The following is a 144,179-nucleotide window of genomic DNA, read 5'->3' on the forward strand; positions in this document are numbered from 1 at the left end:
ACTGGCCTGGGCAACATAGTGAGACCCTATCTCTTTTTTTTTTAATTAAAAAATTAATAAATAGCCCAGGCGCGGTGGCTCACGCCTGTAATCCCAGCACTTTGGGAGGCCGAGGCGGGTGGATCACGAGGTCAGGAGATCGAGACCATCCTGGCTAACAAGGTGAAACCCTGTCTCTACTAAGAATACAAAAAATTAGCCGGGCATGGTGGTGGGCGCCTGTAGTCCCAGCTACTCAGGAGGCTTAGGCAGGAGAATGGTGTGAACCCAGGAGGCGGAGCTTGCAGTGAGCTGAGATTGCGCCACTGCACTCCAGCCTGGGCGACAGAGCGAGACTCCGTCTCAAAAAAAAAAAAAAAAAAATTAGTAAATAATGCTGGGTGTGTTGGCTCACGCCTGTAATCGTTTCACTTTGGGAAGCCAAGGCGGGTGGATCACCTGAGGTCAGGAGTTTGAGACCAGCCTGGCCAACACGGTGAAACCCCATCTCTACTAAAAATACAAAAATTAGCCGGGCGTGGTGGCATGTGCCTGTAATCCCAGCTACTCAGGATCCTGAGGCAGGAGAATCACTTGAACCTGGGAGGCGAAGGTTGCAGTGAGCTGAGATCGTGCCACTGCATTCCAGCCTGGGCAACAAGAGCAAAACTCTGTCTCCAAATAAATAAATATATAAATAATAAAGAGAAAAATTTGCTTTCTATAAAAGTAGTGTAGTTTAAGTGTACAGTGCTTATAAAGTCTACAGAAGTGTACAGCAATGTCGTGGGCTTTCACATTAACTCACCACTCACTCACTGACTCACTCGGAGTAACTTCAAGCCCTGCAAACTCCATTCATGGCAAGTGCCCTATAAGGGTGTACCATTTTTTATCTTTTATACTATCATTTACTGTGTCCTTTCTATGTTTAGGTACACAAATATTTACCATTGTATTACAATTGCCTACAGTATTCGGTAAAGTAACATGTTGTTCAGGTTTGTAGCCTGGGAGCAATTGGCTACACTATAGCCTAGGTGTGTAGTAGGATATACTATCCAGGTTTGTGTAAATACACTCTATGATGTTCACACAATGATGAAATCACCTTATGACACATTTCTCAGTAGGTATCCCTGTCCTTAAGCAATGCATGGCTGTATTTCTGTAATATCCTTTCCGAAAATGCATAACCTTATTCTAACCATGAGAAAACATCAAACAAACCCAAATTGAGGGGCGTTCTCCAAATTTCTCCAAACTGACCAGTAGTCTTCAAAAACTGTCAAGATCATTGGAAGCTAAAGAAAGACTGAGGACGTTAGAAGAGACTCAGAGCCTGGGCGGTATGGCAAGATTCTGTCTCTCAAAAAAAAAAAGGTTTGAAAAAATTAGCTCGACATGGTGGCATATGCCTATAATCCTAGCTACTAGAGAGGAGAAGGTAGGAGAATCACTTGAGCCCAGGAAGTCAAGGCTGCAGTAAGCTATGATTGTGTGACTGTACTCTAGTCTGGGTGACAGAGCAAGACCCTAACTCTAAAATAACAGCAACAAAAGACTAGGAGAAGGCTGGGCAACAAAGTGAGACCTCGTCTCTACAAAAAAACAAAAAAATGAGGTGAGTGTGGCGGTATGTGTGTACAGTCCTAGCTACTTGGGAGGACTATAAGTACACACCACCACACTCACCTCTTTTTTTTCTTCAGGAGGCTAAGGTGAGAGGATCCCTTGAGTCTGGGGGTAGAGGCAGCAGTAAGTCATGATCATGCCAGTACACTCCAGCTTAGGCTACAGAGTAAGGCACTGTCTCAAAAAAAAAAAAAAAAAAAAACCAAAACAAAACAAAACAAAAAGACTAAAGAGAAATAATAACTAAATGCTATGTGAATGTGAAATCCTGGAACAGAAAAAGGGCATCATTGGAAACACTGCTGAAATTTGGATAAGTTCTACGCTTTAAATAATAATACAGGCACACCTTGGAGATATTGCAGGTTTGGTTCCAGATCACTGCAATAAAGTATTGCAATAAACCAAACCACATAAATTTTTTGGTCCCCCAGTGCATATAAAAATTATGTTTATACTATAGCTTAAGTCTGTTAAGAGTGCAGGAGTGAGCATGCCACTGCACTCCAGCCTGGGTGACCAGCGAAACCTTGTCTCAAGAAAAAAAAAAAAAATACTTTATTGCTAAAAAATGCTAATAATCATTTGAGCCTTCAACACATTTGTAATTTTTTTGCTGTTAGAGGGTCTTGCCTCCATGTGGATGGCTGCTTACTGATCAGGGTGGTTGTTACTGAGGGTTGGAATGCCTGTGGCAATTTTTAAGGTAAGACAACAATGAAGTTTGTCACACCAATGGGCTCTTCCTTTCATGAAAGATTTCTCTGCAGCATGCGATGTTGTTTGATAGCATTTCACCCCACAGTAGAACTTCTTTCAAATATGCCACTTCTTTATTAACTAAATGTATGTAATATTCTAAATTATTTGTTGTCATTTCAACAGTGATCACTGGCCGGGTTACAGTGGCTCATATCTGTAATCCCAGCACTTTGCAGAAGCAGAGGCAATCAGATTGCTTGAGCTCAGGAGTTCAAGACCAGCCTGGGCAACACTGTGAAACCCTGTCTCTACAAAAAATACAAAAATTAGCCGGGCATGGTGGCATGTGCCTGTAATCCCAGCTACTCAGGAGGCTGAGGCAAGAGAATCACTTGAACCTGGGAGGTGGAGGTTGCAGTGAGTTGAGATCACACCACTGCACTCCAGCCTGGGCAACAGAGCAAGACTCCATCTCAAAACAAAACAAACAATGTTCACAGCATCTTCACCAGGAGTAGACTTTGTCTCAAGAAACCACGTTCTTTTTTTTTTTTTTTCTCCTCAAGACCGAGTTTTGCTCTGTCACCCAGGCTGGAGTGCAGTGGCGCAATCTCAGCTCGCTGCAACCCCCACCTCCTGGGTTCAGGTGATTCTCCTGCCTCAGCCTCCTGAGTAGCTGGGATTACAGGCGCCCACCACCATGCTGGGCTAATTTTTGTATTTTTAGTAGAGATAGGGTTTCGCCATTTTGGCCAGGCTGGTCTCGAACTACTGACATCAAGTGACCTGCCCACCTTGGCCTCCCAAAGTGCTGGTGTTACAGGCGTGAGCCACCACACCTGGCCAAGAAACCTCTTTCTTTACTCTTCCGTAAGAAACATCTCCTATCTATTCAAGTTTTATCATGAAGTTGCAGCAATTCAGTCACATGTTCAGGCTTTACTTCTAATTCTAGTTATCTTGCTATTTTCTACCACATCTGCAGTGACTTCTCACTGAAGTCTTAACTCCTCAATGTCTTCCATGAGGGTTGGAATCAACTTCTCCCAAACTCCTATGAATCCTGATATTCTGACCTCCTTCCATGAGTCATGAATGTTCTTTAATGGCATCTAGAATGGTGAATCTTTTCCAAAGGGTTTCAATTTACTTTCCCCGAATCCATCAGGGGAATCACTATTTATGGCAGCTATAGCCTTACAAAATGTATTCTTTAAATAATAAGACTTGAAAGTTGAAATCACTCGCTGATCCATGGGCTGTCTGAATGTTGTGTTAGCAGGTATGAAAACAACATTCATCTCCCTGTACATGTCTATCCGAGCTCTTGGGTGACAAGGTGCATTGTCAATGAGCACTAATATTTTGAAAACAATCTTTTGTCTGAGCAGCAGTTCTCAACAGTGGGCTTAAAATATTCAGTAAACCAAATGTGTAAACAGATATGCTGTCATCTAGGCTTTGTTGTTCCATTTGTAAAGTACAGACACAGTAGATTTAACAGAATTCTTAAGGGGCTTAGGATTTTCAGAATGGTAAATGACCATTGGCTTCAACTTAAGGTCACCAGCTGCATCAACCCCTAACAAGAGAGTCAACCTGTCCTTTGAAGCTTCAAAGCCAGACATTGACTTCTCCTCTCTAGCTATAAAAGTCCTAGATGGCATCCTGTTCCAATATAAAACTGCTTCATCTACATTGGATATTTGTTGTTTAGTGTAGCCATCTTCACCAATGATCTTAGATCTGGGTAACTTGCTGCAGCTTCTACAAAAGTACATGCTGCTTCACCTTGCACTTTTATGTTATGGAGATGACTTCTTTCCTTTACCTCATGAATCCACCTGTGCTAGCTTCAAACTCTTTCCTGAAGCTTCCTCACCTTTCTTAGTCTTCATAGAATTGAAGACAGTTAGAGCCTTGCTCTTGATTAGGCTTTGGCTTAAGGGAATATTGTGACTGGTTTGATCTACCCAGACCACTCAAACTTCCTACGTATCAGCAATAAAGCTATTTTGCTTTTTTAGCATTTGTGTGTTCACTGAAGTAGCACTTTTATTTATTTATTTGCTATTATTTTTTGAGACAGAATCTCGTTCTGTTGCCCGGGCTGATGTGCAGTGGTGTGATCATAGCTAACTGCAACCTCGAACTTCTGGGCTCAAGCGATCTTCCTGCCTCAGTACCTGGGACTACAGGCTCATGCCTGTACCTGAGTACAGGACTACAGGCTGTACTCAGTCCTAAGTACCTGGGACTACAGGCTCATGCCACCACACCTGGCTAATTTTTATTTTCTATTTTTTGTAGAGATAAGATCTCATTATATTGCCCAAGCTAGTCTTGAATTCCTGGGCTAAGTTATCCTCCTGCCTTGGCCTCCCAAAGCACTGAGATTACAGGTATGTGCCACCATGCTTGGCCTGGAGTACTACTTTTAATTTCTTTCAAGAACTTTTTCTTTGCAATCACAACTTGGCTAACTGCTGGGAGCAAGACGCCTGGCTTTCAGGCTGTCTTGGCCTTCAACAAGCCTTCCTCACTAAGCTTAATCATTCTCACTGCTTATGTTCAAAATTGTATGAAAGTTCTAGCTTTTGGTTTAAAGTGAGAGATGTGGGACTCTTCCTTTCACTTGAGCACTCAGAGGCCATTGCAGGGTTATTAATTGGCCTAATTTCAATATTGCTGTGTCTCAGGGGATAGGAAGGTCCAAAAAGAGGGAGAGAGAGAGCAGTCCCCACCTTTTTGGCACCAGGGACCAGTTTCATGGAGATAATTTTTCCATGGACTGGGGGATGGGGAAGTAGTTTCGGGATGATTCAAGCACATTACATTTATTGTGCACATTATTTCTATTATTACATTGTAATACGTAATGAAATATTTTTACAACTCACCATAACATACAATAGTGGGAGCCCTGAACTTGCTTTCCTGCAGCTAGATAGTCCCATCTGGGAGTGATGAGAGACAGTGACAGATCATCAGGCATTAGATTCTCGTAAGGAGCACACAACCTAGATCCCTCACATGTGCAGTTCACAACAGGGTTCACACACCTAAGAAAATCTAATGCCGCTGCTGATCTGACAGGAGGCGGAGCTCAGGAAGTAATGTGAGCAATGGGGAGTGGCTATAAATACGATACAGATGAAGCTTTGCTGGCTCACCTGCCTCTTACCTCCTGCTGTGCAGCCCGGTTCCTAACAGGCCATGGACTGGTACTAGTCTGTGACCCAGGTGTTGGGGAACCCTGATACAGGGGAATGGCCAATCCATGACGCAGTCAGAACACACGTATTGATCAATAACTTTGCTGTCCTATGTGGGCACAGTCCATGGCACCACAAAACAATTACATAGTAATATCAAACATCACTAAATACAGATCACCATAACAGATATAACAATAATGCTAAGGTTTGAAGTATTGTGAGAATTACCAAAACGTGACACCGTGACAAAAAGTGAGTACATGCTATTGGAAAAATGGTGCTGATAGACTTGTGTGATGCAGGGATGCCACAAACTTTCAACTTATTTTTTTAAAAAAAAACTATTTGCAAAGCACAATAAAGCAAAGTACAATAAAACAATGTATGCCTGTGTTATACCAAGATTAATTTCCTGGTTTTAATGACTCTACTATGGTTATATAAGAAGGTAGCATTAGATGAAGCTGATTGAAAGATATATGGGAATTCTCGGAACTTTTTTCTAAGTCTGAAATTAGATAAAAATAAAAGGTTTTTTGGTTTTGTTTGTTTTTCTGAGACAGGGTCACTCTGTCGCCTAGGCTGGAGTGCAGTGGCATAATCTCGGCTCACTGTAACCTCCACCACCTGGATTCAAGCAATTCTCCCACCTCAGCTTCCTGTGTAGCTGAGACTACAGGCACACACCACCAAGCCCACCTAATTTTTTTTTTTTTCGTATTTTAAGTAGAGATGGGGTTTCACCATGTTGGCCAGGCTGGTCTCCTACTCCTGACCTCCAGTGATCCACCTGCCTCGGCCTTCCAAAGTGCTGGGATTACAGGCATGAATCACCACATACGGCCAAAAATAATTCTTTTTTTTTTTAAGGTGGCCAGGGGCAGTGGCTGACGCTTGTAATCTCAGCACTTTGGAAGGCTGAGGCGGGCAGATCACGTGGTCAGTTGTTTTGAGACCAGCCTGGCCAACAACATAGTGACGCCCCGTCTCTACCAAAAAAATACAAAAATTATTTGGGCATGGTGGCAGGCGCCCATAAGCCCAGCTACTCGGGAGGCTGAGGCAGGAGAATCGCTTGAACCCGGGAAGCGGAGGTTGCAGTGAGCCAAGATTGTGCCACTGCACTCCAGCCTGGGTGACAGAGCGAGAATCCGTCCTAAAAAAAAAGGTGTGCATCTACAAATGTCAGTAGAGAATTTGGTGTAAAAATATTGAATACAGAATGTCAATATTAAAGCCAATAGTTATTTCATATTTTTTCAGTTTTTAAAAGTATTGTCTTATGTTTTAGTAAGAAAACATATCTGAACTCCCAAAATAAGGAAATGGAACTAAGAAATTAGCTAAAACCGCTGTCAACCTGGCGTGACAGTGGACACGCAGCTTTTTCCCTTCAGGAGCAGCAGTCTTTTCCCCTGAGGAGCTGGACACAGTGAGGAGCTTGACCTAGTGAGGGGAAGCAGGGAGAACAGACTATACTAAAATAATCTAGCCAGCCACCAAATAAACAAACAGAGGATAGGGGACAGTATACACAGTTACTACAATGTATTGTGTCCAGAATTGCTTCCTTCCGGTGGGTTCTTGGTCTCGCTGACTTCAAAAATGAAGCTGCGGACCCTCTCGGTGAGTGCTACAGTTCTTAAAGACGGTGTGTCCAGAGCTGGTTCCTTCAGACGTTCGGATGTGTCTGGAGTTTCCTCCTCCTGGTGGGTTCGTGGTCTCGCTAACTTCAGGAGTGAAGCTGCAGACCTTCGCTGTGAGTATTACAGCTCTTTAAAGGTGGCACGTCGGGAGTCGTTCCTTCCTCCGGGTGAGTTCATGGTCTCACTGACTTAAGGAGTGAAACTGCAGACCTTCACCCTGTTACAGCTCTCAAAGGTGGCAGGTCTGGAATGGTTGGTTTCTCCCACTGGGTTTGTGGTCTGGCTAGTTTCAACAGTAAAGCTGCAGACCTTCATGCTGAGTGCTACAGCTCATAAAGGTAGTGCAGACCCTAAGTGCAAGCAGCAGCAAGATTTATTAGGAAGAGCAAAAAAACAAACCTTCCCCAGCATCCACGGTGACCCCAGGGGGTTGCAGCCGCTGTGCGGGTGGCCTGCTTTTATTCCCTTATTTGGCCCCACCCACATCCTGCTGATTGGTCCACTTTACAGAGAGCTGATTGGTCCATTTTACAGAGTGCTGATTGGTCCGCTTTGACAGAGTGCTGATTGGTGCATTTACAAACCTTTAGCTAGACCCAGAGTGCTGATTGGTGCATTTACAATCCTTTAGCTAGACAGAAAAGTTCTCCAAGTCCCCACTCAACGCAGAAGCCCAGCTGGCTTAACATCTCAGTATTACTAAAATGTTACTGACAAAAACAATTATAGAACATACAAAGAAACAAGAAAGTGTGATTCACTCTAGAAAACAAACAACAAACAAAAAAATACAGGCAACAGATACTGCATGTGAGAGCAAGCAGACTTCAGATTTAACAAACAAATCCTTCAAAGTATAATACTTGTTACAGATATGTTGGAACAAACTAAAGGAAACCATGATTAAAGAAGTAAAGGGGCCAGGTATGGTGGCTCACGCCTGTAACACCAGCACTTTGGGAGGCCAAGGAGAGTGGATCATTTGAGATCAGGAGTTCAAGACAAGCCTGGCCAACACGGGGAAATACCGCCTCTACTAAAAATACAAAAATTAGCTGGGCGGTAGTGGCGTGCACCTGTAATCCCAGCTACTCAGGATACTGAGGCAGGAGAATCGCTTGAGCCTGGCAGGCCAAGGTTGCAATGAGCCAAGTTCACGCCACTGCACTCCTGCCTGGGCAGGCAACAGTGTGAGACTCTGTGTCAAAAATAAAAAAATAAAAATAAAAATAAATAAAAAGCCAAGAAGAAGAAGTAAAGGAGACTGGGCCCTGTGGCGCTTTCCTGTAATCCCAGCACTTTGGGAGTTCGAGGTGGATGGATCATTTGAGGTCAGAAGTTTGAGACCAGCCTGGCCAACATGGTGAAACCCCATCTCCACTAAAAATACAAAAAAAAAAAAAAAAAAAAAATAGCTGGGCATGGTGGCACACGCCTGTAATCCCAGCTACTTGGGAGGCTGAGGCAGGAGAATCGCTTGAACCTGTGAGAAGAAGGTTGCAGTGAGCCGAGATTGGGCCACTGCACTCCAGCCTAGGCGACAGAGCAAGATTCCGTCTCAAAAAAAAAAAAAGTAAAGGGATTGGGAGCAGTGGCTTACGCCCCTAATCCCAGCACTTTGGGAAGCTGAAGTGGGCGGATCACCTGAGGTTAGGAATTCGAGACCAGCCTGGGAAGCATGGCAAAACCTCGTCTGCACAAAAAAGTTAAAAATAAGCTGGACATGGTGGCACATGCATGTAATCCCAGCTACTCAGGAGGCTGAGGTGGGAGGATGCTTGGGCCTGGGAGATCGAGGCTGCAGTGAGCCATGACCATGCCACTGCGCTCTAAGATAAGTGGCAGAGAGAGATCCTGTCTCAAAAAAAAAAAAAAAAAAGGAGTTACAGACTGATAAGTCACACCTGTAATAGGTGCGAGCCACCGCACCTGGACTAACCTGCGTATTTGTCAATAAAATATCCCAAGTAAATGTGGCAAGCATTGAGCTTTGTTCAATCTGGGTGGTAAATAGACTTGTCATATTATATTCTGTACTTTTCAGTGTTTTGAAAAATCTCGTAATGATGATGATGATAAAAACATTATTCCTCAAATTCCCCATACTTATAGTTGAAATAATTTATTGGATTTATGTTTCAAAGAATAATAAAAGTATATCTAAAAAATATATTTTTTTCACAAGTAAATTTAAAATGTCCACAGGAGATGGCACCAATAGATCATTGAAAAACACTCTTCATTGGTAATTTGACACAGAATTACAAAATACAGATACAATAGTGAAAATCCCATTATACTATTAATACTTCTATTAACAATATATATATTTTTTGAGACGGAGTCTCGCTTAGGTAGCCAGGATGGAGTGCAATGGCGCGATCTCAGCTCACTGCAACCTCTGCCTCCCGAGTTCAAGCGATTCTCCTGCCTCAGCTTCCCGAGTAGCTAGGATCACAGGCACCTGCCACCACATCCTGCTAATTTTTGTAGAGATGGGGTTTCACCATCCTGGCCAGGCTGGTCTCGAACTCCCGACCTCAGGTGATCTGCCAGCCTCAGCCTCCAAAACTGCTGGGATTACAGGTGTGAGCCACCGCGCCCTGCCTTTTTTTTTTTTTTTTTTTTTTGAGACGGAGTCTCACTCTGTCGCCCAGGCTGGAGTGCAGTGGCATGATCTCAGCTCCCTGCAGCCTCCACCTCCCGGGTTCAAGCAATTCTCCTGCCTCAACCTCCAGAGTAGCTGGGATTACAGGCACCCGCCACCACGCCCGGCTAATTTTTGTATTTTTAGTAGAGACGGGGTTTCACCATGTTGGCCAGGCTGGTCTCGAACTTCTGACCTCGTGATCTGCCCGCCTCGGCCTTCCAAAGTGCTGGGATTACAGGCTTGAGCCACCATTCCCAGCCTATCAACAATATTTTGTATCTGTATAGAGATACAAAATATAGGGTGCTGTGACTCACACCTGTAATCCCAGTACTTTGGGAGGCCAAAGGCAGGCTGATAGCTTGAGCTCAGGAGTTTGAGATCAGCCTGGGCAACATAGTGAAACCCCACCTCTACCAAAAATGAAAAAAAAAAAAAAGTCAGGTGTGAGGCTGAAGTGGGAGGATCACTTGAGCCTGGGAAGTCAAGGCTGCAATGAGCCGAGATGGAGCCACTGCACTTCAGTCTGAGTGACAGACCGAGACCCTGTTTCAAAAAAAAAAAAGGAGGGGGAGGGGGCGGGGAAGGCGAGGCAACAAAAGAAAAGAAAAGAAAAATGATAAAACCACCAAATGCCACCAAACATTGTAAGACATCTCTACAAGAAATAAGCAAGCTCTGTCAGGAAGCCTTGGGATGAAAGAGGAGACTTATCTGTTAATATGTTTTTTCTAAGTCTTTTGCCAAAGAGTTATATCAGTGAGGATCTAGCCAGGAAAACAGAAACCACTGTAAGCATTTAAAAAACACTTCAATACTTTTTTTTTTAATTAAAAAAAAAAAAAGGAATTGAGCCGGACGCAGTGGCTCACGCCTGTAATCCCAGCACTTTGGGAGGCCAAGGCAGGTGAATCACGAGGTCAGGAGTTCAAGACCAGCCTGGCCAAGATGGTGAAACCCTGTCTCTACTAAAAATACAAAAATTAGCCGGGTGTGGTGGTGGGTGCCTGTAACCTTAGCTACTCAGGAGGCTGAGGCAGAGAATTGCTTGAACCCAGGAGGCAGAGGTTGCAGTGAGCAGAGGTTGCACCACTGCACTCCAGCCTGGGGGACAGAGTGAGACTCCATCTCAAAAAAAAAATTAAAAAATTAAAAATAAATTTAAAAAGGAGGAATCAAATAGTAGGAATTGGATGGAAGAGCTGAGAAACCAAGCAAAGGAGTAAAGCAACCCAGGCCTTAGCAACAGAAGAATACCACCACCACCCTCAGCTACAGGAGAAAGGGAAGGATGGAAGAGATGTTTCTGACATCCAAGGGCTGGGGTCACTGAACAAAGCCAGAACCATCATGGGACTGTTTGGGGATAAAGCCTTTGCCAGAAAGACTTCTGAGGCAGACATGGAAAGGGAGAAACACCTTGCCCTTCCTCTTGCCCCATAATCTCTCACTGATGCCTTCTGTTGACTGAATTTCACTGAAGCCAGATGACATGGGAGCCTGGGAAGCAGCCTAGAGGAGTGAGCCCTGTGATACAGAGCAGAGCAGAGCACAACAAGGACAAAATGTAGAGCCAAGGGCAAAGGAAATCCCTTTCATGAGTTATAACCTTATAAATTATGGCTGAACTTTTTTTTTTTTTTTTTTTTTTTTGAGACAGGTTCTCGATCTGTCACCCAGACTGGAATGAAATGGCAAGGATACTGCTCACTGCAGCCTTGACCTCCTGGGCTCAAGTGATCCTCACACCTCAGCCTCCCAAAGTGTTGAGATTATAGGTGTGAGCCACCTCACCTGCCCCCACCTACCTTTAAAAACCCTTACTTGCAAGCCATCAAGAAGGTTGGATCTTAAGCATGAGCTGCCCAATTCTCCTTGCTTGGTGCCCTACAGATAAACACTCCTTTCTCCCACCACAAACCTTGGTGTGGGTATTTGGCCTTACTGTGCCAGGTGAAGGGACCCTAGTTCAGTTAGACAACATAAATATTTGCAGTGCATGTGTACTACCCAAGTACATGACTTCATTGACAAATACGTATAATCCCAGGGCTTTGGGAGGCCAAGGCAGGTCAAACAAAATTTACCAGACTTGGGTCCAACGGTTACTACCACACTTTAAGTTAGCAAATAGCTTTCCCTTGGAAGCTTGATTTGAACAGCCAGTGAAAGAGAAGCACAGCTGGGCCAGGGGCTTGATGTCCCTGGGTATGTTACTGCTTTGGAAAAAGGGGCAGAAATTTATGCTTTTGCACCTTTGTAGTACTTCTTGGTAACAGAGTGTTCCTGTAATGAATCAGTTGCAAAACCATTTGTAGTTTCCATCTAAATCTTGATTATGGGAGTAATAACACCTTGATTTAACCCTCAGGGACCTAGAAAGAGTCACATCTAGAGTCCAAGAACTCTTTTCAAGTTCTAGTTCTAATACTTACTAGCTGAGCAAGTTGATCTACTGATTTACTTTTCAGAAATCAAAAAAAGCCCCAGTTTCCTTATCTATAAAATGGGTATGAATATCCGTATCACAGGAATGTTAAGGATAAAAAGAGAAATAATTGTACAAACTCTGTATGAAACCATCAAAGGCCATACAAAAGTAAAGACTAACACCCCGATATAGTGAGGAATTATATTTTAAAGTTGTGTGCTTACAGATATCGTAGTGCTTACTATGCATCGGACACATATACAAATCAATGGAAATACAATATTGATAATATTTAAAGGCAGAATTTGGAGATTACAGTTAGGGTGGTGGCAAGGGGATTCATGCCAAGAGATTGTACCCGAAGTGTAATAGAAGATTTGAAAGATGTTAGTACAGTCTTTTTTTTTTTTTTTTGAGATGGAGTCTCGCTCTGTCGCCAGACTGGAGTGCAGTGGCACGATCTTGGCTCACTGCAACCTCTGCCTCCCAGGTTCAAGCGATTCTCCTGCCTCGGCCTCCCGAGTAGTTGGGACTACAGGTGCACGCCACCACGCCTAGCTAATTTTTGTATTTTTAGTAGAGACGGGGTTTCACCATGTTGGCCAGGATGGTCTCAATCTCTTGACCTCGTGATCCGCCTGCCTTGGCCTCCCAAAGTGCTAGTAGTACAGTCTTAGGCAGTCAAAAAAGTCTTCTTGGGAAAATGACACTCGTCCTTCCTTGGAAGGTGATGGCATTGGCTACACAAGAGTGTGTGGCCAGGCACAGTGGCTCACGCCTGTAATCTCAGCACTTTGGGAGGCCAAGGCAGGTGGATCACCTGAGGTCAGAAATTCGAGACCAGCCTGGGCACATGGTGAGACCCCATCTCCATTAAAAATACAAAAATTAGCCAGGCATGATGGTGCACGCCTGTAGTCCCAGCTACTCAGGAGGCTGAGGCAAGAGGATTGCTTGAACCCAGGAGGCAGAGGTTGCAGTGAGCTGAAATTGTGCCACTGCACTCTAGCCTGCATGACAGAGAGACTCAGTCTTAAAAAAAAAAAAAAGAGCATGTGGAGTGGAGGCTAAAGGGGATTATAGACAAATGCCATGGCAAATGCAAAAAAACAATATAGTGCCTCTGAGGAACCCCAGTAATATGGCCAAAGTGGGGAGTATGGAGACATGAAGCCAGAGGTCACAGCCAGATTGTGAAGGCCCTTAAAAGTCCTTGTAGGTCGGGCACAGTGGTTCACACCTATAATCCCAGCAATTTGGGAGCCCAAGGCGGGTGGATCACCTGATATTAGGAGTTCGAGACCAGCCTGAGCACCATGGGGAAACCCTGTCTCTATTAAAAGTACAAAAAAATAGCCAGATGTGGTGGCGGGCACCCGTAATCCCAGCTACTCCAGAGGCTGAGGCAGGAGAATCACTTGAACCAGGAGTTGGAAGTTACAGTGAGCTAAGATCTCGCCATTGCACTCCACCCTGGGCAAGAGCAAAACTCCGTCTCAAAAAAAAAAAAAAAAAAAAAGGCCTTTTAAGGAGTTTGGACTTGGTACTAAGAGCATTGAATTGTCTTAAATGGGTGTGGATATAATCCAATTCATATTTCTAAAAATCTTTGGCTAAATGGAAGGATTCTGGAGGAAAACAGACCAGATGAAAAGGTTGAAGTGGCGCTAGTCTCAGTTGGGATTTAGGCTTAGGAATGGAGTAGCAGTGAGAATGGGAAGATCCAGCCTATTTAAGAAGTAGAATGCACAGACCTTGGTTGGTTGAACTAGATGGGGAAATGAATTAGTAGATGTTTCAGTTACCTGTTGCTGCACAACAAAGCATCTTCAAACTCAGCAGTTTAAAAGAATAACATGGGCCAGGCGCGGTGGCTCACGCCTATAATCCCAGCACTTTGGGAGGCCGAGGCAGGCAGATCACGAGGTCAAGAGATTGAGACCATCCTGGCCAACATAGTGAAACCCCGTCTCCACTAAAAATACAAAAAATAAGCCGGGCGTGGTGGCGGGCGCCTGTAGTCCCAGCTACTTGGGAGGCTGAGGCAGGAGAATCACTTGAACCCAGGAGGCAGAGGTTGCAGTGAGCCTAAATGGGTCACTTAGAAAATTGATGTTTGGGCCAGGCGCAGTGGCTCACGCCTGTAATCCCAACACTTTGGGAGGCCAAGGCGGGTGGATCACCTGAGGTCAAGAGTTTGAGACCAGCCTGGCCAACATAGTGAAACCCCGTCTCTACTAAAAATACAAAAAATTAGCTGGACGTGGTGGTGGGCGCCTGTAATCCCAGCTACTTGGGAGGCTGAGGCAGGAGAATCACTTGAACCCAGGAGGCGTAGGTTGCAGTGAGCCGAGATTGAGCCAGTCCACTCCGGCCTGGGTGACAATAGTGAAACTTTGTCTCAAAAAAAAAAAAAAAAGTTCATGGAAAAATAGAATTAAAAAGATAAACTTCATTTCTTAACATAAGCTTCATTGAGTTCAAGACATTTATAAATGATGATACCAGATCACTTGAGGTAAGGAGTTTGAGACTAGCTTGGGCAACTTGGTGAAACCCTCTCTGTACTAAAAATACAAAAATTAGCCCAGTGCGGTGGCGCACGCCTGCAATCCCAGCTACTCAGGAGGCTGAGGCATGAGAATGGCTTGAACCTGGAAAGTGGAGGTTGCAGTGAGCTGAGATCATGCCCCTGCACTCCAGCCTGGGCAACAGAGGGAGACTCCATTAAAAAAAAAAAAATCTTAAAGGGCACCCATTTTTATTCAGCTAACAATGTAAAAAAGACATGCATTGACATGGTTAAATCCCCAGGCCCCTCAGTTCTTTAGTGATCTGCCTGCCTTAGCCTTAAGGTTAGAAAACAAAAAAGTCAGAAGAAGCCAAATCATGACTGTAAGGTGGATGCCTAATGATTTCCCACTGAAACTCTCAAAAAATTGCCCTTGTTTGATGAGAGGAATGAACAGGAGCATTGTTGTGGTGCAGAAACTCTCTCTAGTAAAGCTTTCCTGTGTGGTTTTGTTTCTTTTCTTTTCAGTTTTTTTGTTTTTTGTTTTGTTTTGTTTTGGGACAGAGTCTCACTCTGTCACCAGGCTGGAGTGCAGTGGTGTGATCTTGGCTCACTGCAATCTCTGCCGCCCTAGTTCAAGTGATTCTCCTGCCTCAACCTCCCAAGTAGCTGGGACTACAGGCACACGCCACCACACCCAGCTAATTTTTGTATTTTTTAGTAGAGACAGAGTTTCACCATGTTGGCCAGGATGGTCTTGCTCTCTTGACCTCGTGATCTGCCCACCTCAGCCTCCCAAAGTGGTGGGATTACAGGCGTGAGCCACCGCACCCGGAATTCTTTTCTTTTTTTCCTAAAACTTTGGCTAACTTTCTTAAAACACTCTCATAATAAGCAGATGTTATTATTCTTTGGCCCTCCAGAAAGTCAACAGGCAAAATGAGTTGAACATCCCCAGTAACTGTTGCCACGATCTTTGATCTTGATTGGTGTGCTTTTGCTTTGACTGGACCCCTCCAACCTCTTGGTAGCCATTGCTTTGATTATGCTTTGTCTACAAAATTGTACTGGTAAAGCCATGTTTCATCTTCTGTTACAATTCCTAGAAGAAATGCTTAAGAATTTTGATCCCATTTGTTTAAAATTTCCATTGAAACCTTTGCTTGTCTACAGTTGATCAGGGTGCAACTGTTTGAGTAACTATTTAATGGAAATTTTGCTCAACTTTAATTTTTTAGTCAGACTTGTGTAAGCTGAACCAATTGAGATGTCTATGGTATTGGCTATTTTTTCTGCTGTTAATCGTCTGTCTTACTCAATTAGGGCACAAACCAAGATAGATTTTTTTCCTTGAAAATTGATGTGGATGATCTGCCACTTTGCACTTTGTCTTCAACATTGTCTCATCCCTTCTTTTTTTTTTTTTTTTTTTTGAGATGGAATCTCACTGTGTCACCCAGGCTGGAGTTCAGTGGCACGATCTTGGCTCACTGCAGCTTCACCTCCTGGGTTCAAGTAATCCCCCTGCCTCAGCCTCCTGAGTAGCTAAGACTACAGGCACGCCCCACCACGCCTGGCTAATTTTTGTATTTTTTCAGTAGAGTCAAGGTTTCATCATTTTAGCCAGGCTGGTCTTGAACTCCTGACCTCAAGTGATCCACCCACCTCGGCCTCCCAAAGTGTTGGAATTACAGGCATGAGCCACTGCACCTGGCCATCTCATCCCTTCTTAAAACGAGTTATGCATTTGTAAACTACTGATTTGCGGGGGGCATTCTCTTTATAAACCTTTTATAAAGGATAAATTATTTCACCATTCTTCCATCCAAGCTTTACCAGAAATGTGGTGTTTGTTCTTGCTTCAATTTTAGCAGAATTCATATTGCTCTGAAAGGGGCTCTTTTCAAACTGATGTCTTATCTTTCTTAGTGCCTCAAACTGGATCCTATTTTGACATGTTATAATAAGTTAGTATGAATTTATTTTGGTGCAAAAAGAGTTTGAAATTCATGCATAGTTTTTTCATAATACATATTTTCCATGAACTTTTTGAAGACTCCACCTATACAATACATGATTATTATTATTATTGAGACAGGATATTGCTTTGTTGTCCAGGCTGGAGTGCAACCTCCACCTCCTAGGCTCAAGCAATCCTCCCACCTCAGCCTCCCGAGTAGCTGGGACGACAGGTGCCTGCCACCACACCTGGCTAATTTTTGTATTTTTTGTAGAGACAGGGTTTCGCTATGTTTCCCAGGCTGGTCTCAAACACCTAGGCTCAAGTGATCCACCTGCATCAGCTTCCCAAAGTGCTGAGATTACAGGTGTGAATCACCACACCCAACCTTACAATACATTATTATTAACTATAGTCACCATGCTATACATTGGGTTCGACTCCACCTCCTGATGGATGGGAGGAGCAGCATGTGCATATTGGGATGGTAAGAGTTGTCAACCAAGAAGCTAGATGTAAAAGGTCACATATTGTATGATTCTCTGGAGGCAGTCTTCCACAAGCAGTAAGAATCACATATAGGCCAGGCACTGTGGCTAACACCTATAATCCCAACATTTTGGGAGGCCGAGGTGGGTGTATCCCTTGAGTCCAGTAGTTTGAGAACAGCCTGGGAAAAATGGCAAAACCCGGTCTCTACCAAAAATACAAAAAATTAGGCCAGGCGAGGTGGCTCACGCCTGTAATCCCAGCGCTTTGAGAGGCTGAGGCGGGTGGTTCACCTGATGTCAGGAGTTCGAGACCAGCCTGGCCAATGTGGTGAACTAAAGAAACAAAAATTAGCCAAGCACGGTGGCTTGCGCCTGTAATCCCAGCTACTTGGGAGGCTGAGGCAGGAAGATTGCTTGAACCCGGGAGGTGGAGGTTGCAGTGAGCCAAGATCACATCACTGCACTCTAGCCTGGATGACAAGAGAGAAATTCCATCTCAAAATAAATAAATAAATAATAATAAAAATAAAAATAACAAAAATATAAAAAATTAGTCAGGCGTGGTGGCGTGCACCTGTAGTCCCAGCTACTTGGGAGGCTAAGGTGGGAGAATCACCTGAAACTGGGAGTTAGAGGCTGGAGTGAGCCATGATTACACCACTGCACTGCAGCCTGGGTAACAGAGTGAAACCTGTCTCAAAACACAGACACAAACAAACAAACCACATACAGTCTAAAGTACTGTGAATGGATAGTGGTATCATTATTAGCTGGAGGTAAAGTGACTCACCGTAGTTTATGACGGAGCAAAATCCTACTGAGCTTTTCTACCTCCCCACTCCTGAATTAGTTATCCATCATTGATGTCAGCCTGATTGTGAAAAAAGGGAGAGCTGCTGATATGGAAAGTAGAGGGAAGAGAGCCCAAATATCTTCAATATAATAGCAAATCCTAGAATCTAGAATGTAGTGGTTAAGATAATAGCCATTTACCAGTCTTGTGGCTTGGGAAAGTGGATTAACATCTGTGCCTCAGTTTCCCTATCTATGAAATGGGGGACAAGAACCAACATAGATGTGACCACATGTGAGAAAGTGAAAAGGGGACTAAGAAAATTAAAAAAAAAAAACAAAACAGTTCTGTTAGTAGAATGTTCCCAACTGGACATAAACAGCACTCACAGAATATGAACAATGTTCATAGACAGTTTCACCAAGATCGTGTTTTGGACAAGACAGAAACAAGGCCCTCAACAACCACACAAATGGGAAAACACCCCCTTCTTCTAATGTAAATGATCCCGCTTTTTTTTTTAACCAATGACAGCTCTAGCTTGCTTTGTTCCTCCTTCTGTTTAGATAAAACCAAGACTGAATTGCCTGTTTCCTGACAGCATCCAATTCAAATTTGGCCTCCTACTTTCCCAATCCCTCTAGAATAAGCCCAAATTCTATAAGAGATTCCTCCTAATTCCTTTTCATTAAGAGGCTCCCTACTACACTTCAGGTGTGCCTTTTTATTATTTTTTATTCTTTATTTTATTTATTTATTTATTTATTTATTTATTTTTGAGATAGACTTTTGCTCTTGTTGGCCAGGCTGCAGTGCAATGGCATGACCTCGGCTCACTGCAACCTCTGCCTCCCGGGTTCAAACAATTCTCCTGCCTCAGCCTGCCAAGTAGCTGGGATTACAGGCACCTGCCACAACGCCCGGCTAATTTTTGTATTTTTTTTTAGTAGAGACGGGGTTTCACCATGTTGGCCAGGCTGATCTCAAACTCCTGACCTCAGGTAATCTGCCTGCCTCGGCCTCCCAAAGTGCTGGGATTACAGGCATTAGCCACCGTGCCTGGCCAGGTATGCCTTTGCCCAGCCAGGTATGCCTTTTTATGGTGGGCACATATTCATCAAAAGTCATACTAGAGTAATCATATTGGCCCTATTCAAAATAGATAAAATATCCAAATGCCCAACAATAAAATGAATACATAAATTAAGGAATATTCACATAATGTAACATTATAATATATAACAATGAGAAACAAATACAACTTCATTCAACAATGTGAATGAATCTCATACTATCGAGCAAAAGAAGCTAGACCCTAAAAAATATATTGCATAATGTATATACATTAAGTTTAAAAGCAGGTGAAACCAATCCATAGTGTTAAATGTCAGCATAATGATTATCTTTGTGGAGAGATGGGAAGAGGCATGAGGGGAACTCCCAGGTATGTGTAAAGCTCTGCCCTTTCTCTGGGTGCTAGTTATATGTATGTGTTGAGTTGATGAAAAGTCAATAAACTGCACTTATGATTCATGCACTTTTCTTTGTGTATGTTAGCCTGAATTAAAAAGTTTAAGAAAAAACAAATACTTTTTTTTTTTTTGAGACAGAGTCTCACTCTGTTGCCCAGGCTGGAGTGCAGTGGGGCGATCTTGGCTCACTGCAATCTCCGCCTCCCGGATTCAAGGGATTCTCCTGCCTGAGCCTCCCAAGTAGCTGGGATTACAGGTGCACACCACCACGCCCAGCTAATTTTTGTATTTTTAGTAGAGACGGGGTTTCACCATGTTGGCCAGGCTGGTCACAAACTCCTGACCTCAAGTGATCCACTTGCCTTGGCCTCCCAAAGTGCTGGGATTGCAGATGTGAGCCACCACGCCCGGCTAAAAACAAATACTTTTTTAAAAGAAAGTTTAAAACAAAAGTTAAAAAAAAAAGAAAAAAACAGGTACAAACCTGAAAAATCTCCCAATTAAAAAAGCTGGGACAATTTTAGCAACAAAATAATGTAGTATTGGAATGTAACCATTATAAGATAAACATCCATGAGTCCATACTGATATAAATAGCTAAGTGAGGGAGAAGAGGCAAACTTCCCTTGGGGAAGATAACTTATGTACATACTCCCCACTGCAGGAGGTAGAGCTTAAATACCCCGCCTTCCCACCTTGAGTGTGGGTTGCATTTATTGACTTGGTTCCAAAGTAGTGTGGGAGGGTAGGAGGAGTAATTGCACAGTAGAGAAAACTGGCAAGCACTACCTTAGAGAGGTAATCAAGGTTAACATGATCAGTGATGTCATTTTGACAGCATGTACCCTTGATTCTATGTGATGAGAACAGCCAGTCACCTTGTGGTCTTCCTCCTAAACACCCAAAACCCCAGTCTAACCATGAGAAAAATATTGGCCAAACCCAAATTGAGGCACATTCCACCAAATATCTGAGGAGTAACTCTTCAAAACTGTCAAGGTCATCAAAAACAAGAAGAATCTGAGAAACTGCCACAGCCAAAAATAGCCTAAGACGACATAATGAATAAATGCAATACGGTGTCCTGGACAGGATCCTGGAACAACAACAAAAAAAGGACATTGAAAGAAAGCTGGTAAATGTGAATAAAATGTGTAGTTTAGTGAGTAATAGTGCGCCAATCAAACTGGTTTCTTAGATGTGATCTACGTAACATAGTAAAATAATTAAGATGTTCACAATAGGAGAAACTAGGTGAGGAGACAGGAACTCTAGGTGTCATCTTTGCAACTTTTCTGCACAACTACAACTATTCTAAAATAAAAGGCGTTTCTTTTTAAACGGGAATCCTCAACAGCGCCGCTCTCATGGGGTTGCAAGAAATCAATGAGATAGTACAGACCAAGTGCAGGGCTCAGTGCTTAGCACATAAATGTCAGATGTGGTTATTGTAATATTATGTAACATTGAGGGACAAAAGCTCTGACACCTCGGTGTTTTAATTAGAGTAAGCAAAGGACAGAGGCGCGTACGTCCCACCGCGTCAGCCCTGCGAACATCCAGAGGTTCCAGCCAGAGTACGTCCGGCCGGAGGCGGGGCGCGGAGGGGACGTCGGCGTGGGGCGGGGCCAGCAGCAGTTCCCACGCCGGCGCTCCAGGCGCGGCAGGCTGCCGCCCCCGGAAGTAGTGGGTACCGGGACGCCGTGAGGCGGAAGCTGTGTATGGCGGGAGGCTGTGGCGGTCCCTTGGTGGGGAAGCTGTTGCTGTTGCTAGACGACGGGAACTAGCTCTCGTCACTTCCTCAGCCCGCCGTCTGCCCACTCCTCTAGCCGGAACCTGGGGGCCCGGAGCCGGGGTAGGCACAGAGTTGTCCTCGGAGGTCCAGGACAGCGGCCAGCCCGGCGGCGGGAGTCAGGGCCACGCCACCTGCAGGGAAGAACCCGAGTCGAAGCGGGAAGATGGCTGCAGACAAGCCTGCAGGTAGGGCGCCAATGTCCCGAGCGACGAGACGGCGGGACGTGCGGGACCGGGCGGACCCTGAACTCGGAGGCGGCGGGGCCCGGGGTGGGGACTCCAGGGCGACTTGAATTTGGGCGTGCATTTCTTTACCCCATCCTCTGTCTCGGCTGTCGCTAACATGAGTCTTCGGGCCCCGGGTCCAATAGTTGTTTTACTCAAGTGCAGTATGAAGTCGCCACTGGCCGCCTTTGCCCTGCTCTTCAGAATAACTCCGGCCCAAAAAGCTTAAATGTATTTTGCCGCTTCGCAGAATTTTCCGCTTCTTCGTGGGAAAAGCAGACAAGAGAAAGTCACCCTGGAGCACACATCTGCCTATAATATCGCGTGGCTGAGGCTGGGATTCACCTGGGCTGTTTTGACCACATGTGGCTTCCTCTGGTCATTGACTCCTGTGAAATTAACTTTGTAAAAACCACTTTTTTTTTTTTCTTGATAGAGACGGGCGGGGGTCTCGCTATGGTGCCCAGGCTGATCTCGAACTTCTGGGCCCAAGCGATCCTTCCGCCTTGGCCTCTCAAAGTAAACCACTTATTTAAAAAGGCATAAAATCCCATTGTCTCTCTACAGTCTGTGCTCCTAAAATCTTGCATTTGGTACTTAATTGCTCTAGTTCCTCGAAATTACTTAATCTCAATGGTTTTCTTTATGGATTATTGCTCCCATTCCTAGAATCTTCCACATTAAGGAATATAAAATTATTTCCTGACCTTGTCCGGAATGTTTCCCGCAAGAAATTCATATTCTTTGTGGCATCCAGGTTTTATTGGAAAGAACTTAAGTGACAGGATTTAAAAGTGATGGAACTTAAAATTTTTACAGTGAATTTAATTTAAAATTAAAGAAAAACTCAGTGTGCTGTGGATTTTAGTAGGTTCTGATCACAATAACTGACAAATGAACTTCACTTGGAAATTAAGCCAATTCTATTTTAGGTACAGAGGAATAAAAATCATTAGAGGATCTCTTCAATAATCTAAGAAGAAAAACAACAGAATAAAGGCCTTGAGAGGGTATAAGGAATGTGCTGTGAAATTTTGGATAGGTTGTTCAGGGAAGGCCTCTGGTGAGATGATATTTGAGCAGAGATATGAAAGAAGTGGGGGAATGAGCCATAAGAAATGAGGAAAGGTGGATGAGGGAGAGACTATTAGACAGGAAAACGGCATGGCCTGTCCAAGGCTGGACCAGGGGACCAACATCTTCCTCCTTATTTTAGAATAGTGTCTGTGTTCCCCACATTTACCATTCCTACTTGCTCATACCATTGCGCTTGCCCGAAATCACCCTTTTAGACCTAAAGCCCATCCAGTTTTCAAATCCTCAGTCATAAAGTCTTCTACTTGTTCATTTATTCATTCGCAAAGATTGAGTGTTGAATAATGGATATGACACACTCCCTGCCTTTGAAGACCTGGTGTTCAGTCTGTTGGAGGAGACAGGCATATCCTAGCTGCACTCCTGTTTGGTAAGAGCTGTGTAATGTGTGTAGTTGAAGAATAAGGTCCACAGTGATTAGGGGACTGTTTTTTTCATTGGTTTAAGTTTATAGGCCATATTGAAGGAAACTTCCTGCTTTGATATAAGGTTAAATTTGAATAAAATAGATGGGTGTTTAGTGTAGCTCCTTTGAATCTCTGCTCATCTCCATCTCATCTGCTGTGTTTCTGGCCTTTATCTTTTAATATGATCTATGTCGCATTGAGTAGTCTTCTCACTGGTGTTTGTCTCTTGTCTCTTCCTATCCCATCCATTTTCCTCACTGTCGCCCCCCCCCCTTTTTTTATGTCCTAAGACAATTCATTGAATCCTGTCATTCCCCTTCCTATAAAGTTTCTAAGACTGTACATGCTTTGGGCATCAAGTCATCATTCTTTTTATTTAATTTTTATTGTATTTTCTTTCTCCTTTTAAGTCCTCACGGTTTTTTTGTTTTTTTTTTTTTTTGAGACGGAGTCTCGCTCTGTCGCCCAGGCTGGAGTGCAGTGGTGCGATATCGGCTCATTGCAAGCTCCGCCTCCCGGGTTCACGCCATTCTCCTGCCTCAGCCTCCCGAGTAGCTGGGACTACAGGCGCCCGCCACCATGCCCTGCTAATTTTTTTGTATTTTTTGGTAGAGACAGGGTTTCACCGTGTTAGCCAGGATGGTCTCCATTTCCTGACCTTGTGATCCGCCTGCCTCGCCCTCCCAAAGTGCTGGGATTACAGGCGTGAGCCACCGCGCCCTGCCGTCCTCACTCTAATGTGGTTTGTGAGCATCTTCAAAATCTATTTCCAGCTGGTTTTTCTGTATCAACCCACCCAGCTCTTCACATCATAAATTACTGTTGCAAAGCATTGTGTTTTTTGAGCTTTTGAGCCGTAGTGTCCTTTCTCTTCTCCGTCTGGTGAACACTATTCATTCAGTCTATCTTACATGCTGCTTCCTCTCTGAGCTCACGAGGTCAGGATATTTGTCACGGAGGGTCTTGTGTGTGTGTTCTTCATCAGGTAAGAAAAAAGGGTCATGAAAGGACTTAAGGTGAGTGATCTGATCACACTGACTGTTGTAGGTGGTGGATTTAAATGAAGTAAGACAGGAAGCCTAGAGACCACCTAAGATGAGTTAATGTTGTGATATTAATTTATTCAGTAAATATTCACCAATGGCCTGTTTTGCCAGGTACTACTTTAGGAACTGGGCAGGAACAAAACAAAGTCTCTGTTCTGGAGCTTATGTACTATGAAGGACAGATAAGCATGTAAATAAAATGAAAAATAAGATGATTTCAAGTTGTGATAGATACTCTGAAGAAGGCCGAGTGCGGTGGCTCACACCTGTAATCCCAGCATTTTGGGAGGCTGAGGGGGGTGGATCACCTGAGGTCAGGAGTTCAAAACCAGCCTGACCAACATGGTGAAACCCCATCTACTAAAAATACAAAAATTAGCCAGGCATGCTGGCGCACACCTGTAATCCCAGCTAGCCGGGAGGCTGAGGCAGGAGAATTGCTTGAACCTGGGAGGCAGAGGTTGCAGCAACCCGAGATCACACCACTGCACTCCAGGCTGGGTGACAGAGTGAGATTCCATCTCAAAAAAAAAAAAATAATACTCAGAAGAAAAAAATGAGTAAGAGAGGCTGTCTGCAGTTGCTCACACCTGTAATCCTAGCACTTTGGGTGGCTGAAGTGGGAGGATTGCCTGAGGCCAGGAGTTTGAGACCAGCCTGGGCAGCATAAGTGAAACCCTGACTCTAAAAAATAAAAAGCCAGATATCATGGTGTGTGCCTATAGTCTCAGCTCCTAGGGAGGCTGAGGTGGGAGGATTGCTTGTACCTAGGAGTTCAAGGCTGCAGTGAGCTTTGATCACGCCACTGTCCAGGCAACAGAATGAGACCCTCTCTCAAAAAAATAAAATAAAAGGCCGGACGTGGTGGCTCACGCCTGTAATCCCAGCACTTTGGGAGGCCGAGGTGGCAGATCACGAGGTCAGGAGATCGAGACCATCCTGGCTAACACAGTGATACCCCGTCTCTACTAAAAATACAAAAAAATTAGCAGGGCCTGCTGGCGGGCGCCTGTGGCTCCCACCTGTAATCCCAGGACTTTGGGAGGCTGAGGTGAGTGGATCACCTGAGGACAGGAGTTTGAGACCAGGCTGGCCAACATGTTGAAAACCTGTCTTGACTAAAAATACAAAAATTAGCTGGTCGTGGTGGCAGACGCCTGTATTCCCAGCTACTCGGGAGGCTGAAGCAAGAGAATCACTTGAACCCAGGTGGCAGAGGTTGCAGTGAGCCAAGATCGTGCCATTGCCCTCCAGCCTGGGCAACAAGAGCAAAACACCGTCTCAAAAAAAAAAAAAAAAAAGAAAAGAAAAAAAAGAATAGAGGATGACTGAAAGCCTTGTTTTTCAGATAGATTAGAGAAAGGCTTTCTTAGAGTTGACATTTAAACAGAAACCCTAAGGATAAAGAGCCAGCTGTGTTGGGAAGAATGATCCAGGTAAGAGGAGCAACAAATATGCAAATGTACAGAACCCTTGCTTGGAAAATGTCTAAAGAACATCAAGCAGACCCCTTGAATACAAGCTCCCCGAAGATAGAGACTTTTGTCTGTGTTAGTTGTGTTCTAGCTCTAGTCCCTAGAACAATATCTGACAAGAGACACTCAACACATAATTTAAGGCTGGGCATAGATGCTCACACCTGTGGGAGGCTGAGGTGGGAGAATCGCTTGAGGCCAGGAGTTCAAGACCAGCCTAGGCGACATAGCCAGACTTGTCTCCATAAAAAATAAAAAAAAATTAGCTAGGCATGGTGGCGTGACCCTAAAGTCCTAGCTACTCCAGAGTCTGAGATGAGAGGATGGCTTGAGCCCAGGAGTTGAAGGTTGCAGTGAGCTATAATTGTGCCACTGTACTGTAGCCTGGGTGACAGTGCGACCCTGTCTCAAACAGAAAACAAAAAAGCCAATACACATAATTTATAGCATAGGGAGCAAAGGCAGCATGGCAAGAGATAAAGTCACAGTTGTATCAGGAGTTGGTGTATGTTGGGCGTTACAGGCCATGGAGGGAGTTTGAATTCATTTTAACTAATGGGAAGAGAGTGGAAGTTTTCAATAAGGGCATGATGGTGTGATCTGATTTATATTTAACTGACCCAGGTAAGGAATGATAAGAGTAGGGGCTTTGAAATCAGATAGTTCAGGTTCATCCTAGCTGTCCTACTTGGTATTTGTGGGAAATTGGGCAAATTTCAAGAAGCCTTTTTTTTAAGCTTCAGCTTTCCTGCGTGTAGAATGAGAACGATGAAAGTATCTACCTCACAGGTATGGTAACAGGTTAAATGATATAATCTCAGGCTCTGAGTTTTTTGGTTTTTTTGTTTTGTTTTGTTTTGAGACAGGGTCTCACTCTTTCACCCATGTTGGTGTGCAGTGGCACCATCATAGCTCACTGCAGCCATGAACTCCTGGGCTTAAGCAATCCTCTTGCCTTAGCCTCTTGAGTAGTTAGGACTACGGGTGTGTACTACCGTATCCAGATAATTTTTTTTTTTTTTTTTTTTTGAGACAGAGTCTCGCTCTGTTGCCCAGGCTGGAGTGCAGTGGTGCGATCTCGGCTCACTGCAAGCTCCGCCTCCCGGGTTCACACCATTCTCCTGCCTCAGCCTCCCAAGTGGCTAGGACTACAGATGCATGCCACCATGCCCGGCTAGTTTTTTTGTATTTTTAGTAGAGAAGGGGTTTCACCATGTTGGCCAGGCTGGTCTCTAACTCCTGACCTCGTGATCCGCCCGCCTCGGCCTCCCAAAGTGCTGGGATTACAGGCATGAGCCACCGCGCCCGGCCTTATTTGGTATTTTTTCAACTTTTTATTATGAATGATTTCAAACACCTAAAAAATTTAAAAAATAAAATGAATATCTATATATCTACCCCCTAGTTCATTCAGCAATTGTTATATTTTACCATATTTGCTTCCTCTATCACTAGCTATGACTTTTTTTTTTTTTTTTTTTTTTGAGATGGGGTCTCACTCTGTTGCCCAGGCTGGACTGCAGTGGTACGATCTTTGCTCATTGCAACCTCCATCTCCCGAGTTCAAGCGATTCTCTTGCCTCAGCCTCCCGAGTAGCTGGGCTTGCAGGCACACGCTACCACAGCCAGCTATTTTTTTTTTTTTTTGAGATGGAATCTCACTCTGTTGCCCAGGCTGGAGTGCAGTGGTGCAATCTCGGCTCAGTGCAACCTCTGTCTCCTGGGTTCAAGTGATTCTCCTGCCTCAGCCTCCTGTGTAGCTGGGACTACAGGTGTGTGCCACCATGCCTGGCTAATTTTTTGTATTTTTAGTAGAGACGGGGTTTCACTGTGTTAGCCAGGATGGTCTCCATCTCCTGACCTCATGATCCACCCACCTCGACCTCCCAAAGTGCTGGGATTAACAGACGTGAGCCACTGTTCCTGGCCATGCCCAGCTAACTTTTGTATTTTTAGTAGAGACGTGGTTTGACCATGTTGGCCCGGCTGGTCTTGAACTCCTGAGCTTAAGTGATCTGCCCGCCTCGGCCTCCCAAAGTGCCGATGTGAGCCAACACACCCGGCTCTAGCTATGACTTTTAATGTTGAATCATTTCAAAATAGGTTATAAACATCATAACACTTCATCTCTAAATATTTCAACATGCGTTTCTTAAAAATAGGGACATTCACCTATGTAACCATGATGCCATTGTCATAGTATAGACAATTCATGTTTTAATATATTAAAAATTTCCTGCCAGCCAGGCATGGCGCCTCACGCCTGTAATCCCAGCACTTTGGGAGTCTGAGGTAGGAGGATCAGTTGAGTTCAGGAGTTAGAGACCAGCGTAGGTAACATGGTGAAACCCTGTCTCTACCAAAAATGTAAAAAATTAGTGGTGGCGCATGCCTGTAGTCCCACCTACAAGGGAGGGTGAGGTGGGAGGATCATTTGAGCCTGGGAGGCAGAGGTTGCAGTGAGCCAAGATAAACACCACTGCACTCCAACCTGGGTGACTCAGTGAGACCCTGTCACCAAAAAAAAAAAAAAAAAAAAAAAGCCAATTTCCCGCCAGGCATGGTGGTTCATACCTATAAATCCTAGCACTTTGGGAGGCCGAGGTGGGTGGATTGCTTGAACCTGGGAGTTCAAGACCAGCCTGGGCACCATGGTAAAACCCTGTCTCTACAAAAAATACAGAAAGTTAGCTGGGTGTGGTGGCATGTGCCTGTAGTCCCAGCTATGGCCATATTTTAAAAATTTATTTGTAGGCACAGGGTCCCAATATATTGCCCAGGCTGGTCTCAAACTCTTGGGCTGAAGGAATCCTCCCAGCGTGCTGGCATTACAGGTGTAAGCCACTGCACCCAGCTTTATCTCCTGTATTTTCTTAAACTCTAACTTATTTCTACAGGCTTGTTTAGATATAGGTTCAACATATTTTTGAGAAACTTTGTAGGTGATGTTATATACTTTATTTTCTGTATAAAGTACATAATGTCAGGTTATCCAGTATTAGTGATGCTAAATTTGATCAATTTGAGGTGCTGACAGGAACATCTTTTTCCATTTTCAGTTAGAGGTAATTTATGGAGTAATTGGCATTTCGTAAATATCCACTGTTGTTGATTCTTTCCTCAGTCAGTTGTATTATTGAGGGTTACAAAATGATTTTTACCTAGTTCTATTGTAGTTTCTACCTTTGTTAGTGAATGTTCTTCTTTAAAGAGTAGCTCTCCTGGGCTGGGTACAGTGACTCATGCCTGTAATCCCAGCACTTTGGGAGGCCAAGGTAGGCAGATCGCTTGAGCCCAGGAGTTCAAGAGCAGCCTGGGCAACATGAGAGCCTGTCTCTACAAAAAGATTGAAAAAACTTAGTTGGTGTGCTGCTGCGTGCCTGTAGTCCCAGCTACTTGGGAGGCTGAGGTAGGAGGTCACTGGAGCCCAGGAAGTCGAAGCTACAGTGAGCCGTGATCACACCACCGCACTCTAGCCTGGGCTACAAAGTGAGACCCTGTCTCAGAAACAACAACAACAAAAAAGAATAGCTTTCCCATATTGACTGTTAGTCTTCCCAGAAAGCCATGTTAAATGCTAAAAGCTTAATTCATTATTTTCAATTACCAGTTTTCAGAACAAGGAGTTGATGTGGTAGTGACCTATGTTTGATATTTAAAGTGGTTTTTTTTCTTTTTTAAATTTAATTAATTTTTTTGAGGCAGGCTCTCACTCTGTTGCCCAGGCTCGAGTACAGGGGCATGATCTTGGCTCACCGCAGCCTCGACCTCCCGGGTTCAAGTGATCCTCCCACCCCAACCTCCCAAGTAGCTGGGACTACAAGTACATGCCACCACACCTGGCCAGTTTTTCTGTTTTTCTGTAGAGACAGGGTTTTGCCATGTATCCCGGGCTGGTCGCAAACTCCTGGACTCAAGCAAGCCTCCTGCCTTGACTGCCCAAATTGCTGGGATTACAGGCGTGAGTAAGTGTTTTTAATATTAGAATTTAGAGTAATATATTGGTCTTTTTTTTTTTTTTCCAGACAGGGTCTCACTCTGTCACCCAGGCTGGAGTGTAGTGGCATGAACACTGCTCACTGCATCCTTGACTTCCCAGGCTCAAGCGATCCTCCCACCTCAACCTCCCAAGTAGCTGGGACTATAGGCATGCGCCACCACGCCTGGCTAACTTTTGTATTTTTTGTAGAGATGAGGTTTCGTCATGTTGCCCAGGCTAGTCTTGAACTCTTGAGCTCAAGCCATCCTCCCACCTTGACCTCCCAAAGTGCTGGGATTACAGGTATGAGCCACCATGCCCGGCACTTATATTAGTCTTATGATTTCAATTTAAAATGTATAATTGACTGAATATTGATTTATACTTGTGAATTTAAATTGAAACCTTATTGCAGTTATTTTATTTTGTGGACATTAGAGGTAAGAGTCACTATAAGTTTAATTTTTTAGGTATGTAAGTTATTCTCAGGAAATTTTTTTTTCTTGACACATGTTAAAATACAAAAATTTTGTCTTTTTAAGTCTAGCAATTATACTTAAAATTGAATATATTGTTGGGGTTTGGTGGGGGGGTTGCAATAGTTCTCACTTGATAAATTTTTTTTTTTTTAATTTAAAAAAAGTGTTTGGTACTTTACACTTTCAGAGAAACTTCTCCAGTAACAAACTGTAGAAATGATCCCTGAAAGTGTAGTCTTGGTAAAATTTTTTAAGTAGTTAACATTTTATGTTTGAAGATGTTATGTTGAAGGTGAACTTTGAAATGAGTTTAGACATTCATCACAGGCCTTTAAAATTAGACCTCCAAGTAGAATAAGTTGTCTAAGTTCAGTGTAAAAATTTGAGTAAAATCTAGGCTTTTTGAATTTGTAACTTTAATAAATTAAGTATTAATGTTTTAAAACTAGAGTAAATCTCAGTGTTTTCTATGCATAAAAACTCCTCCTCTTAGATGTGAAAACAAAATACTCATCAGCAGTGGCAATATTCTGCTTTGCCTAGCTTCCTTAAAGCATGCTGATATTGTTTTTTCTTTTTTCAGTTTTTTTTGTTTGTTTGTTTTTTGAGGCAGTCTTGCTCTGTTGCCTAGGCTGGAGTGCAGTGGCATGATCTCGGGTCACTGCAATCTCTGCCTCCTGGGTTCAAATGATTCTCCCGCCTCAGCCTCCTGAGTAGCTGGGATTATAGGTGCGCATTACCACGCCCAGCTAATTTTTGTATTTTTAGTAGAGATGGGGGTTTCACCATGTTGGTCGGAATGCTCTCAAACTCCCCACCTCGTGATCTGCCTGCCTTGGCCTCCCAAAGTGCTGAGATTATAGGTGTGAGTCACCGCGCCCAGCCTAACTTTTATATTTTTAGTAGAGATGGGATTTCACCATGTTGGCCAGGCTGGTCTCAAACTCCTGACCCCAGGTGATCCTCCTGCCCTGGCCTCCCAAAGTGCTGGGATTACAAGCCTGAGCCACCGTGCTGGCCATGCTGATATTATTGATTTGAATTTCTGTTTCTTTATTTCTGCACTACTGGGCAGGATGCTCAATTCTGTAACATTGCTTGTTACAAATGGCTTATTCTTTTGGCTGCGAAGTGTGTGCTTTCCCATTTCTCCAGCTCCTCTTGTCCAGTGGAGGGAATATGGTTTAGTGAATAAACCATTTGAGGTTTTGGTAAGTCAAGTATACTTGTTCAGATGATAGAAATCATATGTGAGGTATGTTAACCTAGCTGTATAGTGACATTAGTGGGCCTGAATTGTTTTTCTTCGAAGTGGCATCCTTCTTAAGATTTAAAACTTTCCTTCACAAGGGCATCATTGGTATTTTGTGACTGTGATTGTTGATTTCCTTAGGTCTTTTAACATCCCTTTTTTCTTTGGAAAAGTTTTCTTTTCTTGATATATCAGTGGAGCTGTATTTTGATGAGTGTAGCTTGTAGTCTCCACCAATCAGATTTGAATCATTAACATTCTGTATTGGAATGTGTCTGCGCTTTCAGTTAACTGATGATTTTCAGTTTTGAAAACGTGGTGCATTTCTTTTCTGCTTAGTTCAAACCTAAAGGCAATTGTTTGATTAGAAATGAAGTCTATTGGTGTAAAGACTGTCAAGGTTTGTGGGTCAAAGAGCTCTGTACGCATAGAAGGTCAGCCATGTTCATTAGGCCAGAGTAGAAGGAAAGTCAAGCTTATGGGTGAATGGTCGTATACTCTTTCAATTGGCAACGGAGACTACTTTTGGACAAATAAAGAAATGCTGTGGGATTATATGCAGACTCTGTCTGGTAAGAAGTCAGTAGTTATAAATAATAAATGTTTTTAAAACATTAAAAAAACTGATTACAAAAATGAATACCCATTTCTGGCAGAAAACTCGAGAAATGTACAAATATTTAACAGGGAAAATAAAAATAATCCTGTTGAAGTGTGTGTGTGTGTGTGTGTGTGTGTGTGTGTGTGTGTGTGTGTATTTGAAATGGGGTCTTGGCCGGGCGTGGTGGCTCATGCTGGTAATCCCAGCACTTTGGGAGGCCGAGGCAGGCGGATCACTTGAGATCAGGAGTTCAAGACCAACTTGGCTGACATGGTAAAACCCCGCCTCTACTAAAAATACAAAAATTAGCTGAGCATGGTGGCGGGCACCTATAATCCCAGCTACTCAGGAGGCTGAGGCAGGAGAATCACTTGAACCTGGGAAGCAGAGGTTGCGGTGAGCTGGGATTGTGCCTCTGCACTCCAGCCTGGGCAACAGAGTGAGACTCCGTCTCAAAAAAAAAAAAAGAAGAAGAAGAAGAAATGGGGTCTCACTGATTGCTCAGGCTGGTAGTCATATACTGGGCTCAAGCAATCTTCCCACCTAAGCCTCCTGAGTAGTGAAGTGTGTTTTTTTAAAAACAGAAAATTTTCATCCTGAAGTTAAAGAAGGTAGGTAAAATAATGGTTCGTTAACATGTAAAAGGTTATTTATTGAGCTCAGTTCTGTGAAACGTGTGTAGAAATGGGAATTTCAGAGGCTCTTGTCAGCCTTAGAGTCCAGCTTATCTATTTACTTACTTATTATTTATTTATTTTGAGATGGGGTCTCACTGTCACCCAAGCTGGAGTGCAGTGGCACAATCTCAGCTCACTGCAACCTCCACTTCCTGGGTTCAAGTGATCCTCCCTCCTCAGCCTCCCAAGTAGCAGGACTACGGGCATGTGCCACCACACCTGGCTAAGTTTTGTGTTTTTGGTAGAGATGGGGTTTCACCATGTTGTCCTGAGCTCAAGATCCACTCTCCTCAGCCTCCCGAAGTGCTGGGATTACAGGCGTGAGCCAGTGTGTCCAGCCCAGCTTATATATTTATCTTAAATTGGCTTCTCTCCTTTTCTGGAGAATTTTAGGAGACTTACATTTTCTTTTTCTTTTCTTTTTTTTTTTGAGATGGAGTCTCGCTCTGTCACCCAGACTGGAGTGCAGTGGCGTGATCTCGGCTCACTGCAGCCTCTGCCTTCCGGGTTCCAGTGATTCTCCTGCCACAGCCTCCCAAGTAGCTGAGATTGTAGGCATATGCCACCACGCCCAGCTAATTTTTGTATTTTTAGTAGAAACGGGTTTCACCATGTTGGCCAGGCTGGTCTGGAACTGCTGACCTCAGGTGATCTGCCCACCTTGGCCTCCCAAAGTGCTGAGATTATAGGCGTGAGCCACCATGTCCAGCCTGAGACTTCCATTTTCTGGGGTTGCTGACAGCAGTGGCCACATGAACTACTCTACTTTCAGTGGAGAATAGAAGCTCAAAATTTTCAACACCTGGGTGAGTTGTTGGGTTTTCCCCTTTGCCCTGTATTTCTAAGGTGCTCTTACAGTTGGTCCCAAAAGTCCCATTAAAGAATGTCATCTAATCTAGGGCATATTTTACTTATTTATTTTATTCATATCTTTTATTATTATTATTTTTGAGACAGGGTTTCACTCTGTCACCCAGGCTGGAGTGCAGTGGCATGGTCACGGCTCACTGCAGCCTCAACCTCCCAGGCTTCAGCGATTATCCCACCTCAGCTCCCCAAGTAGCTGGGACTACAGGCACATGCCACTATGCCTGGCTAATTAAAACAATTTTTAAAATAGAGACAGGGTCTTGTTTTGTTTCCCAGGCTGGTCTGGAACTCCTAGGCTCAAGCAGTCCTCCTGCCTTGGCCTGCCAAACTGCTGGGATTACAGGTGTGAGCCACTGCCCAGCCAAGGGGCATATTTTAGAAGAAGCTTTAGAGAAAACTCAATGGCAAACTAAGAATTTTTGGCATTTGGTTTAAATTATGCTTCTTTATGAGAGAAGACACATTTTTTAAAATGTTAGGTTTTCTAAAATCTTTAATAATAAAAGAAACATGAAAGATATTTATATTCTTTGTTAAAGTTTTATGGTGACAATATGTGGATTGAGGATTCTGTTTCAATCTAAACCTATAACTTGCTTTCTGAGGTCCTAAAGTCCTGTGTCACATTTTTACACGTTTTAAAATAATTGGTCCTTACCTCTTTTGTGCACCTGACAGTTCTGCAAAACACATGTATTGGATAAACAGTATGTTCTTGCAGTGAAACTCACTGTTATTGGCTTTCCAAAGAAAAAATTGTTTAACATTGTCCTTTGAAACTGGCAAACTTTATTCACTTAACTCTTAGCTTTTCCTCCTCCCTGTCGTATGCTAAAGTGGAAATAAAATACTACATGACCTGCTAACTTTAATTATCAGAAGTAACACTTTTTAATAAGCCCAAATACTGGAATGCCTTTTTTATACAGCAGATAAGTTCTTAGATGAGTTTTTTTAAGTACAAGTTATACAGTATTACGTTGTTATAAGTGGTGACTCTCAAAAGGGTGTTCAGTCTTCTGGGGGTTTCGTAGTGATCTAAAGAGCTGTTTCATAGTCAAGTCACATGAAATTGAATTTTACTGTTAATTTTTATGTTTAAATTACAGACATAAATATATTTTTAAAAATATAACTACAAGAATTTTTAGTTCTGGTGAAAGGAAAGTGGGGAAGGGAGCTATATTTATTTAGCATCTCCAATTAAAGACAGGCCAAAGGAAGACTGGACTGAAGATGTGACTGATTCTAAGACTTGTGCTCTTTTAATTATGTCATATTGCCTTCTTGGAAAAGGGAAGTTGGGAATCTTCACTGACTGCTGACATGTGCCAGGCTAGGACTTCCCAAAGTTAGTTCTGTTGACAACTGGTTCTTTTATTTTTAGTTTATTAAGATGGGGTCTTACTCTGCTGCCCAGGCTGGAGTGCTGTGGCACAATCTCAGCTCACTGCACACTCCACCTCCTGTGTTCAAGCAATCCTCCCACCTTCGCCTCGCTTGTAGCTGGGACTACAGATGCATGCCACCATGCCCAGCTAATTTTTGTATTTTTTGTAGAGACGGGGTTTCACCATGCTGCCCAGACTGGTCTTGAACTCCTGGGCTCAAGCGATCCACCCGCGTTGGCCTCCCAAAATGCTGGAACTACAGGTGTGAGCCACCACACCTGGCCAACAACTGGTTCTTTGAGATGCTCCTGGTGTCTAGGCAGTTATCAAAAAGTGCCCAGATCATAAGTGCACATACAGTTTGGTGAATAGTTTGCTGTGTATCCTTGTAGACTTTATACTTATTCAGAGGTACATATTTGTGTATATATTTTTATAAAACATGGGATTCAGTTGTACAAAGCAGTTTGCAATCTGTTTCTTTTATTTAACAAGATGTTGTAAATATTTTTCCACATCAAGTTATATAGACTTAATAACTGTTAATGTGCCATTGTATTCCTATACCATGATTTAGTTATCAAATCTCTTGAAGAATATTTATTTCTAGACATTTAGTATTATCGTTTTAATTTACAATTATTTAATAAATAATGAGGCTGAATTTCATTTCATGTTATTAAGCCATTCATATTTACTCTTCTTTCAGCAAGTTTCTGGTGTTTGAGGAACACTGTGAAGGACTGTGGCAGGGTTCTTGAAGATAAGGGAGTTTGTTTATCTAGGCAACTCCTGGAAGCCATTATAGAGGGAGTCACACTTCCCAGTATCCTGGAAGGGGGCTTGTGATGGATGAGGTGCGAAAGTGGAGGCTACTATGACAGATGCAACTCTAGGGCACCATACTGGGGGAGCATTCTACTAGCTCTAGCCCCAACTTGAGTCCATGTTGGCAGATCTATAGAAGGAGAGGGAAGAATGGAAAGGAGCCAGTAAGCAAAAGAACCCCATAACCAGTGTGATTCTTGACAACTTTCTGGAAAGTTGGTTGTAGGCACTCTTGAGGGGTAAACTTGGGGACAAGGTGGTCTACTATTTCTCGTGTGGGTATTTGTCTTCCATAGAAACCTTAACTGGATATGAGTGCTGCTTTAGGAACAAACATCAGTTTCTTTTTTTTTTTTTTTTTTGAGATGAAGTCTTGCTCTGTCACCCAGGCTGGAGTGCAGTGGCATGATCTCGGCTCACTGCAACCTCCGCCTCCCAGGTTCAAGTGATTCTTCTGCTCCAGCCTCCCAAGTAGCTGAGACTGCAGGCATGCACCACCATGCCCGGCTAATTTTTGTGTTTTTAGTAGAGATGGGGTTTTACCATGTTGTCCAGGCTGGTCTTGAACTCCTGACCTCAGGTGATCCGCCTGCCTCGGCCTCCCAAAGTGCTGGGATTACAGGCGTGAGCCACTGCGCCCAGCCTCAGTTTCTTTATAGAAGCATGTTTGGAGTTACTGAATCTGAGTTGGAAGGGATGCTAAAAACTATTTAATACAGACTCTCATTTTAGTAAATAGGGAAGCTGAAACTTGCCCCAGTTCCACTTTGTAGCATCTGTTTAATTTCAGAAGTGACATTAAAGTTTTAGTCTTATTTCAATTCTAAAAATTGTCTGTACGTCACTGTGCAACCTGCCTCCCGTCTGTATGTTGAAAATGATAGAATCTGCACTATTGTGCTACATATCAGGGGTTTACTCTGCCAGGTACATGCCAATTACTTCACATATATTCTTACTAAAGCCTTACAATAACTTGAAAAAGGGTTTTCTTATCCCCATTTTGCAGATAGGTTCAAGCTTTGGAGGTCTTTGAGTTTCAGTCTGAAGCAACAATTCTGTATGAAAAAAATTCCTGTATAAATAAGAAATTCAAATATTGTGAGACTTTGAAATTCTTTAAAGTCATACACAGTGACATTGCCATCACCTACCTATGTTTGCGGCCCATGACATCACATTTATGCAGTGGTCACATTTCCTTTTAATGATATTTCCATTAGTGGTGCATGGAGCTTTTGCTGGTGAGTAGAACCAAGAAACAGAATATTCTTTGGGAGATAGTAAAATATAAAAGGCATCTTTTAAAAACAAATGGCAAATTTTTGCAGAAAAGAAAACTTAACATTAAAAATGACTAAGCCAAGCGCAGTGGCTCACACCTGTAATCCTAGCACTTTGGGAGGCTGAGGCCAGCAGTCACCTGGGAGGTCAGAAGTTTGAGACCAGCCTGGCCAACATGGCAAAACCCCGTCTCTACTAAAAATAAAAAAATTAGCCAGGTGTGGCGGCAGGTGCCTGTAGTCCCAGCTACTCGGGAGGCTGAGCCAAGATTGTGCCACTGCAGTCCAACCTGGGTGACAGAGCAAGACTCCATCTAAATAAATAAATAAAATAAAAATAAAAAATAAATAAAAATGACTAATATTTACATTACCTATATAGTATTCTTGCCAGAAATGTTAAACTGCATGTAATGTTGAGGAAATAACCAGAAAAATTCAGAATGTAGGACATTCTAATTCTAATTAATTCTAATTGGCTTAGACTCTTTTGAAAAAAATAAAAAACCAAAAAACAATGACCTAATGATATCATGTAGCTCTGTGTCCCCAACCAAATCCCATGTTGAATTGTAAATCCCCAATGTTAGGGGAGGGACCTGGTGGGAGGTAACTGGATCATGGGGGTGGATTTCCCCCTTGCTGTACTGGTGATAGTGAGTGAGTTCTCACTAGATGTCGTTATTTAAAAGTGTGTAGCACCTCCCCCTTTGCTCTCTCCTCTGCTGACCATGTGAAGATCTGCTTGCTTCCTCTTTGCCTTCTGCCATGATTGTAAGTTTCCTGAGAACTCCCTATATGTGCTTTCTGTACAGCCTGTGGAACCATAAGCCAATTAAACCTCATTTCTTTATAAATTGCCCAGTCTCTGATAGTTTTTTTTGTTTGTTTGTTTTTTGACAGAGTCTCACTCTGTTGCTCAGGCTAGAGTGCAGTGGCGCAATCTCGGCTCACTGCAAGTTCTGCCTCCCGGGTTCACGCCATTCTCCTGCCTCAGCCTCCTGAGTAGCTGGGACTACAGGCGCCCGCCACCACGCCCAGCTAATTTTTTTATTTTTTATTTTTAGTAGAGATGGGGTTTCTCCATGTTAGCCAGTATGGCCTCGATCTCCTGACCTCGTGATCCACCCGCCTCGGCCTCCCAGAATGCTGGGATTACAGGCGTGAGCCACCGCACCTGGCCTTTTTTTTTTTTTTTTCTCAAGACAGTCTCACTCTGTCGCCCAGGCTGGAGTGAAGTGGCGTGATCTCAGCTCACTGCAACCTCTGCCTCCCAGGTTCAAGCAATTCTCGTGCCTCAGCCTCCCAAGTAGCTGGGATTATAGGCATGAGCCATCACGCCCAGCCAACAGTGACTCTTGAGAGAACTATAAAAAGTATTGAAGCATTTGTTAGAGTACTTAACACACTTTTGCTCTGAGTAGTTTTAGGTTTGGTTCAGCTGAGATTTTTACCTTTATTTTGGAATTCTATTTTCAAATTAAAACAAAAAGCAAAACATCTAATATTTAAAATAGCAAATTATAGAGGTAGGAGGTAGTTTTCCCAGCTAAACAGATTATTAACCTTTACTGTGAATTTATATGGACACTTAACATATTAAAGAAACTTTTTAAATGTGTTAATATTTTGGATTTCTGAGCCTATGAAAATATTCCTTGCCTGGAAATTAGCTGTAAGCCCTTATCAGTGTAGTTTTCTGATTGTTACTACTTTCCAACTAAATTATAAATCTCTTAAAGCCATCGTAGGTGTGTTTATATCTCCAGCACCTGCCATAGTTGCTTGAATATGTGGGACTGTATATTGCTGGGTGGCAGATCTAATATTTTTTAAAGAGCACAATATTCTCAGCTTGAATGTCCTCATCTACAGGGCTTGTGGTCTTTATTTAAGTGGGCAGGTTTTCATTGTGTTTCATCTTGGCCATAGGAACCTTTTCAAGCTTTCAGAGGAGTAGCTTCTTATTAGCTTATAACATTAATCAGTCATTGTTTTTTATTGTTTTTTTTTTTTTTGAGACGGAGTCCTACTCTGTCGCCCCGGCTGGAGTGCAGTGGCATTATCTTGGCTCACTGCAAGCTCCACCTCCCAGGTTCACGCCATTCTCCCGCCTCAGTCTCCCAAGTAGCTGGGACTACAGGCGCCCGCCACCAGGCCAAGCTAATTTTTTTTTTTTTTTTTTTGTATTTTTAGTAGTGACGGGGTTTCACCGTGTTAGCCAGGATGGTCTCGATCTCCTGACCTTGTGATGTGCCCGCCTTGGCCTCCCAAAGTGCTGGGATTACAGGCGTGAGCCACCGCGCCTGGCAACATTAATCAGTTATTGTTGAGAGAGCCCTAACTTTGGCCACTTTATTAGGAAGAACACAAGATGAAAACTAGGGACAAATTCACTATACAGTAGTCCCCCACCTTTTCCTCAGAAGATACATTCAGGGTCCTCCGGTGGATACTTGAAACCACAGATAGTACTGAACCTATGTACTGCTTTTTTTAATACGTACATAACTATGATAAAGTTTATAAATGAGGCACAGTAAGAGATTAACAACAACAGTAATAAAATAACAGTTATCTGAATGTGGTTTCTCTTTCTCAAATTATCTTACTGTACCCTACTCACCTTTCTTCCTGTGACCTATTGATCTGATAACCAAGATGGCTACTGTGTGTCCAAGGGGGAGGTATCTTATACAACATGGAATGCTGGACAAAGGAATGATTGACTTCCTGGATGGGACAGAGCGGGACACTGCAGGATGGCAAGAGATTTCATCATGTTACTCAGAACATTGCTGTTTAAAACTTAAGAACTGCTTATTTCTGGAATTTTCCATCTGATATTTTCATACTTGACCTTGGGTAACTGAAACTGCAGAAAGTGAAACTGGATAAGGAGGGACCACTGTACAACTTTTATTTCTAAAGAACTGTAATATTTGTGTGTTTGCAGATCAGGGAGCAGAGAAACATGAAGGCACAGGTCAGTCCTCTGGGATCACTGATCAAGAGAAGGAGTTATCCACCAATGCTTTCCAAGCTTTCACAGTAAGAAATGGCTTCTCTTAATCTGCTCAAGTTGTAGGGTTCTGTCAAGTATGAATCTTTTCATAGTGAATTTTTAAATTTACAATTTTTACTCTGTAATAATTCAAAAGTTAATTTAGAGATAAGTAGGTTTAATTTTAAAAATAAATGTTTTAGAGTTTAAATATGGTGAAAGGAATGGGAGTAATTGGAGCCATTCCCAAGTTTTTGTAAACATGTTTTAACTCATATACTGTTGTTTTTAAGTCTTTTAAATTTAGATTTGTAAGTATATGGGTCAGTCTTTTCATTTCACTAAGCTGTTCAATTCTTTTATTTATTTATTTATTTCTGAAAATATCAGATTCAAAAATTATTTTCTTGAAAGTACTTTAAAATGGAACCCCAAAACTTTATTGGCAGAATTTTAACTTTTTCTGACATTAAACAATATGAAAGAAAACCTTATTTGGTTATCAGGTTACGTGCATGTAAGCAGAAGAACTTGATGCTTGGGTATTTAAAATATATTTACTAGAAAATAAAATTTGGAGTGATTATATTACCTTTCTTGACTAGCCTCAGCCATTAATACCTTGCTAGCACTATATGTATATGCCAGTATATTTATCATATCAATATATGTGTCTTATATGTGTCAATGTCAAGGTTTTGAGTCTTAGGAAGTAAATATCCACAGTTTCTTAACTGACATGAATATTGCTTTAGTGACTTTGATTAGTATATGTAGGGAAACTACATCTTTCTTTTTAAGAACTTTTAAGATAAAGATGAATGAAATATATTTGGAATGATATACTGTATTTAAAGCTGGTATGTAATTTTGTGTGTGTGTGTGTGGTTTTTTTTTTTTTAGTCTGGAAATTATGATGCCTGTCTACAACACCTTGCCTGTCTACAAGATATAAACAAAGATGATTATAAAATAATTTTGAATACAGCAGTAGCTGAGTTTTTTAAAAGTAACCAAACAACAACAGATAATTTGAGACAAACACTTAACCAGCTGAAGAATCAGGTGATACACAAATGAATTTAACTATAAAAAATATTGTTCTGTTCTTTAATTTATGAAACACAAATAGTTAAGGAAAATAAATGTGATTTGTCTGGTATTTCTTGTCAGAAACATTTGTTAGCATTAATTTTATTTCTGTAAAATTATTATTCCAGGAGATAAAAGGTATGTTGTGGGATTATTTTAATTGGGGTTTTAATTAACTTGAACAGAATAGACTAATATACCAAATTTGAATGAGCTTTGGAGTTTTGAGAACTATATGAAGAAGCTTAGCTGTGGAGATATATCTTGTTTATAATTTAAAAAATATGATTAATCCTAATGTCAAGTCGTTTTAGCATTTGGATCAGGAGATGATTGATTAAATAGAAGATATTCTGCTTTGTATCTGGCTTGGGGCTTGAATTGGGGATTGGTCTGGTGATAATGGCAATGTTTCTTGAATCCTGGGGCTAGACTTTTGGTGTTCAAGAGGGCTGATAACAGTGATGGTGCTGATAGGATCAGCTAGCATATGTTAAGTGTTCACTGTGTGACAGGGCTCTGCCAAGAGCTTGTATGCAACTTCTCAGCTTGTTCTTCTCAGTAGCCCTATGAAATAGCTATATAATTTTTCTTATTTTAAAAGTGGGAAAGCCAAGGCACAGATAGCTGTGTAAATTGTCCAAAAACACAAAGTTTTTGAGTAGTAAGAGCTACATGAACTCAGTTGTATTTAACTCTATAGCCTGTAATTTTAGTTACTGCTTCATGCTGTTAGGGAGTCATGAGACCTTTCCTGTAATCATGAGTACCATGATACTCTATAGCATCACCCTAAAGTGTGACACAGGTAGAAGCAAGTTGTCCCTTCAGGCTCTCTATAATCCTTTATAGGCATAAAGTAATTTTTAAACCCCATTAAAATTCAAAAATGAGAATAATAGCTACCATTTATTGAATGCATACTGGGTGCCAAATTCTGTATTAAGTGCTTTTTATGCCTTATCTCATATAATCCTCACATTCAACTCTTGAGGCAGTAGGTGCTTATTATCTCAGTTTTAAAACCAGGATTTAGGAAGTCTAATTTAAATTTATACAACTAGGAAGGGGAAGAACGATTTAAACCAGGCCTTCTGACTCTTGAGCCTGTTCTCCTACCTGTCTCAGTCTTCATAAATTTATATGTCCTCACGTTTCCTCATTACTCCAGTATTATTACTGATGATTTTATCTAGTGTTCCAGAATCAAAAGAAAGATGATGCTTACTGATAATCTAGTACATGCACCCTATGGCCCCATAGACAGTTTCTTCGAGGACAAATTTGTTTGGTTTTTGAGAATAAGTTCAGCCTTTAAACTTTTTTTGAATAAGCAATTCCTGCAAACTTCCAGTTAGGCCAAAAAAACTCTGTGAAGTTCTTTCACTAGCTTTTATTGTTTATAAGGTTTGTTAGGGCCTTCCAACTCTTGAGTTTCCTAGAAGTGTTTGTACTTGTGGTTACTGACTTCTTTAAATCATACTTCTGTTCGCAGTCACATCGGGCACAGTGACACACCTTTTCAACCTATTCCATTTTAATTAGCAAACGTCTAATTTCACTTAATGCGTAGTTTTTCTTTTGGTTGGAGCAGTTACTAGACTATTTTGGTGAGTCATAGAATATGTGGCAAAGTTATTCGTGTGATAATTATTCAACCATTGCTGAATCCAAAACGCCATAGTTTATCTAAAAGCTTTTCTGGCTAAACTCTTCTTAACTCAGTCTCTCTCCATTACATAACTACAGAAAGAGTTGCCTTTGGAAATTGAGTTTTCACTGTTTGAAGATACTGTTTTTAATCTCTTTAAGATAGTGACTTGATAAGTGAAGATTATAAAAAGTTCCCAAACTCATTGAGATGCACATGTTGGTCAGCTAGGACCACTTGCTAACATTTGAACCATGTCAAGCTTAACCACGTGGGTGGTTGACGTCTGCTGAAGTCCAGTTACAAAATTTACAATTCATTGTGTGTAGTGAACCTTCAGGTTCCTTGCCATTAGTCAAACCAAGGCTGTTAAATCCATGTACTGTATATCAGAGTTCTATGGAAGTGTTGGTCTTAGAGTTAATTACTTAATATTGAACAATAATTTATTGCAATCTTCATAATGGCAAAGGTTAGTTTTAATACAAGTAGACTTCCAGTTTCATGTGTTACATGGAATTGTGCAATGGTTGTAAAGCTTGATTAAAATTTAAAAGCCCATTGCTACAGCTTACATAAGGGGGTATACAGTTTGACAATGCAAAGTGTCATGCTTTTTTTTTTTTCTTTTTTGTCAGTTACAGATGTTAGCCTTTAGTGAAGCCCATAAAAGCCTTTTCTAACCATCATGTGTGCAATAATATATTTTTGTTACTGAGTACTTTTTAAAAATCTATTCTTTTTTTACGGGAACGAAACCTGAAAATATACTTTCTAGCCCTATGGCCTTGGGCAAGATAATTAAGTTTTCTGTGCTGGTTTCCTTATGTATAAAGTGGAAATGAAATTATCTATGTCCTCGGCCAGGTGCGGTGGCTCATGCCTGTAATCCAAGCACTTTGGGAGGCCGAGGTGGGCAGATCGCCTGAGGTCAGGAGTTCAAGACCAGCCTGGCCAACATGGTGAAACCCCATCTCTACTAAAAATACAAAATTAGCCAGGTGTTGTGGTGCATGCCTGTAGTCCGAGCTACTCAGGAGGCTAAGGCAGGAGAATCACTTGAACCCTGGAGGTGGAGGTTACGCTGAGCTGAGTTCGTGCCACTGCACTCCAGCCTGGGTGACTCCATCTCAAAAAAAAAAAATTATCTATGACCTTGAGGTATGGTGAGGATTAACCTGTAAAAGTTTTAACATAGCAAGTCTGGCACATGGTAAATAGTTAACTATTTTTGTTTTGTTTGATACAGAGTCTCGCTGTGTTGTTCAGGCTAGAGTGCAGTGATGTGATCTTGGCTCACTGCAGCCTCTGCCTTTTGGATTTAAGCAAGTTTCCTCCCTCAGCCTCCCGAGTAGCTGGGACTACAGGCGCGTGCCACCACACCCAGCTAAATTTTTTTTTTGTATTTTGTATTTTTAGTAGAGACGGGGTTCACCATGTTGGCTAAGCTGGTCTCAAACTCCTGACCTCAAGTGGTCTGCCTGTCTCGGCCTCCCAAAGTGCTGGGATTACAGGCATGAGCTGCCACGCCCGGCCAGCTATTATTAATGTTTAAATTTTACCTTAGTTTTTACAAAATGAAATCAAACTATGAATACGACGTGACATTTTAATGGGAAAGGTCATTTTGAGTTTCTTGCACGCCTGGTGTAGCCTCTTGTAGGTTGTGAGGCTAGGAGATGGGAATCCTACTCAGAAGCGGTGTTACCAATTGAAACAGGGAAGATAGCTTCACAGTGACAAGGAAGATAATTGTCTAGCCATGTGCTGAGTACTTAATAAAGTCTCATGAAAACATTTTACCTAAAATTTTATTATGTGTGGCACAGAAGAATGAAAATAATTTTTAGTATGTGAGAGTAATTAAAATCTAAAGATACTGTTGAAAGTATGGAAAAATTCAGAATAAGAATGTTGGCCTATGTTCCTTTTTATTCATATGAATTCTTTCACTTTTGCTTTTTATTTCCTTAATGTTAAAATATAATCTCTGTTGATTGCTTTATAGGTCCACTCAGCTGTTGAAGAAATGGATGGATTAGATGATGTTGAAAACAGCATGTTGTACTATAATCAAGCAGTCATTCTTTATCATCTGCGGCAGTATACAGAAGCCATATCAGTTGGTGAAAAACTTTATCAGTTCATAGAGCCTTTTGGTATGTTATCTGTCAAGTCAAAAATTTCCCTATCTTCCCTATACTTGCAGAATTCTCTGGTACTTTTACCTAGATAACCTAAATCCGAGAAGTCCATGCCAGTATTCAAAGAAAAGCCGTATCAGCTTTGCTTAATGGTTAGAAAAGATAAAAATGTAATCCAGGTTTTCTTTGAGTGTCCCTTCCCAAATTTTGAAGATAACTGTTAAAAATGCTGTTGGAAAGTGCTGAAAACACTTAGTGATGTTTGTGGGGTTTTTGCTGTTTCAACACTATTTTAGTGTACCTGATCCTTTCTTACTTTAGTACATTAAGGAAGTAGCATTTTGGAATGTTAGGGGACAGTGAGGTATTTCATTTTTGCCTTTTGCCTTACTGAAATTTTTGGTGGTAATTATGGAGTAGGAAGTATAGAACAGAGTTAGTTTTTTGCTATCTTAATTAGCTTACTAACCTCAAGTAGGAGTAGCAAGAAAAGTAAGGGCAAAGGAAAAAAGAAGAGCAAAGGAGAAAGCTAGACCCAGGAAATGGTTGTTAGAGAAGGCTGTTGGTTTCTAGCCCACAAGCAGTCAAATTCCATTTGTGAGTTACATTTTTGTCTTTTTTTTTTCCATAATTGCTTTCTTTTACATTCAAAACACAAATGAGAATTCCTAATTTATCAGGAACGCCTGATTGCTCATGTGGTTACCACAGGACAAGTGGTGGGGTATGATAGCGCTCTGTGGTGCTTTGGGAAGAGGTAGAGTGTCCCCTTTTGCTGACAGCTGGTTGAACAGCTGATTACTATGGCTCCAGAGAGCCATTCTGAGGTGCTTCTCTTCTTTCCCTCAATCCTGAGAGCTTGGTAGCTGGACAGACTGGGCGGGAGAGACACCAGTGGTAAGGGATTATGTAATTAGTGACCAGGTCCTTCTGTATAGCTAGAAATCAGAGTTACACTTTTAGGACTGTATACATTTTTCTGTAAAGTTACTGTTATTGATGCTTCTTAGAATTTCAATATGGAGAAACTGCCTTTAAAGGCAGCTATTAAAATATAAATATGCCCAGCGCAGTGGCTCACGCCTGTAATCCCAGCACTTTGGGAGGTTGAGGTGAGCAGATCATCTGAGGTCAGGAGTTCGAGACCAGCCTGATCAACATGGGGAAACCCCGTCTCTACTAAAAATACAAAATTAGCCAGGTGTGGTGGCACATGCCTGTAATCTCAGCTACTCAGGAAGGCTGAGACAGGAGGATCACTTGAACCCGAGAGGCCGAGGTTGCAGTGAGCCAAGATTGCACCACAGCATTCCAGCCTGGGCAACAAGAGCAAAACTTGCTCTCAAAAAAAAAAAAAAAAAAGAGAATTTCCGGAATTCATGAAATCCTGTTAATCTGCACTGTGGCTGAACAGAATATATTAATAGTAATCAACTAGTCAGTATTCACATTCATTTTTCTTTTATGGCTTTTTTTTTTTTAAACTTTTACTGCTTGGATTTTTTTTAAAGCTGTTTTTTTAGAGAAGGTTTAGATTTACAGCAAAACCAAGTTTCCTCTTGTACAGAGATTTCCCGTGTGTCCTCTGCCCCAACACATCCATAGCCTCCCTCATTACCATTATCCCTCAACAGTGTGGTGCATTTGTTATAATTGATAAACCTACATTGATACATCATAATCATCCAAAGTTCATAGTTTACGTTAGGGTTCACTCTTGGTGTTGTATGTTCTATGTGTTTGGACAAATATATTCATTATAGTATCATACAGAGTATTTTTCACTGCCCTAAGAATTCTGTGTTGTACCTGTTCATTCCCTTTCTACCTATAACCACTGATCTTTTTACTGTCTCTATAGTTTTGCCTTTTCTACAGTGTCAAACTTGGAATCATAACTACTCAGCTTCTTTTTTCTTTTTTTTTTTTTTTTAGATGGGGTCTCTTTCTGTTGCCCAGGCTGGAGTGCAGTGGCGTGAACTCCACTCACTGCAACCTCCACCTGCCAGGCCCAAGCGATCCTCCCACCCCAACCTCTTCAATAGCTGGGATTACAGTCACGCGCCACCACACCCAGCTAATTTTTGTATTGTTTTGCAGAGACTGGGTTTCACTATGTTGCCTAGGCTGGTCTTGAACTCCTGGGCTCAAGCCCAGCACCTTGGCTTCCCAATGTGCTGGGATTACAGGTGTGAACCACCATGCCTAGCCAGTACTCAGATTCTTCATACAACATATGCTAATTGAGCACATGGTCCAGTACTGTGGGCCAGACACTGTTCTGGGTCTGGAGATAATGCAATGAATGAAATACAGAAACGCTTTACCCCCGTTAAGCTTCTATTCTAATAGGAGAGAAAGCAACATAATAAAAAAACAGCCATCCCTTGGTATTCAAGGGAGATTGGTTCTAGGACACCCCTCTTCAGATACCAAAATCTGCTGATACTTAAATCCCTTATATAAAATGGTGTAGTATTTACATACAGTCTCTGTGTATGTCCTGTACATTTTAAATAATCGCTAAATTACTTATAATACCTAATACACTGTAAATGCTATGAAAATGTTTTTATACCATATTGTTTAGGGAACAATGATGGGGAAAACGTCTGTACATATTCAGTGCAGATGCAACAACTTTTTTTTTTCTTCTAACATTTTCAATCTGAGGTTGGTTGAATCTGTGGGTGCAGGTCAGATACAGGGGGCTGGCTGTATACTTGAATGCTATGAAGTAAAGCTAAAATTGAGTGAGAATGTAGAGATTGACTGGGGATGTTTTAAGTAAGGTAATCAAGCAAGGCCTGGGATGAGATGGTATTTGAAACGAGACCTGAATAAAGAAAAGACATTATCCTTGCTACTGTTTAGAGGGAAAACATTCCCACTGGAGGTAATGGGATATGGAGAAGACTTGAGGTGAGAGGCTGTGTTTGGTGAGAGCAATAGCAGCAAGATCATTGTGACTGGAGCTAGGTAAGGAGGATAATAGGAAATAAAGTCAGAATTAGCCACGGGCAGAAGAGGTAAAGCCTAGGGCAGGGCTTACTGTCTTAGGTGCAGTGAGAAGCCCTTGGAGATATATGACCTTTGCACACCAGCTGTGTTAATTTCAGTTTTTTAAATGAATTCCACTCTTTAAAGGCTTTTGAAATTTTCTCTTCTAGACCTTATTTTTCCTTTTATCTTCTTTTTTGAAAGGAAAGATAGTTTTATGTCACACCAGGTTAACTTTCCTCTCTTCATTGGGTTCTTTTTCTTTTGAAGGTCCTGTCTCTTGGCAGTCTCAATTTTCTGATATACTCCAGCCCATACCTTGCTTCTTTTGCTTCTGTAATCAGATGTTTGTTTGTTTTTTTTTTTTTCCATCTCCATGACCTAGAAAAGAAATGTATTTCATGGAGTCATAGACTTTTTTAGTTAGAAGGAACCTCACAAGATCCCCTGGTCCACCCCTCTGCCTTCAGGCAGGTAAAATATTCTCCTCATTTTACAGGTCAGCCAGCTGAGGTCTGAAAAGTTAAATGATGTACAGAGACCACACATACCTAGTTAGTGGCTGAATAGGTGCAGATTGAGTATCCCTTATCCAAAATGCTTGGGACAAGAAGTGTTTCAGATTTGGGATTTTTTTTAACTTTGGAATATTTGCATTATACTTACTGGTTCAGTATTCCTAACCTGAGTTCCAAAATGCTACCATGAGCATTTTATTTGAGCATCATTGGTGCTCAACAAGTTTTGGATTTTGAGGCTGGACACAGTGGCTCACACCTGTAATCCTATCCTTTGTGAGGCCAAAGTGGGTGGATCACTTGAGCTCAGGAGCTTGAGACCAGCCTGGGCAACATAGTGAAACCCTGTCTCTATGAAAAAATTAGCCAGGCATGGTGACACATGTTTGTGGTCCCAGCTACTCAGGAGGCTAAGGTGAAAGGATCTCTTGAGCCTAGTAGGCAGAGGTTGCAGTAAGCCAAGATTGCAACACTGCACTCCAGCCTGGGTAACACAGTGAGATACCATCTCAGAAACAAAAAAAGTTTTGGATTTTGGAGGATTACAAATTTCAGATTTCAACATTTCAGGTTAGGAATGCACAACCTCTATTGGAATTCAGGTTTCTTTCCGCCTAAAGTAATATTCCTCATTACATGTGCTAGTGTTTAGTAGATATTTTCCTAAGGAAGATTTAATCACTGGAATTTCTGAAATGAGAGGCCTTGCAGTGCCTAGTAAAATGACATTGTTGGCATTGCAAGTTGCTTTCATTCATGGCTCTAGGTGATAGGCATTCATTTGAGTAAAGACTTATGCTTTGCCATTTAAAGCTTTGTATCCTTTTTTGGAGGGTGGTCTGAAATGTGTGCTTTACTGTAGGTTGTGACTATTCTTTTCTGTGTTTTTTTTCTCCCAGAAGAAAAATTTGCCCAAGCAGTGTGTTTTTTGCTTGTAGACCTGTATATATTAACCTACCAAGCTGAGAAAGCTTTGCATCTTCTTGCTGTCCTAGAAAAAATGATTTCACAGGGTAACAATAACAAAAATGGAAAGAATGAGGTGAGTCTTTAGAGGTGATCAGACTAAAATCTAAAATGTGATTAATTCTCTCTACTTGTTGGTTTACTGGATTAAAAAGAAAGCACTTAAAATATGATTAATGTTTGTGGTTATGAACTATTAACAGCTTAAAGATACAATTTTCATATTATAAGCTTTACCATTTTAAAGTGTAGAGTTTAGTGGTTTTGAGTGTACTCACATTTGTACAACCATTACTACTATCTAATTTCAAAATATTTTTATCACCCCAAAAAGAAACCCTGTACCATTTGCAGTCACTCCCCATTTCCCCCTTTCCTCAGCCCCAAGCAGCCGTTAATCTAATTACTGTCTCTGAATTTACTGTCTGGACATTACATATGAATGGAATCATAATATGCGGCTATTTGTCACTGGCTTTTTTTACTTAGTGTAATGCTTTCAAGCTTCATCCATATTTTAGCATATACTTATTTTTTTTTCATGTACTTCATGCCTTTTGTGGCTGAATAATATTCCATTCATTATATGAATATGCCACATTTTAAAAAATTCTTTATCAGTTGGTAGACATTTGGGTTCTTTTCTACTTTTTGGTTATTATATATAGTGCTTCTGTGACCAATCATGTACAAATTTTTGTGTGGATATATGTTTTCAGTTACCTTGGATATAATATTTAGGAGTAGAATCACTGGGTTATATGGTATCTTAACTCTATATTTAACCCTATACAAGACTGTTTTACAAAGTGGCTGCACTATTTTAAATTCCCACCGGCCACTTGTGAGGTTGTAATTTCTCCACATTGTTACCAACACTTGTTATTGTCTATCTTTAAAAAAAAATTAGCTATCTTAGGGGGTGTGAAGTGGTATCTTGTTACAGTTTTGATTTTTATTTTCCTAATGACTAAGGATGTACATTGAGCATCTTTTCATATATGAGCTATTATTTTTATAGAATTGAAAGATTGGAATTAAGACAATAGAATCCATAACCTGGATAAACACTATTGCTTTCATTAGGGAAAATGTCATCATTAAAGTTCTTCAAAAAAAAAAAAAAAAAATACATGGCTGGGCGTGGTAGCTCACACCTGTAATCCCAGCACTTTGAGAGTCCAAGGTGGGTGGATCACCTGAGGTCAGGAGTTAGAGACCAGCCTGGCCAACATGGTGAAACCCTGTCTTTACTAAAAATACAAAAAATAGCTGGGCATGGTGGCACACAACTGTAATTCCAACTACTCAGGAGGTTGAGGCACGAGAATCACTTGAAACTGGGAGGCGGAGATTGCAGTGAGCCAAGATTACGCCACTGCACTCCAGCCTGGGAGACAGAGCAAGACTCAAACTCAAAAATAAAAAAGCATACAGTTATGATGTTTAAGCTTCACCATGTTCTGGTGAGAGACTTGGTGCCCAGTATGAGTATATCCTGGGTCTCATGTTTTTCTTTTACTTGTGCTTCTGGTTATCAAGGGATGACCCTTCTTTCTTCCGTTTTCTGTCCCTTTGTTTTAAAAGGAGTATTTGCAGGAAACGTTGCCAATACCTTTTTGCCTGTGTACATTCTTGATGTTTAAAAAGAAAATAAATATCTGGCATTACTTTTTTCAATTTAAGTGTGTATTCATAAGGGATTTCAGTTGAATAACCTTAGCATTATACCGAAACATTGTGTAGTAAAATATTTATATTCAGTACTTGTAAAATTTGATTAAATATAATTTAATTTAGCAGATGCTTATGTGCTCTGCCAGGTTCTAAGGTACTCTGCTAGGTACTAAGGTGACAAAAACGTTGCAGTCCTTGCTTTCAAGGATCTCATGTCTAGGAAGAGATAAATTGGGCAACATCTGGTCGTGGACAAGGAGGAAAGAGGTGAAAGAGGTTAGGGAATGTTTCAAAGGAATTTGGATGTTTGTTTTGGGCCTTGGAAGATGGTTAATAGTTTGACAAGTCAGACAAGGAGGGGTAGAGCAGGATAACCAGCCTGGCAGAGAATATCACAAAAGGTATGAGCTTAATGGTGTGCTGGAGACCTTTCTGGTAATGAAATGAACAGTACCAGAGAAATGCAGAGGAGAGCAGTGGGAGATGATGTTGGCAATATGAGTGTGAGTGATAGCTTGAAGAACTTTGAATACTAGAAAGTTCAAATTTGATATGATTGGCAGTGTTCATAACAGAGAAAGTTTTAAGAAGTGGGTAGATCTGTTCTGGGTTTTAGAAAGATATTCTGAGTTTTGCTTAAAGTAATATTCATGCTTTTTAAAACAAGCCCAGGCTGGCCACAGTGGAGACCCCCGTCTCTATGAAAAATTAAAATTGTAAATAAATAAAACCAGCTCATCATTACGTTCGACTGTGAGCTTCTCATGAGTAGAGCTTCCTGTCACCCACTCTAGACTACTGAACCTCAGTCTCCAGGAGTGGGACCTGGGATTCTGCATTTTTTAAAGACAGGGTCTTGCTCTGCCACCTCAGGCTGGAGTATAGTAGCACAATCACGCCTCACTGCAGCCTTGATCTCCTGGGCTCAGGCAGTCTTCCCACCTCAGCTTCCTGAGTAGCTGGGACTACAGATACATGCCACCATGCCCAGCTAATTTTTGTATTTTTTGTAGAGATGCGATTTTGCCATGTTACTTAAGCTGGTCTCGAACTCCTGGGCTCAAGCGATCCGCCCGCCTCTGCCTTCCAAAGTTCTGGGATTACAGGCATGAACCACCATTTCCCACAAATTCTACATTTTGAAAATGCTCTCTAGGTAATTTAGACTAGCTCACTTGGAAATCACTGATTTAAATTATGGTCAAAAATATTTAATTTTGATAAACTTTGTTTCATCACCCTACAGACTGGTAATAACAACAACAAAGATGGATCTAATCATAAAGCTGAAAGTGGAGCTCTAATAGAAGCTGCAAAATCAAAGATACATCAGGTAGTATAAATTTTAAAGGGGGGCAATACATCACATATATTTAATTGTAGTTATGACAAATGAAGCAATGAGATAGATCATTGGAAGCAGTCAATAATTCAAGGTGCATATATTTGTCTTTTGAAGTATTGTAGTTTAGAAGCACATTTATCCTAAATACATTTTTCTTAAGAGGATAATATAATTTATTTAAATTGCTCTATAAATAAAGTTTGAGAGAAATGGCACGGGAATGTACTGCATGATAAAATCAACTGGAATTTTAAAAAGTCATTGTTAGCCATGTGCAGAAGAGGATTGATAGGATTTTTGCCCGGAACTTGAGTATTTAAGTTTTTTGTTTGTTTTTTGAGACGGAGCCTCACTCTGTCACCCAAGCTGCAGTGCAATGGTGCGATCTCGGCTCGCTGCAGCCTCTGCCTCCCAGTTTCAACCTCTGCCTCCCAGTTTCCTGCCTCAGCCTTCCTGAGTAGCTGGGATTACTAGTGTGCATCACCACACCCGGATAATTTTTTGTATTTTTAGTAGAGACAGGGTTTCATCATGTTGGCCAGGCTGGTCTCAAACTCCTGACCTCAGGTGATCCACCTGCCTCGGCCTCCAAAGTACTGGGATTACAGGCGTGAGCCACCACATCTGGCTAAGTTTTTATTCTACCGTGATTTTAGTATTTTGAAACATATTCGAAGAGTACAGTGAAAATAGCATATTTTCTAAAATTGTAAACTTGATTTAGCAAGTAATTAGTGTAACTATGTTGTAAATAGATTGGGTTTTCTTAACTAGAAAGTAAAACTGTATGTAAATCCACCATAGTTTTAACATACTAACATTTTCCCTTTGACAGTACAAAGTACGAGCTTATATCCAAATGAAGTCTCTGAAAGCATGTAAAAGGGAAATCAAGTCAGTCATGAATACAGCTGGAAATGTAAGTTTCTTCTGGACTTTTGTTTTTCAATTTGTGTCTTTCTTATTTAGACTATGGGTATTGTCAGGTTTAAATAATTTATCTTAGTCTTTTACATATACTGCCAGATATGAACCTTGCTATTTTAAAGTTGGGAAGTAGTAATAATACTGTGTCTATAGTTTAATTTTTTTTTTTTTTTACTTAAAATTACAACAAGCACTTTTCTATTTTATGTAACCTTCAAAACCACCATTTTAAATAACTGCCTATTTTTCTGTGACTGGTTTATCACAACTCACTTAAACATTTTGCTAATATTAGACATTTAGGTTATTTTAGAATTTTTTAGTATTATACTCAAAACATTTATGGCCAGGTGGTGACTCACCTGTAATCCCAGCACTTTAGGAGGCCAAGGTGGGCGGATCACCTGAGGTCAGGAGTTCAAGACCAGCCTGGTCAACATGATGAGACCCTGTCTCTACTAAAAATACAAAAATAAGCCGGGTGTGGTGGCGTGTGCCTGTAGTCCCAGCCACTAGGGAGGCTAAAGTGGGAGGATCACTTGAACCTGGGAAGCAGAAGTTGCAGTGAGCTGAGATCGTGTCATTGCACGCTAGCCTGGGCAACAGGGTGAGACCCTGTCAAAAAAAATTTTTTAAATAAAAAAAAATTTATTAAAAATCTAACAGTCAAATTGTAGCCAAAACCTGCCCCTTCCAAGTGACTTTTGGCTTGACAGTACCTTCGATTTAACTGAGATAGAATTACTTCTTCCTTCCACTCCCTCCACCCTAATCTTTCATTGATAATTTTTAAGACGGTGTAGGAAAGAAACAGAATTGTGAACAATCTTGATGCTTCTAGAAAAACTATAAATTTAGAAGTATAAAGTCATGAGAAAATATGGTTAAAAATCTCAGGCAGGATCCAGATTAGTCACTGAGTTAGTTAATATGCTAGTGATTTTTGAGAACAATTGTGGCCTAGACCTGAGCCTAAGAGGGAAAGGCCCAGTTAGCCAGCCACCCATTATCAAACTTTTTTTTTTTTTTTTTTTTTAATGATAAAAGACATAATTCCTAGCCAGGCGCAGTGGCTCACGCCTGTAATCCCAGCACTTTGGGAGGCTGAGGCGGGCGGATCACGAGGTCAGGAGATCGAGACCATCCTGGTTAACACAGTGAAACCCCATCTCTACTAAAAATACAAAAAATGAGCCGGGCGTGGTGGCGGGCGGCTGTAGTCCCAGCTACTCGGGAGGCTGAGGCAGGAGAATGATGTGAACCCGGGAGGCGGATCTTGCTGTGAGCTGAGACCGCGCCACTGCACTCCAGCCTGGGCGACAGAACAAGACTCATTCTCAAAAAAAAAAAAAAAAAAAAAAAAAGACATAATTCCTGCCTTAAAGGAGACCACAGTCATAGAGGAAAGACAATTGAAAATTAATAGTCATCCTAAATCGGCGAAAACTTCAGGAGGAATAGCTACCACTAAGAATAAGCACTGAAAGCCCTTGTTTCTTTAGTGACCAGAACTTTGGGGTGGGTGGGAGGCAGAGCAAAGGATAAACTAGGATTTAGAAGGAAAGCCTGCTGCTAAATTAAGTGAATAAATAGGCCAGGCGTGATGGCTCATGCCTGTAATTGCAGCACTTTGGAAGGCTGAGACAGGCAGATTACCTGAGGTCAGGAGTTTGAGACCAACCTTGCCAACATGGGGAAGCCCCATCTCTACTAAAAATAAAAAAATTAGGTCGGGCATGGTGGCTCACGCCTGTAATCCCCACACTTTGGGAGGCTGAGGCAGGCGGATCCCAAAGTCAGGAGTTCAAGACCAGCCTGACCAACATGGTGAAACCCCATCTCTACTAAAAATACAAAAATTAGCCAGGTGTGGTGGCATGCGCCTGTAATCCCAGCCACTGAGGAGGCTGAGGCAGGAGAATTGCTTGAACCCGGGAGGCGGAGGTTGCAGTGAGCCGAGATCACGCCACTGCACTCTAGCCTGGGCGACGGAGTGAGACTCCGTCTAAAAACAAAAACAAAAACAAAAATTTGCCTGGCATGGTGGCGCATGCCTGTAATCCCAGCTACTCAGGAGGCTGAGGCAGGAGAATTGTTTGAACCTAGGAGGCGGAGGTTGCAGTGATCCGAGATCATGCCACTGTACTCCAGCCTGGGTGACAGAGCAAGACTCCGTCTCAATCAATCAATCACTCAATCAGGATTCCAGGTGTCCTCCTAGATGGATGTTGAGTCTCCAGAGCTCTCTGCATGCTTTCGTACTCTAAACAGGTAGTACTATCTAGGGTCCTCCACCAGGAGGATTCTTAGGAGAAGTGAAAGGTGATCTACCATTCAAAACGTGATCTTTGGAACAGCAAGATTAGTGCTTGCAAATAAGGCATTCTGTTGAAAATTCTTCCATTTGTAGAATGGCACTTTTTTTTTCCTATTTGAAAAAGTATTTGATTATTTATATCTCTGTAGGTTCTAATGAAAGGTGCATTTGTATCCTAAAAAGTAAGAAAGATCACCAGTCTCTCTAATAACTATTAAAATGAAGGACATAGATTGTGTTGTCAAATTGGTTTTCAGTTAGTAGTGTAGTAGATGAACACAATCAGTTGATAATCTACAGACTGTATTCTTATACATATACCTATATTTATTTTTTCAGGTGGACCCTTAGTAATTCTTTTTACAAAGTGCTCTCTGACAAGTTTCAATTTTTTTGATTGTGAGAGCAATGAAAAATTTAAAGACTATATAGTTTTTTGTGACTGTGACTTAATTGATTCATTTATGGTTTTGAACACATGTCAGTACAACAGTATAATTAAGATCTTACGTTAGGCGTCTGAAAACAAATTATAAGTAACTTTCATATTTTCTCTACAGTCCGCACCCTCTCTCTTTCTTAAAAGCAATTTTGAGTACTTAAGAGGTAATTATCGAAAAGCCGTGAAGCTATTAAATAGTTCAAACATTGCTGAGCATCCAGGATTCATGAAAACAGGTAAAAGAAAATTGTGAAATTTTAACTTTTTTTTGCCTTGCTCTTCTACTCCTTCTTGCTTGTCCACCTCCCAACACCCAGTCTTTTGAGTGATTTATGCTAATTTTTTAATGAAAATGTTTTAATATTTCTGGTGCAAAAATTTCCCGGAATTCTTGTTTCTACTTTAGAAGAAACCTCATTACTTCTTGCTTTCACTTTGCTTTCTTTCTTTTTTTTACTTTTCCAGGTTGGATCGCTTTCCTCCCCTCCCCCACCTTCTTTTTTATTTTTATTTTATTTTATTTTATTTTTTTGGAAATAGGGTCTTGCTGAGTGCAGTGCCACAATCACAGCTCACTACAGCCTCAACCTCCTAGGCTCCAGTGATCCTCCCACCTCACCCTCCCAGGTAGCTGGGACTATAGGCATGCACCACCATGCCTGGCTTATTTATTGTAGAAACAAGGTCTCATTATGTTGCCCAAGCTGGTCTCAAACTCCTGGGCTCAAGTGATCCGCTGACCTCAGTCTCCCAAAGTGCTGGGATTACAGGCATGCACCACTGTGCCTGGCCCAGATAGCTTGTCTTTTTTCTTTAACCTGACTTGCCCTCCCTCCCTCCCTCCCTTCCTCCCTCCCTTCCTTCCTTCCCTCCTTCCTTCTTTCTTTTCCTTCTTTTCCTTCCTTCCTTCCTTCCCTCCCTTCTTCCCTTCCTTCCCTTCCCTCCCTTCCCTCCTTTCCTTCCCTTCCTTCTCTTCCCTTCCTTCTCTTCCCTTCCCTCCCTCTCTTCCCTCTCTTCCTTCCTTCCCTTCCTTCCCTTCCTTTCTTTTTTTTTTTTTTTTGACAGAGTCTTGCTCTGTTGCCCGAGCTGGAGTGCAGTGGCACCATCTTGGCTCACTACAGCCTCCATCTCCCTCCCGGGTTCAAGCAATTCTCCCACCTCAGCCTCCTGAGTAGCTGGGACTACAGGCACGCACCACCATGCTCAGCTAATTTTTGTATTTTTTGGTAGAGACAAGGTTTCCATGTTGCCTAGGCTGTATCGAACTCCTGACCTCAAGTGACCCACCCACCTCAGCATCTCAAAGTGCTGGGATTACAAGTGTGAGCCACCGCACCTGGCCCTTTCATTTGTTTTTGTAAGATCCTTGGACTTTTGCTTTGTGAAGTGAGACCTAATTTTTCTTTCATCTTTTTTTTTTTTTTTTTTTTTAGTGAATTACCATCTATACCAGAAAAGTGAGGCCTTTTAAGTAAATAATATGTTTTTACTTTTTTCTGCCATAAAGCCAGTTAATAATATAATTTTTTTCAGTAACTTGCCCAATTTTAATATGACTTCTTTAGATCATTACCTAGATCAAAAATCTTTCTATAATGCTAGGAAGATAAGTATTATTACATATTCTTTTTTTTTTTTTTGAGCCAGTGTCTCCCTCCGTCGCCCAGGCTGGAGTGCAGTGGCACGATCTCGGCTCACTGCAAGCTCTGCCTCCTGGGTTCGCGACATTCTCCTGCCTCAGCCTCCCGAGTAGCTGAGACTACAGGCGCCCGCCACTGCACCCGGCTAATTTTTTTGTATTTTTTTTTTTTAGTAGAGACAGGGTTTCACCGTGTTAGCCAGGATGGTCTCGATCTCCTGACCTCGTGATCCGCCCGCCTCGGCCTCCCAAAGTGCTGGGATTACAGGCGTGAGCCACCGTGCCCGGCCTATTACATATTCTTGCCTCTATTTAGACTAAAAAGTCTTACAAATCCTTTGATATTAATGATAATATGAAAGTAAAAATTGTGACTGTCATTTAGGTTTATATCATCAGTATTTGATGGGGCAGGAGAAGGAAAATCACTTATTCGAGAAATGAGGATAAACTATTGAAAATGTATGTTTTGCCTCAAGTTTAAAATGCAAACAATTAATATGTATTTTGGTATGTTTTGTCTTGTTTTTTTTGGATTCTATTCAGATACACGCACAGAATACACATGCAAACATACTGAGACCTTCCCCTATTTACCCTTTCAGTTCACAGGAGTGATGGAGGATGGAGAAAGGCACTTTTTCCTTATAATTCTCTTGTGGGTATTATTTCTGTTCTAAATACCCATTTCTAATTCTGCTCAATTTTAGTGTTTTGTTTTCATTGTCATAGTTTCTCCTCAGAGGTCCACTAACACACAACATGCAATGATCCCTCAAACTAAAAAGATAATATACTTTGAGAAAATTTTGCTTAGGATTTTCTTGATGTAGGTGTCAGTATTGACATTGTCAATCTTTAAAATGAAGGCAGGAGCTGGAAGTGGTGGCTCATGCCTGTAATCCTAATGCTTTGGGAGGCCAAGGCAGGAGGACCAGGAGTTCGAGGTTCTAGTGAATCATGATCATGCCACTGCACTCCAGCCTGGGCAACAGAACAAGGCCTTGTCTCTAAAAATAAATTAATAAATAAAGATGGCCAGGCGTGGTGGCTCACACCTATAATCAATCCCAGCACATTGGGAGACTGAGGCCGACGGATCACTTGAGGTCAGGAGTTCAAGACCAGGCTGGCCAACATGGAGAAACCCCGTCTCTACATAAAATACAAAAATTAGCCAGGCATGATGGCATGCGCCTGTATTCCCAGCTACTTAGGATCCCAAAGTGCTGGAATTGTAGGTGTGAGCCACCGAGCTCAGTCTAGTTTTTCTCTTTTAAATATTGTCATTGCCTAATTTAAAAATATGTCAGAAGATTACCTTTAGATTTTAAGTGCTAAACAATAAATATCCTGATTATTAATTTTGTCATTCTAGTCAGGCATTTTATGTCATTAAGGGCCATTGTTTTGGAATGTTTGGGTAGCTATTTAGAAAAACAACATTAAAGGCCGGGCGCGGTGGCTCACACCTGTAATCTCAGCACTTTGGGAGGCTGAGGCGGGCAGATCACAAGGCCAGGAGATAAAGACCATCCTGACTAACACGGTGAAACCCCGTCTCTACTAAAAATACAAAAAATTAGCCAGGTGTGGTGGCGGGCGCCTGTAGTCCCAGCTACTCAGGAGGCTGAGGCAGGAGAATGGCATGAACCCGGGAGGCAGAGGTTGCAGTGAGCTGAAATTGCGCCACTGCACTCCAGCCTGGGCGACAGAGTGAGACTCCGTCTCAAAAAAAAAACAAAAGAAAAGAGAATATTAAAGCTTAGATTACTTTCATTACGCCAAAATAAAATTCAGAGAGATGAAGGATTAACATTTAAAAATAAATAAAAGCAGTAAGATAAAACTTGGATGAATATTTTAATTTTGTGATGGAGAAGGCTTGAGTAAACATTTTCCAAAATCTAAGTACCATAGAATTTAGAAAACATGGCTAAATTTGATCACATTAAAATGTTAAACATTTTATGATTAAAAATGTAAACACACATACACATACTGAACCAAGTCACGAAACAAATGACAAACAGAGGTGGGCAGGAATATTTGAAACAGATGTGACAGAAGGTTTCTATAACATATAAAACAACTAGTAACCAACAGAAAAAACATCCGTAACCAAATAAAGCAATAGATCGGCCAGGAACGGTGCTCACACTTGTAATCTCAGCACTTTGGGAGGTCGAGGCAGGAGGATCACTTGATTCCAGGAGTTTGCGACCAGCCTGAGCAACACAGGGACCCTGTCTCTGCAAAAAAATAAAAAAATTAGCTGGGCATGGTGGCCCGTGCCTGTAGTCCCAGCTACTCAGGAGGCTGAGGCATGAGGATTGCTTGAGCCCAGGAGGTCGATGCTGCAGTGAGCCCTAATTATGCCACTGCACTGTAGGCTGGGCGATGGAATGAGACCCTGTCTCAGAGAAAGAAAAAAAATAATACGGGTGAAAGACAAGAGGCAACACAGGCTGAAAAATACAAATTCCCAAACATGAAAAGATGCTTAGCTGCAGTGGTATTTAAAGAAGTGTGAATTAAAATCAGTGGAGACTTACAGTTTAATAGACATACTCTGTTCTGTTCCTTATTATTTTTTTTTTTTTCTTTGAGACAGTCTCACTCTGTCACCCAGGCTGGAATGCAGTGGTGCGATCTCGGCTCACTGCAACCTCTGCCCTCTAGGGCCAAGCAATTCTCCTACCTCAGCCTCCCGAGTAACTGGGATTACAGGCGCCCTCCACTACGCCCGGCTAATTTTTTTTTTTTTTTTGAGACGGAGTCTCGCTCTGTCACTCAGGCTGGAGTGCGGTGGTGCGACCTCAGCTTACTGCAAGCTCTGCCTCCTGGGTTCCCACCATTCTCCTGCCTCAGCCTCCCGAGTAGCTGGGACTACACGCGCCCGCCACCACGCCCAGCTAATTTTTTGTATTTTTAGTAGAGACGGGGTTTCACCATGTTAGCGAGGATGGTCTCCATCTCCTGACCTCGTGATCCGCCCACCTCGGCCTCCCAAAGTGCTGGGATTACAGGCATGAGCCAATGCGCCCAGCCCAATGCCTGGCTAATTTTTGTGTTTTTAGTGGAGGTGGGGTTTCACCATGTTGGCCAGGCTAGTCTCGAACTCCTGACCTCAAGTGATCCACCCGCCTCAGCCTCCCAAAGTGCTGGGATTACAGGCGTGAGCCATCGTACCCAGCCTCACTCTGTTCTTTTCTATATATTCTTGCTATTCACTTAATATGCTTTGGTTGTTTCCATGCATACTTGCTTCCTTGTTTCTAATTTCTACATAATATTTCATTAGTGGATGCAATGCATATACATTATATTACTGATAAACACTTTTTGTCTTTTGCATTTTTGTATCATTTGTCTACAGTTACTAAAAATTAGCTGGGCATGGTGGCTCATGCCTGTAATCCCAGAACTTTGGGAAGCCAAGGTGAAAGGGTTGCTTGAGCCCAGGAGTTCGAAACCAGGGTAGGCAATATAGTGAGACCCTGTCTATTTTACAAAATTGTTTTAAAAAAGGAAAAAAAAAATCAACAAAATTAGACTAACAAAATAGGACTGGTTTTTTAAAAATAATTTGTATCACCTTTAATAAAAGAGATTTTAAAAGGAGTTTTAAAATTTTTCAGATATTTCCTAAATTTCAAATGCCTTGTGAACTGTTCTTTAGGGAGTAAGTGGAATGGTAACAGTGTTAACTCATGCAAGATGAGCCCAATTCTTGTCTGAGGGACATCAACATTAAAATTTTTCTGTGGACAAATTTATTTGCATTTTTTTCAGGTGAATGCTTGAGATGCATGTTCTGGAATAACCTTGGTTGCATCCATTTTGCCATGAGCAAGCACAATTTGGGAATATTCTACTTTAAAAAGGCTCTGCAAGAGAATGACAATGTCTGTGCACAGCTCAGTGCAGGTAGCACTGATCCAGGTAAGCCCAGTACTGGGGGACAGTTTGTATTTACTACTTCAGAAAAGCATGATTTAAAAAGCATGAATGTGGTTAAAATACCCACCATGTAGACTTACATATAGTTAACTCTGATCTTACCCAACAAGTTTGGCTCTGGGGATTTTTAGTAGATATTGCTACTTTGAATAGCAATAACAAGGTGTTAAGAGTAATTTTGAATTATCCAGAAATTTAAGTTGCATTCCATTTTTCATTGATTTGAAAATGAGTAATTCCCTGTGGTAATGTTATATACCAGAATGTTTGATTAGTCACAACATGACTGTGCCAAACTAGGTTTATTATAGTTTTGTTTTGTTTTGTTTTGTTTTGATACAGAGTCTAGCTCTATCACCCAGGCTGGAGTGCAATGGTGTGATTTCAGCTCATTTCAACTTCTGCCTCCTGGGCTCAAGTGACCCTCCCACTTCAGCCTCCTGAGTAGCTGGAACTACAGACACATGCCACTGTACCTGGCTAATTTTTGTGTTTTTTGTAAAGATTGGGTTTCACCATGTTGCCCAGGCTGGTCTGGAACTCCTGGCTTAAGTGATCCTCCCACCTCAGTCTTCCAAGGTGCTGGAATTACAAGCATAAGCCACTGTGCCCGGCTTGTTATAGATTCTTTGCAGAGTTTTACATGTGATACTACTGGCAGCATCTGACGGTCTTTAAGCAAATTCCTGACATTTATCCTTTAATATTCATTATCATATGGATCCTTGATCTGAAATGCCTAAAATCAAACAATTATTTAGCTTTTAAAAATAATAACCTATTTAGGCCAGGTGCGGTGGCTCACGCCTGTAATCCCAGCACTTAGGGAGGCCGAGGTGGGCAGATCACGAGGTCAGGAGATCGAGACCATCCTGGCTAACACAGTGAAACCCTGTCTCTACTAAAAATACAAAAAAAATTAGCCGAGCATGGTGGCAGGCGCCTGTAGCCCCAGCTACTTGGGAGACTGAAGCAGGATAATGGCATGTACCCAGGAGGCGGAGCTTGCCGTGAGCCGAGATCATGCCACTGCACTCCAGCCTGGGTGACAGAGCGAGACTCTGTCCAAAATAATAATAATAATAATAATAATAATAATAATAACCTATTTAATTGATGGCAAATGTATTATAAATCAAGGTAGACCGAAACATTGAATAGGTTTTATTGTCATGAACACATGACAATAAAATGGTTAACCAAGATGAATTTTTTTTTTTTTTTTTTTTTTTTTTTTTTTCTTCCTGAGACGAAGTCTCACTCTGTTGCCCAAGCTGGAGTGCAGTGGCGTGATCTTGGCTCACTGCATCCTCCACGTCCCAGGTTCAAGCAATTTTCCTGCCTCAGCCTCCCGAGTAGCTGGGACTACAGGCACATGCCACCATGCCCGGCTAATTTTTGTATTTTTAGTAGAGATGGGGTTTCACTATTTTGGCCAGTCTAGTTTTGAACTCCTGACTTCGTGATCTGCCCGCCTTGGCCTCCCAAAGTGCTGGGATTACAGGCGTGAGCCACTGTGCCCAGCTGAAAATTTTAAAAAGTGGAAACTTTATATAGACTCTAAAAATGTTGGCTAGGAAAGATGGCTCATGCCTGTAATCCCAACATTTAGGGGAGGCCAAGGTGGATCACTTGAGTCCAGGAGTTCAAGACCAGCCTGGGCAACATAGTGAGACCCCCCCCATCTCTACAAAAATAAAAATAAAAAATAAAAGAGAATAAAGTAAAAATGTAGAAAAGTAGTATAAGGTGCAAAGGAGTGAGAGCGGGTCCCATCTCTTATCTTTGCCTTCCTGGAACGTTGTTGCCTGAGGAGCTGGCAAATGAGAAGAGACATCTCTGGCTCTGCTAGCATAGACAACTGAGATGACTCTGGAGAATATTTGTGGGGTTGAGAATGGAGACCACCATTGGCGAGAGCTATTAAAACTCAGATCAGGATTATTGGTGTTAAACATGGTAGTGTCTAAGTACTTAATGGAGTAAATGTTTTCAAGGTTACTATTACTGTAAATCTAATGATGTATTCTTATCTAATTTTTATCACTAGGTAAAAAATTTTCAGGAAGACCCATGTGTACGTTACTAACCAATAAGAGATATGAGTTGCTGTATAACTGTGGAATTCAGCTTCTTCACATTGGAAGGCCTCTTGCTGCCTTCGAATGTCTGATTGAAGCTGTTCAGGTTTATCATGCAAATCCTCGCCTCTGGCTACGGCTGGCTGAATGCTGCATTGCTGCCAATAAGGGGGTGAGTGCTACTTGGGTATCTTTTTGAACCCTGTCTTCTCCCCACTTACTACATGGAATGGTTAAAAAAAAAAAAAAACCTTGGAAACATACATAAGACATTTCTCTTTTTATTTATTTATTTATTTATTTATTTATTTTTTGAGACGGAGTTTCTCTCTTATTGCCCAGGCTGGAGTGCAATGTTAACGATCTCGACTCACTGCAACCTCCACCTCCCGGGTTCAAGTGATTCTTCTGCCTCAGCCTCCCAAATAGCTGGGACTACATGCACATGCCACCACGCCCAGCTAATTTTGTATTTTTAGTAGAGACGAGGTTTCACCATGTTGCCCAGGCTGGTCTTGAACTCCCGACCTTATGTGATCTAGCCACCTCAGCCTCCCGAAGTGCTGGGATTACAGGCGTGAAATGTATAGTCTTCTCTTCTTAACCACTGGGGGAAAAAAATTAGTTTCAAAAAGTCATTTGTTGGCCGTGCGCAATGGCTCACGCCTGTAATCCAAGCACTTTAGGAGGCTGAGGCGGGTGGATCACTTGAGCTCAGGAGTCCAAGACCAGTCTGGACAACATAGTGAGACCTCCATCTCTACAAAAAATTACTGGGTGTGGCAGTGAGCGCCTGTAGTCCCAGCTATTCAAGAGGCTGAAGCGGGAAGATCGTTTGAGCCTGGGAGGTGGAGGTTGGAGTGAGACCAGATAGAGCCACTGCACTCCACCTTAGGCAACAGAGCGAGACCCTGTCTCAAAAAAATAAAAATAAAAATTTAAAAAGTCATTTGTTAACATTCTCATTCTTGGTAAGTAAGTATGGCAACATTAAAGAGTTGAAGCCAGTGAGAAAGTCATGTATGTTGGAACAGTGGTCTGCTAGCTGCTCCAGGGGTCAGGATACATGCATCTGCTGGCGTAAGAATAGTGTGTAGCCTGGTGATTAGAAAAGGTCTGATAACAGCCAGGCGCGGTGGTCACGCCTGTAATCCCAGCACTTTGGGAGGCCGAGGCGGGTGGATCACGAGGTCAGGAGATCGAGACCATCCTGGCTAACACAGCGAAACCCCCGTCTCTACTAAAAATGCGAAAAATTAGCCAGGCGTTGTGGGCCTGTAGTCCCAGCTACTTGGGAGGCTGAGGCAGGAGAATGGCGTGAACCCAGGAGGCGAGGCTTGCAGCTAGCCAAGATCGCGCCACTGCACTCCAGCCTGGGTGACAGAGAGACTCTGTCTCAAAAAAAAGTTCTGATAACATAATGTGGAAAGAGCTGCATTAAGCTGGATTTCCTTCAATGCCTGAGGGTTTTACTTTGGTTTCAGTAAATGATACAGAGTTTATGGATTACCAGGCTGTTTCTCTCTGACACATGATTGCCCGTGGTAGCTACGGGAATAGGCCAGTTTACATTGATTTCCATGCTTAGATAATCTCTAAATGGCAATTGGTGGAAGCCTTTTGAATTTCAATTTGGGAGGGATCAGTAGGAGATAGGGGAAAGACGGGTTGTATCAGAATTATCAGATATGTGTGTCTTCCATTTGCTACCCCACGCCCTGCCCTTGCTGTGCTTTTTGGGTGTGTATAGACATTGGGAAGGTATGGTACCTGGAGGTTTTTCCTTGCATGCCTACCATAGGTGATACAAGATGTTGAGGCTCTCCTCCCGCTGAACAGCAGTTTCTGAGAAGTACAAGAACTAAGGGGATTAAAGAAGTGTGTTTGCTAGTTTTCATACATGGTACTTAGGTAGTTTATGATTTGAGTATACCAACAGAGGAAGAGATGAGTGATTTGTCTTTGAAAGACTTTAATGATTTAATTATACTTTGCTTTTTAAAAGACAACTTTCTTATTGGTTAATTCTTAACTGATAAACAGTTCTAGGCAGAATTTATACTTCTTAAAGATAAAAGAAGCAAATAGAAATTGCTTATTCTCTTTAATCTGTTTATAAATTTAAGTGTTGGGGGCCTTTCTTTGGTATTTACTGGAAACCAGGGAGTTACCTTTTTCTGGGACTAGGGAAAGATTGTAAAGTTTAATATTTTCTTTTTAAATTAACTGGTTTTAGAAATAGTACTTTTAGGATTGTGTTCTACAGAAGCCATTAAGCTTACAAGGTCTCCTCCCCTCCCCCTAGAGGAGAAGGAGCGGGAGGGGAGGATAAGTATTTTCCATATTAATATGCTGCCAGTCCTGTTTTTTTTTCTAGAAAAGTTGTAAATTTGTAATTTTTAAAAAATGGTAAAGATGACTTTCGGTTGCCATAGCTTCATGAACACACACAATTTGTGCTGCTAATAGGAAACTTGCCACCAGTAATATCTTTGTCTGTGCTTTTCCTCCTCCTAAAAAAAACTTTAGGGTAACCTAAAAAACGGTAAAAACAAGCCCAAAACACTAATAAAATCAGAGGACAAATCCCAATACGAGTAATTGCAAACTCCAAATAAAATTTCATAAAATTTGTTTTATTTAGTCAGGACAGGAGGTATGCTGAACAAAGTAGTTTGTACCTTCAGAAATAAATTCATTTTGGATTTAAAAAAATTAACTTGTTTATGCTAAGGAGGACATTTTGTCCTGAATATCTGGTACATATTATTTCAGACTTGGCAGAGGCAAGGCTTATATTTACCTGGGCAGTGTATAAATATGGGAAAAGATCTGCTAAACAAAAATAGTCCCAATATTTTAATTATGTATGATCCTTTTACCTTAAAACTTATCTGGCACACTTTCTGCCTATCGGTGCTTGAAGGTATGGATTATTATTCTACGTTTTTTAGTTCCATTCCATCATGGGCCAGTTTGTTTTCATCTGTTGCATCTTCGTATCTAGCCATTTGGATCAGTTTTCATGGCCTTAGCAATAAGAAAAGAGAAGAGAATATGGATGAATCCATGTAAATTGATTACCACAACTAGGAAAAGAAGTCAGAACGGAAGTCCTCACAATAATGGTTTAAAATATCCACTTTTGCATTAATATTGCATGGCCTTCTCTATACACAATTAGTTTTGATCAGAGCAGTTTTATTGTATTTTTTAGCACTGCGTAGTATGTTCTTTATTAAAAGTCATATATGGAAGTGCAACTATAATAAGTTACATTCAGGAGCAATAAGTAACAGTACAGAAACATTTGTGTTTAGAGAAAAGACTTTTTGCAGGGCAGAGATTAGTTTTGCAAATTCATATTGATTGACTCCGGTTTGTTCTGGTATGTGAGAATTTGGATGTCATTATAAGATAACTACTTGGGATTCCATCTGCAGGTAAATTAGAGACTTGTTTTATTTTATTTTATTTTTGAGACAGAGTCTCACTCTTCACTCAGGCTTGAGTGCAGTGGCGTGATCATGGCTCACTGCAGTCTCGACCTCCCTGGTGTCAAGCAATCTTCCCTCCTCAGCTTCCCTAGTAGCTGGGACTATAGGCATGCATGACCGCACTTGGCTAATTTTTGTGTTTCTTTGTAGAGGTGGAGTTTCACCACATTGCCCACACTGGTCTCAAGTTCCTGGGCTCTAGCGATCCACCCGCCTCAGCCTCCCAAAGTTCTAGGATTACAGGTGTGAGCCACCTTGCCCAGCTTAGTTTTATTTTTTAGATTTGGCCTAGAGCAGTGGTTCGTGCCTGTATTCCCAGCACTTTGGGAGGCTGAGGCGGGTGGATCAGAAGGTCAGGAGATCAAGACCATCCTGGCTAACACGGTGAAACTCCATCTCTACTAAAAATACAAAAAATTAGCCAGGTTGTGGCACCCACCTGTAGTCCCAGCTACTCAGGAGGCTGAGGCAGGAGAATTGCTTGAACCTGGGAGGCGGAGGTTGCAGTGAGCCGAGATTGTGCCACTGCACTCCTGCCTGGGTGACAGAGCGATACTCCATCTCAAAAAAATAAATAAATAAAAGATTTTTTCTGGCTGGGCGCGGTAGCTCACACCTGTAATCTCAGTACTTTGGGAGGCCGAGGCGGGCGGATCACTTGAGGTCAGGAGTTTGAGACTAGCCTGGCCAATGTGGTGAAACCCCATCTCTACTAAAATACAAAAATTAGCCAGGTGTGGTGACAGGCGCCTGTAATCCTAGCTACTCGGGAGGCTGAGGCAAGAGAATCACTGGAACTCAGGAGGTGAAGGTTGCAGTGAGCCGAGACGACACCGCTGCACCCAAGCCTAAAGAAAAATTTTCCAGCCTCAGCAACTTGGCAAAACCCTGTCTCTAAAAAAAATAAATAGAAAAATTAGCCAGTCATGGTGGCACACACCTGTACCTGTAGTCCCAGCTACTTGGGAGGCTGAAGCAGGAGGATCACTTGAGCCCAGGAGGCTGAAGTTGCAGTGAGCCGAGATCATGCCACTGTACTCCATCCTGGGCAACAGAGCCAGACCTTGTCTTAAAAAAGAAAAAAAAGAAAGGAAAAAAAAAAAAGGTAGATACAGGGGGGTCTCACTATGTTGCCCAGGCTGGTCTCACACTCCTGATTTCAAGTGATCCTCCTGCCTTAGCTTCCCAAAGGGCTGGGATTACGGGCATGAACCACTGCACCCAACCAAATTAGAGACTTAGAATGAAGGGGGATCATAAATCAAATTATCACTGTGAGCTCTGTAGTGAGATAATACATCTTAATCAAATATCCTAAAGTACTATGTATGTGTAAGTAGCTTTTATTATTTTCAGTTTAATGTTTATTCATTTGGTTTGGGGATTTTAATTTCCTAGAAGGCAAGTATTGTGTCCATGTAAATTTTTACCATGTACAGCTTATTAAAGTTTATATATTGTTGACAATGTAATTAATACTTTGAATTAAGAAGGAAATGATCTGTGTTTAGGAAGTGGAGCTGCTTCCTTTTTCTTTTACACTATTTTGGGCTCTCTTATTTTCCTTACTCTGATGTCAAAGTACCTGTAACATGTAGCATGGTACTGGAGGTCTAGAATATTCTAAGTAAATGATTCTAAATAAATTATTGGGACATAATTGAATTGGATTTTGTTTGTAGAATTTTCTCCAATCTCATGTAAACAAAATGTAGCACATATCCCAGATTTTCAGCCTTATATACTTTTTCCACTAATACCAAACATGTTTCCATTATCACCAAAAAAAGTCCTCATTGACTTTAAGAACTTTCTTAAATTTAGAGTAATTGTGAGAGATATTCCCTCATTTTTTATACCACATCTTACAATTCCCTTAAATTTATTGGAAATTATTTGTATTTTGTAGACTTCTGAACAAGAAACTAAAGGCCTTCCCAGCAAAAAAGGAATTGTACAGTCTATTGTTGGTCAAGGCTATCATCGTAAAATAGTTTTGGCATCACAGTCTATACAGAATACTGTTTATAAGTAAGTATTTTGCAAAGAAAAAGTGTATATATATTTAATACTAGTTTACATAATGTTACTTATATATAAAAGTATGATTAGGATTTATCATTGCATAGGAGGAACCACTTTGTAACTAGATTTTATTGCTATTTCAACAAACAGACCCTCATGTATAGGTCCATAGTGAATGTTATCTAACATGATTTTGGTTTATTACATCCATGGGTGCTGCAATTATTGATGGCCTAGGAAACCCTACTCTGTTCAGTGTCATTATTAAGAATGTCCAGAAGAGGGCATCTTGGTATTTCCTTTTTATGTAGTTTTGGTTATCATTGATACTTTTCATTTAGGTATTTTCTTAGAGTCCCTAGGACTGAAAATACATGAAAGGGAATTCTTACTATTCAGAGAAAAAAGGTGTATTAAAACATAAAGCAACCAAAGCAGTATAGAAGCTGTCACATGTATAATCTTCATTTGACAATTTGGAATTGCCATTATTTGTAAAGTGGCAAACTTTGCAAATAATTAGCTGCCTTAATTTGTTTTTGTCAAAGAAGAAAATTGTTCTCTACCATTTAAAAGTTTTTCCACAGTTTAAAAAATATCTGATACACAATAATTTAGTCTTAATTTAGTTAAACTATAATGCAAGAATATTTTTTAAAACTATTATGATAAAGCATTTCAAAGTTTTAAAGCAATTTCAAAGTTGTTACTACTTTTCAAAATTTTATTTTTCTCTAGTAAAGATTCTGTTTGGGTATATCAAACCAACAGAAAGTTGTATAAAATGTCAATGAAATTATAAGACAAAAAGTAATGTTGGTGTTTCAAAGTGTATAGAGGCATTTTTGAAAGCAAGGATCAACCAAAGTAAGGCTCAAACGTGAAAATCTGTTTTCTTCCCTTTCATCCCATTCTTAGTATACCTCTCCTTGCCCTCATTACAGTTGCCCTTGTCTGCAGTTTCTCTAATATGTTAACATTAACATTGTGATATACATCAAATTATCTCTCCTCCTTGGTCTCATTCCTAGAGACACAGTGTATGTAATTTATATACTTGCAATCCATTATTTATACTATTTACAAACTATACTTAGGATTTGGGTTCTTTAGCATGCTTTTATAACTGCTTATATTAAAATTTCTACCTATCAAAAGGCATAACTTTCATTTATAATCGATTGGTTTTATTCCTCATAATAAAAGAGCCTTATTTTAAAATATTTTATCCGCTTAGCTAATTTGGTTTTGTTCTTTTAAGTGATGGGCAGTCTTCGGCCATTCCTGTAGCCAGTATGGAGTTTGCAGCCATATGTCTCAGAAATGCCTTGTTGCTGCTACCTGAAGAACAGCAAGATCCAAAGCAGGAAAATGGGGCTAAAAATAGTAATCAATTAGGTGGGAACACAGAGAGCAGCGAAAGCAGTGAAACTTGCAGGTATTCTAATCCTTGTGACCTCCCTTGGCAAAATCCTTTCAGGACTTCTTTAGTAAACCCTTTGTTCTTTAAGTAAATTCCTAAAATCTTCAACCTGAATTTCTGAAATTCTGTTTTGCGTAACAAGAAAGGAAAGTATTTATGTTTCTGAGTCTTTCTGGAAGAGAGAAATAAGGTGAAGGCTAAGTTAGGAGAGATCCTTGAAAAAGAAAAGTAGAAAGTAGCAGCTTTGGCCGGACGCAGTGGCTCATGCCTGCCTGTAAAAGGCTGAGGCAAGAGAATTGCATGAACCCAGGAGGCAGAGGTTGCAGCGAGCCGAGATTGTGCCACTGCACTCCAGCTTTGGCGACAGAGTGAGACTTCATCTCAAAAAAGAAAGTAGCAGCTTTTCATTGACAAGAGGGATATTTGTAAGAAGTCCTGTTGTCAGACAGCTTTAAAAAAAATTTGGCCAGGTGTGGGGGCTCACGCCTGTAATCCCAGCACTTTGGGAGGCCAAGATGGGTAGATCACTTGAGGTTAGGAGTTCAAGACCAGCCTGGCCAACATGGTGAAACCCCGTCTCTACTAAAAATACAAAAATTAGCTGGGCGTGGTGGTGGGCACCTATAATCCCCGCTACTGGGAAAGCTGAGGCAAGAGAATTACTTGAACCCGGGAGGCAGAGGTTGCAGTGAGCCACGATCATGCCACTGCACTCCATCCAGCCTGGTGACAGAATGAGACTCCATCTCAAAAAAACAGAAAATTTATTAAAATAAACACTTAACTCCTAAAGCTGCTTATTTCTTATTATCCTCTGTCTATCCTCTTAATATACTATAATCACTAACCTCCGGAATATTTTTGTATATTTCTGGTTTTCTAGTATAAATTCAAAATTATGCAAATCTAGGCAGGGTGCTGGAGGAGGCCAAGAGTTCAAGTCTAGTCTGGGCAGCATAGCAAGACCCCATCTCTTCAAAAAAATTAAAAATAAATAAATAAAAATTATGTGACTATAGAAATTGGGAGAACTTTTGGTAAGGACAAAACACATACCATTATATATAGGAAATTCAGCTTTTTTCTTTCTTTCTTTCTTTTCTTTTGTTTTCTTTTTGTTTTGTTTTTTGTTTGTTTGTTTGTTTTTGAGACAGAGTCTCCCTCTGTCACCCAGGCTGGAAAGCAGTGGCACGATCTCAACTCACTGCAACCTCCACCTCACAGGCTCAAGCGATTCTCCTGCCTCAACCCCCTAAATAGCTGGGATTATAGGCCCAGTGCCACTATGCCCGGCTAATTTTTGTATTTTTAGTAGAGACAGGGTTTTGCCATGTTGTCCAGGATGGTCTTGAACTCCTTACCTCAAGTGATCCGCCCTCCTCGGCCTCCCAAAGTGCTGAGATTGCAGGCATGAGCCACTACACCCAGCTGGAAATTCTGCTTTTTATACATGGCATCGTTAAACTTACATCTCCCATCCCAGCATTTTTTCTTGATTATAATAGCAATCAATACATATTTACTATAGAAAATTTGGGCCAGGCATGGTGGCTCACACCTGTAATCCCAGTGCTAAGGGAGACCAAGGCTGAAGGATTGCTTGAAGCTAGGAGTTCGAAGCTAGCCTGTCCAACATAATGAGACCCCATCTCTACAAGAAATAAAAAAATTAGTTGAGTGTGGTGCCAGGCACCATTAGTACCAGCTACTTGGGAGGCTGGTGTAGGAGGATCGCCTGAGCCCAGGAGTTTGAAGCTGCAGTGAGCTATGATCATGCCACACTGCACTCCAGCCTGGGCAACAGTCTCAAAAACCCAGTCTCAAGAAAAGGCAGGGGTTGAGGGGGTCAGGGTAATTAGAATAATGAGAAATGCGTGAAAATATTCAGTTATTTCCCTTTTGTAGTAAAGATATTGTTTTCAGTTAGAGATTTTTTAAAGCAGTATTGGAGGGGTGGGGGCAGTGGGGGAAGAAACTAATATACAATATAGCTTTAACATGTTAGTGTTACCAAATTACTAAGTATTTCCATTGTTTAACTCTTTTACACTTTTGTTGTAAAAAGTTACATGGGAGGCCGGGCAAGGTGAGACACCTCTGTAAATCTAGCACTTTGGGAGGCCAAGGCAGGCGGATCACCTGAGGTCAGGAGTTCGAGACCAGCCTTGCTAACATGGTGAAACCCCGTTTCTACTAAAAATACAAAAAATTAGCTGGGCGTGGTGGTGTGCGCCTGTAATCCCAGCTACTCGGGAGGCTGAGGCAGGAGAATCACTCAAACCTGGGAGGCAGAGGTTGCAGTGAGTTGAGATCGTGCAATTGCACTCCATCCTGAGCGACGAGCAAAACTCTGTCTCAAAAAAAAAGTTGGGAGTGAGGACAGGGAAACAAAATTTTACGTTTAATTATTTATTTGTTGCTCTTCATAATTAAGACTCTTACCTCTATTTTAGCAGTAAAAGCCATGATGGAGATAAATTCATTCCAGCTCCACCTTCTTCTCCATTGAGAAAACAGGAATTAGAAAACTTAAAGTGAGTATCTAAACAAAATTAGCATTGCATCTATTGAAATGAACATATTCATGGCTGGGCACAGTGGCTCATACCTCTAATCCCAGCACTTTGGGAGGCCGAGGCTGGTGGATCACTAGGTCAGGAGTTCGAGACCAGCCTGGCCAAGATAGTGAAACCCTGTCTGTACTAAAAATACAAAAATTAACCGGGCGTGGTGGCGGGAGCCTGTAATCCCAGTTACTTGGGAGGCTGAGGCAGGAGAATTGCTTGAACCCGGGAGGCGGAGGTTGCAGTGAGTGTGCCACTGCACTCTAGCCTGAGCAACTCTGTCTCAAAAAAAAAAAAGAACACATTCTTTTTTATCTTGTTGATACTGTTAATATGATGAATTACACTGATCAAATGTTAAACCAATCTTTCAATCTTGTGATAAACCCTACTTGGTCAGAATGTATTTTCTTTTGTATAAATTTTTAGATTTGATTTGTTAATACTTTGTTGGGAATAAGTGCTTCTATATCCGTGAGGAAGATTGGTCCATACTTTTCTTTCCTAGAAATGATTTTGTCAGATTTGGTTTCAGGATTATGCTGACCATATAAATGAGTTGAGAAGTGCTTCATCTTCCTCTGTTTTCTGCAAGAGTCTGTGTAAGATAGGTATTACTCATGGACACAAAGAGGGGAACAACGGGCGCTAAGGCCTCCTGGAGGGTGGAGGGTGGTAGAGGATCAGAAAAAATAACTATTGGGTACTAGGCTTAGTACCTGGGTGACAAAATAATCTGTACAACAAACCCCCATGACACAAGTTTACCATATAACAAACCTGCACATGTAGCCCTGAACTAATAAAAAGGACAGGTATTACTTCTTCCTTAAGTATTTGATAGAATGCACCAGTGAAACCATCTAGCCTAGGATTTTCTTTGCAGGAAGATTTTTGATAATGAATTCAACTTGTTCAACAACACTTTTTTCAGATTTTATATTTCTTTTTTTTTTTTTTTTTTTTTTTTGAGATGGATTCTCGCTCTGTCTCCCAGGCTGGAGTGCAGTGCGCGATCTCGGCTCACTGCAAGCTCCGCCTCCTGGGTTCACACCATTCTCCTGCCTTGGCCTCCTGAGTAGCTGGGACTACAGGCGCCTGCCACCACACAGGGCTAATTTTTTGTATTTTTAGTAGAGACAGGGTTTCACCTTGTTAGCCAGGATGGTCTCGATCTCCTGACCTCGTGATCCACCCACCTCGGCCTCCCAAAGTGCTGGGTTTACAGGCGTGAGCCACAGCATCCGGCCTGTATTTCATCTTATCTCAGTTTGGTTAAGTTTTATTTTTCAAGGAATTTTCTAAGTTGTCAAATTTATTGGCATAACATTGTTCATAATATTTTTTTTACCTTTTTAATGTCTGTAGAATCTGCAGTTATACCTCTATTTTCTTTCTTTCTTTTTTTTTTTGAGATGGAGTTTTACTCTCTGTCCCAGGCTGGAGTGCAGTGGTATGATCTCGGCTCACTGCAACCTCTGCCTACCAGTTTCAGGCGATTCTCCTGCCTCAGCTTCCCAAGAAGCTGGGATTACAGGTGCCTGCTAGCACGCCTGGCTAAATTTTTGTGTTTTTAGTAGAGACGGGGTTTTACCATGTTAGCCAGGCTGGTCTCGAACTCCTGACCTCAGGTGATCCACCCGCCTCAGCCTCCCAAAGTTTTGGGATTACAGGCATGAGCCACTGCGCCTGGCCAGTTTTCATTTGTGATATTTGTGGGATCTCTTGCTTTCTCTCCTTTCTTTCCTAAGCAATCCTGCTAGCAATTTACATATTGGATTGATGTTTTCAGAGAATAGACTTCTACTTCATTTTCTGTTTTCTTTTTTTTTTTTTTTTTGAGACGGAGTCTCGCTCTGTCGCCCAGGCTGGAGTGCAGTGGCGCGATCTCGGCTCACTGCAAGCTCCGCCTCCCGGGTTCACGCCATTCTCCTGCCTCAGCCTCCCGAGTAGCTGGGACTACAGGCGCCCGCTACCACGCCCGGCTAATTTTTTGTATTTTTAGTAGAGACGGGGTTTCACCGTGTTAGCCAGGATGGTCTCGATCTCCTGACCTCGTGATCCGCCCGCCTCGGCCTCCCAAAGTGCTGGGATTACAGGCGTGAGCCACCGCGCCCGGCCCATTTTCTGTTTTCTATTTCGTTTCTGCTCTTTATTTTATTCTTCTACTAACTCTGGTTTATTTTGCTCTTTTTTTAACTTCTTATGCTGGTCACTGATTTTTAGATGGTCCTTTTCTACACAGTTCCCTTTAAGCCTGCTGTGACTTCCTTCCACAAATAGTTATGTTTTATTTGTTTATTTCACTCCATGGTGTCTTTTTTTCAAAATTAAACTTCATTTAGAGACGATTGTAGATTCACGTAATAGTCTAAAAAGTAATACAGATGCCTGGGCAACATGGTGAGACCCTGTCTCTAAAAAAAAAATCAAAAAATTAGGCCAGGTGCAGTGGCTCACGCCTGTGATCCCAGCACATTGGTGGGCTGCAGAGGCAGGCAGATCAGCTGAGGTCAGGAGTTCGAGATCAGCCTAGCCAACATGGTGAAACCCCATCTCTCCTAAAAATACAAAAGTTGGCCAAGTGTGGTGGCGGGTGCCTGTAATTCCAGCTACTTGGGAGGCTGAGGCTGGAGAATCACTTGAGCCCAGGAGGCAGAAGTTGCAGTAAGCCAAGACTGTGCCGTTGCACTCCAGCCTGGGCAACAAGAGTGAAACTCCGTCTCAAAAGAAAAAAAGAAAGAAAAAAAGAAAAAAAATTATCTGGGCGTGATGTTGCATGCCTGTGGTTCCAGGTAGCTGGCAGGCTGAGGTGGGAGGATCACTTTAAGCCCTGGAGGTCATGGCTGCAGTAAGCTGTGATTGTACCACCAAACTCCAGCAAGGATGACAGATCGAGGCTCTGTCTCTAGAAATAAAGAATAATACAGAGACCTAATCTACCCTCTACCCAGTTTTCTCAAAGGCAACTTCTTACAGAACTTTAGTACATGCTGGGTGCGGTGGCTCATGCCTGTAATCCCAGCCCTTTGGGAGGCCGAGGTGGGCGGATCACGAGGTCAGGAGTTCAAGACCAGCCTGACCAATATGGTGAAATCCCATCTCTACTAAAAATACAAAAATTAGCTGGGTGTGGTGGCGTGTGCCTGCAGTCCCAGCTATTCGGGAGGCTGAAGCAGGGGAATCGCTTCAACCGGGGAGGCGGAGGGAGGTTGCAGTGAGCCAAGATCGTGCTATTGCCTAGGCAACAGACTCTGTTTCAAAACAAAAAAAGAACTTTAGTACAATATCACAGTCAAGATATTGACATTGATACAGTAAAGATACAGAACTTTTTTTGTTTTACAATATTTTCATTACATTCAATTTCTTAAAATTTTTTTAAAATTTTGTGGCCGGGCGCGGTGGCTCATGCCTGCAATCCCAGCACTTTGGGAGGCCGAGGCGGGCGGATCACAAGGTCAGGAGATCGAGACCATCCTAGCTAACACAGTGAAACCCTGTCTCTGTTAAAAATACAAAAAATTAGCCGGGCTTGGTGGCGGGCGCCTGTAGTCCCAGCTACGCGGGAGGCTGAGCCAGGAGAATGGCGTGAACCTGGGAGACGGAGCTTGCAATAAGCCGAGATCGCATCACTGCACTCCAGCCTGGACGACAGAGCGAGACTCCGTCTTAAAAAAAAAAAAAAAAAAAAAAAATTTGTGTAGGTGTGGGGTCTTGCTGTCCTGCCCAAGCTGATCTCAAACTTCTGGCCTCAAGCAATCCTCCCACCTTGGCCTCCCAAAGCACTGGGATTATAGTTGTGAGCCACCGTGCCTAACCCAGAACATTTTTATTACTACGAAAGATCCCTCATATTGCCCTCTTATAGCCATACGCACTTCCACTCCTGCTCCTGCCCCTTATTTAACCCTTGGTTACGACTAATCTCTTTTTAATTTCTATAATTTTGTCTTTCAAAAATGTTATATAAATGGAATCATACAGCATGTAACCTTTTGGGATTGATTTTTTTCATTCAGTATAATTCTTGGAAAATTCATTTAAGTTTGCTGAGTAAATCAATTGTTGTTCCTTTTTATTGGTGAGTATTATTCCATGGTATGATTGTACCTCAGTTTAATCATTCACCTTTTGTAGGACATCTAGCTTTATTCCAGTTTGGGGCTGTTACAAATAAAGCTGCTAGAAATATTCACAGGTATTTATGTGCACATAAATCTTTGTCTCTCAGGATGAACGTCCAACAGTGCTGCATAGTAGGGGAGTTACATGTCTAATATTTTAAGAAACTGCCAAGGCCAGGCGTGGTGGCTCACGTCTGTAATCCCAGCACTTAGGGCGGCTGAGGCGAGCGGATCACGAGGTCAGGAGTCCGAGACCAGCCTGGCCAACATAGTGAAACCCTGTCTATACTAAAAATACAAAAAATTAGCCAGGCATGGTGGCGTGCACCTGTAGTCCCAGCTACTCTGGAGGCTGAGGCAGGAGAATTGTTTGAACCCAGGAGGCAGAGGTTGTGGTGAGCCGAAATCGTGCCACTGCCCTCCAGCCTGAGCAACAGAGTGAGACTCTGTCTCAAAAAAAAAAAAAACAGAAGAAAAGAAACTGCCAAACTCTTTTAACAGAGTGACTATACCATTTTACATTCCCACCAGTGATGTATGAGTGATCCAGTTTCTTCACCACAATATTTATTTTCTTTTTTAAAAAAATTTATTTTTTCATCACATACTTGTTTTGATATTTGTGTGTGTTGTAGGTTTTTATTTTATTTTTTATTTTATTTTATTTTATTTTTTTGCCAGGCTGGGGTGCAATGGCATGACCTCGGCTCACTGCAACCTCCGCCTCCTGGGTTTAAGCAGTTCTCCTGCCTCAGCCTCCCGAGTAGCTAGGACTACAGATGTGTACCACCACGTCCGGCTAATTTTTGTATTTTTAGTAGAGACGGGGTTTCACCATGTTGGCCAGGATAGTCTCTTGACCTCGTGATCCACCCACCCCGGCCTCCCAAAGTGCTGGGATTACAGGCATCCCAGCACCTGGCCTGTTATAGGCACCTGGCCTGTTATAGGCACTTTTTACTTTACTCATTCTAATAGGGAAGTAAGATGTGTAGTGCTATCTCATTGTGATTTTTATTCGCATTTCTCTAATGAACTTCTTTTCATGTGGTATAGCTTTTTGTTTTGTTTTGGTGTGTTGTCATTGTTGCTGTTGTTCTGAGACAGTCTTGCTGTGTTGCCCAGGCTGGAGTGCAATGGAAGGAACTCAGCTCACTGCAACCTCCGCCTCCCAGGTGCAAGCGACTCTCATGCCTCAGCCTCCTGAGTAGCTGAGATTACAGGCATGTGCCACCACACCCGGCTAATTTTTGTATTTTTGGTAGAGATGGGGTGTCACCATATTGGTCAGGCCGGTCTCAAACTCCTGAGCTCAAGTGATCTGCCCGCCTCAGCCTCCCACAGTGCTGAGATTATAGGCGTGAGCCACCGCATCTGGCCTTTACCAGTAATTTTGTAGTCTGTAAACTGCTCTGTACCTTACTTTGTTCCCATATCAGCACAAACCTTTGTTTCACTCTTTCTCATGGGTGCCTAGAGTTGCATTTTGTGGATATGATCTAATTTATCTAACATTGCTTTTTATTGAGCTGTTTATAATGTTTTCAGCTTTTGCTGTTACAAATAATGCTGCAGTGAATATGGTTATACACATTTAAAGGGAATCCTTAATGAAGAAGACATTTGAAACAGTTTTTCAAACTTGATTTAATTTTTACAAGTTTACTTGAATGAATACTAATCTTTTTTTTTTTTTTTTTTGAGATAGATTTTTGCCCTTGTCCCCCAGGCTGGAGTGCAATGGTGTGTCTTGGCTCACTGCAACATCCGCCTCCTGAGTTCAAGCAGTTCTCCTGCCTCAGCCTCCCAAGTAGCTGGAATTACAGGCATACGCCACCATGCCCAGCTAATTTTTTATATTTTTAGTAGAGGTGGGGTTTCACCATGTTGGTCAGGCTAGTCTCGAACTCCTGACCGCAGGTGATCCATCCGCCTCAGCTTCCCAAAGTGCTGGCATTACAGGCATGAGCCACCCACCCAGCTTAATGAGTACTAATCTTAGGATTGCTCTATTTTTGTGTGCAATTTAAGAAGTATATTGTTTCTGCCAGGTGTGGTGGCTCACGCCTGTAATCCCAGCACTTTGGGAGGCCAAGGCAGGCAAATCGCCTGAGGTCAAGAGTTCGAGATCAGCCTGGCCACCATGGTGAAACCCTGTCTCTACTAAAAATACAAAAAAAAAAATTAGCTGGGCATGGTGGCACACACCTGCAGTCCCAGCTGCGCGAGAGGCTGAGGCAGGAGAATTGCTTGAACCCAGAAGGCAGAGGTTGCAGTGAGCCGAGATCGTGCCACTATACTCCAGCCTGGGAGACAGACTGAGACTCTGTCTCACATACACACACACACAAAAAGTAGTATATTGTCTTACAGTGGTTAAACATCTGCAGAGTTGTGTAATTTAACTTTACCTTCTGAGAATGTCATTAAAGAGAAGTGTACATACAGGATGGGATTCCTCTCAAAGAGTTTTGTACCTTTCGTGGGTACAGCTGTTTGCTTTCCATATGTCATAGTAGGAGGATTGATGATTTTCAAAGAAAATAATATTACTTCCATTTTTTGTGTGTGTGAAAAGGAGCATAGGGCTTCCATAGGGAATGCCGTCATCATAAAGTGAGGCAAGGGTGGATTCTGTAGTATATATATATTTTTTTCTTCTGGAGCAGATGGGAGGGAGAAAGGAAACAGTACAAGACGGAAGGAGCCTTAGGGTAGATTTATAAAAAGGACTGCTATGCCAGACAGTAGCAATGGTAATGTGGACACAAATGGTGAAGGGGAGGAGTCGTAAAAGAATTGTGTCGTAATTTTCAAAGCCATAAAGCTCACAATGCAGTTGGGTGTGTTAAAGGGCAATTCTGTGGCAGGAGCCAGCTGTCTTCTATCTAAGGAGCCTGAGCACTGTGTTTTAAGATTGTGAAATTCTTTGAGATTTCATCTATTTCTGACCTGAATTCTTTTAGATTATTGAAAATGTGACTAGTATATAGTTTAGCTTTTATGGACTATCATATTTGACCCCTTGTGTTCAATAATACCCAAGACACCAATGCAAAGCCCCATTTTCTGTTTCCAGCATAACTAATATGCAGTAAATTATCATGACTTTTCCAATGGCCACTTTTTATGATACGGGTTTATAGCCCCTTGAGTATTTTCGGTTTTTTTCATTTGTACATAAATTAAGGTAAGTCCAAAAAATTTCATTCTAACCAATTTACCAAGTATATTTTTAGAGGGCAGATAATAATTAAAGAAGTTGTGAGATTGTATATTAAATCAAGGTAGTTTTCAGAAAAATATTCTCACAATTGAAATTAAAATGTGGCCCCAAATTAGGATAACGTCTCAGAAATCAACTAACTAGTTTAACTGTTAAGGTTTGGATGAACTTAGAGATACTAATATAATGGATCAAGAAAGTTATATAGTCATCCTTTGGTATCCTTGAGGGATTGGTTCTAGGGCCCCCAACAGATACCACAATCCTCAGATATAAAATTCCTTATATAAAATGGTGTAGTAATTGCAGATAACCTGTGCACATCCTCTCATATACTTTACTTATTTTTATTTTATTTTATTTATTTTTTGAGACATAGTTTTGCTCTTGTCGCCCAGGCTGGAGTGCAGTGGCTCAATCTTGGCTCACTGCAACCTCCGCCTCCTGGGTTCAAGTGATTCTCCTGCTTCTGCCTTCCAAGTAGCTGGGATTACAGGCGTGTGCCACAATGCCTGGCTAATTTTTGTATTATTAGTAGAGACGGGGTTTCACCATGTTGGCCAGGCTGGTATTGAACTCCTGGCCTCAAGTGATCCACCCATCTTGGCCTCCCAAAGTGCTGGGATTACAGGCATGAGCCACTGCATCCAGCCTTCTCTCATATACTTTAAGTCATCTTTAGAGTACTTATAATACCTAGTGCACTATATATGCTATATAAACAGTTGTCATACTGTATTGGTTTTTAATTTTTAAAAAATTATTGTAGTTTTTTTATTATTATATTTTAGAATATTTTCTATTTATAGTTGGTTGAATCTACAGATTTGGAACCTGTGGATTCCAAGCACCAACTGTACACATAATGACACTTTTAGAAATTTGCTTCAGTTTCTGAACCACTCAATGCTGTATGAAGCCATAAGTTTTATTCAGTTAAGGAGACAACATACTCACACAAACATTCTGTGCCCTGGAATTAAATAAATGCTATGACTTTGAAATTTTAAGGTGATTCTGTTCCTAGATGTTTACCAAAGAGAAACAGAAACTTGTCCATAAAAGAATTTTATAGCAGCTTTACTCCTGGTAGACAAAACCTAGACATAGCCCAGGTATTCATCAGTAGAAGAATGGATAACTAAGTTGTATTACACTTGTATTTTGGAATACTAGTCAGCTATAAGGAAGAATCATTGAGGTCGGGCACAGTGGCTCATGCCTGTAATCCCGACGCTTTGGGAGGTCCAGGCAGGCAAATTGCTTGAGTCCAGGAATTTGAGACGAGTGTGGGCAACATGGTGAAACCCTGTCTGTACAAAAAATTGGCCAGGCATGGTGCTGCACACCTGTAGCTCCAGCTGCTCGGGAGGTTGAGGTGGGAGGATCACCTGAGCCCTGTAGGTTTGAGGCTGCAGTGAGCTGAGGTTGCACCAATGCACTCCAACCTGGGTGACAAAGTGAGACCCTGTCTCAAACCAAAACCAATTACTAATGCACAGGTTAACATGGATGAATCTCAAAACATTTTTCTGTTTCTTCTTTTCCTTCGCATAAGGTATCTACTGTGTGATTCCATTTATACCATTTATATGACAAACAAAACTTTATGACTAGACAAAACTAATTTATGTTGCTAGAAATCAGAACAGTGGTTGCGGGAATTGACTGGAAAGAAATATAAACGCATCAATTTAAGCAGCAGACCCCAGCCTTTTTGGCACCAGGGACCAGGATCATGGTAGACTATTTTTCTGTGGACAGGGTTGCAGGGGAGGTGGTTTCAGGATGATTCAAAAACATTACATTTATTGTGCACTGTATTTCTATTATTATTACATTGTAATATATAATGAAATAGTTATACAACTCACCATAATGTAGAATCAGTGGGAGCCCTGAGCTTGTTTTCCTACAACTAGATGGTCCCATGTGGGGGTGATGGGAGACAGTGACAGATCATCAGGCATTAGATTCTCATACGGAGCACACAACCTAGATTCCTTGCAGGCGCAGTTCACGATAAGATATGCACTCCTGCCGGGTGCAGTGGCTCTCGCCTGTAATCCCAGCACTTTGGGAGGCCGAGGTGGGCAGATCATGAGGTCAGGAGATTGAGACCATCCTGGCTAACATGGTGAAACCCCGTCTCTACTAAAAATACAAAAAAATTAGCCAGGCGTGGTGGCAGGCGCCTGTAGTCCCAGCTACTCGGGAGGCTGAGGCAGGAGAATGGTGTGTACCCAGGAGGCGGAGCTTGCAGTGAGCCAAGATTGCGCCACAGCACTCCAGCCTGGGCGACAGAGCGAGACTCCGTCTCAAAAAAAAAAAAAAAAGATATGCACTCCTATGAGAATCTAATGCTGCTGCTGATCTGACAGGAGGCAGAGCTCAGGCAGTAATGCAAGTCATGGGAGCAGCTGTAAATATAGATGAATATAGCTGTAAATATAGGTGTGGTGGCAGGCACCTGTAATCCCAGCTACACGGGGGGCTGAGGCAGGAGAATCACTTGAACCCGGGAGGCGGAGGTTGTGGTGAGCCGAGATTGTGCCACTGCACTCTAGCTTGGGCGACAGAGCAAGACTCTGTCTCAAAAAAATAAATATAATAGGCTTGGCAAGGTGGCTCACACCTGTAATCCCAACACTTTGGGAGGCCAAGGCAGGTGGATCACCTGAGGTCAAGAGTTCGAGATCAGCCTGGCCACCATGGTGAAACTCTGTCTCTACTAAAAATGCAAAAAAATTAAGCAGGTGTACTGGCGCATGCCTGTAATCCCAGCTATTAGGAGGCTGAAGCAGGAGAATCGCTTGAACCCAGGAGGTGGAGGTGGAGGTTGCAGTGAGCCCAGATGGTGCCATTGCACTCCAGCCTGGGCAACAAGAGTGAAACTCCGTCTCAATAAATAAATGAATTAATTAATTAATTAAATAAAAATAATTTTACGTGTTTCTTTTAATGTTATTTTTTAAACGTGTCTGTTAGAAAAATTTAAATTACATTTATGGCTTCAATTATATTTCTCCTTTTTTTTTTTTTGTCTTTTACAAAAAAATCTATACCACAAACTTTCACTACACCACACACAAACTTCTGGCCTCAAGCAATTCTCCCACGTCAGCCTCCTGGATAACTAAGACTACAGGCATGGGCTGGGCTCGGTGGCTCACGCCTGTAATCCCAGCACTTTGGGAGGCCGAGACGGGCAGATCACGAGGTCAAGAGATCGAGACCATCCTGGCCAACATGGTGAAACCCCGTCTCTACTAAAAATACAAAAATTAGCTGGGCGTACTGGCGCGCCCATGTAGTCCCAGCTCCTCGGGAGGCTGAGGCGGGAGAATTGCTTGAGTGCAGGAGGCAGGGGTTGCAGTGAACCGAGATTGTGCCACTGCACTCCAGCCCAGCGACAGAGCAAGACTCCGTCCCAACGCTCCCCCCACCTCCAAAAAAAAAGACTGCAGGCATGTACCGCCATGCCCAGCTACTTTTTTATTTTTTGTAGAGCCAGGGTCCCACTGTGTTAACCAATCTAGTCCTAACACTCCTGGGCTGAAGTGAAACTCCTAGGCTGAAGCAGTCTTCCCACCTTGGCCCCCCAAAGCATCGAAATTACAGGTGTGAGCCACTGCAGTTGGCTATGGCTCTAATTATATTTCTCTTGAACAGAGCTGCTCTAAGGTTTTAAGACAAGTGTGTTCGAATGTTTGTATGCTATAACATGACTTTTACGTGTGTGAATGTTGTTACTATGTCACAGTTTTTTTGTACCACAAATTTTAACTGAATTATTTCTCTTTAGAAAATTTTTTTTGTTAAAAGGCCTAATACCCAAAGGAATCTTAGAACACAGTTTCTTGGGCAGGATTGATATTTTGGCTATATTCTTTGATTTAGATGTGAATGTTTGCTGCATACATTTGGGAGACGATAGGTTTTTGAAATAACAATGATTGATCGCAATAGAATAATGTATTTTTCTTCTGATATGTTTTTTGGTATTTATTTATTTAGAGATGGAGTCTCACTCTGTGGCCCAGGCTGGAGTGCAGTAGCGCAGTCTTGGCTCACTGCAACTCCTGCCTTCCGGGTTCAAATTATTCTCCTGCCTCAGCCTCCCGAGTAGCTGGGATTACAGCTGCCCACCACACCCGACTAATTTTTGTATTTTTTGTAGAGACGGGGTTTCACCATTTTGGCCAGGCTGATCTCAAAAACACGTGACCTCAAGTGACCTGCCCACCTCTGCCTTCCGAAGTGCTGGGATTACAGGTGTGAGCCACCATGCCCGGCCTGTTTTTGTTTTTGTGGTTTTTTTGTTTTTGTTTTTTGAGAGGGAGTCTTGCTCTGCCGCCCAGGCTGGAGTGCAGTGGCACAGTCTTTGCTCACCCACCTCCGGGTTCAAGCAATTCTCCTGCCTCAGCCTCCCGAGTAGCTGGGATTACAGACGTGCATAACCACACCCAGCTAATTTTTGTATTTTTAGTAGAGATGGGGTTTCACCATCTTGGCCAGGCTGGTCTCGAACTCCTGACCTCAGGTGATCCACCTGCCTCGGCCTCCCAAAGTGCTGGGATTACAGGCATGAGCCAACGCATCCGGCCAAGAGTTCTTTATATGTCCTAGATACAACTATCAGATATATGACTTGTAGTTATTTTCTCACATTCTGAGGGTTGTCTTTTCACTTTTTTGAAGGTGCCCTTTGAAGCATAAACGTTTTTCATTTTGATGAAAGTTAATTCTTATTTTTGTTGTTGCTTGTGCTTTTCATGCCATTTCTAAGACTTCTTCACTAAATCCAAGATCATGAGGATTTACCATGTCTTCCTATAAGAATTCTAAGTTTTAGCACTTACATTTAGGTCTTTGATCCATGTTGAGTTAATTTTTTTTTTTTTTTTTTTTTGGAGACTGAGTTTTGCTCTTGTTGCCCAGGCCAGAGTGCAGTGGCATGATCTCGGCTCACCTCAACCTCCACCTCTTGGGTTCAAGTGATTCTCCTGCCTCAAGCCTCCCAAGTAGCTAGGATTATAGGAATGTGCCACCACACCTGGCTAATTTTGTATTTTCAGTAGAGACAGGATTTCCCCATGTTGGTCATGCTGGTCTCGAACACCCGACTTTCGGTGATCTGCCTGCCTCGGCCTCCCAAAGTGCTGGGATTATAGGCATGAGCCACCGTGGCCTGCCTTATTTTGAGTTGATTTTTATAGATGAGGAAAGATAAGGCTCAACTTCCTTTTTTTTGCATACTACGATCTTGTTAATAGTAGAGAAATATTGGGTGATGGGTGCACCAAAATTTCACACATCACCACTAAAGAACTTGTGTAACCAAATACCTGTTCCCCCACATACCTATGGAAATAAAATGAAGGAAGGAAGGAAAGGAGGGAAGGAGAAAGAAAGGAAATAACTGGGTGTGGTGGTTCATGCTTGTGATCCCAGCACTTTGAGAGGCTAAAGTGGGAGGATCCCTTGAGTCCAGGAGTTCAAGATCAGCTTGGCCTACATAGTGAGACCTTGTCTCTACAAAAAATTTAGTCTGGTCATGATGGCGCGCGCCTGTAGTCCTAGCTACTTGGGAGACTGAGGTGGGAGGATCGCTTGGGCCCAGAAGATAGAGGCTGCAGTGAGCCGAGATCACACCAGCCTGGACGACAAGAGCTAGACACTGTGTCAAAAAAGTAAGGCCTGGGCACAGTGACTCACACCTGTAATCCCAGCACTGTGGGAGGCCAAGGTGGGTGGATCACCTGAGGTCAGGAGTTCGAGACCAATCTGACCAATATGGTGAAACCCCATCTCTACTAAAAATATAAAAATTAGCCAGGTGCGGTGTTGTGTGCCTATAGTCTCAGCTACTCAGGAGGCTAAGACAGAATTGCTTGAACCCCGGAGGCCGAAGTTGCAGTGAGCCAAAATCGCACCACTGCACTCCACCCTGAGCAACAGAGCAAGACTCCATCTCAAAAACAAAAAAGAGTAAAGAAGTAATTTCATAGATTTAGTCATATAACAATATTTCTTTTTTTTTTTTTTTTTTGAGACAGAGTCTCACTCTGTTGCCCAGGCTGGAGTGCACTGGTGCGATCTTGGCTCCTGCAACCTCCGCCTCCTGGGTTCAAGCGATTCTCCCGTCTCAGCCTCCTGAGTAGCTGGGATTATAGACATGCACCACCAGGCCCGGCTAATTTTTGTATTTTTAGCAGAGACTGGGTTTCACCATGTTGATCAGGCTGGTCTCGAACTCCTGACCTCGTGATCTGCCTACCTCAGCCTCCCAGAGTGCTGGGATTACAGGCGTGAGCCACCGGGCCCAGCTATATAACAGTATTTCATTGTTGCATAGTGGTTTAATAACTGTCATGGGTATGAACTGACTCTTACATGTTGCTTATTATAGAACATCTTTGTTATTCGTTCTGAGATTGTGATATTAGCTGAACTTAATGGAGGCTATTCAAGAGTCTGATAAAGAGTGTAACAGAACTGAAAAAGGTAGGAAATAATGTTGGAGCCAACATGGGAAATGTCTGTACAAGAAATTAAAATCAAAGCATACAAAATTTCAATGAAAAAAAAATTTTTTTTTGAGACAGGGTCTTGCTCTGTCGCCCAGGCTAGAGTGCAGTGGCACAATCTTGGCTCACTGCAGCCTCTACTTCCCAGGTTCAAGCAGCCCTCCCACCTCTGCGTCCCAAGTAGCTGGGACTACAGATGTGCACCACCATGCTCTGCTAATTTTTAATTTTTTTTTTTCTTTGTAGAGACAGAGTCTCACTGTATCGCCCAGGCTGGTCTCAAACTGCTGAGCTCAAGCAATTCTCCCACATCAGCCTCCCAATGTGCTGAGATTATAAGCGTGAGCTACAGCACCTGGCCTGAAAATGAAATTTTAATTTAATTGGTCATTTCTAAAATGGGAGGCCGCAAAAGGGATAAAAGGAAATGTTTGGAGCAAATTTAATTAAGCCCAGTTATTCCACAAGTGTAAATTATAAAGCTTAATTAGTTCTTTCAGACTCTAATGTGACAGTCAGTGAATTATTTTCCATTCAGTTAAAAGGGACCTCCTGTGGTCCAGTGTTTATAAAAGAAGATGAATCAAACAAATGGTTGATAACATAAATATTATAGACAGTTTTAGTGTGCTTAAGAAACCATATTTCTTCTTTTGTTAGCCCAGTGGTGATATTGTAGCCCATAAGACATAACTAAAAGAGGATTATGGCTAATAATCTTTTGAATCTTATATTGCTTTTGCTAGAGATCCAGCCCCATTTCAGTCTTACGACTGAGTGTGGTCCTCCTGAAACTTGTTCATCTAACGAACTCTACCATAGAAGGATCCTACCTGTGTGACATTTCCTTCACACTATCAGCAATTTGTGTTCACGTTGGCATGATTCACATCTGCCTCCAAGGATCTCATTTAGATGAACTGGTGATCAGATTGATCACAAACCAGTGTTAAAATAATTCTTCAGGCCAGGTGGAATGGCTCACTGTAATCCCAGCACTTTGGAAGGCCGAGGCAGGTGGATCACCTGAGGTTGGGATTTCGGGACCAGCCTGACCAACATAGAGAAACCCCATCTCTACTAAAAATACAAAATTAGCCGGGAGTGGTGGTGCATGCCAGTAATCCCAGCTAGTCAAGAAGGCTGAGGCAGGAGAATCTTTTGAACCCAGGAGGCGGAGATTGTGGTGAGCCGAGATCACGCCGTTGTACTCCAGCCTGGGCAACAAGAGCAAAACTCCATCTCAAAAAAAAAAAAAAATTCTTCAGTGGTCTGCCACTCTGTGGAAACCCCACAGGGCCACTAATGTGGATAAATCATTTAACCCCTGTGGGCTGCCTTTTCCTTTTCTGTCAAATAAAGCAATTGGTTTAGGTGATCTTAAGGTCCCGTCCATGTGTAAAATGCCAAGTCTCTGTGACTTTATATTTTATTTGCTGCCCAGGATAAGACTGGGTTCTTTGGGATGCTAGATTTGATAAAGATAAAACTTTTTTAGCTTTTTGTGTTGGACTTCTATTTGTGTTGGATTTGGACTATGTTTGTCAATAAGATTCTTTTTGCACAGAACTGTTATTAGCAAAATGTTTACAGAAGATAAAATTAAAAACTAATTGAACAACTAAACTTCAACTTTAACAGTTGAAAGTTGGCTAAGTGTGGTGGCTCATGCCTGTAATCCCAGCACTTTGGGAGGCCGAGGTGGGCGGATCACCTGAGGTCGGGAGTTGGAGACCAGCCTGACCAACATGGAGAAACCCCTTCTCTACTAAAAATACAAAAATTGAGAAGTTTCCCCCTTGGGCAGTGGTGGAGGTGGTAACTACGATAGTAGCAGCTCCGGCGGCAGCAGCAGTGACTACGAGGATGGCGGCAGCTGCAGCAGGACCTGCAACTTCCCAGAGGTTTTTCCAGAGCTTCTTGGATACTCTAATCGACGAGGACCCCCAGGCGGCATTAGAGGAGCTGACTAAGGCTTTGGAACAGAAACCAAATGATGCATAATATTAGTGTCAAAGAGCTTATTGTCACATTCTTGTAATTACTGTGTTGCTGTTGCTGATGCAAAGAAGTCTCTCGAATTCAATCCAAATAATTCCACCACTATGTTGAGAAAAGGAACATGTGAATACTATGAAAAAAACTATGCTGCTGCCCTAGAAATTTTTACAGAAGGACAAAAATTAGATAGTGCAGATGCTAATTTCAGTGTCTGGATTAAAAGATGTCAAGAAGCTCAGAATGGCCCAGAATCTGATGTGTGGACTCATCAGTCAAAAATCAGGTATGACTGGTATCAAACAGAATCGCAAGTAGTCATTACACTTATGATCAAGAATGTTCAAAGAATGATGTAAATGTGGAATTTTCAGAAAAGGAATTGTCTGCTTTGGTTAAACTTCCTTCTGGAGAGGATTACAATTTGAAACTGGAACTTCATCCTATAATACCAGAACAGAGCACATTTAAAGTAGTTTCAACCAAGATTGAAATTAAACTGAAAAAGCCAGAGGCTGTGAGATGGGAAAAGCTAGAGGAGCAAGGAGATGTGCCTACACCAAAACAATTCATAGCAGGTGTAAAGCACCTACATCCATCATCATCTCCTTATACAAGAAATTGGGATAAATTAGTGGGTAAAATCAAAGAAGAAGAAAATAATGAAAAGTTGGAGGGAGATGCAGCTTTAAACAGATTATTTCAGCAGATCTATTCAGATGGTTCTGATGAAGTGAAATGTGCCATGAACAGATCCTTTATGGGAGTCTGATGGTACAGTTTTGAGTACCAGCTGGTCTGATATAGGTAAAAGGAAAGTTGAAATCAATCCTGATGATATGGAATGGAAAAAGTACTAAATAAATTAATTCGCTCTCACACACACACACACACACACAAAATATAAAAATTAGCTGGGCATGGAGGTGCATGCCTGTAATCCCAGCTACTGGGAAGGCCACCAAGGCAGGAGAATTGCTTGAACCCAGGAGGCGGAGGTTGCAGTGAGCCAAGATGATGCCATTGCACTCCAGCCTGGGCAACAAGAGCAAAAAACTCTGTCTCAAAAAAAAGTTGAAGGTTGACAAGTTTAACATTTTTTTGGATTATTGTAGACAAATTGGCATTAATATTTTTTTCTTTAGAAATTTTATTTATTGGCCAGATGCAGTGGCTCACTCCTGTAATCCCAGCACTTTGGGAGGCTGAGGTGGGAGGATCATGAGGTCAGGAGATCGAGACCATCCTGGCTAACACGGTGAAACCCCATCTCTACTAAAAATACAAAAAATTAGCTGGGCATGGTGGCGGGCACCTGTAGTCCCAGCTACTCGGGAGGCTGAGGCAGGAGAATGGCATGAACCCGGGAGGTGGAGCTTGCGGTGAGCCAAGATCGTGCCACTGCACTCCAGCCTGGGCGACAAAGCGAGACTCTGTCTCAAAAAAAAAAAAATATATATATATATATATATATATATATATTTTTTTTTTTTTTTTTACTTTTTTGTTTTTGTTTTTGTTTTTTGAGACGGAGTCTTGCTCTGTTTTCCAGGCTGGAGTGCAGTGGTGTGATCTCTGCTCACTGCAACCTCTGCCTCCTGGGTTCAAGCAATTCTTCTGCCTTGACCTCCTGAGTAGCTGGGACTACAGGGGCATGCACCACCACGCCCAGCTAATTTTTGTATTTTTGGTAGAGACGGGGTTTCGCCATGTTAGTCAGGCTGGTCTCAAACTCCTAATCTCAGGTGATCAGCCTGCCTCGGCCTCCCATAGTTCTGGGATTACAGGCATGAGCCACCGTGCCTGGCCTCTTTTGAAATTTAAAAATCTCAGCTACTCTGGGCATACTGCCTGTGGGGTAGCCCTGTTCTCCAAGGACCATTACAAAAAAAAAAAAAAAATAGATATTTAGTGTGTACTTTCCCATATTCAGTTTGTTGAAAGAAATTACATTAACCGGGCACGGTGGCTCACGACTGTAATCCCAGCACTTTGGGAGTCCAAGGCAGGCGGATCACCTGAGGTCAGGAGTTCGAGACCAGCCTGGCCAATATGGTGAAACCTCATCTCTACTAAAAATACAAAATTAGGTGGGTGTGGTGGTGCACGCCTGTAGTCCCAGCTACTCAGGAGGCTGAGACAGGAGAATCACTTGCAACCGGGAAGTGGAGGTTGTGGTGAGCAGAGATCATGCCATTGCACTCTAGCCTGGGTGACAAGAGCGAAACTCCGTATCAAAAAAAAAAAAGAAAGAAAAGAAATTACATTATTAGATTTTTTATTTTTATTTTCTTTTTTCTTTTTCTTTTTCTTTTTTTTTTTTTTTTTTGAGACGGAGTTTCGCTCTTGTTGCCCAGGCTGGAGTGCAATGGCATGATCTCAGCTCACTGCAACCTTTGCCTCCCAGGTTCAAGCAATTCTCCTGCCTCAGCCTCCCAAGTAGCTTGGATCACAGGCATGTGCCACCACGCCTGTGTAACTTTTTGTATCATTATTGGATTTTTTAAGCAAATTTTTCAAATGTTTGCTGTGAGGCTACTTTGTAAATTTATTTTCCTTTGACAAATGGTGACTGACTGGATTTACCCTCATTTTAGCCTTTTTAAATAAGGGTTAAACTATTTCAGATATTTGGTTTAGATTTCTTTAACTCACAGGATCTATGGCTTGACAAATTTTAATGCCTAGTCTTGCATAGCTTGTTGTAACTTGGTGCTTGAAGAAAATGTTTACTCCTTTCTTTTCCTTTCCTTTTTTTTTTTTTTTTTCTTCTTTTTTTACCTTCTTTTCCAAGGATTGGCATTCTGGGGACCTAGAGCTAGTTCCTTCAGCATGTGAAGGGGAGAGTGGGGTTTTGTCAGATCCTCCACAGGGGGGAAAAGCTAGTGTCTCTTCCCTTGAGATATAGTTCTTCCAGTCTGATGAACTGTCAGATCCACTGAGTGATTGGTAAAGCAGATTGGACAGTGACTCGAGGAAGTGGGGGTGGGGACAATATTTTAAGTAGTAACTATCAAAAGTAAAGTGATTCTCTGGGGGCTCAGTAGAGCCATGTGTGCTTCTAGCGTTAGCAGTCTGCAGGAATTGTGCAGAGTGCGGTGTTTTCTAAGAGGAAAAGGAGGATGAGTGTGAGAGTGATGAGAGGTGAGTTGGGATGGATTGTAACGCACCAAGAGAAGGGAGCATAAATGTTGGTTTGAGTTTCGGGCAATGAAACTTGCTTAATCCTGATGGCTCTTAATCAGAATGTCAGCCCTAAAGTTTCATATTCACAGTTGAGAACTTTTAATTGAATGATTATTTTTTATAGTCTTTTACCCTGTTTTGATTTAGAATTTGAAGAAAGCAGATTTTTATATTCTACGTAATTATAGTTTGGGCTTCCTGGGAAACAGAATCCTGCTGCAAATCTTACATGACTGATTTCTGGACCCAAAGTGGGTTTGACAGTGGGCTGGAGCAGTAATAGCCCACCTACTGTCGGGAGAGGCCAGGGCAGGCATTTCCCAGCAAGCCTGCCTGAAGTGGGTCTTGTCCTAGACTCTAGGACCTAGATCATGCAGGAAAAGTCCCGTTTGTGGGAGCTGGAAAAGAGTTGGCTTCATTAGCAAAGTGACCTACCAACAGGAAAGGTGGGGGTCTGGAGAAGCAGATTTAAAATGTTGAAAGCTGTGTTTCTTTAACAAATACTTATTAAGCACCTACTGCCTATGTGAGATATTGCTCTAGTCTGTGTAGGAAACCACAGATGTGTGCTTCTGCTTTTAAGAAGCTTATGTTTTACACTGACCTTTGGCAGAGTCACATATGAAAATGGATATTGGGCCGGGTGCAGTGGCTCACGCCTATAATCCCAGCACTTTGGGAGGCCGAGGCGGGCAGATCACAAGGTCAGGAGTTTGAGACCAGCCTGGCCAACATAGTGAAACCCCGTCTCTATAAAAAAATACAAAAAATTAGCTGGGCATGGTGGCGGGCGCCTGTAATCCCAGCTACTTGGGAGGCTGAGGCAGGAGAATAGCTTGAACCGAGGAGGCAGAAGTTGCAGTCAGCCGAGATTGCACCACTGCACTCCAGCCCAGGCAACAGAGCAAGACTCCGTCTCAAAAGAAAAAAAAAAAAAAAAAGATACTAAATTTTGTAACTGTCATTCACATAGGCCCTGAACTAATTTTTTTTTTTTTTTGTGACAGAGTTTCACTCTTGTTGCCCAGGCTGGAGCGCAATGGCGTGATCTCAGCTTACCGCAACCTCCACCTTCCAGGTTCAAGCGATTCTCCTGCCTCAGCCTCCCAAGTAGCTGGGATTACAGGCATGCGCCACCACACCCAGCCAATTTTGTATTTTTAGTAGAGATGGGGTTTCTCCATGTTGGTCAGGCTGGTCTCGAACTCCCAACCTCAGGTGATCAGCCTGTCTCAGCCTCCCAAAGTGCTGGGATTACAGGCATGAGCCACCGCACCCAGCCACTAATGGTCTTCTTGAGCCTCCGGAGACCGGACCTTTAATAGTCTTTTTTTGTTCATAAGTAGTACATATCTGATATGTTGTAGTTACTCAGTATACTTCTTGAATGAATGAATGTCATTGCCATTTTAAAATTAAAAATACAAATAAGCCAAAAGGAGAAATTAAGTCACCAGTCTTGCCACACAGACCTAACTACTAACATTCTTCTGAAGATGAGAGATAACTAGCCTCCTGCCTCTGGTCCCTGAGTCTTCCTTCATGGGGAGGGTTCATTGTAGGGACTGTGGCCATGGGACAACCTTGCTGGTAAAGCCAGCTGTTGAAGAGCCAGAAATATTGATAGTAGGCTTGCCAGGAAAATTCCTTTGAAAGTGGCACTACTTGCTTGCTCTCAAATTACTATCCTCTGTAATAAGGGTCAGATTTAAAATTACATACTCAGGGACAAAATATAAACTTGTGTTTGGATTAAACTTTTTCTACCTGTTTAAAAAGACATGTTAGAATACCTATGTTGTGTATGCCTAGAACTTAGAAAATTATAATGTACAAGAATCTTTTCTGTTGTGTTTTTTGTAAGTGGTCTTGTGAGTTAATAAAGAAACAATGTGATTGGATGGGAAGAACAGCGGATTGGGAGTCTACAATGTCAAATGTTAGACCTAACTAATCACACACTAAGCTAAAGACTATGTTTACTCACTTTGAGTCTCTGTTTCCACATCAGTTAAGCAAGGAACCACACTAGACAGTCTTTCAGCCGTCCCATGGTAGTATGAGGCATAAACCTCAATTTCGTTATGCTTCTCAAGGACCACTCTACTTTTCTGTGTTGTTAAGAGTTGAGGGGCTGCCTTTCTAAGATTCTAGGAACCAAATTCTAGGGTAGTTTTCTAAGATTCTAGGAACCAAAAGTTAGCAAGTGAAGAGGAAACAGAATACTTTTGAATTTGCCCAGCTGTGCTTTTTATAGGAAGAGCCATTTCTAGTCAGAGGATTTCAGAACATTTCAAAACTCTGTGGTGATATACTGGTTACATTCTTCCTTAGACTAAAATTACAACCTGAATGCACTTAATGATACATATGTGTATTGTAATTTGTAAACATAACTCAAAACCCTGTATCTGAGTGAGGTCATTTGTGGTTAGCCATTCAGACTTCATTTCTATTTGACAAGGGTTTATTTTAAGATTGCTTTGTGGAGCAGTTGTTTAACATTCAAGTGATCTATTAGTATTAAGTCTTTAACCAGACTTGTTTTAAATGAGCTGTCTGTGAAGTAGAAAACCAAATATTATAGAAACTTAGATTTCCAATCCAACTTAGCAAAATCAATGTAACTTAAATGTTGTCTTCACATATGTTTGTTTAACCTGTTTTTTTTCCTTCAGTATTCCTTTAGAAGAATAGTAACTGTGTGAATAAAACTTTTTAGTTACTCTTGATACTGTGGTTTAGCAAGAACTGTAGACTTAATTGGTTGAGAAAAGAACATTTAAAGTAAATGAATGCTTTAGTAAGTTAATTATTTCTTAGCATATCACAAATATATGTAGAAAGAATAAGATCTCATTCTATAGCTTTGTTCCTAGGTTATTAAAAGCAAACTTCTATGGAAGTTAGTTCTCATTAGGCTATATATATATATATATAGTGTGTGTGTGTATTTATCTATACATATATACATACATACATACATACATACATACAGGCTATGTATTGTAATCCATTGGTTATTTTGTTGGGGATGTGGGTCAATTGGATGAAAGCTAAAGATGACTTATGTAAATAGCCAAACTGTGTTTCAGAATTGTTTTATACATCAATCTAATTCTTACCATTAGTACTGTGGCTTCCTCTCCTCTTTCCTGGTGTCCAGATTGTCACAGCTAAAGGGCATTTCTTCCTATTTAGCAAATATAACCATTATCAATGATTAAAATGAGATTTTCGGCCCCTTCCCTTTTGTGTTATAGGTGCTCCATACTTGCTTGCAGTGCCTACGTGGCTCTGGCTTTGGGTGATAACCTCATGGCTTTGAATCATGCAGATAAACTTCTTCAGCAGCCCAAGCTGTCAGGATCTCTTAAGTAAGTGTGACTTGCCCTGTGTGTCCCTGGTTTCTTTAGTTTTGAGGTTTCTCCTTGGTTTGTGGTTTATGTTGCTTCTTTTGACTCCTCCAGTGGAATATATATTTGTAAGGAAAGCAACTGTTTAAAAGAACGTTTTTTAACCCATGCCTCGGCAGTGAAAATGTTTTCACTTGTGCTGTACTGAGCGTTAGGAGACAAAAACTTCGGACTCTAGTGTCCACTTCTAGGCTTCACTGCAGCACTTTAATTCTCCAAATAAGTCAAGTCCTCAGAGAGAAGACCTACAAAAAAAGGAGTTTGGTCAATGTGATAAATCTACTTTGAGGGACCAGGCGCGGTGGCTCACGCCTGTAATCCCAGCACTTTGGGAGGCCGAGGCAGGCAAATCACGAGGTCAGGAGTTCAAGACCAGCCTGGCCAACATGGTGAAACCCTGCCTCTACTAAAAATACAAAAAATTAGCTGGGCATAGTGGCGGGCACCTGTAATCCCAGCTACTCAGGAGGCTGAGGCAGGAGAATCGCTTGAACCCAGGAGTCAGAGGTTGCAGTGAGCCAAGATCGCACCACTGCACTCCAGCCTAGGCTACAGAGCAAGACTCTGTCTCAAAAAAAAAAAAAATAGACAAGAATTTGAAAAATCTTTCCAAGCTACTGTATCATTCCAGAATCAGCTAGTTTTAGTCAAACTGCAAATACTTCTTCATTAATATCATTGTCATTCTAAAATTTTCCAAAGCACATTATTTTTTCTTTTACCAAAATAGAGTAAAATACAGGCCAGATGTGGTGGCTCATGCCTGTAATCCCAGCACTTTGGGAGGCCGAGGTAGGCAGATCATTTGAGGTCGGGAGTCTGAGACCAGCCCAGCCAACGTGGTAAAACCCCATCTCTACTAAAAATACAAAAATTAGCCAGGCATGGTGGCAGGCATCCATAATTCCAGCTACTTGGGAAGTTGAAACAGGAGAATCACTTGAGCCTGGGGGGCGGACGTTGCGGTGAGCCACGGTTGCACCATTGCACTCCAGGCGGAGTGACACAGCCAGACTCCCTCTCAAAAAATAAAAATAAAATACAGCTTGAATTTTTGTATGGTGCTGATCCTGGAAATTTTATCAAAAGCCACGAGTATTCTGCACAACATTAGAACAGTTCTTTCATTCATTGTATAGGTGTATACTTACAAATGCCAAAATATAACTACTTACTCTTTGGCTTTTTAGTGATCCCCAAACATACCTAGTTTTTTTTTTTTTTTTTTTTTTTTTTTTTAAGTAATTAAGGCCAGGCGCTGTGGCTCACACCTGTAATCCCAGCACTTTGGGAGGCCTACGTGGGCAAATCATTTGAGGTCAGGAGTTGGAGACCAGCCCTGCCAATATGGTGAAACCCCATCTCTACTGAAAATATGAAAATTAGCCGGGCATGGGGGCACACTCCTGTAATCCCAGCTACTCGGGAGGCTGAGGCACGAGAATTGCTTGAGCCTGGGAGGCAGAAGCTGCAGTGAGCTAAGATTGTACCACTGCATTCCAAACTGGGTGACAGAGTGAGACTCCATCTCAAAAAAAAGTAATAAATCATTCAACTATATAAGAGACTTTGTCACAATTCAAATATAAGGGAGCTCCTGGTCTTCTGCAAGAAAATCTTGTCCAATATTCAGGCCTGGAGATGGGGAAGATCCTAATTTTCAGTTCAAGGCATTTGGGTTGCCTCTAAAGTACCTTCCATCCTTATCATTGCCCAACTCAAAATGCCAATGTTGGGAATTGCAGCTGATGCTGGTGTTCAGATTGTGGTGTATACGGCCATTATGAGAGAACTGGACTTTGTGTGTTTGTGTGTGACTGAGTCTGTCTGTGTCACCCACACTAGAGTGCAGTAGCACAATCTCAACTCACTGCAACCTCCACTGTCTGGGTTCAGGCGATTCTCCTGCCTCAGCCTCCTGAGTAGCTGGGATTACAGGAGCCCACCACCACACCCGGCTAATTTTTTTTCTTTTTCTGAGACAGTTTCACTCTGTTGCCCAGGCTGGAGTGCAGTGGCATGATCTCAGCTCACTGCAACCTCTGCCTCCCCAGTTCAAGGGATTCTCCTGCCTCAGCCTCCTGCGTAGCTGGGATTACAGGTGCACGCCACTATGCCCTACTAATTTCTTTTTTTTTTTTTTTTTTTCTTTTTTTGAAACGGAGTTTCACAGGCATGAGCCACCACACCTGGCTACTTTTTGTATTTGCTCTTATTGCCCAGGCTGGAGTGCAATGGCGTGATCTTGGCTCATCACAGCTTCCACCTCCCGGGTTCAAGCGATTCTCCTGCCTCAGCCTCCCAAGTAGCTGGGATTACAGGCATGCACCACCACGCCCGGCTAATTTTGTATTTTTAGTAGAGATGGGGTTTCTCCATGTTGGTCAGGCTGGTCTCGAACTCCCGACCTCAGGTGATCTGCCGTCTTGGCCTCCCAAAGTGCTGGGATTACAGGTGTGAGCCACCATGCTCAACCTGGAGAGTTTTAAAACTATAAAAGTTTAGTTTGTGTTGTTGTTGTTCTTGTGTAGAAAGTCATAAGATTTTGAGCAGATCAAAAGGTCCCCAGTTAAAAAAAAAAAAAAAAAAGCCGGGCATGGTGGCTCACGCCTGTAATACCAACGCTTTGGGAGGCCGAGACGGGCGGATCACGAGATCAGGAGATCGATCTTAATTTTTATTTTTTTCGAGATGGCGTCTCACTCTGTCATTCAGGCTGAGGTGCAGTGGCATGATCACTGCTCACTGCAGCCTCAGTCTCCCATGCTTAAGTGATTCTCCCACCTCAGCCTCCTGAGTAGCTGAGACTACAGGTGTATGCCACCACGCCCAGCTAATTTTTGTATTTTTTTTGTAGAGACAGGGTTTTGCCATGTTGCCCACACTGTTATCAAACTCCTGGACTCAGCAGTCCACCCACCTAGGCTTCTTGAAGTGTTGAGATTAAAGGCATGAGCCACTACACCCAGCCAGTTGATTCGTTTTACCTAAATAAATTTAGATTTCAATTTAAGGACATGAAATATGAGACCTATATCCAATGTATAATAACATAATATACCCAGCATTATTTTACATTGGGTATTTTTGTGATGTTGTACTTTTCAGTTTGGAATCTGTTTTTTCATTTTAGGTTTTTGGGACATTTATATGCTGCAGAAGCCCTCATCTCTCTCGACAGAATATCTGATGCCATTACTCACTTGAACCCGGAGAATGTCACTGATGTCTCCTTAGGGATCTCTTCAAATGAGCAGGACCAAGGTTAATGAGGACATCTTTGATCAGAACTGGTCACTGTTTCCATTTCCCTCCTGTCATAATTCAGGATGTGTGGAAATTTAGGCATGGTGGTAATGAGAAGAAAGTTTTAGGTTGGCTTTCCACATTTTTGTCTGTACTTACTTTGTAGCAGTTGTTTGCTAAGTAGACCTGAGAGTTAATGATCACATCATCTAAATTCTCACTTTTGAAAGGCTGGTACTGTTAGAATGGTTAATTTTGGTTCTGATACTATTTATTTGTTTTCCTTTGGAGTGATTCTAAAATCCATAGGGGAGTAAAAATATTGCATTCAAGAGTCAGTTTTAGTCCAGGCGTGGTGGCTCACGCCTGTAATCCCAGCACTTTGGGAGGCTGTAGCAGGAGGGTCACTTGAGCCCAAGAGTTCGAGACCAGCCTGGGCAACCTGGTGAGACCCTGTCTCTATTTTAAAAATAAGGAAAGAAAAAAAAGTTTGTTTTAAGTCATTGCTAAATTTCTAAATAATTGTCGGGTGCAGTGGCTCACACCTGTAATCCCAACACTTTGGGAGGCCGAGGCGGGTGGATCACCTGAGGTCAGGAGTTCAAGACCAGCCTGGCCAACATAGTGAAACCCCGTCTCTACCAAAAATACAAAATTAGTAGGGCGTGGTGGCGCAAGCCTGTAATCTCACCTACTCAGGAGGCTGAGACAGGAGAATCGCTTGCACCCGAGAGGTGGAGGTTGCAGTGAGCCAAGATCACGCCACTGCACTCCAGCCTGGGTGACAGAGCAAGACTCTGTCTGAAGAAAAAAAAAAAAAAATTAAATAATTAAAGCTATGTGACATTCATTTTACTCAAGATTAGTGCTCAGGTTTGAGATGGTGGTGGGTGGTAGCATTCTGGCATTTTTTAATGGAATCTCCACTACATGAAAAGTAAATAAATTGCTTTATATTAAATTTCCATTTCATAAAGAAAGTTAGGTTTTTAGAGAATATGCTCTCAGCTGGGCACAGTGGCTCACACCTGTAATCCCAGCACTTTGGGAGGCTGTGGTGGGTGGATCACCTGAGGTCAGGAGTTCAAGACCAGCCTGACCAACATGGTGAAACCCTGTCTCTACTAAAAATACAAAATTAGCCAGGCATGGTGGTATGCCCCTGTAATCCCAGCTACTCAGGAGGCTGAGGCCAGAGAATCACTTGAACTCAAGAGGCGGAGGTTGCAGTGAGTCGTGCCATTGCACTCCAGCCTGGGCGGCAACAAGAGCAAAAGTCCATCTCCAAAAAAAAACCAGCCTGACCAACATGGTGAAACCCCGTCTCTACTAAAAATACAAAAACTAGCCAGGGATGGTGGCACATGCCTGTAATCCCAGCTACTCAGGAGGCTGAGGCAGGAGAATCGCTTGAATCCAGGAGGCGGAGGTTGCAGTGAGCCGAGATCATGCCCCTGCACTCCAGCCTGGGCAACAGAGCGAGGCTCCATCTCAAAAAAAAAAAAAAAAAGAAAAGAAAATATGCCCTCTACCTTCTGAGCCCGAGGAGAAAAAAAAGAAAATATGCTCTGTTGTTCTGCCCCTCAGATTTATTTTCGTGTTTTTGTAGGATCAGACAAAGGTGAAAATGAAGCAATGGAATCCTGTAAGTAAGAAGTTTTGTGATACTTAAGTAGCCTGGCCTGCATCCCAAAAATTTAGATTCTAAATCTTCTGTGTTCGTTTTTCTGCCTGAGGAATACTGCTGTGCCAAGTGGCTCCTCAAGGCGATAGATTGGGTTGCTCCCTTGCTGTTGGCACGGCCTCTTCACCAGTGTCTACACTCTTTTTCCCCAGCTGGTAAGCGGGCCCCTCAGTGCTACCCCAGTTCCGTCAACTCTGCCAGGACTGTGATGCTGTTCAACCTTGGCAGCGCTTACTGCCTGAGGAGCGAATATGACAAAGCCCGAAAGTGTCTCCACCAGGTGAGTCCAGAGTGGGAGGAACTGAACCTTGTAAAGCAGCCAACACAAGTTTGAGGTTTATATTTTTTGTTACTTTGTTTGAGGCATCTGATCAGTTTGTTAAATATTGGAATATCACTTTCCCAGATATAAAAATATTCTTGCAAGGTAAACAACTAATCAGCATTGTAAATGAACCTAGACACTTAATGGAAAGTTCTTCTTGATGATTTTATTTAAAAAAAATTTTTTTTTTGCCAGGCACAGTGGCTCATGCCTCCCAGCACTTTGGGAGGCCGAGGCAGGCGGATCATGAGGTCAGGAGTTTGAGACCAGCCTGGCCAATATGGTGAAACCCCATCTCTACTAAAAATACAAAAATTAGCCAGGTTGGTGGCACGCACCTGTAGTCCCAGCTACTCAGGAGGCTGAAGCAGGAGAATCGCTTGAATCCGGGAGGCGGAGGTTGCAGTGAGCCAAGATTGTGCCACTGTACTCCAGCCTGGGCAACAGAGCGAGACTCCATCTCAAAAAAAAAAAAAGAATGTTTAAATTTCAAATCAGCAGAATAAAAAGCAACTTGGGGCCGGGCACAGTGGCTCACATCTGTAATCCCACACTCTGGGAGGCTGAGACAGGCAGATCACTTGAGTCCAGGGGTTTGAGACCAGCCTGGGCAACATAATGAGTCCCTGTCTCTACTAAAAATACCAAAAATTAGCCAGGCATGGTGGTGCATTCCTATAGTCCCAGATACTTAGGAGACAGAGGTAGGAGGATTACCTGAGCCTGGGAGGTTGAGGCTGTAGTCAGCCAAGATCATGCCACTGCACTCCAGCCTGGGCAACTGGAGTGAGACCCTGTCCCCCCCAAAAAAAAAGACAAAGAAGTAACTTGACAGTTTTAATTATTAAAATTCCAAAAGATGGAAAAACTGTCTAAAAGATCACTTATATAAATAATAGTGCATCTGTACAGTTGAAGACAATGCAGCTATAAACTCTAGGTACTAAAATGGAAAGATGTCCAAGACATACTAAATGAAAACAGCAAGGTGTGAAACAGTTTCTGTATAACCCTGTATACATGCATAAAAGATCTCTGAAAGGACACACCAAGAAACTGCAAACATTAGTTGTTGGGGTGGCAGGATGAATACTACATGGCTGGAGCAGTAGAATGGGAGACTTTTCACTGTATACTGTTATGCTTTTAATTTTTTTTTTTTTTTTTTGAGACGGAGTTTCGCTCTTGTTGCCCAGACTGGAGTGCAATGGCGCAATCTCGGCTCACTGCAACCTCCGCCTCCCGGGTTCAAGCACTTCTCCTGCCTCAGCCTCCCGAGTAGCTGGGATTACAGGCATGTACCACCACGCCCGGCTAATTTTGTATTTTTAGTAGAGACGGGGTTTCTCCATGTTGAGGCTGGTCTCGAACTCCTGGCCTCAGGTGATCCACCCGCCTCAGCCTCCCAAAGTGCTGGGATTACAGGTGTGAGCCACCGTGCCCAGGTGCTTTTAAATTTTGAATTGTGTAAATCTTTTTTCAAAATGTGAATTATAGGCCAGGCACGGTGGCTCATGCCTGTAATCCCAGCACTTTGGGAGGCCGAGGTGGGCGGATCATGAGGTCAGGAGATCAAGACCATCCTGGCTAACACGGTGAAACCCCGTCTCTACTAAAAATATAAAAAAATTAGCCAGGCGTGGTGGCATGTGCCTGTAGTCCCAGCTACTCGGGTGGCTGAGGCAGGAGAATGGCATGAACCCGGGAGGTGGAGCTTGCAGTGAGCCAAGATCGCGCCACTGCACTCCAGCCCGGGCAACAGAGCGGGACTTTGTCTCAAAAAAAAAAAAAAAAAAGTGAATTATAAATCCACCTTTCAGAAAGCCAATACTAGAGAAACTCCATACACACTAAAGAAAGCTACTGGCAATATATACTAAAATAAACCTCTGAATTCTACCACTGAAATGGTGCATCATGAAGCTTCAAGGAAGATTTTGATTGGATCTCTTTAGTAGGTCACCTGCCAATCCCTGGACCAATCATGGGCATTGAGCCATACCTGTAGTAGGGGACTGGGTACCACCATTGGCAGCCCCAGAGGAATCTCACAAAATTAGAAATAATTCCTCAAAAGGACATTCATCCAGCAAATATCTGTTGAGCACTTACTTCTGAGCTAAGCCATGGGAATAAGACTGCACATAAGCAGACATACTACAATCTTGCCCTTGCTTGTAGACCTTTGCAGTTAGGAGACACCTTCCTAAAAAGGGAATTGCATGGTCAGAGGATATGCAGGATTTTAAGACTTCTGATATAGAAAGTTTGTATCAAATGGTACATTCTCCAGCAGCAGATGAGAAGGCCCACATCCCCACATGCTTGCCACAGCAACTAAAGTTGATATTAAACCTCTTCTCAGGAGATAGGGTGGCTTTCAGCCGGGCGCAGTGGCTCACACCTGTAATCCCAACACTTTGGGAGGCCGAGGCAGGCAGATCACCTGAGGTCAGGAGTTCGAGACCAGCCTTACCAACATGGAGAAATCCTATCTCTACTAAAAATGCAAAAAGTAGCTGGGCATGGTGGCACATGCCTGTAACCCCAGATACTCGGGAGGCTGAGGCAGGATAATTGCTTGAACCCAGGAGGTGGAGGTTGTGGTGAGCCGAGATCGTGCCATTGCACTACAGCCTGGGCAACAAGAGCGAAACTCTGTCTCAAAAAAAAAAAAAAAAAAAAAGCCTATGTGGCTTTCACATAGGTTCCTGCTTATGTAAGCAGCCTTGTTGTGCCTAGAAGTGATGATGCTTTACCATGTGAAAAATAACTACAAATTCTATTTAGTCAACTTAGCGGCATCTGGTCAGCATTTCTGATCCCAAATCAGAAAAGTTAAGTGACAGGCTGTCCAGGGTAACATGTTTGATATTATCTAGGCATTGAGTATATGAGTTAAACCAGTAAGAGTTAAAATGTTTCACTCTTCTCAGTAGCAAGGCTAGGGTGTTGAGCAGCCCCTCTCAAAGTGCCCCCAGACCTCAGTCACTGCAGCAAACAGAGCTTTTGATCTAAAGTTACAGTGTGTACAGTCCAGCTGAGGTTCTCATACAGCAGGTGGCCATGGCTGCTGCCACGCTGGGAGAGACAGATGGGGTCAGGCCTGGTTTGGGGTCTGAAGGGGGTTTTGTTTTGGTCCCTTGGTTTTTAGGTTAATCCAATGGCTGGACCTTTGTTAATTGGGAGGCCCACCCTGCCTGGGAGGGAAGAACAGTGATGTGAAGAGTTGGAAAGGGCTCCGAGTAGATGTTTCCAAGGTTGCCTGCCCACCACTAACCATTCTGAACAGCCAGTAAGCAAAATGCCATTAAGTATCATAAAGATGTTGCCTTGAATTCTTGTATTTTAAAAAAAGCTTCAGACTGTGGTCATTGAAAAAAACAGTAAATAAAATGTGTTACTAGCCACTTGGATGGAAAACAGAGATTTTACTATCCACAAAATGGGCCCGGCACAGTGGCTCACGTCTGTAATCCCAGCACTTTGGGAGGCCAAGGCGGGTGGATCATCTGAGGTGAGGAGTTCAAGACTAGCCTGGACAACATGATGAAACCCCGTCTATACTAAAAATACAAGAAATTAGCTGGGCGTGGTGGCAGGAGCCTGTAATCCCAGCTACTTGGGAGGCTGAGGCAGGAGAATCGCTTGAACCCAGGAGGCGGAGGTTGCAGTGAGCCTAGATCGTGCAATTGCACTCCAGCCCGGGCAACAAGAGCAAAACTCCGTCTCAAAAAAAAAAAATCCACAAAATGGTATAAAGACGATCTTGCCTATACAGCTTGCCTAGAAAGCTAGGCTTAGATATATAAAATCTCATTTTCTGAAAAGAGTTGTTATACCTCAGTGTTGTGGCGAGAGCAATAAAAGCCTCCCCACCTCATTCATGAGGAACTTCTTAGAAGCACATGCTCTGGGCAACATGCCCCGCTAGTCTGAGATTTCTCCTAATGCTGCCAGAAAGCAACCTAGTACACGCTTCTGGTCTTCCCCAACATCTCCCACGTTCAAGCTGCTACCTTCAGTACCATTTCTCCCCATTTTCTACCTGTGAGATATCTACCCTGCAAGGACTAAAGCAGGCCTCCCTTACCCCAAAGCTCTGTTTGAAAGAAACTTCTTCCTTTCTCTCCATATTCACAGCACATTCACTGCCTTTCTCCCCGGCATTTACGTAACTGTGTTTGGATTATTGTTAGTTATTTGCATGCTTGTTTATTATCAGGGGAAGTCCCTGTCTTATCTCCATACCCACCTCTGTTCAATAAGTATTTGTAGAAGTCTATTATCTGATTAGATTAAGAGAAGAGGCAGAGCTGCCTGGAAGCAATGAGCAACTAAAACTAGATGGGGAAGTACAAGTTGATAATAAGGTGAGGAATATTTTGGCTGTAGCTCAAAGAGGCCCAGACTGAGGAAATAAACCTGTAATTTCAGCACTTCTGTCCAGAGCAGTCCAGGCTTCCTTCTTCAGGACTGGATCAGAGAGAAACTGCTGGCCGATGCTATGGCTCTTACTCAGATCTAAGGGCAGCATGTTGCCTAAACTAGTAAATTATTTTATTGGACTAAATTGAAGTGTGTTTCAGTCCTTAAGAATGGAGACATCAAACATGCTACGTGGTACGTTTTTTCTGTATTACTATAAGTTTGAATTATTATTCCTGACATTGACAACTTACAGTTTGTAATACTGAAGTGCTACTTAGGAAAACAAATGGGCATGCAGATTTTGATGTAATTGCAACTGTATGTGTCTGTTGTGAAAGCCACCAGCAGAATTGGATGGTTGACTGTAGTATCGGGGTGTCCAGTCACCCATCTCAAAACCCAGAGTATTACATGTCTAGCTTAATTGGTAGGTTTTAAGGCAAAAGGAACTGAGGCTCATCAGAGCAGAACAACAGGTAGTCCCTAGGAAGTCACGTGGGAATGAGCTTGAATAAGTTTGTTACCTTGTTGGTTGGCAGATGTACTTGGAGTGTGTATCTTAAGCTTTTGTTTTTTCACGGGTATCTTTCTGTTTTGAGCAAAGGCGGCTTCAATGATCCATCCTAAAGAGGTGCCCCCTGAGGCCATCTTGCTGGCAGTCTACCTTGAACTGCAGAATGGTGAGTAATTCTCTCTGTTTAGGACTTTATCCCTTGAAAGAGCCTGAGATTTTTTGGTTGGGAGACAGGGTCTCACTGTGTTGCCCAGGCTGGAGTGCAGTGGTACCATCAGAGCTCACTGCAGCCTCCAAAACTCCTAGGCTCAAGCAGCCTTCCCACCTCAGCCTTCCAGGTAGCTGGGACTACAGGTGCATGCCACTGAGCCCAACTAATTTTTTAAATTTTTTTTAGAGATGTGGTCTCGCTTTGTTGCCCAGGCTGCTCTCAAACTCATGGGCTCAAGCAATCCTCCCATCTTACCCTCTCTAGTAGCTGGGATGACAAGCATAAGCCACCATGCTCAGCCAAGGCTGAGATTTTTTTTTTTTTTTTTTTTTTTTTTTTTTTGAGACAGAGTCTTGCTCTGTAGCCCAGGCTGGAGTGCAGTGGCGCGATCTCGGCTCACTGCAAGTTCCGCCTCCCGGGTTCACGCCATTCTCCTGCCTCAGCCTCCTGAGTAGCTGGGACTACAGGCGCCCGCCACCACGCCCAGCTAATTTTGTGTACTTTTAGTAGAGACAGGGTTTCACCGTGTTGGCCACAATGGTCTCGATCTCCTGACCTCATGATCTGCCCACCTCGGCCTCCCAAAGTGCTTGGATTACAGGCGTGAGCCACCGCACCCGGCAAGGCTGAGATTTTTAATGTCTGTTTTTTCTCTTCAGAGTCAGAAATTTGCCTTCCTTGAAGATAGGTGACCCATCAAATTCTTTTTTTTTTTCTTTTTTGAGATGGAGTCTCGCTCTGTCACCCAGGCTGGAGTGCAGTGGCACTATCTCAGCTCACTGCAACCTCCGCCTCCCGGGTTCAAGGTTCAAGAGATTCTCCTGTCTCAGCCTCTCAAGTAGCTGGGATTACAGGCGCCCACCAACATGCCTGGTTAATTTTTGTATTTTTAGTAGAGACCGGGTTCACCACGTTGGCCAAGCTGGTCTTGAACTTCTGACCTCAGGTGATCTGCCTGCCTCGGCCTCTCAAAGTGCTGGGATTATAGGCGTGAGCCAGAGCGGACGACCCATCAAATTCTTCTACATAAAAATATAGTTAGGAGCTGGGCGCAGTGGCACATGCCTATAATCCCAGCACTTTGGGAGGCTGAGGTGGGCTGATCACCAGAGTTCAGGAGTTCAAGACCAGCCTGGGCAACATGGCAAAACCCCATCTCTACAAAAAATACAAAAATTAGCTGGGTGTGGTGGTGTGCGCCTGTAGTTCCAGCTACTGGGAAGGCTGAGATTGGAGGATCACTTGAGCCCTGGAGGTTGAGGCTGCAGTGAACTGAGATCATGCCAGAATAAGACCTTGTCTAAAAAAATAATAATAGGCCGGGCACAGTGGCTTACGCCTATAATCCCAGCACTTTGGGAGGCCGACACGGGTGGATCATTTGAGGTCAGGAGTTCGAAACCAGCCTAGCCAACACGGTGAAACCCCATCTTTACTGAAAATACAAAAATTAGCCAGGCGTGGTGGCGCATGCCTGTAATCCAGGTACTTAGGAGGCTGAAGCAGGAGAATCGCTTGAGCCTGGGAGGTGGGAGGTTGCAGTGAGCCGAGACACACCACTGCACTCCAATCTGGGCGACAGAGTGAAACCCTGTCTCAAATAATAATAATAATAAATACCTATATCTATCTAGATAGATAGATAGATAAATAGATAAATTGATAGATATAGTTAGGGAGTTTTTGGTATCCTACAAATACTCCTTACAAGTTAAGCTTATCTCCTTTTATCTGAGAAAATACAGAATCATAACTTCAGACACTTAATTATAATTAATCACTATTAATTAACCTTTCTCCTAGGCAGCTAAATGACTGAGAACATGAGTTAGAATGCAGTTGCTTTGAGTTATACACCATAGTATTTTGAACACATATTAACAAGTTTTACAGTAAGCCAGTTCTTGCTGAGAATTATTTATTCAAACATAAATTCAGGTCATGCCTCTAGGGCATATACGATCTCCAAGATGTATCTCACTAGAAGAAAGGCTGTTGGCTCTAAATATGAGATAGCATGAAGTAGAAAAGAGACATGAATGAGAGAGATTAGAAGGGACAGAAATAGGCCAGGTGCGGTGGCTCATGCATGTAATCCCAACACTTTGGGAGGCCGAGGCAGGCAGATCATGAGGTCAGGAGATCGAGACCATCCTGGCTAACATGGTGAAACCCTGTCTCTACTAAAAATACACAAAATTAGCTGGGCGTGTTGGCATACAGTTGTAGTTCCAGCTACTCAGCAGGCTGAGGCAGGAGAATTGCTTGAATCCGGAGGCGGAGGTTGCACTGAGCCGAGATCGTGCCACTGCACTCCAGTCTGAATGACAGAGCGAGACTCCGTCTCAAAAAAAAAGGGGACATAAATGAAGTCACAGCCAAGCATGGAGTCCTAGCTACTCTGGAGGCTGAGGCGGGAGGATTGCTTAAGGCCAAGAGTTCAAGGCTATAGTGTGCAGTATTGCTCCTGTGAACAGTCACTGCACTCCAGCCTGGGCAACATAGTGAGACCCTGTCTCTTTTTTAAAAAATAAAAAATTTAAAAAAGGCTGGGCACAGTAGCTCATGCCCGTAATCCCAGCTACTCTGGAGGCTGAGGCAGGAGAATTGCTTGAATCTGGGAGATGGAGGTTGCAGTGAGCCGTAATCGCCCCACTGCACTCTAGCCTGGGCCACAGAACAAGACTCTGTCTCAAAAAAAACCCAATGTTCTAAGGCATAACTCCTTGTTGACCTTGGGAACTCTTACAAGGCTCCCTTTTTTTTAATAGCTGAAGAAGGGGTCTTTAGTGCTTGGCACCCAGCGGGCCTTAGCCTCCTTAAAGATGTGATTAGGGTTAGTGCATTGCCCTAGATTGTTTCATTGTTTTTTGTTTGTCTTGAGACAGGGTCTCACTTTGTCACCCAGGCTGGAATGTAGTGGCGTGATCTTGGCTCACTGCAGCCTTGACCTCCGAGGTTCAAGCAGCCCTCCTGCCTCAGCCCCCCAAGTAGCTGGGACTACAGGCATGCACCACCATGCCCAGCTAATTTTTGTATTTTTTTGTAGAGACGGGGTTTCACCATGGTACCCAAGCTGGTCTCGAGCTCCTGAGCTCAGGCGATCTGCCCACCTTGGCCTCCCAAAGTACTAGGGTTACAGGCGTGAACCAACCCTCCCAGATGATCGTTTCTTTTATACAGCCCACCTATAACAAGTTCTCTACCTGGGCTATACCTTAGAATCACTGGGAAGCTTTTTAAAATTCCATTGCCTGGGCCATGCCCTACATCGCTTAAATCAGAATTTCTGGGGATAAGATGGAGGCTTTATGGGATTCCAGTATACAGCCAAGGCTGCAGATGACAGCTCTTCTAGATCATCTTTTACCTCCCCAGCAGGATTTTCATGTCTTGCTTTGCGTGTGGTAGTATTGTTCTGTGCTTTGTTTTTTAATGGGAAGTGTTTTTATAGGTAATACTCAGCTGGCCTTACAGATCATCAAAAGGAATCAGCTGCTCCCTGCAGTGAAAACACACTCTGAAGTGAGAAAGAAGCCAGTGTTTCAGCCTGTCCACCCGATCCAGCCCATCCAAATGCCGGCTTTCACCACTGTGCAGAGAAAGTGATACTTCACTTTTGGAAAACTGTTACCTGAGACCCAGGGGAGAATTTACTGGCCATTTTAGTTGTATCACAGCAGAATGAATAAAAGATGGTGAAGGCTGTTAATTTTGAGACAATTCTACCCCTGACTTTTGGCCAAAAGCTTACTTAAAATTAAGGATTTACTAAGTCATCATCAGCTGTTTTTCTTAATTTCAGCCAGACTATTAATTTTGAGCCATTATGTAATATATGCCATAGGCAATTAAAACATAATTTTATCAGAAGTCTTTTACACTTTTATTGACTATTAGATTATTTTAGCATCTGAGGTTTTGTGTTAACGTTCAAAAATTGACAAAGAACATCAGCAGTAGATAAAATAGCCAGTTCAGAAGCTGACCTGGGGGTGAAGGGGAGGGAAAGACAGTTGATGTGTTTTATGTCTAGTTATGACTGAAAAGACCAGAAAATGTGTTGAGAAATTAGGTTAAGAAGATACAACTGGGCCAGGCACAGTGGCTCATCCCTATAATCCCAGCACTTTGGGAGGCTGAGGTGGGCAGATCACTTGAGGTCAGGAGTTTGAGACCAGCCTGGCCAACATGGTGAAACCCCGTCTCTACTAAAAATACAAAAATTAGCCAAGCATGGTGGCACACACCTGTAGTCCCAGCTACTCAGGAGGCTGAGGCAGGAGAATCGCTTGAACCTAGGAGGTCGAGGTTGCGGTTAGCCGAGATTGCACCATTGCACTCCAGCCTGGGCGACAGAACAAGACTGCCTCAAAAAAAAAGACACAACTGATCTGTTAGGAATCATTTGCTTAAAAAGTGCAAATACAACAGGGTTCAGTGTACTGGCCTTGTTCACTCTCCTAGGTTCTGGAGTCTGCTGGCAGGCAGTTCAAGGTTCATTACTAACCCTTTTGCAAATGCAAACAAGAATTTAATAGCTTCTTCCCAAGAGACAGTTATGTGTTGTGGAATTGACGTTGACAAAATTTGCCAATAGGATGTATATACACTAACATTAAGTAGGGGGAAAAAAACAATACAAGTGGGTGCAGTGGCTCACATCTGTAATCCCAATGTTTTGGGAGACCAAGGCGGGAGGATCACTTGAGGAGTTCAAGACCAGCCTGGGCAACATAGCAAGACTCTGTCTCTGAAACATTTTTAAAAGCTGGACATGGTGGCCCATGCCAGTAGTCCTAACTATTCTGGAGGCTGAGGTGGGAGGATTGTTTGAGCCTAGGAATTCAAGGCTGCAGTGAGCTATGATGGCACCACTGCACTCCAGCCTGAGTGACAGAGTGAGACCCTGTCTCAAACAAACAAAAGACAATGTGGATTTGCTCTAGTAAATTGGGTGTCCCCCTAGTTAAGATGGTGTTTGGTAGATTCATCAAAGCTTGCCATTTAGGAATATCCCTTAACGTCACAATGCTTCACTTCCCTAGTTTGGAGACACATTAGCTGAATCTACATGTTACCTCAGTTTCAGAACTAGAGAGACAAGTGTGTGGATAAGCACTGATTTATCTGAAACTTTATCTGAATTATTCTTTTTTTTTTTCCTTTGAGACGGAGTCTTGCTCTGTCTCCCAGGCTGGAGTGCAGTGGCACAATCTCGGCTCACTGCAACCTCTGCCTCCCGAGTTCAAGTGATTCTCCTGCCTCACCCTCCTGAGTAGCTGGGATTTCAGGTGCCCGCCACCACGCCTGGCTAATTGTTGTATTTTTAGTGGAGATGGGGTTTCACCATGTTGGTCAGGCTGGTCTGGAACTCCTGACCTTGTGATCCGCCCGCCTCAGCCTCCCAAAGTGCTAGGATTACAGGTGTGAGCCACTGCACCTGGCCGTTTTTTTTTGTTTTTTTTGTTTTTTTTTTTTTTTTGAGACGGAGTTTTGCTCTTGTTGCCCAGGCTGAAGTACAACGGCACGATCTCGGCTCATCGCAACCTCTGCCTCCCAGATTCAAGCGATTCTCCTGCCTCAGCCTCCAGAGTAGCTGGGATTACAGGCATGCGCCACCATGTCTGGCTAATTTTGTATTTTTAGTAGAGATGGGGGTTTCTCCACGTTAGTCAGGCTGGTCTCAAACTCCGGACCTCAGGTGATCCGCCCGCCTCAGCCTCCCAACATGCTGGGATTACAGGCGTGAGCCATCGAGCCCAGCCTATCTGAATTATTCTGTTGCTGACAGGAAGCGGAACTCAGGTAATGATATATACTAGAACTGAATATTCGTGACTGAGATAGGCATTGCCAACAGACTCAAAGAAGGGGAGAATATCCTCCTCTTTTTAAACATGGATGGATGGATGTAGGGGCTCCATTGATCGAGTGCCACATTGTAGTTGTTTTGTACACAGAGTAGATTTTTACAGGTGGACACAGAAAGCAGAGATAGCCTAGCTTCCTTGGACCTCTTGAAGTCCCTTCTAAGTAGGACCATAGGACCCGTAATCTGCACTGCTGTTGGTTTAAGTCTGCCGTCTCTGCTTTCCCATACTCCAGACCGACAGCAGTACTGTGAGACCCACTCAAATGAGCAGAATTGCTTTGCCTGGGAATTTTCTGGAGAGTGAGTCCACAGACTTCATAAATCGCTAGGAACTCACATAGTCATGGTAGTATGAAGGGGAAAAGCCCTATAATTGTACTTCAAAAAAACACATCTTTAGAGAAATCAAGAAATTAGAACTTTCTCTGCATGCTGGTTTGTTTATGGGAAAGCAGGCAATACCTAGTAAGGGTAGGGCAGGTCCTATATTAAATAAGACTATATTTGGCTGCAAGTAGCAAAAAATAGGTCTGTGACTTAAACAAAGATTATTTTTCTCTCACTTGAGAAGGGGATATGAAGGCAGCTGCTGGCCTGGGTTCTAGTGTCCCGTGATGCCATCCAGGACTCAGCTCTGTTTTTCCATGCCACTGTCCTCAGCATTTGGGCATTTGTTTCCATAGTCACAAGATATTCCAGTATCACGTCAACATTGAAGGCAAGAAAAATAGGGCAAAAACTAGCTAATCTTGATGGGAGACTATCTGGAACAAAACTTTCTTAGAAACCTCAGCAGCCTTGAGCTTAACATCTCTTTTGTCACATCATGTCATGGAGCCATCCTAAGCTGCAGGGAAGCCTGGCAAAGATGTCATAACCATGCCTGCTGCAGTTGCTGGCATAGCCCTGCACATCCTAAGGGAGGCCAATTCAGTGTTTTCAGATTAATGTTCCAGCAGCTCAGCTTTTCCTTCCACTGCCTACTGTCAGCAGAGCCCAGCAAATTAAATATAAGTTCTTCACCTCTGTGTCTGGACTCATACTGGTTCCCATAGCCAGGAAGGCTTCTTCCCACCTATTTTTCCTGCCCCATTTTGTTAAAGCCACCTCTGCTAACTGAGGTAACTCTGTCAGAGGGGTTTGAACCAGAGCAACTCCATCTTAAATGGGAGCTGGGTAAAATAAGGCTGAAAGCTACTGGGCTGCATTCCCATGTGGTTAAGGCTTAAGGCATTCTAAGTCACAGGATGAGATAGGGCAGCACAAGATACAGGTCATAAAGACCTTGCTGATAAAACAGGTTGCAGTAAAGAAGCCAGCTAAGACCCACCAAAACCAAGATGGTGATGAGAGTGACATCCTCACTGCTACACTCCCACCAGCGCCATAACAGTTTACAAATGCCATGGCAACATTGGGAAGTTACTCTATATGGTCTAAAAAGGGGAAACATGAATAATCCACCCATTGTTTAGCACATCATCAAGAAATAACCATAAAAATGGGCAACCAGCAGCCCTCAGGGCTGTTCTGCCTGTGTAGTAGCCATTCTTTATTCCTTTACTTTCTTAATAAACTTGCTTTCACTTTACAGACTTACGCTGAAGTCTTTCTGAATTCTCTTGGAGTCTAGATCGGGACCCCTTTCTAGTAACAACCCTATCTATACAAAAAGGCTTTTGGCCAGGTTTGGTGGTTTACGCCTGTGATCCCAGCACTCTGGGAGGCCAAGGCGGGTGGATCATTTGAAGTCAGGAGTTCGAGACCAACCTGGCTAATATGGCGAAATCCCCGTCTCTACTAAAATATAAAAATTAACTGGGCGTGGTGGCAGGTGCCTGTAATCCCAGCTACTCGGGAGGCTGAGGCAGGAGAAGCACTTGAACCTGGTAGGTGGAGGTTCCAGTGAGCCAGGATCGTGCCACTACACTCCAGCCTGGGTGACAGGGCAAGACTCTTGTCTAAAAAAAAAAAAAAAAAGGATTTAAATGTCACTTACTAAAGTTTTTCCTGGTTGTTCCCAGTTTCTTCCCCCTTTGTATCTTCCCTGGTAAATACAGTTTCTTCTATGGTATATGGTTTTCTGGAATTTAGCAGATATGAGAACCATAGGCATCAGTCTCAAAATATGGCAACTTATTTGCTGGGGTTTACGTTTTTAGGTTTTTGGGTTTTGTTGTTGTTGTTGTTCTATGGTCTTGCTTTGTTGCCCAGGCAAATGTTGCAGTGGCTCTATCAAGGCTCAGTGCAACCTGGACCTCCTGGGCTCAAGTGGTCCTCCCACCTCAGCCTCCCGAGTAGCTGGGACTACAGGCAAGAGCCACCATGCCCAGTTTTGTATTTTTTGTAGAAGCGGGTTTTCGCTATGTTGCCCAGGCTGATCTCAAACTCCTGAGCTCAAGCTATCCACCTGCCTCAGCCCCCCAAAGTGCTGGGATTACAGGCATCAGCCACCGTGCCTGGCCTTTGCTGGGGTTTTGAATTCTGAGAGCCATTAGGTCTATTCAAGCTCTACCACTCATTCAGCTGCATCATCTACAATACGGGACAAAATCGACCTCATGAATTTCTTCATGGACCCAGGAGGATGTTGTTGCAAGTGTCTCCCAAACCACATGGCATGAACCCTCAGAACAGCTGTAGTAGTCTTCCCTTGTGCCCTCCGGCCCTTAACCCATAATTTGGCCTCCTGCAGAGCTCTGTTAAAGCCATGCCCTTGACTGGAACATAGGCCGGCAACCTTGCATGGCCTTACCCAATGCACTGCCATCTGCCTGCATGTGGATACTATGCACCCTCCGCCTCCTCTTTCATATCAGAGTGTCACCTCTCATAGTCCCTTTCTGACTAGTTTTCTGACAGCTCTGCCCTTACTCAATCTAAGTGACTTTGAGCAAATGACTTCATCTCTCTTGAGGTTTTTTGACCAGTTTGTAAAATGCTTTTCTTCAGGACCTAGTGTGAGGATTAAAATGAGATGATGCATGCAAAGTGTGCCTGGTGGACACTTAATACAGGTGAGTTCACTTATCCCTCTTGTTACCGAAAGGGCCTGCTCAGCCCAGTCTCCCTCTGTACTTCCTTCATCTCAGTGCTACCTCTGAGTCTCTCTCATTCCTCCCTGTTCTTGGAAGCCACCTGGAGAAAAGTGACTGATGACATCATGGACCCTCTAGCCAGACTGGCTTCAAATCTTGGTTCTCTCTCTGGAACAATTTTGATATGAAACAAGTTGCTTTGCTTCTTTGTGCCTGAGTTTCTTCATCTGTAAAATGGGGATACTAATTCATAGGATTAGAATGATGTTTATGGGTGCGGCCATTGTACCATTGCTGAATGTGCCTTGAACTCCCAAATGTTTGAAAGGGAACACCATAATTTTCACTGTATCATGTAAAAGTGATATCAAAGCAAAGATTATATAACAGCACTGAGGCTGGACAGTGGGGAATGGAGGGGGACTCCTTGAGATAAATTACCACCTCCTTCACTTTTTTTTCTTGAGACGGAGTCTCACTATGTTGTCCAGGCTGGCCTCAGACTCCTGGGTTCAAATGATCTTCCCACCTCAGTTTCCCTAGTAGCTGGGACTACAAGTGCAAACCACTGCACCCAGTCCTCCTTCACTTTTGATTTGCTCAACACCTAGTGGCATCCTGTGTTCTCATCCTATTCTTTCCTGCCTTGCCCAGGACCTCATCTTGTGATGACAAGAGGTACCCGGTCTCCTTGCCTCAGATTCCTTCTCCCACCCTTTCTTCCTCACCACAGCCTGTAACTTCCTATAGCACAGCTCTGGCTCCTGCCTAGGGGTTGCTTCAGGGATACCTGAAGTTCTCTTTCTGCCCTTCCTACTTAGCCTTTTTCTTTTTTTAAAGCAGAGACAGTGTCTCACTATGTTGCCCAGGCTGGTCTCAAACTCGTGGCCTCAAGTGATCCTCCCACCTCCCAAAGTGCTGGAATTACAGGCATGAGCCACCACACCCAGTTTAGCTACTATTAATCCCTCCCTTATGCCCCATTTGTTCCACCACTGGATTCTCTGCCATCCCCTAAAAGGAGTCACCATTTCCTACCCTCAGAGCTTTGCTTCAGTCTCTTCTGCTGCCTAAAATTTTCTCCCTTCCAGTTTTAATGTGTCAACATCCTAGGCATCCCACACTGCCTCTCCATAGCCCTATCCTCCTCCAAGGGATTTCCTCTTATGCCCCCACTCTTCATTTCACACATGCTTACTGAGGGCATGCTCTGGTCCCAGAAGCTTTTTTGTTTCAGCCCCATAGTAACTAGGCAAATCTGCAAGCGCATGTCTTTCATGACGTGTTCTTCGTTGACCATTTTCTTTCCCCTACTGGATTGTAAGTACCTTTGAAGACAGGCTGTGCATTATACAGTGTGTGGATTGTTCTAGGTGAACAATAAAGTCTGCTAAACAGAATTTTTGGTGACATGTCCTTTCTAGGCCTGGCAACGACACCCAGGGCCTACTTCTTTCAAGGTGGTGAAGGCCTATTAACATAAGCCCAAGATTCACAGGGCCTCAGCATCCTTGACCTCTGCGCCTTTATGGAGTGAGAGTTAAATAGTAGCCCAGGACGGGTGGGTTAGTTACTGGTCAAAGTCAATCCTCCAAGTCAACTTGGCCTGGACTAAAAAAAAACCAAACTAAAAAAGTAACCAAACCCATGCAGAAAACTTGCAATTTAAAAATTCATCTTCCCTTTCTTCCTAGAAAGGACTGGGCAGAAATGCAGGCTCCAGGGTGGGAGTGGGGCTGCGACGGGAGGAGGCAGCGAAGTTCATTAGCCCCCTCATTTGGGGCAATAGGAATCCGTGTGGTGACAAACAATTGTCCTGGAGGATTTAGGGGGATTTGGCCAAGTGTCCCTGTGGGCCCCCAGCCTCCTCCTAATCCCGTCCACATTTCAGACTACTTAGGATCGCATTAAATGTCAAAGCCGGCGTTTAGGGAAATATCTACATTTCGTATGCATCGCTCAGATGAAAAGAAAAGCTGAAACGAACCTCGGAGCTTTTGGCGCGAGAGGCGCTCTGTGTGGTCCCGAGTGTGAATGGGAAGAGGGGGGCGGCGCCCCGGGGGCCTCCCCGCCCAGGAATGCAGGCCTTTCACATGTAGAAAATGCTAATGCTTTGTTCCTGCCTCGGCCTCCCGGAGGCGCAGAGGCGCCCGGCCGGATTGTCCCGGCGCATTTGCATGTGAGCGGCCCCAGATCCCCGTCCCCACCCGCGGCCCTCCCCCACCCCAGCACGGCTGGCCGGGGACTTCTGTCCTCGGGCCGGGGCCGCCTTCAAACGTCCTCTGCCGTCATTTATTTCATCCCGGTTAAAGCCGCAAATAGCTACTTTCTGAATGGATAGCCTTTCCCCTGGGGCGCCGGGCAGGTGAACATTTTTTACTCCATACTTGGGACACTTGACACAGAGAGTTGTATCTGGAACAACCTCTGTTCCAGCGAGGAAGGGCACGGCGTTGGCTGAGCCATGCCCCACTACAGCGTCACATTTATGTCCTGTGGCGAACACGCTGTGTTTGGCGTGACACTGGGGGTTCCAAACTACCCATTACGTGGTTCGTCTTCAGTGGCATCCAAGCGACCGCAGGTGGCGGGGCCGAAGGGGTAAGGGTATTTCATGCACGTTTTACGGAAGAAGACACAACCCAGAGTTGAGGGGCCACCGGGGTCCCTCTCTTGAGCACAGGCGCCCGGAGCGCAAATGCGCGGACTGACCCAGCGGCCGGCGCGGCGGCGCCGGGCGGACTTAATCGCGGGCGCAGCGCGAGGCTCGGGACCCAGAGCACCACCTACCGGCGGCACGGTCGGCGCAGCAGGCCCCAGAAGGGCGGGGGACGCTGTCAAGCCCAGGGGCACTTCGGCTAGGAGCCCCACCCGCCCTCCAGCTGACCCTCAGCTGTGGCCCACATCCGGGGCCCAGAGCGCGGCGGAAACGCTGGAAGCCCGGCCGGCAGGTACCCGCACCTCTCCTTCTGCCACCGCGGAGCTTGCTTCATTAACTCCGTTTCATGTGACTTATTTTATTTCTTTTATTTTTATTTATTTCATTTTATTTTATTTCACTTATTTCACTTCAATATTTTATTTGGTTTATGGTTTTACTTCATTAATTTTACTTCATTAATTCTGTTTTCCCCATTATTTAATTTTATTCTGTCTCAGTATTTAATTATTTGTTTCACTACTTTATTTGTGAGTGAAGGGAAAGGGCGGATACCTTTTTTGTCTTATTTTTCGTTGTTGTTATTGTTGTTGTTGTTGTTTTTTGAGACAGAGAGAGTCTCGCTTTGTCGCCCAGGCTGGAGTGCAGTGGCGCGATCTTGGCTCACTGCAACCTCTGCCTCCTGGGTTCAAGCGATTCTCCTGCCTCAGCCTCCTGAGTAGCTGGGATTACAGTCGTGCGCCACTACACCTAGCTAATTTTTGTGTTTTTAGTGGAGACGGAGTTTCCACCATGTTGGCCAGGCTAGTCTCGAACTCCTGACCTCAGGTGACCAGCCCTCCTCGGCCTCCCAAAGTGCTGGGATTACAGGCCTAAACCACTGCGCCCTGCCGGCCTCAATCATATTTTTTTAAACCCCTTCCAGCTGCCTGCTCTAGGCAAGATAACTTGCCCAGTGTACAGGGCAGAAAAGAGGAGATGACCACATAGTCCTAGGCTCAAGAGCCCCAAGCCAAACTGACAAACAACAAAGACCCAATAATTCAAACCAGGCTCCATGGAGGAGGTGTCATTTCAGGTGGGCAGATACAAAGGGATAGGAAGCTGCTTCACGTGCCTGGATAATAGGGGCCGTGCCTGGATAATAGGGGCCATGTTCCATATCAATACAAGGAAGGAAGAGTTCCCTCACACTGTGGAGAGTCTCTTGTGCTGGAGCGAGCTGTCTGCAATTTGAGTTAGGCCAGGAAAGTCTGAGGCCTGGGCCCTGATGGTTCTGTGGTTTCCATGGGAGGGCCTTCAAGGTTGTGACATCCGCTCCCCATACAGTATGATGTGTGTTATGTATTATTTTGAGGATAGGGGAAGATGATTCCCTATTTATTTGCTATCAGTTCTCTGGAAAGCACAATGAATTGCATTTCTGAATATTCACCTTATTTTCCCCCAATCTTTAATTTTGAAAAATATTAAGTATGTAGAAAAGATGGATGGCCGGGCCCGGTGGCTCACACCTGTAATCCCAACACTTTGGGAGGCCGAGGTTGGCGAATCACCTGAGATCAGGAGTTCAAGACCAGCCTGGCCAACATGGCGAAACCTCATCTCTACAAAAATACAAAAAGTAGCTGGGCATGATGGTGGGTGCCTGTAATCCCAGCCGCTCAGGAGTCTGAGACAGGAGAATTCCTTGAACCCCAGAGGCAGAGGTTGCAGTTAGCCGAGATCACACATTTGCACTCCAGCCTGGGTGACTGAGCAAGAATCTGTCTCAAAAAAAAAGGATGGAAAACTTATGAAACTTAATGAAACTCTTTATGTCCTAGATCCACCAACTGATTCTTTGCCAGCATTTACTTTAGCATGCTTCCTCTCTCTCTCTCTCTCTCACACACACACAAACACACACACACACAAACCTGTATGTATGCATCTATCTATCTTTTTTTACTGAATTTTTTTTTTTTTTTTTTTGGAGACGGGTCTCCTTCTGTCACCCATGCTGGAGTGCGGTGGACGATCTCAGCTCTCTGCAACCTCTGCCTCCTGACTTCAAGTGATTCTCCTGCCTCAGCCTCCTGAGTAGCTGGGACTACAGGCATGTGCCACCACGGCAGGCTAATTTTTTTTTTTTTTTTTGACGGAGTTTCATTTTTGTTGCCCAAGCTGGAGTGCAATGGCGCAATCTCGGCTCACTGCAACCTCCACCTCCAGGGTTCAAACGATTCTCCTGCCTCAGTCTCCCGAGTAGCTGGGATTACAGGCGCGCACCACCACTCCTGGCTAATTTTTGTATTTTTGGTAGAGATGGGGTTTCACCATGTTGACCAGGGTGGTCTCGAACTCCTGACCTCAGGTGATCCGCCTGCCTCAGCCTCCCAAAGTGCTGGGATTACAGGCGTGAGCCACCATGCCTGGCCTAATTTTTGTTTTTTTTGTTGTTGTTCATTTTTTTTAGAGACAGAGTCTCCCTCTGTCGCCCAGGCTGGAAGTACAGTGGTGCGATCTCAGCTCAATGCAACCTCCACCTCCCGGGCTCAAGCAATTCTCCTGCCTCAGCCTCCCGACTAGCTGGGACTGCAGGCACACACTGCCACGCCCAGCTAATTTTTTGTATTTTAGTAGAGACTGGGTTTCACCATGTTGCCCAGGCTGGTGTGGAACTCCTGAGCTCAGGCAATTCACTTGCCTCAGTCTCCCAAAGTCATGCTGGGATGACAGGCATGAGCCACCGTGCCCGGCCTTAATTTTGTATTTTTAGTAGAGACCAGGTTTCACCATGTTGGCCAGGCTGGTCTCGAACCCCTAACCTCAGGTGATCCACCCGCCTCAGCCTCCCAAAGGCCTTAAGCCTCCCAGAGTGCTGGGATTACAGGCATCAGCCACCACCTCGGCCTACTGAACTTTTTTTTTTTTCTTTTTTTTTTGAGACGGAGTTTTGCTTTCGTTGCCCAGGCTGGAGTGCAATAGCACGATCTTGGCTCACTGCAACCTCTGCCTCCCAGGTTCAAGCGATTCTCCTGCCTCAGCCTCCCAAGTGTCTGGGATTACAGGCATGTGACACCACGCCTGGCTAGTTTTGTAGTTTTAGTAGAGACAGGGTTTCTCCATCTTGGCCAGGCTGATCTTGAACCCTGACCTCAGATGATCCACCTGTCTCGGCCTTCCAAAGTGCTGGGATTACAGGCGCACCACCGCCCCCAGCCCCTGCTGAACTTTTTTTGTTTTGTTTGTTTTGTTTTGTTTTTTTTGAGACGGAGTCTGGTTCTGTTGCCCAGGCTCGAGTGCAGTGGCACAATCTCGGCTCACTGCAACCTCCACCTCCCAGGTTCAAGTGATTCTCCTGCCTCAGCTTCCTGAGTAGCTGGGATTACAGGCGCCCTGCCTCAGCTTCCCAAGTAGCTGGGATTACAGGCACCCGCCACAATGCGCGGCTAATTTTTGTATTTTTAGTACAGACGGGGTTTCACCATGCTGGCCAGGCTGGTCTTGAACTCCTGACCTCAGGCGATCAGCCTGCCTCAGCCTCCCAAAGTCCTGGGATTACAGGCGTGAGCAAACACTTTGGGAGACTGAGGCAGGTGGATCACCTGAGGTCAGGAGTTGGAGACTAGCCCAGCCAACAGGGTGAAACCCCATCTCTACTAAAAATACAAAAAGCCGGGTGAGGTGGCCGGCTCCTATAATCACAGCTACTTGGGAGGCTGAGGCAGGAGAATCGCTATAACCCAGGCGGCAGAGGTTGCAGTGAGCCCAGATCGCACAACTGCACTCCAGCCTGGGCGACACACAGCGACACTCCCTCTCAAAAAAAAAAAAAAAAATTGAGGCCAGGCATAATGGCTCACGCCTGTAATCTCAGCATTTTGGGAGGCTTAGATGGGCAGATCACTTGAGCTCAAGAGTTCAAGTCCAGCCTGGGAAACATGGTGAAACTCTGTCTCTACCAAAAATATAAAAATAAAATAAAATTAGCCAGGCATGGTGGCGCTCGCCTGTACTCCCAGGTACTCAGGAGACTGAAGTGGGAGGATCACTTGAACCCAGGAGGCAGAAGTTTCAGGGAATCGAGATGGTGCCACTATACTCCAGCCTGGTGAAGAGAGGGAGACCCTGTCTTAAGAAAAAAAAAAGCCTTGTCACAAGATAGCGCGGAAAGCGAAGAAGGAAGTTCCTGTCCCTCCTAAAGCCGAAGCCAAAGCGAAGTCTTTAAAGGCCAAGAAGGCAGTGTTGAAAGGTGTCCACAGCCACAAAAAAAAGAAGATCCGCACGTCACCCACCTTACAGCGGCCCAAGACACCGCGACTCCGGAGACAGCCCAAATATCCTCGGAAGAGCGCTCCTAGGAGAAACAAGCTTGACCACTATGCTATCATCAAGTTTCTGCTGACCACTGAGTCTGCCATGAAGAAGATAGAAGACAATAACACACTTGTGTTCATTGTGGATGTTAAAGCCAACAAGCACCAGATTAAACAGGCTGTGAAGAAGCTCTATGACATTGATGTGGCCAAGGTCAACACCCTGATTCGGCCTGATGGAGAGAAGAAGGTGTATGTTTGACTGGCTCCTGATTACGATGCTTTGGATGTTGCCAACAAAATTGGGATCATCTAAACTGAGTCCAGTTGCCTAATTCTAAATATATATATATATATATCTTTTCAGCATTAAAAAAAAAAAAAGCCGGGCCCGGTGGCTCACGCCTGTAATCCCAGCACTTTGGGAGGCCAAGGTGGGCAGATGACGAGGTCAGGAGATTGAGACCATCCTGGCTAACACAGTGAAACCCCGTCTCTACTAAAAATACAAAAAAATTAGCCGGGCGTGGTGGCGGGTGCGTGTAGTCCCAGCTACTCGGGAGGCTGAGGCGGGAGAATGGCGAGAACCCGGGAGGCGGAGCTTGCGGCGAGGCCACTGCATTCCAGCCTGGGCAAGAGCAAGACTCCGCAAAAAAAGACTAATATCAAAATCCCCCTTCTAGGAAATTACAAACATTTTCATTTCTCTTAGATACCAAATGGAATGCCTTCCTGATGATTTGCTGTTGTATATCTTCGCTAGTTCTGAAGGCCACAAGTCAAGATCAAGGTGCCAGCATGGTCAGGTTCTAACGGGGCTCTCTTCCTGGCTTATAGATGGCTGCCTTCTCCCTGTGTCCTCACTTAGCCAGGAGAGAGGGCCAGGAGGACTGGTTTCTTTCTTTTCTTTTCTTTTCTTTTTTTGAGACAGGGTCTCACTCTGTCGCCCAGGCTGGAGGGCATTGGCACGATCTCGGCTCACTGCAACCTCCGCATCCTGAGTTCAAGCGATTCTCCTGTCTCAGCCTCCCGAGTAGCTGGGATTACAGGCGTGCATCACCACGCCCAATTTTTTTTTTTTTTTTTTTTTTTTTTTTTTTTTTGTATTTTTAGTAGAGACGAGGTTTCACCACATTACCCAGGATGGTCTTGATCTCCTGACCTCATGATCCGCCCGCCTCAGCCTCCCAAAGTGCTGGAATTACAGGCATGAGCCACCGCGCCCGGCCGCTCACCCAACTAATTTTTGTATTCTTAGTAGAGACTAGGTTTCACCATGTTGGCCAGGCTGGTCTCAAACTCCTGGACTCGAGTGATCCACCCACCTTGGCCTCCCAAAGTGCTGGGATTACAGGTGTGAGCCACTGCGCCCAGCTGGTTTCTTTCAAAGTTTGCTCTTGCAAACTCTTGCCGGGCGTGGCGGTGGGCGCCTGTAGTCCCAGCTACTCGGGAGGCTGAGGCAGAATGGCGTGAACCCGGGAGGCAGAGCTTGCAGTGAGCCAAGATCGCGCCACTGCACTGCAGCCTGGGCGGCAGAGCGAGACTCCGTCTCAAAAAAAAAAAAGTTTGCTCTTGCTTTTCTGTGTATTTAGCTCCCAGCACTCCTATCCCCACACTGCTTCCAAAACAATCCAATAAGGAAACCACAACGACATCCAAATTTCCCTTTGTAAAAATGGCATGTTTTCTAGGTTGAGAAACTCCGATTTCCATTTAATCGTTGTGACTTTCATTAGCGCTGAACACCAGAAAGGGAGGAATCTGGGAGATTTGGGAGATGGCTGCAGATGCAGGCAATGGCCAAAACACTGGTTAGAGGAGCCCTGTTAGGATGAGGAGATGCAGCACAGTGTTGAGAAGTGGTTAGTGTGGCTGCTCTTGCTTGACTCACATCTGGTGAAATGCAGGGTGGACAGCAGTCCTGAGGTGGGGATTAATCCATCATCATCTGGTGGGGGCAGGTTTTTAAGGTCCTCTATCTCAGATAGGGTTTAATGGCAGGGCGGGAAAGGAGCATAGATGGGAGAGGTTGTAAACAAAGAAGTCTTCCGCCAGGCGCGGTGGCTCACGTCTGTAATCCCAGCACTTTGGGAGGCCGAGGTGGGCGGATCACTTGAGGTCAGGAGTTCAAGACCAGCCTTGCCAACATGGTGAAACCCCATCTCTACTAAAAATACAAAAATTAGCCAGGCATGGTGGTGCGTGCCTGTAGTCCCGGCTACTCAGGAGGCAGAGGTGAGAGAATTACTTGAACCTGGGAGGCAGAGGTTGCAGTTAGCCGAGATCGCACCATTGCACTCCATCCTGGGCGACAGAGTGAGACTCTGTCTCAGAAAAAAGAAAGAAAAGAAAAAAAGAAAGACGCCTTCTTCCCGTGCCACACTAAGTGGTTGGGTCAAGGAGCCTACTTGGACAAGATTCCTGCTGTCCCCCTGAGAAGAGCAACACTAGCCACAGGCCCAGCGATGACACCACCAGGCATGTGAGTCCTGAGTCCCACCAACACAGGCTCCTATCACTCAAGTCAGGCAAAAGGTGGGTTCTTTTCCACGGACTTTGGATTTTCACTTTGCTGCTTTCTAATTTCTTTGTGATGCATCCACTTGTATGCTTCCTCCTCCTCCCCCTGGATAGCACTTCAAGGAAGGTGGGAAACATATACTGGGAACCAAACTACTGAGGTCCAATTCCCAGCCCTACTACTTCCTGTGTGACCTAGAGCAAGTTACTTTACCTCTCTGTGCTGCAGTTTCCTTTTTTTTGAGACAGAGTCTTGCTGTCTCCCAGGCTGGAGTGCAGTGGTGCTTGCTATCCTGGCCCACTGCAACCTCCACCTCCCGGGTTCAAGCAATTCTCATGCCTCAGCCTCCCGAGCAGCTGGGATTACAGGCATGCACCACCACACCCAGCTAATTTTTGTATTTTTAGTAGAGATGGGTTTCGCCATGTTGCCCAGGGTGGTCTCGAACTCCTCAGCTCAGGCAATCTGCCTGCCTCAGCCTCCCAAAGTGCTGGGATTATAAGCGTGAGCCACTGCATCCAGCCAATTTCCTTATTTGTAAAATAGGATGATAATGATACAGACCTCATAGACCTGTTAATGAAGCTTAAATGAGGTTGTATTTGTAAAGCTCAAGAAACAGTCAGTCCCTAGTATTATACTAGATCACTGAAAGTTACATAAATTAAGTAAATGCAGAAGCTACCATCGATGCCCTGTAGAGCTCCTGTATCCGGACCTCCCTTGCAGACTTGGAAGGGAAGCAGGATGGGTTCATGGAAAAGTCTTGGACGTTGGGATTAGACACTCCTGGATTCAAATCCCAGCTCTGCTACTCCCTGGCTATGTGAGCATGTGTAAGCTTCTTGGCCTCTGAACCTCAGTCTCAACACCTGTAAAATGAAAATAATGCTCACTTTGCAGGGCAGTGGTAAGGAAAAGAGCTTCCTTAGCTAAGGCTACACAGTAAACGGCCTCTGCTGTTGTCAGAGTGGTTCCTGAGGTTTTCTGCTTTTTGCCTATGAAAATCCAGTCCACTAGAGATGGCAGCTGCCACAGGTGTAGGAGTGGATAAGAGGGGAACTTCCCTGGCCTATCCTTTCCCTGGATCCCCTGAAGTTTCCAGGCCTTCTTTCCCAGAATAGGGGAAAAAATAGGCTTTTTCTTCCTTCTGGCTTTTCATAAGAGCAGTGTGGCCGAGTGTGGTGGCTCACGCCTGTAATCCCAGCACTGTGGCAGGCCGAGGCGGGCGGATCACAAGATCAAGACATTGGCTGGGCACAGTGGCTCACGCCTGTAATCCCAGCACTTTGGGAGGCCGAGGTGGGTGGATCACCTGAGGTCAGGAGTTCGAAACCAGCCTGACCAACATGGAGAAACCCCATCTCTACTAAAAATACAAAATTAGCTGGGTATGGTGGTGCATGCCTGTAATCCCAGCTACTCGGAAGGCTGAGGCAGGAGAATCACTTGAGCCCGGGAGGCAGAGGTTGCAGTGAGCCGAGATTGTGCCACTGCACTCCAGCCTGGGAAACAAGAGCAAAACTCCATCTCAAAAAAAAAAAAAAGATCAAGATATTGAGACCAGCCGGGTGCAGTGGCTCATGCCTGTAATCCCAGCACTTTGGGAGGCCGAGGCGGGCGAATCACAAGGTCAGGAGATCGAGACCATCCTGGCTAACACAGTGAAACCCCCGTCTCTACTGAAAATATAAAAAATTAGCCGGGCGTGGTGGTGGGCACCTGTAGTTCCAGCTACTCGGGAGGCTGAGGCAGAAGAATGGCGTGAACCCAGGAGGCGGAGCTTGCAGTGAGCCAAGATCACGCCACTGCACTCCAGCCTGGGCGACAGAGCGAGACTCCATCTCAAAAAAAAAAAAGAGATTGAGACCATCCTGGCCAACATGGTGAAACCTCATCTCTACTAAAAATACAAAAATTAGCTGGGTGTGGAGGCAGGTGCCTGTAGTCCCACCTATTCTGGAAGCTGAGGCAGGAAAATTGCTTGATACCGGGAGGCGGAGGTTGCTGTGAGCCGAGATCGCACCACTGCACTCCAGCCTGGTGACAGAGCAAGACTCTGTCTCAAAAAAAAAAAAAAGAACAGTGTGAAAAACTTTGAAAATCACAGGATTTTGTGATCAAAAACCTGAAGTCACATGCAGCCCCTCATTTGGCCTGTAAGCCCCTCACAGGCCCCAAAATTGGGGCAGCTGTTGTGGAGCCCAGTATTGCTATGACAATTGCCCCTTCAACTTAGAGTCTGATGCTCTATAGAACTCTGAGTATGGGTTTTATCTGTCTGTCTGTCTATCTATCTGTCTATCATCTATCATTTTTTACTACAATCCAGGCTAGACTAATCATTAAAATAGAGAACAGGATTCTTGGAGGAGATGACAAGCTGTGGTCCCTCCTTCACTGATTCCTGCAGTAAAATTCATAGAACAAAAGGATTCAAGGCTGGGCGAGGTGGCTCACGCCTGTAATCCCAGCACTTTGGGAGGCTGAGGCGGGTGGATCACTTGAGGTCAGAAGTTTGAGACCAGCCTGGCCAACATGGAGAAACCCCATCTCTACTAAAAATACAAAAATTAGCTGGGCATGGTGGCGGGCAACTGTAATCCCAGCTACTCGGGAGGCTGAGGCAAGACAATCACTTGAATCCAGGAGGCGGAGGTTGCAGTGAGCTGACATCCCGCCATTGCACTCCAGCCTGGGCGACAAAAGCGAAACTCCATCTCGAAAAAACAAAAAGCACTTTGGGAGGCCAAGGCGGGCAGATCACCTGAGGTCGGGAGTTCAAGACCAGCCTGACCAACATGGAGAAGCCCCGTCTCTACTAAAAATAAAAATACAAAATTAGCCGGACGTGGTGGTGCATCCTGTAATCCCAGCTACTCAGGAGACTGAGGCAGGAGAATTGCTTGAACCTGGGAGGCAGAAGTTGCAGTGAGCCGAGATCATGCCATTGCACTCCAGCCTGGGCAACAAGAGCAAAACTCCCTGTGGAAAAAAAAAGGATTCAGCAGAAACAGATAAACATGGTGAAATTGAGGCCAAAATTCAAGAGATTAGGCCTAGACTTTTTTTTTCTTTTGAAAATTCTAACCAGGTTTGGCTGTTCATGAAAACTTTTAATAGCTGAGTTTTTTCTGTGTTTTGTTTTAAGTGGGAGTGAAGTTCTGAAAGGGTCAGGAACAAATGGAAGAAAATGGAGCTAACGGGGGACTTGGGGCACGGTGAACTGTTCTTAGGCCCACTGAGTCAAAGGCACAAGAATCAAACGGGAGAGAGTCAGGAGCTCAAGCCAGACAAAGCCAAAGTGGTAGATTTCCTTTCTTAGGCCAACTAGGTTTTCCTTTGCTGGGAAGGAAGAGTGGCTTTTAAATTTTTGATCTAAAATAGAGGTGAGTTTAGGGTGCCGTACAGCTGCATTTTTCACCCCTCAGAATCCCTTCTGCTTGAAAAAGGTCTTAATGAGGTCTAGTGGCCCTAACTCGACCTGCTTGGTCAGTGTTTGTTTCTTTAGAGAGTGATCCTGCTGAATTAAAATTCAATTAATCCAACTTTAAGGGCAAGAAAAACTATTTGTGAAAAATCATTAAACAGCACATAAAATCCTTTGAGGAAGACTGAATACTAGGAGAAGTACAGCCTGGCTTTTGTTAAGGTACTTTGGGCCCAATGAGTTAACTTTTTCAAGGAATTTTAACAAGATAGTGGTCAAAGTGGAATTTGTTCGTGTAGTTTATTTAAGGTTTTACAAGGCCCTGCAAAGAGTCCCTCCCCTAAGTCTGGAGGAGAAGAGAGTTTGTAAAAATGTGGTGAGAGGTAAAATCTTAGGGGGGCATTTTTAGACCTGGGAGGAAACAAAACTGGCCTAGATGCTTCAAAAATATCAGGGTCCTGGCCGGGTGCTTAAACACTTTATGGCAGGGCGCGGTGGCTCACGCCTGTAATCCCAGCACTTTGGGAGGCCGAGGCGGGTTGATCTTCTGAGGTCAGAAGTTCGAAACCAGCCTGGCCAACATGGCAACCCCCGTCTCTACTAAAAATACAAAAATTAGCTGGGCGTGATGGCACACACCTGTAATCCCAGCTACTCGGAAGGCTGAGGCAGGAGAAACACTTAGAACCCAGGAGGTAGAGGTTGCAGTGAGCCCAGATCGTGCCATTGCACTCCAGCCTGGGTGACAGAGCAAGACTCCATCTAAAAAAAAAAAAAAGCCAGGGTCCTTAAAGACAAAGGAAGGCCAGAGAACTGCCACAGATGAAAGGAAACTGGGCTGGGCACAGTGGCTCACGCCTGTAATCCCAGCACTTTGGGAGGCCAAGGCAGGTGAATCATGAGGTCAGGAGTTCAAGACCAGCCTAGCCAACATGGTGAAACCCCATCTCTACTAAAAATACAAAAAAATTAGCCAGCCCTGGTGGCCGGCACCTGTAATCCCAGCTACTCAGGAGGCTGAGGCCAAGAATTGCTTGAACCTGGGAGGCAGAGGTTGCAGTGAGCCAAGATTGCACCACTGCACCCCAGCCTGTGTGACAGAGCGAGACTTCGTCTCAAAACAAAAAACAAACAAAAAGGAAACTGAGGAGACTTGACAACTGAATGTAGCATGTGATCATGGATTGGATCCTGGGAAGGGAGAAACAAATTTGCCCAGAAAGGACAGATTTGGGACAACTGGTGAAACATGAATCCAGTCTATGGATTAGATAATGGTATTATATCAACATTTAATTTCCTGACTTTGAGAACTGTACTTTTGTTGTGTAAGATAATGACCATGGTCTTAGGAAATGCACAAGGAAGTGATTAGACATAGAGGGGCATCACCAGGAGCTCTGGTTCACGCCTGTAATCCCAGCATTTTGGGAGGCTGAGGTGGGCGGATCACATGAGGTCATGAGTTCGAGAAATAGAAGGGCATCATATCCACAACTTTACTCCCAGATGGTTCAAGAAAAATATTATACGTGTGTATAGATATATATACTCCACTTATAATAGACACATATGTACATATCCCAACATATACATACCGTGTACATGTAATACATGTATATAATATATAGATATAGTAATATATATGTAAATATATGGGAGAGAAGAAGTGATAATGCAAATTGGGCAAAGTGTTAATATTTGGGGACTCTAGGTTAAGGATATATCGGAGTTCTTTGTACTATTACAATTTTTCTCTAAATTTGAAATTATTTCAAAATACAAGGTAAGCTAATATAAAAATAAGTAAAACTAAATAAATTTAAGAAGAGATAAAAGCTTTAAAAAAGAGCCAGGCATGGTGGCTCATGCCTGTAATCCCAGCACTTCCAGAGGCTGAGGCAGGAGGATCATTTGAGGCCAGGAGTTCAAGACCAGCTTGGTCAATATAGTGAGACCTCATCTCTATTAAATAAATAAACAAACAGGCTGGGGGAGTGCCTCGCCGCCTGTAATCCCAGCACATTGGGAGGGCGAGGTGGGCAGATCACAAGGTCAGGAGATTGAGACTATCCTGGCTAAGACGGTGAAACCCCATCTCTATTAAAAATACACAAAATTAGCTGGGCATTGTGGCAGGCGCCTGTAGTCCCAGCTACTCAGGAGGCTGAGGCAGAAGAATTGCTTGAACCAGGGAGGCGGAGGTTGCAGTGAGCTGAGATCGTGCCACTGCACTCCAGCCTGGGTGACAGAGTGAGATTCCATCTCAAAAAAATAAATGAATAAATAAATAATAAATAAATAAATGAAAAGAAACCTTAAAAGAAAAAAAAAGAAACAAAAAGGAGGTAGATAAGGAAAGAAACAATCTGTGACTTTTTTTATTTCCTCTTGCCCCATAATATATCAAGACAGGTGCTAACAGGCTACACAAGAATTAAGAATCACCCCAAAGGGGTTTGTAACCAAACTCGGAAGACCTAAGGCACTTGCAGTAATTGAAAACCTGTGGTCATCCATGTATCCAGGAGCCATCATTCAACAAAGAGTTACTAAAGACCTTTGGTGCCCAGGCCAGAGTTTGTGACTTAGCTCCTGCCTCCAAGGAGCTGGCAGTTTTATGCAAGAGACCAACACACACAAAATTATTGCAGTGTCCACAAGAATTGTGACGGTAGCATGAATGTGGGAGTGTGCATCTCAGTCTGGGGAGGGAACCTGCCGGAAACAACTTACTTCTCAGAAGATGTGACACTGAAAGCAGGTTTTGAAGGCTGAGTAGGAGTCAGAGAAGGGAGTTGTGAGCCTTGGTAGAGGAGACAGTCTGCAAAGCACAGAGATAGGAGACAGTATGCAACAGCCAAGTAACAAAGGCACATTAAGCAAAGTGGGTGCTGAAAAGCATCAGGCAGGCAGGCTGGACAGGCGAGTCATGGCTGAAAGGCTTAGAGGAGGCTAGAGTTTCTGAGCTAGGATTTGAAGAAGGAGACTGCCAAGGATTCGTGAAAACCACGTATTATAGACAAACAGAGGGAATGAGCACACAGGTCAGGAATGAGCAAATCCCAAGGCTAAGGGGACGGTAAACACTCTGGAGCCTGGGAGTCTGCACAAGGTGGGGTTGTGCAAGGTGTTTGCTTCTCACCTGAGCCTGCAGGCTTTCACATGAGGCCTCAGCCTATAGTCCCATGGTCAGGGTCAACCCAGGAAAACAGAAATGACTATACATATTTGTAACAGAGAAATTTAGTGGGGGGATTTTGTTGGACAGGTGAGGGAATTAAGAGGTCAGCTAGAGCAGGAAGCCGCTGCCACTCCTAGGCTGGAGGGTCAAGGGACGAAGTGATGTTACCTGAACCCAAGGGTTGAGGACACCTGCTGGAAGCTGAAGCCACAACAGGCCTGGAACTGGAGCCATGGAAGAGATGCAGCCACTACTGAAGGCGGGAGTTGCTACCCAAGGCAGAGGGAGGAGAGAATACCCTGGCTTTTCCCTTCTCATCCTCTTGTCAACTGCCAACCTCCTATTGGCTAAACCCAGCCAAAGCCAACTGACATAGGAACTGAGGGAGTATAACTGAGGATAAGCCTCGCCGTGATCTAGGACAGAGCAGTGGAAGGGCTGGGAATGGATCTGAGGGCACCCAGACCCAGAAGCAGTCCATATGGGAGCTGTTTTCAGTCCCGCACATAAATTGGGCAGTCTTTTCTGTTCATGTATCAGCACTGACTCATTCAATCCCCCAGTGTTCTTCGGCTCAGGAAATGGTACCATCATACATCCAGGTGCTCAGGTAAAAACTCTGGAGTCAACCCCACTCTCACCTTTTGACTTCTGTCTTTCATCCAACCCATCAACAAATCCTAAGGGCCCACTTTATTTTGTTTTTTGGTTTTTGGTTTTTGTTGTTGTTTTGAGATGGCGCCTCGCTCTGTTGCCAGGCTGGAGTGCAGTGGCTTGTAAAATGGAGAAATCAAAAGTGACATTTTCTTGCTATTTAGAACCATTATCGAGTTTGTACTGGGGCCAAGCAGTGTTGCAGAAGAAAATAAGACGCTTAGGTTTTAGGTCAGGTGAGAGTTGAAGAGGTTTTAAGTTTTTGAGAACACAGGCTAAGGGAGAAGAAGGAGGAATGGAGGGTGGAAGGTTGCCCATAGTGAAGGAGGCAAGTCCACAGAAAAGAGAGGGTAGAGACACAGAGAAGGGGGGTTAGTGAGCAGCCCTGGGCTGCAATGTGGGTGAGCAGCCAACACAGGCATCCCCACCATTGACTTGCCACCAAGAGAATGTGGGTGAATGACCAAGGCAGGCGTCCCCGTGGTAATCAGACACCAATACAGTGTGGGTGAATAATCAGGCAGGGGTCCCCGCAGTGATTAAACACCAAGGGAAAACTGTCTTCCCGAGTCCGTGACTGGCGCCGGAGTTTTGGGTCCACAGATAAAATGTGTCTCCCTTGTCTCTACTACAGAGGAAAAAGAACTGGAATTGGAAGGACAGGGAGACTGAAGGGTAGCAACAGAGGCTGGAGAAGAGAGTGAAAAGACCGCTTACCCGATTTGAAATTGGTGAGATGTTCCTTGGGCTGGTTGGTCTGAGGACCCGAGGTAGATCTCCTCACGGAGTGAGGGTGAGGACAGGGGACTGGTCTCCCGAAGGAGTCCTCCTGTCCCAGGTCTTCAGCACCAAATGTCACACGTGTCCATATGAAGAGACCACCAAACAGGCTTTGTGTGAACAACAAGGCTACTTATTTCACCTGGGTGCAGGCGAGCTGAGTCTGGAAAGACTCAGCCAAGGAAGATAGGGGTGGGGCCATTTTATAGGATTTGGGTGGGTAGTGGAAAATTACAGTCAAAGGGGGTTTTTCTCTTACGGGCAGGGGCAGGGGTCACACGGTGCTCAGTGGGGGAGGTTCTGAGCCAGGAGAAGGAATTTCACAAGGTTAATCCCTCAGTTAAGGTGGGGCAGGAATAAGTCACAATGGTGGAATGTCATCAGTTAAGGCAAGAACCGGCCATTTTCACTTCTTTTGTGATTCTTCACTTGCTTCAGGCCATCTGGACAAATACACGCAGGCTTGGGCTCAGAGGCCTGACACAAGCGAGTCTCCTGCCTCAGCCTCCCCAGTAGCTGAAATTACAGGGATGCACCACCATGCCCAGCTAATTTTTGTATTGTTATTTTTTATTTTTCTATTTTTTTGAGACCGAGTTTTGCTCTTGTTGCCCAGGCTGGAGTGCAGCAGCGCGATCTCAACTCACTACAACCTCCGCCTCCCAGGTTCAAGCTACTCAGCCTTCCTGATCTGCCTGCCTCGGGCCTCCCAAAGTGCTGGGATTACAGGCGTAAACCACGGTGCCCAGCCAATTTTTGTATTTTTAGTAGAGACAAGGTTTCACCATGTTGGCCAGGATTGTCTCAATCTCCTGACCTCATGATCCACCCGCCTCGGCCTCCCAAAGTGCTGGGATTACAAGCATGAGCCACAGAGCCCCGCAAGGGCTCTACTTTAAAACCATTGTGTATTTCATCAGTCTGAAAAGGCACATTTTTCTTTTTCTTTTTCTTTTTTTTTTTTGAGATGGAGTCTCACTCTGTCGCCCAGGCTGGAGTGCAGTGGCGCGATCTCAGCTCACTGCAAGCTCCGCCTCCCGGGTTCACACCATTCTCCTGCCTCAGCCTCCCAAGTAGCCGGGATTACAGGCACCCACCACCACGCCCAGCAAATTTTGTGTATTTTTAGTAGAGACGGGGGTTTCACCATGTTAGCCAGGATGGTCTCAATCTCCTGACCTTGTGATCCACCCGCCTCGGCCTCCCAAAGTGCTGGGATTACAGGCGTGAGCCACTGCGCCCAGCGAAGAGGCACATTTTTCACTTGACATTTCTGAAGCTGGGATGAAGTTTTCAGAGCATTAAACTAGTGGAGTTTTTCCTTGTGTGGTGGTAATAATGGTATATGCTTCAATTATTTATTGCTGCTTAACAAACCACTTGAGAACTGAGCTGCATAAAACAATCACCATTTTACCTTGCTCACAGATTTTGTGGGTCTGGAATTGAGAGAAGGCACAGCAAGAAATATTTGTCTCAGCTTCACAATGCCTGGAGTCTTAGCTGATAGCTGGGATGACTAAGGGCTGGAGGCTAGAGTCATCTGGAGAGGAGTCACTGACATGTCTGGCTCCTTGGTTGGGATGACATGAATAGCTGGGGGCTCACTGGCTGGCTGGCTATCTGTCTATCATCTATTGTTATATATTCTCGGAACTTCTCCATGTGGACTCTCCACATGGCCTCTCTATTATGGCAGCTCATGGTTCTGAAGGCCAGTGTCCCAGCTTCTTATTCTGATTGGACTGCTATAATAAAGTACCATAGACTAAGTAGCTGTAAACAACAGTTTACCTTTCTGAAGGCTAGGAAATTGAAGATAAGGTACCAGTAGATTTGGTTTCTGGTAAGGGCCTGTTTCTTCATAGAGGGCATCTTCTCACTGGGCGTGGGGGCTCACGCATGTAATCCCAGCACTTTGGGAGGCTGAGGTGGGTGGATCACGAGGTCCGGAGTTTGAGACCAGCCTGACCAACATGGTGAAACCCCGTCTCTATTAAAAAATCCAAAAATTAGCTGGGTGTGGCGGCACGCGCCTGTAATCCCAGCTACTCAGGAGGCTGAGGCAGGAGAATCACTTGAACCCGGGAGGCAGAGGTTGCAGTGAGCCAAGATTGCGCGCCATTGCACTCCAGCCTGGGCGACAGAGTGAGACTCCAACTCAAAAAAAAAAAAAAAAAAAGAAGGCATGTTTTCATTGTAACCTCACAGGGTAGAAGGGGTGAGGGATCTCCCTGGGGTCTCTTATAAAGGCACTCATTCATCATGAGGGCTCCATTCTGATGACCCATCACCTCCCAAAGGCCCCACCTCCTACCTCCTAATACCATCACCTTGGGGGTTAGGATTTCAACATATGAATTTTGTGGAGACACACAAACATTCAGATCATAGCGCCCAGTGAGCAAGACAAAAGTTTGCCTCCGAAGTCACATCGCATCACTTCCACTGTACTCTGCTGCTTGAAGCAGTCATAAGCCTACCCAAATTTTAGGGGAAGGCACACAGACCCCTGACCTCTCCATAAGAAGAGTGTCAAAGAATTTGGGGCTATGTTTTAGAACTGCCACAGCGTATCTTAAAATTAGTGGAGTCTTTGAGTCCACAAAATACGTTATCTTGAATTTGAGCACCCCTCACAACCTCTACTGCTAACACCCTGGTCCAAGCTATAATTACCATCCATCTGCCTCAGTGATTCCACTCCATCCCTCCTAGGCACCCTCACCATCTATTCTCTACACAGTAGCCAGAGTGATCCTTATAAAACATAAATCATGGCTGGACATGGTAGCTCATGCCTGTAATCCTACCACTTTGGGAAACCGAGGCAGATGGATCACTTGAGATCAGGAGTTCAAGACCAGCCTGTGCAACATGGTGAAACCGTGTCTCTACTAAAAATACAAAAATTAGCTGGGCATGGTGATTCATGCCTGTAGTCTCAGCTACTTGGCGGGGCTGAAGCAGGAGGATTGCTTGAACCTGGGAGGTGGAGGCTGCAGTGAATTGTGCCACTGCACTCCAGCCTGGAGGACAAAGTGAGACCCTGTCTCAAAAAAACAACAATAAAAACCCACAAACAGGCCGGGTGTGGTGGCTTATGCCTGTAATCCCAGCACTTTGGGAGGCCGAGGCAGGCAGATCACCTGAGGTCAGGAGTTTAAGACCAGCCTGGCCAACATGGTGAAACCCTGTCTCTACTAAAAATATAAAAATTAGCCGGGCGTGGTGGCGGGCACCTGTAATCCCAGCTACTCGGGAGGCTGAGGCAGGAGAATCGCTTGAACTCAAGAGGCGGAGGTTGCGGTAAGCCAAGATCATGCCATTGCACTCCAGCCTAGGCGATAAGAGCAAGACTCCATCTCAAAAAAAGAAAAACACCCACAACAAACAAAAACACTTAAATGATATCATAGACTGCCTTGATCTTAATCTTCTATTGGCTTATCACCCAGAAGAAAATCCAAAGTTCTAACTTGGACTTATAAGGCCCTATATAATCAAACCCCTGACTTTATATCTGACCTTACTTCCTGCCAGTTTACCCCTCTGTTCATTCCATTCTTTCACTGGCAACATTGCTGTTTCTCAAAGGAATCTATCATATTCACACCTCAGGGTGTTTTAATTTGTGGCTCCCTCTTTCTGTTACTCTTCTCCCCTAGATATCTACATAGATATCTTTCACCTTATTCTGGTTTCTACTCAGATGTCATCTCTTCAGATAGGCCTTCCTTAACCTCTCCATCCAAAAATAGCACACTCAACTCTATCACTGTCCCCACACCCAGCATGGCTTTGCTGTGCTTTGCTTTACAGCGTTGATCACAAAAGGCTAATCTGCTCCACATTCATTTACATGTGCATTGTCTGTCTCCACCTTCAAGGCAGGGACTGTTTTGTTCACTGCTGCTTTCCCAAAGCCTGGTATATGGTAGGTGCTCAATAAATACTCATTGAATGAATTCACTTATTGCCTCATTTCCTCACTGTGTAACCTCGGGCAAATAACTTCTCTGGGCATTTGGCAAGCAGGCTGGTGGATGGCTGTTCCTGCAGGGTCTCACTCACATAGTTGTTAGTTGGCCAGCTGTCTGTGGGGAGACGCAGGTAACTGAGCCACATGTCTTTCATCCTCCAGCAAAGTAGCCCAGGTGATCACATAGTTTGAATAGCAGCAAGAAGGCAAGCTCCTCCTTCTCTTCTGCTTGTGTCATGTTTGCTATTGTTCCATTGGCCAAAGCACGTCATGTGGCCCTTCCCAGAGTCATGGTGAGAGGGCACAGTCAAAAGGCAAGCATACAGGGAGGCGTGCACAAATCGGGGGCCACAATTACAACAGTCTACCCCAACAGGTAATTTCAGAAGAGAGGACTAGCTTAAGTGCAGCAAAGTTGGGAGGTGGCAAGGAGGAAAAATAACTTCTGACCCAGCATTCTGGAAAAGAAGTGGACTTTGAGTTAGTTTTGTTTTGTTTTGTTTTGTTTTTTGAGACGAAGTCTCGCTCTTGTCCCCTAGGCTGGAGTGCAATGGCGCGATCTTGGCTCACTGCAACCTCCGCCTCCCGGGTTCAAGCGATTCTCCTGCCTCAGCCTCCCGAGTAGCTGGGATTACAGGCGTGCACCACCACACTCAGCTAATTTTTGTATTTTTAGTAGAGACAGGGTTTCACCATGTTGGCCAGGCTGGTCTTGAACTCCTGACCTAAAGTGATCCACCCACCTTGGCCTCCCAAAGTGTTGGGATTACAGGCGTGAGCCACCACTCCCAGCCAGGTTTTTTTGGTTTTTGTTTTTCAGACAGAGTCTTGCTTTGTTGCCCAGGCTGAAGTGCTGTGGCATGATCAAGTCTCACTGTAGCCTCAACTTCTCGGGCTCAAGTGATCCTCTCACCTCAGCCCCCTACTAGCTGAGACTATACATGTGGGCCACCATGCCCAGCTAATTTTTTGTGTTTTTTTGTAGAGATGGAGTTTCACCATGTTTCCCAGGCTGGTCTTGAACTCCTGGCCTCAAGTGATCCCCCCACCTCAACCTCCCAAAGTGGTGGGATTACAGGCGTGACCCACCATGCCCAGCAATTTTTGTATTTTTTGTAGAGAGGGGGCTTTGCCATGTTGCCCATGTTAGTCCCATACTCCTGGGCTCAAGTGATCTGCCCTCCTCGGCCCCCCAAAGTACTGGGCTACAGGCATGAGCCACCATTACAGCCTAACATCTGTTATTTTATTTATTTATTTATTTATTTTTGAGACCGAGTCTCCCTCTGTCACCCAGGCTGGAGTGCAGTGGCGTGATCTCAGCTCACTGCAAGCTCCACTTCCCGGGTTCATGGCATTCTCCTGCCTCAGCCTTCTGAGTAGCTGGGCACCCACCACCACGTCTGGCTAATTTTTTGTATTTTTAGTAGAGACAGGGTTTCACCGTGTTAGCCAGGATGGTCTCGATTTCCTGACCTCATGATCCGTCCACCTCGGCCTCTCAAAGTGCTGGGATTACAGGCGTGAGCCACCGTGCCTGGCCCTATTTTTTTACTTTTTAATAGTAGCCATTTTGATTGATGTGAGATGGTATCACACTATGGCTTTGATTTGCATTTCTCTAATGATTAGTGATGTTGAACATTTTTTAATGCTTGCTTGCCATATATATGTCTTCTTTTGAGAACTGTCTGTTCATGTCCTTTGTCAATTTTTTAATGGGGTTGTTTGTGTTTTGCTTGTTGATTTGTTTCGGTTCCTTATAGGTTCTGGATATTAGATCTTTGTCAGATGCATAGTTTGCAAATATTTTCTTCCATTCTGTAGATTATCTGTTTACTGTGTGATAGTTTGTTCTGTGTGCAGAAGCTCTTTGGTCTAATTAGGTCCCACTTGTCAACTTTTGTTTTTGTTGCAATTGCTTTTGGAGTCTTTGGCATGAAATCTTTACCAAGGCCTGTGTTCACAATGGTATTTCCTAGGTTTTCTTCTAGGGTGTTTATAGTTTTGGGTTTTACATTTAAGTCTTTAATCCATCTTGAGTTGAGAAGGAAGGGATCCATTTTCACTCATGCATATGGCTAAGCAGTTATCCCAGCACTATTTATTGAATGGGGAGTCCTTTCCTATTGCTTGTTATTATCAACTTTGTCGAAGATCAGATAGTTGTAGATGTGCAGCTTTATTTCTGGGTTTTCTATTCTGTTCCAATGGTCTACGTGTCTGTTTTTGTACCAGTACGACACTGTTTTGGTTACTGTAACCTTGTAGTACTGTTTGAAGCAGGGTAGTATGATGCCTCTGGCTTTGTTTTAAAAGTACTATCTCATTTAATTTTGAGCACTAGGTTCCCTTTTCATCTCTTTTTTTTCTTTTTCATTTTTGAGATGAAGTCTTGCTCTGTTGCCCAGGCTGGAGTGCAGTGGTGCAATTTTGGCTCACTGCCACCTCTGCCTCCTGCGTTCAAGTGATTCCCCTGCCTCAGCCTCCCAAGTAGCTGGGATTACAGATGTACACCACCATGCCCAGCTAATTTTTGTATTTTTAGTAGAGATGGGGTTTCACCATGTTGGCCAGGCTGTTCTCAAACTCCTGACCTCAAGTGATCTGCCTGCCTCAGCCTCCCAAACCTGGGATTACAGGTGTGAGCCACTGCTCCTGGCCACAATCTTGAGCAACAAGAACAAACCTGGAAGCATCACACTACCTGATTTCAAAATACACTGCAAAACTATAGTAATTAAAACAGCATGGTATTGGCATACAACAGATACACAGATCAATGGAACACAATATAAAGCCCAGATATAGATCCATGTATTTATGCTCAATTAATCTGCAACAAAGGTGCCAAGATCACACAATGGGAAAAGGACAGTCTCTTCAATAAATTGTGTTGGGAAAAGTGAATGTTTACAGGCAGAAGAATGAGATTGGACCTTTACAGCACACACAAAAATCAACTAAAAGTGGATTAAAGACTTAAAATATAAAACCAAAAACTGCAAAACTACTAAGAAGAAACAGGGAAAAAGCTTATTCACATTGGTCTGGACAATGATTTTTTTGGGTATAACCCCAAAACCACAGGCAACAAAAGCAAAAATAGACAAATGGGATTGCATCAAACTAAAAAGCTTCTGCACAGCAAAGGAAACCAATAACAGAGTTGAAGGGAACCTATAGCATGGGAGAAAATATTTGCAAACCACACATCTGATAAGAGTTAATATCTAAGATATATAAGGAATTGAAGTAGTTTGACAGCAAGAAAACAAATAACCCAATCAAAAAATGAGCAAAGAGGCCAGCCATGGTGGCTCACGCCTGTAATCTCAGCATTTTCAGAGGCGGAGGTGGATGGATCACCTGAGGTCAGGAGTTTGAAACCAGCCTGACCAACATGGTGAAACCCTGTTTCTACTAAACATACAAAAGTAGCTGGACGTGGTGGCACATGCCTGTAATCCCAACTACTCAGGAGGCTGAGGCAGGAGAATCATTTGAACCCAGGAGGTGGAGGTTGCAGTGAGCCAAGATTGCACCATTGCACTCTAGCCTGGGCAACAAGAGTGAAACTCCATCTCAAAACAAGAAAGAAAAAAAAAAGGCAAACAGCCAGGTGCAGTGGTGTCTACCTGTAGTCCCTCCTACTTAGGAAGCTGAGATGAGAGGATTGCTTGAGCCCACGAGTTTGAGGCTAGCCCAGGCAACATAGCGAGACCTCATCTCTAAAAAAATAAAAATAAAAAATTTAACGGGCAAAGGACCCAAACAGATATACCTCAAAAGAAGATATATAAATGGCCAATAGGTGTATGAAAAAATATTCAACATTGGCCGGGCATGGTGGCTCACGCCTGTAGTCCCAGCACTTTGGGAGGCCAAGGTAGGTGGATCATGAAGTCAAGAGATAGAGACCATCCTGGCCAACATGGTGAAACCCCGTCTCTACTAAAAATACAAAAATTAGCTGGGCGTGGTGGCACATGCCTGTAGTCCCAGCTACTCTGGAGGCTGAGGCAGGAGAATTGCTTGAACCCGAGAGGTGGAGTTTGCAGTTAGCCGAGACTATGCCACTGCAGTCCAGCCTGGCGAGAGAGCAAGACTCCATCTTAAAAAAAAAAAAAGAAAAATACATCACCACTCATCAGGGAAATGCAAATCAAAAGCACAGTAAGATATCACTCACACTTGTTAAAATGGCTATGATCAAAGAGACAAAAGATAACAACATGTGGAGAAATGGGAACGCTTGTACACTGTTGGAGGGATTATGAGTTGGTAGAGCTGTTATGGAAAACAGTTATGGTGGTTCCTTGAAAAATTAAAAATAGAACCACAAGCTGGGCATGGTGGCTCATAGCTGTAATCCCAGCATTTTGGGAGGCCAAGGCAGAAGGATTGCTTGAGTCCAGGAGTTTGTGACCAGCCTGGGAATCATAGTGAGACCCTATCTCTACAAAAAATAAAAAATCAGCAAGGCCTGGTGGCCGCACCTGTAGTCCTAGCTCCTCGGGAGGCTGAAGTAGAAGGATTGCTCGAGCCTGGGAGTTCAAGGCTGCATGCAGTGAGCTATGTTTCAGCCACCACACCAGCCTGGGTGACAGAGTGAGACCCATCTCAAAAAAACAAAAGAACTACCATATGATCCAGTAATCCCACTTCTGGGTATATATCCATAGAAAATGAAATCAGTATGTTGAAGCGGCATCTGCACTTCCATGTTCATTGCAGCATTATTCACAATAGCCAAGATATGAAATCAACCTAAGTGTTTGTGGAAGGATAAATGAATTTTAAAAATGTGGTGTATCCAGAGAATGGAATACCATGGAGCCTCAAAAAGGAAGGAAATGTGGTCATTTGGAACAACACGGATGAAGTTGGAGGACATTATGCTAAGTGCAATAAACCATAATAAGTGAAATAAGCCATTATGTTAGGTGAAAATAAAAAGACAAATATTGCATGATAAAGATATCACTTATATGTGGAACCTTAAAAAGCTGAACTCATAGAAGCAGAGTGTAGAATGATAGCGGCTAGGGACTGGTGGGTGGAGGAAATGCGGAGACTGGTCAGTTATTATTATAGAGCTGTTTTACTCATACAAGATGAGTAAGTTCTGGAGATCTAACATATGGCAAGTATAGTTAATAATACTGTATTGTATAGTTGAAATTTGCTAAGATAGTAGTTTTTTTAGGGGGGATGGGGGATGGACTGAGTCTCGCTCTGTCACCAGGCTGGAGTGCAGTGGCACAATCTTGGCTCACTGCAACCTCCACCTCCCGTGGTTCAAGCAATCCTCCTGCCTCAGCCTCCTAAGTAGCTGCGACTACAGGCATGCGCCACCACACCCAGCTAATTTTTTGTATTTTTAGTAGAGACGGGGTTTCACCATCTTGGCCAGGATAGTTTCGATCTCTTGACCTCGTGATCTGCCCACCTTGGCCTCCAAAACTGTTGGGATTACAGGCATGAGCCACTGCGCCCGGCCGAGAGTAAATCTGCTTTTTTTTTTGTGACGGAGTCTCACTCTGTCGCCCAGGCTGGAGTGCAGTGGTGTGATCTCGGCTCACTGCAAGCTCCACCTCTGGGGTTCTCGCCATTCTTCTGCCTCAGCCTCCCAAGTAGCTGGGACTACAGGCGCCCGCCACCACGCCCGGCTAATTTTTTCTATTTTTAGTTAGTAGAGATGGGGTTTCACCATGTTAGCCAGAATAGTCTCGATCTCCTGACCTCGTGATCCACCCGTCTCAGCCTCCCAAAGTGCTGGGATTACAGGCGTGAGCCACCACGCCCAGCCCTGAGAGTAGATCTTAAATGTTCTCACACACACAAAAAGCAAAAAGTTAACTATGTGAAGTGATTAATATGTTCATTAGCTTGATGTGGTGATTATCTTTTTTTTTTTCTTTTTTTGAGACAGGGTCTCACTTTGTCACACAGATTGAAATGCAGTGGTGCAAACCCTGCTCACTGCAGCCTCAACCTCCCAGGCTCCACCAATCCTCCTGCCTCAGCCTCCCAAGTAGCTGGGACTACAGGTGCATGCCACCATGCCCAGCTAATTTTTTTTTTTTTTGAGATGGATTCTTGCTCTGTCGCTCAGGCTGGAGTGCAGTGGTGCGGGTTCACACCATTCTCCTGCCTCAGCCTCCTGAGTAGCTGGGACTACAGGCGCCCACCACCACATCTGGCTAATTTTTTGTATTTTTAGTAGAGACGGGGTTTCATCGTGTTAGCCAGGATGGTCTCAATCTCCTGACCTCGTGATCCGCCCGCATTGGCCTCCCAAAGCTCGGCTAATTTTTGTATTTTTTGTAGAAACAGGATTTTGCCATGTTGCCAAGGCTGGTCTTAAACTCCCAGGCTGAAGCAATCCACCTGCCTCAGCCTCCCAAAATGCTGGGATTACAGACATGAGCCACCGTGACCAACAGATGTGGTAATTATCTTACAACGTATAGGTATATCAAAATGTTGTGTTGTTAGTCAGGGATGGTGGTGTACACCTATAGTCGCAGCTACTCCAGGGAGGTAGAGGCTGCAGTGAGCTATGATTGTGCCACTGTACTCCAGGTTGGGCAACAGAGGGACACCTTATCTCTTTCTTTCTTTCTTTCTTTCTTTCTTTTTTTTTTTTTTTTGACAGAGTCTCCCTCTGTCGCCCAGGCTGGAGTGCAGTGGGCACTTGGCTCACTGCAACCTCCATGTCCCGGGTTCAAGTGATTCTCCTGTCTCAGCCTCCTGAGTAGCTGGGACCATAGGCTTGTGCCACCATACTTGGCTAATTTTTGTATTTTTAGTAGAGATGGGGTTTTGCCACGTTGGCCAGGCTGGTCTTCAACTCCTGACCCCAGGTGATCTGCCCGTCTCAGCCTCCCAAAGTGCTGGGATTACAAACACAAGCCACCGACATGCCCACCCTGGGAGACCCTATCTCTAAGAAGAAGAAAAAAATTGTCTGTATTATTCACAATATGACTTTTTTTTTGAGATGGAGTCTCGCTTTATCACCCATGCTGGAGTGCAGTGGCGCTATCTTGGCTCACTGCAACCTCCACCTCCCAGGTTCAAGCAATTCTCCCACCTTAGCCCCCAGAGTAACTGGGACTATAGGCATGCACCACAATGCCTGGTTAATTTTTGTATTTTTAGTAGAGATGGGGTTTCACCATGTTGGCCAGGATGGTGTCGAACTCCTGACCTCAGGTGATCTGCCTAGGCCTGGCATTACAGGCATGAGCCACTGTGCCTGGCTTGTTTTTGTTTTTTCTTTGAGACAGTGTCTTGTTCTGTTGCCCAGGCTGGAGTGCAGTGGCACAATCACAGCTCACTGCAGCCTCGACCTCCCAGGCTCAAGTGATCCTCCCGCCTCAGCCACATGAGTGGCTAGTAATATACTATTGGCATGTGCCACCACACTTAATATTTTTGTTTTTTTGTAGGGACGGAGTAGTGCCATGTTGCCCAGGCTGGTCTCAAACTCCTGGCCTCAAGAGATCCTCCTGCCTTGGCCTCCCAAAGTGCTGAGATTACAGGCTTAAGACATTGTGCACTCATATACACTTTATTTATCAATTACACCTCAGTAACCCTTGAAAACACTTTTAATTTAAAAATAGTCGGGTGCGGTGGCTCATGCCTGTATCTCAGCACTTTGGGAGGCCAAGGTGGATGAATCAG

General features: G+C 43.5%; 1 protein-coding gene and 3 pseudogenes across 32 annotated transcripts; 3 read left to right on the forward strand and 1 right to left on the reverse strand.

The window, feature by feature from the left end:
- Positions 1-21,050: 21,050 nt before the first annotated feature.
- On the forward strand, positions 21,051-109,933 carry CNOT10 (CCR4-NOT transcription complex subunit 10). 32 transcript variants are annotated; one of them, XR_010155550.1, is made up of 21 exons: positions 21,051-21,469; positions 39,848-39,942; positions 40,799-40,960; positions 44,647-44,797; positions 49,200-49,342; positions 52,190-52,276; positions 53,124-53,207; positions 56,093-56,210; positions 61,409-61,558; positions 63,627-63,829; positions 69,064-69,185; positions 70,441-70,617; positions 73,056-73,136; positions 95,497-95,610; positions 98,783-98,913; positions 100,505-100,540; positions 100,732-100,859; positions 101,100-101,227; positions 104,059-104,199; positions 105,940-106,015; positions 109,515-109,933. XR_010155550.1 is itself a non-coding variant. In XM_063806686.1 (21 exons), the coding sequence occupies exons 1-21, from the start codon at positions 21,448-21,450 to the stop codon at positions 109,667-109,669; spliced, it is 2,427 nt and encodes an 808-aa protein (XP_063662756.1). In that variant the 5' UTR covers positions 21,110-21,447; the 3' UTR covers positions 109,670-109,933. The 32 variants fall into 32 exon arrangements, 23 of the variants coding, with proteins under 23 accessions (XP_001168131.3, XP_054537559.1, XP_054537560.1 ...); XM_063806686.1 differs by lacking the exons at positions 101,100-101,227; positions 104,059-104,199 and adding exons at positions 29,398-29,496; positions 29,721-29,813 and having other exon boundaries at positions 21,110-21,469; XM_063806690.1 differs by lacking the exons at positions 21,051-21,469; positions 101,100-101,227; positions 104,059-104,199 and adding exons at positions 22,873-22,973; positions 29,398-29,496; positions 29,721-29,813.
- On the reverse strand, positions 30,152-30,228 carry LOC112208905 (small nucleolar RNA U3; annotated as a pseudogene).
- Positions 88,820-89,997, forward strand: LOC134809550 (protein SGT1 homolog; annotated as a pseudogene).
- Positions 109,934-117,671: 7,738 nt separating the features above from the next.
- Positions 117,672-122,284, forward strand: LOC112208587 (large ribosomal subunit protein uL23-like; annotated as a pseudogene).
- The last annotated feature ends 21,895 nt before the right edge of the window (positions 122,285-144,179 follow it).

The sequence above is a fragment of the Pan troglodytes genome, chromosome 2, assembly GCF_028858775.2.
Source record: "Pan troglodytes isolate AG18354 chromosome 2, NHGRI_mPanTro3-v2.0_pri, whole genome shotgun sequence".
Lineage (NCBI taxonomy): Eukaryota > Metazoa > Chordata > Mammalia > Primates > Hominidae > Pan > Pan troglodytes.

Excerpts from the sequence above, each read along its gene's own strand:
- CNOT10 (XM_063806686.1), top strand. The coding sequence starts at position 21,448 with ATGGCTGCAGACAAGCCTGCAG. Across the intron at positions 73,137-95,496 it reads CAGGAATTAGAAAACTTAAA|GTGCTCCATACTTGCTTGCA; the intron begins GTGAGTATCTAA and ends TTTGTGTTATAG. Across the intron at positions 100,860-105,939 it reads CCCGAAAGTGTCTCCACCAG|GCGGCTTCAATGATCCATCC; the intron begins GTGAGTCCAGAG and ends TTTTGAGCAAAG.